Source organism: Oncorhynchus mykiss, chromosome 19 (assembly GCF_013265735.2).
Source record: "Oncorhynchus mykiss isolate Arlee chromosome 19, USDA_OmykA_1.1, whole genome shotgun sequence".
In the NCBI taxonomy this organism is placed as follows: Eukaryota; Metazoa; Chordata; class Actinopteri; order Salmoniformes; family Salmonidae; genus Oncorhynchus; species Oncorhynchus mykiss.
Window position 1 is genome coordinate 61576090 of NC_048583.1, and position 143866 is coordinate 61719955.

The following is a 143866-nucleotide window of genomic DNA, read 5'->3' on the forward strand; positions in this document are numbered from 1 at the left end:
ACGGACCTGGGGCTTTCCCACGCGGACCAGATATGTTTAAAATATAGGAGACCTGTTCCGAACAGACCTGGGGCTTTCCCACGCGGACCAGATATGTTTAAAATATAGGAGACCTGTTCCGAACGGACCTGGGGCTTTCCCACGCGGACCAGATATGTTTAAAATATAGGAGACCTGTTCCGAACGGACCTGGGGCTTTCCCACGCGGACCAGATATGTTTAAAATATAGGAGACCTGTTCCGAACGGACCTGGGGCTTTCCCACGCGGACCAGATATGTTTAAAATATAGGAGACCTGTTCCGAACGGACCTGAGGACAACTTTTTTTTTAAAGCTACTTCCTTAACCGGAGATAATAAAGGGCGCGAGAGAGAGGTTCTAGCAGGCCCCTTTGACGGCATCAAACGAGGAGAAGCTAGTTAAGCTAGATAACGTTAGCTAGTTAGGCTAATTAAGGCTGCAGAGCATGCGCTTTCAAATCCTACAGATAACAATCACTCCATTCAGAATATCAAGTAGCACTTGGTCGTTGTAGCCTAACTTTTAATGACATCATTTTAATTCCATCTTCCATTGATTAGATATCTCCTAACTTTTAGTATGTTTATTTTACATCAACAAGGAGCGTCAGGAACACATCTACAGTGGCTTCAGAAAGGATTCAGACCCCTTGATTTTGTTACGTTACAGCCTAATTCTAAAATGGATTCAATAGTATTTTTCCATCATCAATCTAAACAAAATACCCCATAATGACAGAGCAAAAACACATTTTTAGAAATCTTTGCAATATCCCATTTACATAAGTATATTTGAAATCGGGAGTAAGAAGGAAATCTTCCAATCAGGAGTTCTGGGAATTCTGGGAAAGGTAGCGGGAATTTTTGCAACCCTCAGTTCAGACAACATAAAATGGCTCAGACGTTGCTGGAGAAAACCATTGACAATCTTATACCACCATCGTGTGGCCAAAAGATAGTATGAATTAGCTTGGGTGTGGGTCAGTGGGAGAATCTCAATTGCTCATTGACGTCTCACGTCCTTCTCGAAACCCATTGGAGGAGATCAGAAGTGCGGAAACTCTGAATTTCTCATGTACAATTGAGATATATTTAATTGACCCACTCCCACATCAATGTATTGATATCTTTTGGGCAAACGATGTTGGTACAAGACAGTCAATGATTGATTATTCCAGCAACGTCTGGACCAATTTATTTTGTCTGAACTGAGGGTCGCATTAGTGAATTAGATAATGGTTGTGTCGCCACCTGGTGGTGACAGTTGGTTCTTTATCTTTATATAATAGTGATCTCTGCTGCCGTCTTCTGGACAGACGATATGTTAAAGTCGTACATTTGAGTGTGAATTGTTCCATTGCAGCAATTTGTTGGACTAGTCACTTAGACTAGTCACTTAGACTAGTAACTTAGACTAGTCACTTAGACGGAAAAACCTACACCCCAAATCATTTTTGTTGTTGTATTTTACCCCCCTTTTCGATTCTGTCACATCACTGCAACGTCCAAACGGGCTCGGGAGAGGCGAAGTCATGCGTCCTCCGAAACATGATCCAACACCCGCCCGCTTAACCCGGAAGCCAGCCGCACCAATGTGTCGGAGGAAACACCGTTCAACTGGCGACCGGCTCAGCCCGCAGGCACCCGGCTGTGTCACAGCCTGGGAATAAATGTACACGGGGCATGAGACCGCTGCGACACTCTGGAGGCCCACCTCAAAACATTTCCAACAAGGATCGAGTGATAGCGGTGTTTTGAAGTTACTGCTGAACAATGTTATTACTGGGTTTGCGCTCGTTAACCGCAAAGATGTTCCTGCAGGAGTCATGTAGATATAGTTGAAAGTTTTTTTGTTGGCATTAGCAGAAAACACACTGCCAAGTGTTCCTGGGTATGAGCTGCGCAACAAATCCTTGGAAATAGAACCAGTTATGTCACGCTGGTCACCAGGTGTGGCCTCAATTCAAATTAAAAGCAGTCAATTCAGGAAATTATTTGAATAAAACAAGTCTTAAATTGAAAAATCTTTTAAATGAATAGCTTCTACTTTTCAGTTTATTAAGTTTTGAAAATTACTTTTTTTTCTCTCCAATTAATATAGTAATTTGTGATAACTTCCTGAATTGACTGACTTCAATTCAAATTCAGCCCAACCCTGAGGGACCTACACACACCATGGCTGGGTTCAATTCAAATTCAGCCCAACCCTGAGGGACCTACACACACCATGGCTGGGTTCAATTCAAATTCAGCCCAACCCTGAGGGACCTACACACACCATGGCTGGGTTCAATTCAAATTCAGCCCAACCCTGAGGGACCTACACACACCATGGCTGGGTTTCATTGATCATAAACAAGAGCCTCTAATGCCCTGCACTAATGACTGTCCAGTGTAGCAGGCCTGTAAAACACACTTCACAACGGGGAATCTCCATTGAACATCATTTTTTAGGATTTATCTACGTCTGAGAAACTGGCCCTAGGAGATCTCATTTGATTTAAACCGGAGAACCTGTTGCCAGACTAGAATTAACATAAAACTCAAACGATCGTGGTGTAACAAAGCAGAGTGACAAAACATACCCACTGATAGGCTAGATGAAATGTTTAAAGAGCCAATCACATAGGGTTTCCACTCTTAAGATGCACAAAAAAACTTTAATGAAGGGAATGTCATACATTATTTAATACAATCAGGGATTTCTTTTACATACAGCCGCGGCTTTTGTGGAGCGATGGGTAACGATGCTTCGAGGGGTGACTGTTGTTGATGTGTGCAGAGGGTCCCTGGTTCGCGCCCCGGGTATGGGCGAGGGGACGGTGTAAAGTTATGTTACATTGGTGCCTTGGAGGTAAGGGCTGGGGGTTGTTTCTGGACAAGGCCTTGTTATCAAATCAAATTTATTTATATAGCCCTTCGTACATCAGCTCATATCTCTTTCAGAAACCCAGCCTGTACAGAAACCCAGCCTAAAACCCCAAACAGCAAGCAATGTAGGTGTAGAAGCACGGTGGCTAGGAAAAACTCCCTAGAAAGGCCAGAACCTAGGAAGAAACCTAGAGAGGAACCAGGCTATGAGGGGTGGCCAGTCCTCTTCTGGCTGTGCTGGGTAGAGAGGAACCAGGCTATGAGGGGTGGCCAGTCCTCTTCTGGCTGTGCCGGGTAGAGATTATAACAGAACATGGCCAAGATGTTCAAATGTTCATAAATGACCAGCAGGGTCAAATAATAATAATCACAGTGGTTGTCGAGGGTGCAACAAGTCAGACACCTCAGGAGTAAATGTCAGTTATCCTTCTCCTGAAAGCGTGGTCCCTCTCCAAAGCCTTTTATATTGGCCAGGGTGTCGACATCTACATTCATCTCAGTGGACTGGTTACGACCTGAACTCTCCTTATAACCATCATCTAAATCAGGAGAACAAACCTGCATCCCTCCTAACAGATCACTCTATTTCCTGTGACCTCACAACCAGTCTCAGTAGTCAGTCCACTGGTGAGGAGAGAGTCTGTTGAACATTGTGTTCCTCTTGAGTTCAAAGACGACCAGTCTGAGTAGAGTCTGATGAACATTGTGTTCCTCTTGAGTTCAAAGACGACCAGTCTGAGTAGAGTCTGATGAACATTGTGTTCCTCTTGAGTTCAAAGACGACCAGTCTGAGTAGAGTCTGATGAACATTGTGTTCCTCTTGAGTTCAAAGACGACCAGTCTGAGTAGAGTCTGATGAACATTGTGTTCCTGTTCTGGTAAAATTTCAGGTCAGTCCGTCCGTGGAATGGAGTTGAAAAACAACCAGTCTGACAGGAAATCAACAAGGCTGAAGGTGTAACAGTGGTGTCCAACATCCTCAGGGCAGGTCCACATGTTGAGGAAGGAGTCAGACTTCATGTCCCTCTAGTTTGGCAAATAGAGGATCTGTGAATAAAATGAAGAGAGAAATGATGCAATCAACTTTCTGGAGGTGGTTAAATATTATATATATATTTATTTTTACCTTTATTTAACTAGGCAAGTCAGTTAAGAACAAATTCTTATTTTCAATGACGGCCTACCGGGGAACAGTGGGTTAACTGCCTTGTTCAGGGGACAGAACGACAGATTTTGTACCTTGTCAGCTCGGGGATTTGAACTTGCAACCTTTCGGTTACTAGTCCAACACTCTAACCACTAGGCTACACTGTGTGATTAGTGCCAGTGTTAATCACAGTGTTTAGTGCCAGTGTTAATCACAGTGTTTAGTGCCAGTGTTAATCACAGTGTTTAGTGCCAGTGTTAATCAGTGTTAATCACAGTGTTTAGTTCCAGTGTTAATCACAGTGTTTAGTTCCAGTGTTAATCACAGTGTTTAGTTCCAGTGTTAATCACAGTGTTTAGTTCCAGTGTTAATCACAGTGTTTAGTTCCAGTGTTAATCACAGTGTTTAGTGCCAGTGTTAATCACAGTGTTAATCAGTGTTAATCACAGTGTTTAGTTCCAGTGTAAATCAGTGTTGAGTTCCAGTGTAAATCAGTGTTTAGTGCCAGTGTTAATCACATTGTTAATCATAGTGTTTAGCGCCAGTGTTAATCACAGTGTTAATCAGTGTTAATCACAGTGTTTAGTGCCAGTGTTAATCACAGTGTTATCACAGTGTTTAGTGCCAGTGTTAATCACAGTGTTAATCAGTGTTAATCACAGTGTTTAGTGCCAGTGTTAATCACAGTGTTAATCAGTGTTAATCACAGTGTTTAGTTCCAGTGTAAATCACAGTGTTGAGTTCCAGTGTAAATCAGTGTTTAGTGCCAGTGTTAATCACAGTGTTTAGTGCCAGTGTTAATCACAGTGTTAATCACAGTGTTAATCACAGTGTTAATCACAGTGTTTAGTTCCAGTGTTAATCACAGTGATGTCCACTCCACATACAGTATAATAATTGGATAACGTTGACATCCCCAATAAGCTATTCTTCTAAGCCACAATGTTTGCGTTGAGGAAGGCAGCCCAATTCTGATAAATGTTCCAATGTTCCATTAATTTACATTTTGACCAATCACATCAGATCTTTTTCAAAGCTGATTTGATTGGTCAAAAGACCAATTACTGAAGAAAACAAATTCAGAATTGGGCTGCCTGTTTCAAGGCAGCAAAATTTTACAAAACAAATGCAGATACTTAAATATAATATTTAGGGATTTAACACACCTTTAGGGATTTGGGGTTTTCACTTGTGTAGAGTTTAGTCCAACATGGGGGGCTGATACGACCACACTGCTTTAGGGATACTCTGCTGGAAACACAAACACATGTATGAAGATATCAGACCAAGCAATTACAGCTAATTCACCTTCCTTTAAGTGTTGACCTGAATGCTATTGGCACCAGTCAGATTCTATGAATTCTTAAAATGTTAATATAATTTACCCCCCCCCCCCTCATAAAAAACAAATGACTTGCATACCTTTTCATCCAGAGGCTCACGTGTCACAACTAGCTACGGATTCTGATTCATACGCGGTGTCTGGAGAAGGGGAGACTTGTGCACTGAGACGAGTTGACTGAGTGAGAGGGTCACTCACAAAACAGAGGACAAAAACAGAACAACTATTCCGATCGAACTGCAGTTCCTCACAATAAAATGACAGCTCTAAGAATGTCAGAGGAAGTATCCTTTAAAAACAAAACGAAAAAATACATAAAAATAATCTTAGTTTACGGTAGAATAACTCCCTGTTCAAAAAAGGAACATATTGGTAAGAGTAAGGCAGGTCTGGATACAGTCTCTAAATCTTTCCACAAAAAAAGGAACATATTGGTAACAGTAAGGCAGGTCTGGATACAGTCTCTAAATCTTTCCACAAAAAAATGAACATATTGGTAACAGTAAGACAGGTCTGGATACAGTCTCTAAATCTTTCCACAAAAAAAGGAACAAAAAAAACAAAATAGCCCACTGATAAAAAATAAAAAATATGATCCATCATAGTAGGTTATTTCACTAATGCTACATACTCTTAGAAAATAAAACATCTTTGTCTTTTTATTTCTAACTAAAAAAGGATCAGAGGTTCTTCTATTGAGGCTTGTATTTGTAGTGGAGTTCGTTTCGTCAATGAATACGTCGTAAAATAGTTAAGAAAACAAAAAAAAAGTCTAGCAATAATCCTGCTGTGTTCAGTCTCTACAGCAAGACCAGACATCAAGAGTTAAACAGGAAGGAAGGCCAAGGGAATCTGCACAAATCCACCATTCAAAGACTAAACCCTTAATACAAATACATTGTCTCCCTATTTTCACCTAATCCTAAAAAGACTAGTGCTACTCCTTCTTGTGTACCAATTTCTGAATTGGTCCAAGAAACGCTAGCGTAGCCCTCCATTAAACATTTAGCTACAGTATATCCCTAATGAATACACATCTCCGTTAGGCTCGTTGACTGTGTTCTAGGGTGACTAATAGAGTGGAAGTCTACGGACTTCAGGGAGACCTAAAACTGACACTAGGAAACCTTTCACATTCCAAGTGTGATCCAAAGATCAATGTAGCATACAGTCATTTGAAAACACACGTTTTTAAACTGTGAAACTATTGGGATAAAGGCAGCCCAATATATGAAGCTAGTTAAGTCATAGACTTTAAAACACAATGTCCTCCCTTCAGCTGCGACAGAAGCCAACCAGCACAAATAGTCAGAGTGATGCTGAGTAGCTGGAGCTCGTTGCCAATCTGGTCATTGATTTGTCATTGTAATGTGTGTATCAGTCAGTTTCTGTTTTTCCACAGTTAGGCTCCATCCTGTCCAGACTGAAGCTCCATCATGTCCAGACTTAAGCTCCATCCTGTCCAGACTGAAACTCCATCCTGTCCAGACTGAAACTCCATCCCGTCCAGACCGAAACTCCATCCTGTCCAGACTAAAACTCCATCCTGTCCAGACTAAAACTCCATCCTGTCCAGACTAAAACTCCATCCTGTCCAGACTAAAACTCCATCCTGTCCAGACTGAAGCTCCATCCTGTCCAGACTAAAACTCCATCCTGTCCAGACTGAAGCTCCATCCTGTCCAGACTGATTCTGGGTGTTTCTCTCTACCACACAAGTGATCAACAAGTGTTCTTAGTTTTGGCAAAACTCTTGTTGTCTCTGCTTTCTGCAGTGATTTTAAACAGTTTTTTTGTAATTAGTCCAGAGCCATTCCCAGGTACGAGTCGTCTTCTTGAACTGAGGGACTTTATGACTTAGCCTTTTGCAGATTTTCAATAGCCCCCTGATCTGTATCCAGCAAGGATTTATTAGCATTTCTTCTCAGAACCAGTCTCGACTACAAAGCATTTTGAAACTTCGGTAAGAATCCACCGTGTTGCACTTCATCACATATAACAATATCAATCTTTTTCTCATTTTTTTTTCAGGCAAATGAGAAACTGGCGTTTCACAGCGAGCAGATCAGACTTTTCTTCCCATCTTGTATCTTTCCCCCCCTGAGATCTCAGTCAGGAAGTAAAGGAATTGCTTTTCTTTTCCCTGGCAGGTCCATCTCATCTCAATGAGGTTCTACTTGTCTGACAACTTTCTTTTCCTTCTTGGCTATAAACATGTATTTATTCTCATTAAATCCCTTTTTTCCCCTGGTTACTTCGGTCAAGTCTATGGTATTTTGTCTCGAGTGATTCTGCATTGGACCGTCTGGTTATATCTGTGAAGTTGGCTCGGTTTTACTTCCGAAAGGACCACTTTCTGCAGCTGGTAGTGGTGCCTGTGGAAGGCTGAACACATTTCCAGGCAGAATATTACTGGGTGTTGATTCATGCCATGATCCATCTTCGATCAAATGCTCTTCAGATGTTCTGACGGTATCTTGGTCTTTGCAGAAATAAACCCGTTTGACCTCAGAGTGAAGATCTGACTACTCCTCCTCCTCCTCCTCCTCCTTTATGCAGATCTCAGCAGGTCCATTATCCCGGTCAAGCATCGCTGCTTCATCAGTGGAGACTGTTTCAGCTGTCTCCACAGAGATAGTGTCTTTACCATGATGAGGATAAACCAGCCTTGGGTTTTGTTCCATATTTTTTTCTGAAAGCACATTTGTTTTTGCTTGGCTTTTAAGCACACTCGGTATTGTGAACACCTCTTTTGAGATTTCTCTTTTTCTCACGAGCTCAGATTTGTGTTTCTGAACCAATCGTTTCACTTTACAGCAAATATGCAGTGGAAATAGATTACGTCTCTGATTTTGCAAACTAAGATCAAAATTGTATTTTAGAATATCAATGAGAATGCACCCACTTCTTCTTTTTTGACGATTGGATTTTATCCCTGCATAGTTATACACCTCAAATATTACACCGTTTGTCAGTAAATTAAATTCCAGTTTCTGTTTAGATGGTTTGGATGTGACATCAAGGTCCAGACCTATTTCCTCACAGAGTGGGTAGCACGCTTTGGCTTTCACCATATTTTTGGTGTGAGACGTCACATTTGATTGGTCCAAGTTGGTAACGACAATTTGCTTTGTTTCGTCAGTACAAAGTGCAAGGTCAGTCTCATCAGAGATTCTCTCTATTTTGACAAGACGAGGTTCTATTTGTACTACTTCAGAGAAATGGCCTCCCTCTGTCTCCTTGGTTACTAACATGTCCATGTCTTTCTTCTTGCTCATTAAATTCAATCTCCTCCTTTTTGATACTTCTTTCATTTGGTATTTTGGCTCAAGTGATGCTGTAGTGACCTTCTGGCTAGTGGACATCTCCGCAGGGTTCTTTCTTTTACGTGACTTCTTTAAGAAAGCTTCATTTTCAAGTTCCAATCTCCATATACCGTGTTTACCCGTCTTGCGCTTTAAAACCTTTCCTAACTTTCTCATAATATCTTTGGCCAGCTCAGTTTTCCCACTTTTTAAATCCAAATCAAAATTACGCTCGAGAACCTCACACACAACCTGCTTCCGATTTCCACACACTTGTGAGGCAAAATCAGCCAATTCAAACATTACATCTCTGGTCAATAGATGCAAGTCAAGTTTCTTATTTTTCCAATATTTTGATTTCACAACAAGGTCAAGTCCTTTTCCCTTACAGATTGGGTAGAGTTCCCTCAATGCTTCTTCTACAGTGGGCATCATGAAGGATGTTATATCTGTCTGAGTTGGGAAGGTTTCCGTCTGGACATGTTGAGGACGGACGATGCCCATATAAGGCTCATACCTTGTGCAGGTATCATTACGTCCATTTTCAGGGCCAAGGATTGCCGTCTCATCAGCACACCGTGTCACATCTGTCTCAGTGGAGAAGCTCTCAGTCGTCACATGCAGAGGAGAGATCAGGCCCACAACAGGCTCCTCCTTTATGCAAATGTCAAAAGGTGTAGGATTTGACAAGCTGTTTTGCAAATTCAACTGTGCCCATTTAAGGGAGTATTCCAAAACTGTAACTGTCTTTGGATGAGGAAGGTCAAAGACTTCTGTTAACCACTCAGGTGTTCTCTTAGAACGACTCTTCAGCATTTCTTTTAATTTATTTTCTACCCTGTATGAAAAGTCATATTGTTGTTCATTTTGTACACCAAGAACAAAGTTGTAATCTAGAATATCAAAGATAACATGAGGGCGAGATCTATTAATGATTCTAGCATATTCTGACACCTCAAGCATTACACCAACTGTCAGTAAATGCAAATTCAGTTTCTGTTTCGCTCCAGATCCAACATTGAAATCTACACCGATCTCCTTGCACTTGACGTATGGATCTTTCCAATATCTCCCAAACTTTCTTAGGTTGGGTCTTGAGTAACTGCCACGACACTGACATATCCATTTATCCTCTAACGTTTTCTGGCATTGTAGTCTTGGACTTAAATTGGCATTGTAGTCTTCCTCTTCATCAGAGGGAAAGTTCAATGGCTCACAATATTCTGGAAGAATAGGTCTAGTAGATACAGCTAAATGACAGTCGCTTTCTGTAGCAGGTGAGGTTAGCACAGAATGAATGGCAGTACTAGAGCTTGGGATATTAACATTGTCAGAGGGCAATTTATTATTGGTCTGTGTTTGGCTAGAAACCTGTGAAGTTGGGTTGATTTGAGCTTCAAAATAACCACTGAAAGTGGATGCATGTCCTGTCAGAATATCACTGGACGGTGCTAAATGCCATGACTGCTCTTTGATTGAATTCCCTTCAGATGTGCCGATGGCATCTTGATCTTTACAGAAATAAACCAGTTTGACAGCCCTGTTCTCCCCATCACTTGCTCCGGTCATTTCAGGAAAAATACGTAAAATCTGCCCGTGGCTTGTTGTTTGGGGGACTGATGGGAGGTACATGTGAATGCTCTTTCCGTAAACCCACATGGTAACCTGTTTCTGTGTTTTCTGACAATGTTGAATTTGGGTAATCTATCCAGGCATTAATCGAATCAGACCAAATTACTGTATGGGATATCTCCCTCTCATCTTCCTCTAGTTTAACGTCAACATCCATTTTGCACCAATGTCTCTACAAAGACAAAGTAATCAAAAACACCCCGATGACATTCCTCTCCACATGAACTAGACAGATAATATAATTTCCACTATATAAATTACCTAGCCAAATGCCTACATCGTATTTGGAGATGTAGCTATCTAACCATGAGAAACACTCTTCGCGCCACTTCGATACAGTTACGACCGGAAGTTACTTTTTCGTAGCAGATTAGTACAAAGTATTACGCAACGGGTTATGAGAATCAATGTAGCAGGTTAGGACAATTTGGCTAAGGTTATGAAAAATAATTAGGGATGGCAAAACTGCCCTCCTAACCTGCTATTAAAATAATTTCGGGTCGTAGCTCTTACCGAAATGGCGAGTAAAAGAACTAGGTTAGTTGTCCGTAACCTGCTAACTAACGCTTTACCTTTACAGGTGATGGGTAACTGCAAATCCCTTGGCCTTCATTCTATTTAGATAAATGTTGAACAATATTTCCAAAAACGTCGTATACTAGCTAGTACACTGAAAACGGAGCAGTACGCACCGGAGTGGAATATTTTACGGAAGCGTTTTGAAGTCGACGTCTGAGGGTTGTGGCTCCAGGAAGTACAGGCGGAAGTGATGTCATATTCCTTATTCTTTCGCCATGCGATTCGCTCTTGGCTAGAAAGGAGTACAGCTATGGACAGAAGTTGATATTTATATTTATTTTATCAAACAAATTGAAGTACTTGTTTCTCTCCAAATGGGTATAGAATACAACCTTTTAGTTTCAAGTAAGTGCTTTTTACACGATTAGAATGCACGTTCACGTCATTGTGTGTGCTGGTACAGGCTGCTGCACCTACAATTGAGTGAATTATAATATGAACAAGCAGCATTGACATTGACATTTTAGTCATTTTGCAGACACTCTTATCCAGAGCGATTTACAGGAACAATTAGGATTAAGTGCCTTGCTCAAATGTACCTTGGCAGATGTGTTACCTAGTCGGCATGGGGATTCGGTTACTGGCCCAACGCTCTTAACCTCTAAGCTACCTGCATTACCAAGGGGTTCACATTTTTCCAAATAGGGTCCCCTGCATTTTCTAGTGTCAATTTGGGGTCATTTGCAGAAAAAGTTTAGGGACCCCTGACATAGCAGCAAGGCCGGTTAACGACCAGACACGCAGGGCATTAGCCTGATGGCCACTACTTTTTATGTCAAGTGTATTTCAACATGTCTCAACAGACTTTACAGAACAAATTATTTGTAAAAAAATATTGAATTATAATAATGAATAAATAAAAACAAGACACAACAAAAGTCATGGAATAAAGTTCAAAGATGACCAGTCTGGCAGGAAATCAAATGGCATGTGTTGAATACAGCAGGTGTAGTAGACCTCACAGTGAAATGCTGAATACAACAGGTGTAGTAGACCTCACAGTGAAATGCTGAATACAACAGGTGTAGTAGACCTGACAGTGAAATGCTGAATACAACAGGTGTAGTAGACCTCACAGTGAAATGCTGAATACAACAGGTGTAGTAGACCTCACAGTGAAATGCTGAATACAACAGGTGTACTAGACCTGACAGTGAAATGCTGAATACAAGAGGTGTACTAGACCTGACAGTGAAATGCTGAATACAACAGGTGTAGTAGACCTCACAGTGAAATGCTGAATACAACAGGTGTAGTAGACCTTACAGTGAAATGCTGAATACAACAGGTGTAGTAGACCTTACAGTGAAATGCTGAATACAAGAGGTGTAGTAGACCTCACAGTGAAATGCTGAATACAACAGGTGTAGTAGACCTTACAGTGAAATGCTGAATACAACAGGTGTAGTAGACCTTACAGTGAAATGCTGAATACAAGAGGTGTAGTAGACCTTACAGTGAAATGCTGAATACAACAGGTGTAGTAGACCTTACAGTGAAATGCTGAATACAACAGGTGTAGTAGACCTTACATTGAAATGCTGAATACAACAGGTGTAGTAGCCCTTACAGGGAAATGCTGAATACAACAGGTGTAGTAGACCTTACAGTGAAATGCTGAATACAACAGGTGTAGTAGACCTTACAGTGAAATGCTGAATACAACAGGTGTAGTAGACCTTACAGGGAAATGCTGAATACAACAGGTGTAGTAGACCTTACAGTGAAATGCTGAATACAACAGGTGTAGTAGACCTTACAGTGAAATGCTGAATACAACAGGTGTAGTAGACCTTACAGTGAAATGCTGAATACAACAGGTGTAGTAGACCTCACAGTGAAATGCTGAATACAACAGGTGTAGTAGACCTGACAGTGAAATGCTTACTTAGTGTTAACACTTATTTTAGTAAAAAATAGATAAGTTAAATAAATAAAAAGTAATAGCAGCATTAAAATAACAATAGCGAGACTATATACAGGGGGTACCGGTACAGAGTCAATGTGGAGGCTATATACAGGGGGTACCGGTGCAGAGTCAATGTGGAGGCTATATACAGGGGGTACCGGTGCAGAATCAATGTGGAGGCTATATACAGGGGTCCTGGTACAGAGTCAATGTGGAGGCTATATACAGGGGTCCTGGTACAGAGTCAATGTGGAGGCTATATACAGGGGGTACCGGTACAGAGTCAATGTGGAGGCTATATTCAGGGGGTACTGGTATAGAGTCAATGTGGAGGCTATATACAGGGGGTACCGGTACAGAGTCAATGTGGAGGCTATATTCAGGGGGTACTGGAATAGAGTCAATGTGGAGGCTATATACAGGGGGTACCGGTACAGAGTCAATGTGGAGGCTATATACAGGGGGTACCGGTGCAGAGTCAATGTGGAGGCTATATACAGGGGGTACCGGTACAGAGACAATGTGGAGGCTATATACAGGGGGTACCGGTGCAGAATCAATGTGGAGGCTATATACAGGGGGTACCGGTACAGAGTCAATGTGGAGGCTATATTCAGGGGGTTCTGGTATAGAGTCAATGTGGAGGCTATATACAGGGGGTACCGGTACCGGCTCAGGACCTCAGACTTGGGAGAACGTTCACCATCCAACAGGAAAACGACCCTAAGCACACAGACAAGACAACACAAGAGTGGCTTCGGGACAAGTCTCTGAAAGTCCTTGAGTGGCCCAGCCAGAGCCTGGACCTGAACCCAATCGAACATCGTTGGAGAGACCTGAAAATACAGTGGAGCAAATTAGTATTTAGTCAGCCACCAATGGTGTTATTTTCCACCATAATTTGCAAATAAAATTAATTAAAAATCCTACAATGTGATTTTCTGGATTTTTCTTTTCTCATTTTGTCTGTTATAGTTGAAGTGTTCCTATGATGAAAATGACAGGCCTCTCTCATCTTTTTAAGTGGGAGAACTTGCACAATTGGTGGCTGACTAAATACTTTTTTGCCCCACTGTAGCTGTGCAGCAACACTCCCCATCCAACCTGACAGAGCTTGAGAGGATCTGCAGAGAAGAATTGGAGAAACTCCCCAAATACAGGTGTGCCAAGCTTGTAGCGTCAAACCCAAGAAGACTGTAATTGCTGCCAAAGGTTCTTCAACATAGTACTGAGTAAAGGGTCTGTATACTTATGTAAATGTAATATTTAAGTTGATTTATTATTATTTCTAAAAACCTGTTTTTGGTGTGTAGATTGATGGGGGGGGGGGGGACAGGTAATTCTACTTTGCAGTTAACATTTAATTCAGAACGTGTTGGTGAAATTATTTCTGTCAACCCACAAGACGGTTATTACATCAACTGGCCACACACAGAGTGATAGACAGGGGCAATATTGCTGGAAATTAATTAGCAAATATTGTGTTAAGTTTTGGCTTTTTAAGCCAATAGTGGCTAACCAGGGGTGGGATAATGTTGATTAGATAATAGCTGGGAGCTCGCAGAGTCTTAAACCTGTTAGTGACAGTTTGCATTGGAACAAGTGAAAATCTAATGTACTTTCAGAACTGTTTGGCGAGCTACTCATAGGTGGGCAGCGAGCTACTCATAGGTGGGCAGCGAGCTACTCATAGGTGGGCAGCGAGCTACTCATAGGTGGGCAGCGAGCTACTCATAGGTGGGCAGCGAGCTACTCATAGGTGGGCAGCGAGCTACTCATAGGTGGGCAGCGAGCTACACATAGGTGGGCAGCGAGCTACTCATAAGTGGGCAGCGAGCTACTCATAGGTGGGGCAGCGAGCTACTCATAGGTGGGCAGCGAGCTACTCATAGGTGGGCAGCGAGCTACTCATAGCTACTGGGATCTATCTATCTGTTGGAGAGCCCTGGCTAGATGGGGAATATTTATATCCCCTTAGTGGTTCATCACGTAAGCAAAATGTTCCATCATCTACGTTTGTTTTGTACAAATTGTCCACCGATATTCATGTAATTAATCTGTTTTTTTTTTTTGCAGTATGAAAGTTTATTTCAAACGTTTGTTCTTTGTTCTTTGCGAAAGTAATTTATAGAACATATTTTTCCCCAAGTCGTTCACTCTTTTTCATTCTGAACACATCTTGGCAGATCTGAAGCTAATGTGACTTTCATACATTCAGATCTAATGCAGCGTGGATCAGATGACAGAGGTCACATTTATGTGCCGGGGTGTAACCAAGGTCATAGATGCTCCATAGCCATTCATTTGAATGTTTTATATAATCAAGAAATGGAACAGGAAGGTCACAAAATTGGTTTGGGGGTGGGGGGTGTTTACTACTGTAGCCTACCATGGGGTATGTAGAGTAGATATGTGGTATTGTAGTATGGGCCTGATTGGTGAGTGCTGTGGAGATTGTTGTCCTTCTGGAAGGTTGTCCCATCTCCACAAATGATCTCTGGAGCTCTGACAGAGAGACCGAAGCCCTTCTCCCCCGATTGCTCAGTTTGGCCGGGCGGCCAGCTCTAGGAAGAGTCTTGGTGGTTCCAAACTTCTTCTATTTAAGAATGATGGAGGCCACTGTGTTCTTGGGGACCTTAAATGCTGCAGACATTTTTTTGGTACCCTTCGCCAGATCTGTACCTCGACACAATCCTGTCTCGGAGCGCTACGGACAATAGATTACTGAGGATAAGGCTGTAACGTAATAAAATGTTGAACAAAGTCAAAGGGTCTGAATACTTTCCTGAAGGCACTGTATTTTATCCCCTTATTTCACTCAATCCTAAAAAGCCAATGTTAATCATTCTTGTGTACCAATTTCTGAACTAGTCCAACAAACACTAGTGTAACCTCCCAGCCTGTGTGGAAATATATATAAAACACAGGGAAACCACGTTTTTGACCGCACAGGGCCTTTAAAGTGGCACTCAGCAGATGAAACCATAGCAAATCGTTTTCCCCGCCCGTTTCTGTAAAAAGCTGAAGGATGGAGCTGGAGAAACACTCTCAAATTCATAGACAGAGCTATGGATGCAACGACTGACCGTCCATGATATCAACATCGTAGTTTGAACCATGTTGAGGCTATACAGCAAGGATATGTTTTTAATTTTTGCTCAGAACCAGTCTCAACTACAAAGCATTTTGACAGAGAGATCAGACTCTTCCGCAGGCTCCTGATTTAAAGTCAGAAGGGGGTATTAAGATCTTTCCCATGGGAGCTAACGGGCATAGGATCATCTGCAGTTGTTTGTTGAGTGAACTGAGACTTTGCCAAGGTCCCTGGCCCACCATACGAGAGCAGACTGAACATTTAACAGACCTCCCTCAAGTAGCTGGATACACTGCAGAGAGAACTGGGAGAGAACTGGGAGAGAACTGGCAGAGCGGTGTTGGCAGAGCTCAGTCCACCCGGATGAAGCTCCCGCCCCAAAAAAGTGGAGCAGCTGCAGGGGACCGAAGTGGCTGCCAATGTGCCATTCTGGGGTTATGGTGTGGCTCCTGTTGCAGTGTTGGGGCTGCCAATGCGCCATTCTGGGTCACAGGAGGTCTTGGTGTGGCTCCTGTTGCAGGGTTGGGGCTGCCAATGCGCCATTCTGGTGCACAGGAGGTCTTGGTGTGGCTCCTGTTGCAGTGTTGGGGCTGCCAATGCTCCACTCTGGGGCACAGGAGGTCTTGGTGTGGCTCCTGTTGCAGGGTTGGGGCTGCCAATGCGCCTTTCTGGGTCACAGAAGGTCTTAGTGTGGCTCCTGTTGCAGGGTTGGGGCTGCCAATGCTCCACTCTGGGGCACAGGAGGTCTTGGTGTGGCTCCTGTTGCAGGGTTGGGGCTGCCAATGTGCCTTTCTGGGTCACAGAAGGTCTTAGTGTGGCTCCTGTTGCAGGGTTGGGGCTGCCAATGTGCCATTCTGGGGCACAGGAGGTCTTGGTGTGGCTCCTGTTGCAGGGTTGGGGCTGCCAATGTGCCATTCTGGGGCACAGGAGGTCTTGGTGTGGCTCCTGTTGCAGGGTTGGGGCTGCCAATGTGCCATTCTGGGGCACAGGAGGTCTTGGTGTGGCTCCTGTTGCAGGGTTGGGGCTGCCAATGTGCCATTCTGGTGCACATGAGGTCTTGGTGTGGCTCCTGTTGCAGGGTTGGGGCTGCCAATGTGCCATTCTGGGGCACATGAGGTCTTGGTGTGGCTCCTGTTGCAGGGTTGGGGCTGCCAATGTGCCATTCTGGGGCACAGGAGGTCTTGGTGTGGCTCCTGTTGCAGGGTTGGGGCTGCCAATGTGCCATTCTGGGGCACAGGAGGTCTTGGTGTGGCTCCTGTTGCAGGGTTGGGGCTGCCAATGTGCCATTCTGGGGCACATGAGGTCTTGGTGTGGCTCCTGTTGCAGGGTAAAATGAGCTAAATGGAAACATGTAACTGCTTTACTCGTTGCATTATTGCAAATGCTCAAGCAGCTGCCATTTTCCGTTGGGAAAGAAAAGGCGTCCCTGCATTTCCCAGAAAAAGCAGCTCCACACAATGAAGTGGGATAAAAAAAATAAAAACAATAAAATGTAAACATCACAGATATAAATTCCCACCGTGCCTATGATAAAATGCAATGTGTGTTGTGTTGTACTACTGAATGAAACTGTGAGGAGATTAACTCAGACCAGCCTTACCTTACCTAACCCTAACCCTAACCCTAACTGTGAGGAGATTAACTCAGACCAGCCTTACCTTACCTAACCCTAACCCTAACCCTAACCCTAACTGTGAGGAGATTAACTCAGACCAGCCTTACCTTACCTAACCCTAACCCTAACCCTAACCCCTAACCCTAACCCTAACCCTAACCCTAACCCTAACTGTGAGGAGATTAACTCAGACCAGCCTTACCTAACCCTAACCCTAACCCTAACCCTAACTGTGAGGAGATTAACTCAGACCATTGAATTTACTTGAACTATAGTACTTATTAGTTGGCTGCTTTTTAGCTAAACTTGTATATAATAATATAACCTATTCTGGGAGCTTATTCAATGTGTATGAACAGGAGGCAGTGACAGGAGGCACGACGAGAACGCTGTTCAACTGTTGCCTGCCGTATAGCCTCCTGCTGCTCCATCGACAGCCCCACGCCAGCCAGGATGCCTGCATGCCCCAGGTGCTCGTTTTTTTTTAATAACGTCTAGTACAGACATGGAAACAGGGTTGACAGGGTTGACAAGGATGACAGGGTTGACAGGGATGACAGGGTGACCGCTGCGACACTCTGGAGGCCCACCTCAAAACATTTCCAACAAGGATCGAGTGATAGCGGTGTTTTGAAGTTACTGCTGAACAACGTTATTACTGGGTTTGCGCTCATTAACCGCAAAGATGTTCCTGCAGGAGTCATGTAGATATAGTTTAACGTTTTTTTGTTGGCATTAGCAGAAAACACACTTCCAAGTGTTCCTGGGTATGAGCTGCGCAACAAATCCTTGGAAATAGAACCAGTTATGTCACGCTGGTCACCAGGTGTGGCCTCCATTCAAATTAAAAGCAGTCAATTCAGGACATTATTTGAATAAAACAAGTCTTAAATTGAAAAACCTTTTAAATAAATAGCTTCAACTTTTCAGTTTATTAAGTATTGAAAATTATTTTTTTTCTCCAATTAATATAGTAATAGTAATTTGTGATAACTTCCTGAATTGACTGACTTCAATTCAAATTCAGCCCAACCCTGAGGGACCTACACACACCATGGCTGGGTTCAATTCAAATTCAGCCCAACCCTGAGGGACCTACACACACCATGGCTGGGTTCAATTCAAATTCAGCCCAACCCTGAGGGACCTACACACACCATGGCTGGGTTCAATTCAAATTCAGCCCAACCCTGAGGGACCTACACACACCATGGCTGGGTTTCATTGATCATAAACAAGAGCCTCTAATGCCCTGCACTAATGACTGTCCAGTGTAGCAGGCCTGTAAAACACACTTCACAACGGGGAATCTCCATTGAACATCATTTTTTAGGATTTATCTACGTCTGAGAAACTGGCCCTAGGAGATCTCATTTGATTTAAACCGGAGAACCTGTTGCCAGACTAGAATTAACATAAAACTCAAACGATCGTGGTGTAACAAAGCAGAGTGACAAAACATACCCACTGATAGGCTAGATGAAATGTTTAAAGAGCCAATCACATAGGGTTTCCACTCTTAAGATGCACAAAAAAAACTCCACCACAAAAATACCAAACAGTGTAAATGCAGATTTTATTTTTTAATGACAATTGTATTTTCAAAACGTGATGTGTACAGGACATTTAATGAAGCCCTTACCTCCTGCCTTGGAGGTTTGAGCTGGGGGTTGTTTCTGGACAAGGCCTTGCTATCAAATCAAATGTATTTATAAAGCCCTATTTACATCAGCTGATATCTCTCAAAGTGCTGTACAGAAACCCAGACTAAAACCCCCAAACAGCAAGCAATGCAGGTGTAGAAGCACGGTGGCTAGGAAAAACTCCCTAGAAAGGCCAGAACCTAGGAAGAAACCTAGAGAGGAACCAGGCTATGAGGGGTGGCCAGTCCTCTTCTGGCTGTGCCGGGTAGAGAGGAACCAGGCTATGAGGGGTGGCCAGTCCTCTTCTGTCTGTGCCGGGTAGAGAGGAACCAGGCTATGAGGGGTGGCCAGTCCTCTTCTGGCTGTGCCGGGTAGAGATTATAACAGAACATGGCCAAGATGTTCAAATGTTCATAAATGACCAGCAGGGTCAAATAATAATAATCACAGTGGTTGTCGAGGGTGCAACAAGTCAGACACCTCAGGAGTAAATGTCAGTTATCCTTCTCCTGAAAGCGTGGTCCCTCTCCAAAGCCTTTTATATTGGCCAGGGTGTCGACATCTACATTCATCTCAGTGGACTGGTTACGACCTGAACTCTCCTTATAACCATCATCTAAATCAGGATTACAATGCTGCATCCCTCCTAACAGATCACTCTATTTCCTGTGACCTCACAACCAGTCTCAGTAGTCAGTCCACTGGTGAGGAGAGAGTCTGTTGAACATTGTGTTCCTCTTGAGTTCAAAGACGACCAGTCTGAGTAGAGTCTGATGAACATTGTGTTCCTCTTGAGTTCAAAGACGACCAGTCTGAGTAGAGTCTGATGAACATTGTGTTCCTCTTGAGTTCAAAGACGACCAGTCTGAGTAGAGTCTGATGAACATTGTGTTCCTCTTGAGTTCAAAGACGACCAGTCTGAGTAGAGTCTGATGAACATTGTGTTCCTCTTGAGTTCAAAGACGACCAGTCTGAGTAGAGTCTGTTGAACATTGTGTTCCTGTTCTGGTAAAATTTCAGGTCAGTCCGTCCGTGGAATGGAGTTGAAAAACAACCAGTCTGACAGGAAATCAACAAGGCTGAAGGTGTAACAGTGGTGTCCAACATCCTCAGGGCAGGTCCACATGTTGAGGAAGGAGTCAGACTTCATGTCCCTCTAGTTTGGCAAATAGAGGATCTGTGAATAAAATGAAGAGAGAAATGATGCAATCAACTTTCTGGAGGTGGTTAAATATTATATATATATTTATTTTTACCTTTATTTAACTAGGCAAGTCATTTAAGAACAAATTCTTATTTTCAATGACGGCCTAAGAACAGTGGGTTAACTGCCTTGTTCAGGGGGCAGAACGACAGATTTTTACCTTGTCAGCTCGGGGATTTGAACTTGCAACCTTTCGGTTACTAGTCTAACACACTAACCACTAGGCTACACTGCGTGATTAGTTCCAGTGTTAATCACAGTGTTTAGTTCCAGTGTTAATCACAGTGTTTAGTGCCAGTGTTAATCACAGTGTTAATCACAGTGTTTAGTGCCAGTGTTAATCACAGTGTTTAGTTCCAGTGTTAGTCACAGTGTTTAGTGCCAGTGTTAATCACAGTGTTTAGTGCCAGTGTTAATCACAGTGTTTAGTGCCAGTGTTAATCACAGTGTTTAGTGCCAGTGTTAATCACAGTGTTTAGTGCCAGTGTTAATCACAGTGTTTAGTGCCAGTGTTAATCACAGTGTTTAGTGCCAGTGTTAATCACAGTGTTTAGTTCCAGTGTTAATCACAGTGTTTAGTTCCAGTGTTAATCACAGTGTTTAGTGCCAGTGTTAATCACAGTGTTAATCACAGTGTTTAGTGCCAGTGTTAATCACAGTGTTTGGTGCCAGTGTTAATCACAGTGTTTAGTTCCAGTGTTAATCACAGTGATGTCCACTCCACATACAGTATAATAATTGGATAACGTTGACATCCCAATAAGCTATTCTTCTAAGCCACAATGTTTACGTTGAGGCAGGCAGCCCAATTCTGATAAATGTTCCATTAATTTACATTTTGACCAATCACATCAGATCTTTTTCAAAGCTGATTTGATTGGTCAAAAGACCAATTACTGAAGAAAACAAATTCAGAATTGGGCTGCCTGTCTCAAGGCAGCAAAATTGTACAAAAAATGTTGATTCTTAAAAATAATATTTAGGGATTTAACACACCTTTAGGGATTTGGGGTTTTCACTTGTGTAGAGTTTAGTCCAACATGGGGGGGCTGATACGACCACACTGCTTTAGGGATACTCTGCTGGAAACACAAACACATGTATGAAGATATCAGACCAAGCAATTACAGCTAATTCACCTTCCTTTAAGTGTTGACCTGAATGCTATTGGCACCAGTCAGATTCTATGAATTCTTAAAATGTTAATATAATTTACCCCCCCCCCCCCCCTCATAAAAAACAAATGACTTGCATACCTTTTCATCCAGAGGCTCACGTGTCACAACTAGCTACGGATTCTGATTCATACGCGGTGTCTGGAGAAGGGGAGACTTGTGCACTGAGACGAGTTGACTGAGTGAGAGGGTCACTCACAAAACAGAGGACAAAAACAGAACAACTATTCCGATCGAACTGCAGTTCCTCACAATAAAATGACAGCTCTAAGAATGTCAGAGGAAGTATCCTTTAAAAAATAAAAATAAATACATAAAAATAATCTTCGTTTACGGTAGAATAACTCCCTGTTCAAAAAAGGAACATATTGGTAACAGTAAGACAGGTCTGGATGCAGTCTCTAAATCTTTCCACAAAAAAAGGAACATATTGGTAAGAGTAAGACAGGTCTGGGTACAGTCTCTAAATCTTTCCACAAAAAAAGGAACATATTGGTAAGAGTAAGACAGGTCTGGGTACAGTCTCTAAATCTTTCCACAAAAAAAGGAACATATTGGTAAGAGTAAGGCAGGTCTGGATACAGTCTCTAAATCTTTCCACAAAAAAAGGAACATATTGGTAACAGTAAGGCAGGTCTGGATACAGTCTCTAAATCTTTCCACAAAAAAAGGAACATATTGGTAACAGTAAGACAGGTCTGGATACAGTCTCTAAATCTTTCCACAAAAAAAGGAACATATTGGTAACAGTAAGGCAGGTCTGGATACAGTCTCTAAATCTTTCCACAAAAAAAGGAACATATTGGTAACAGTAAGGCAGGTCTGGATACAGTCTCTAAATCTTTCCACAAAAAAAGGAACAAAAAAAACAAAATAGCCCACTGATAAAAAAATTAAAATATGATCCATCATAGTAGGTTATTTCACTACTGCTACTACTACATACTCTTAGAAAATAAAACATCTTTGTCTTTTTATTCCTAACTAAAAAAGGATCAGAGGTTCTTCTATAGAGGCTTGTATTTGTAGTGGAGTTCGTTTCGTCAATGAATACGTCGTAAAATAGTTAAGAAAACAAAAAAAGTCTAGCAATAATCCTGCTGTGTTCAGTCTCTACAGCAAGACCAGACATCAAGAGTTAAACAGGAAGGAAGGCCAAGGGAATCTGCACAAATCCACCATTCAAAGACTAAACCCTTAATACAAATACATTGTCTCCCTATTTTCACTTAATCCTAAAAAGACTAGTGCTACTCCTCCTTGTGTACCAATTTCTGAATTGGTCCAAGAAACGCTAGCGTAGCCCTCCATTAAACATTTAGCTACAGTATATCCCTAATGAATACACATCTCCGTTAGGCTCGATGACTGTGTTCTAGGGTGACTAATAGAATGGAAGTCTACGGACTTCAGGGAGACCTAAAACTAACACTAGGAAACCTTTCACATTCCAAGTGTGATCCAAAGATCAATGTAGCATACAGTCATTTGAAAACACACGTTTTTAAACTGTGAAACTATTGGGATAAAGGCAGCCCAATATATGAAGGTAGAGTTAAGTCATAGCATGCCTTTGCTTTACCTATATGAAAGTCTGTGTGTATTAAGCAGGTAGGCCTACTTCAGGACAGAAAGAAAAGACTTTAAAACACAATGTCCTCCCTTCAGCTGAGACAGAAGCCAACCAGCACAAATAGTCAGAGTAATGCTGAGTAGCTGGAGCTGGTTGCCAATCTGGTCATTGATTTGTCATTGTAATGTGTGTATCAGTCAGTTTCTGTTTTTCCACAGTTAGGCTCCATCCTGTCCAGACTAAAACTCCATCCTGTCCAGACTGAAGCTCCATCCTGTCCAGACTGAAACTCCATCCTGTCCAGACTGAAGCTCCATCCTGTCCAGACTGAAGCTCCATCCTGTCCAGACTAAAACTCCATCCTGTCCAGTCTAAAACTCCATCCTGTCCAGACTAAAACTCCATCCTGTCCAGACTGATTCTGGGTGTTTCTCTCTACCACACAAGTGATCAACAGCCCTTCTTCCTTTTGGCAAAACTCTTGTTGTCTCTGCTTTCTGCAGTGATTTTAAACAGTTTTTTTGTAATTAGTCCAGAGCCATTCCCAGGTACGAGTCGTCTTCTTGAACTGAGGGACTTTATGACTTAGCCTTTTGCAGATTTTCAATAGCAACCTGATCTGTATCCAGCAAGGATTTGTTAGCATTTCTTCTCAGAACCAGTCTCGACTACAAAGCATTTTGAAACTTCGGTAAGAATCCACCGTGTTGCACTTCATCACATATAACAATATCAATCTTTTCTTTCCATCTTGTATCTCCCCCCCCCCCCCCCCCCCCCCCCCTGAGATTTCAGTCAGGAAGTAAAGGAATTGCTTTTCTTTTCCCTGGCAGGTCCATCTCATCTCAATGAGGTTCTACTTGTCTGACAACTTTCTTTTCCTTCTTGGCTATAAACATGTATTTATCCTCATTAAATCCCTTTTTTCCCCTGGTTACTTCTGTCAAGTCTATGGTATTTTGTCTCAAGTGATTCTGCATTGGACCGTCTGGTTATATCTGTGAAGTTGGCTCGGTTTTACTTTCGAAAGGACCACTTTCTGCAGCTGGTAGTGGTGCCTGTGGAAGGCTGAACACATTTCCAGGCAGAATATTACTGGGTGTTGATTCATGCCATGATCCATCTTCGATCAAATGCTCTTCAGATGTTCTGACGGTATCTTGGTCTTTGCAGAAATAAACCCGTTTGACCTGAGTGAAGATCTGACTCCTCCTCCTCCTTTATGCAGATCTCAGCAGGTCCATTATCCCGGTCAAGCATCGCTGCTTCATCAGTGGAGACTGTTTCAGCTGTCTCCACAGAGATAGTGTCTTTACCATGATGAGGATAAACCAGCCTTGCGTTTCGTTCCATATTTTTTTCTGAAAGCACATTTGTTTTTGCTTGGCTTTTAAGCACACTCGGTATTATGAACACCTCTTTTGAGATTTCTCTTTTTCTCACGAGCTCAGATTTGTGTTTCTGAACCAATCGTTTCACTTTACAGCAAATATGCAGTGGAAATAGATTACGTCTCTGATTTTGCAAACTAAGATCAAAATTGTATTTTAGAATATCAACGAGAATGTACCCACTTTTTTTTTTTTGACGATTGGATTTTATCCCTGCATATTTATGCACCTCAAATATTACACCGTTTGTCAGTAAATTCAATTCCAGTTTCTTTTTAGATGGTTTGGATGTGACATCAAGGTCCAGACCTATTTCCTCACAGAGTGGGTAGCACGCTTTGGCTTTCACCATATTTTTGGTGTGAGACGTCACATTTGATTGGTCCAAGTTGGTAACGACAATTTGCTTTGTTTCGTCAGTACAAAGTGCCAGGTCAGTCTCATCAGAGATTCTCTCTATTTTGACAAGACGAGGTTCTATTTGTACTACTTCAGAGAAATGGCCTCCCTCGGTCTCCTTGGTTACTAACATGTCCATGTCTTTCTTCTTGCTCATTAAATTCAATCTCCTCCTTTTTGATACTTCATTCATTTGGTATTTTGGCTCAAGTGATGCTGTAGTGACCTTCTGGTTAGTGGACATCTCCGCAGGGTTCTTTCGTTTACGTGACTTCTTTAAGAAAGCTTCATTTTCAAGTTCCAATCTCCATATACCGTGTTTACCCGTCTTGCGCTGTAAAACTGCTTTTAACCTTCCCATAATATCTTCGGCCAGCTCAGTTTTCCCACTTTTTAAATCCAAATCAAAATTATGCTCGAGAACCTCACACACAACCTGCTTCCAATTTCCACACACTTGTGAGGCAAAATCAGCCAATTCAAACATTACATCTCTGGTCAATAGATGCAAGTCAAGTTTCTTATTTTTCCCATATTTTGATTTCACAACAAGGTCAAGTCCTTTTCCCTTGCAGATTGGGTAGAGTTCCCTCAATGCTTCTTCTACAGTGGGCATCATGAAGGATTGATCCATTGTTATATCTGTCTGAGTTGGGAAGGTTTCCGCCTGGACATGTTGAGGACGGACGATGCCCATATAAGGCCTTGTGCAGGTATCATTACGTCCATTTTCAGGGCCAAGGATTGCCGTCTCATCAGCACACTGTGTCACATCTGTCTCAGTGGAGAAGCTCTCAGTCGTCACATGCAGAGGAGAGATCAGGCCTACAACAGGCTCCTCCTTTATGCAAACGTCAAAAGGTGTAGGATTTGACAAGCTGTTTTGCAAATACAACTGTGCCCATTTAAGGGAGTATTCCAAAACTGTAACTGTCTTTGGATCAGGAAGGTCAAAGACTTCTGTTAACCACTCAGGTGTTCTCTTAGAACGAATCTTCAGCATTTCTTTTAATTTATTTTCTACCCTGTTAGAAAAGTCATATTGTTGTTCATTTTGTACACCAAGAACAAAGTTGTAATCTAGAATATCAAAGATAACATGAGGGCGAGATCTATTAATGTTTCTAGCATATTCTGACACCTCAAGCATTACACCAACTGTCAGTAAATGCAAATGAAGTTTCTGTTTCGCTCCAGATCCAACATTGAAATCTACACCGATCTCCTTGCACTTGACGTATGGATCTTTCCAATATCTCCCAAACTTTCTTAGGTTGGGTCTTGAGTAACTGCCACGACACTGACGTATCCATTTATCCTCTAACGTTTTCCGGCATTGTTGTCTTGGACTTAAATTGGCATTGTAGTCTTCCTCTTCATCAGAGGGAAAGTTCAATGGCTCACAATATTCTGGAAGAATAGGTCTAGTAGATACAGCTAAATGACAGTCGCTTTCTGTAGCAGGTGAGGTTAGCACAGAATGAATGGCAGTACTAGGGCTTGGGATATTAACATTGTCAGAGGGCAATTTATTATTGGTCTGTGTTTGGCTAGAAACCTGTGAAGTTGGGTTGATTTGAGCTTCAAAATAGCCACTGAAAGTGGATGCATGTCCTGTCAGAATATCACTGGACGGCGCTAAATGCCATGACTGTTCCTTGATTGAATTCCCTTCAGATGTGCCGATGGTATCTTGATCTTTACAGAAATAAACCAGTTTGACAGCCCTGTTCTCCCCATCACTTGCTCCGGTCATTTCAGGAAAAATACGTAAAATCTGCCTGTGGCTTGTTGTTTGGGGACTGATGGGAGGTACATGTGAATGCTCTTTCAGTAAACCCACATGGTAACCTGTTTCTGTGTTTTCTGACAATGTTGAATTTGGGTAATCTATCCAGGCATTAATCGAATCAGACCAAATTACTGTATGGGATATCTCCCTCTCATCTTCCTCTAGTTTAACGTCAACATCCATTTTGCACCAATGTCTCTACAAAGACAAAGTAATCAAAAACACCCCGATGACATTCCTCTCCACATGAACTAGACAGATAATGTAATTTCCACTATATAAATTACCTAGCCAAATGCCTACATCGTATTTGGAGATGTAGCTATCTAACCATGAGAAACTCTTCGATACAGCGCCACTTCGATACAGTTACGACCGGAAGTTACTTTTTCGTAGCAGATTAGTACAAAGTATTACGCAACGGGTTATGAGAATCAATGTAGCAGGTTAGGACAATTTGGTTACGGTTATGAAAAATAATTAGGGATGGCAAAACTGCCCTCCTAACCTGCTATTAAAATAATTTCGGGTCGTAGCTCTTACCGAAATGGCGAGTAAAAGAACTAGGTTAGTTGTCCGTAACCTGCTAACTAACGCTTTACCTTTACAGGTGATGGGTAACTGCAAATCCCTTGGCCTTCATTCTATTTAGATAAATGTTGAACAATATTTCCAAAAACGTCGTATACTAGCTAGTACACTGAAAACGGAGCAGTACGCACCGGAGTGGAATATTTTACGGAAGCGTTTTGAAGTCGACGTCTGAGGGTTGTGGCTCCAGGAAGTACAGGCGGAAGTGATGTCATTTTCCTTATTCTTTCGCCATGCGATTCGCTCTTGGCTAGAAAGGAGTACAGCTATGGACAGAAGTTGATATTTATATTTATTTTATCAAACAAATTGAAGTACTTGTTTCTCTCCAAATGGGTATAGAATACAACCTTTTAGTTTCAAGTAAGTGCTTTTTACACGATTAGAATGCACGTTCACGTCATTGTGTGTGCTGGTACAGGCTGCTGCACCTACAATTGAGTGAATTATAATATGAACAAGCAGCGTTGACATTGACATTAAATCACTCTGCAGACACTCTTATCCAGAGCGATATACAGGAACAATTAGGATTAAGTGCCTTGCTCAAATGTACCTTGGCAGATGTGTTACCTAGTCGGCTAGGGGATTCGGTTACTGGCCCAACGCTCTTAACCTCTAAGCTACCTGCATTACCAAGGGGTTCACAAGGGGTTCACATTTTTCCAAATAGGGTCCCCTGCATTTTCTAGTATCAATTTGGGGTCATTTGCAGAAAAAGTTTAGGGACCCCTGACATAGCAGGAAGGCCGATTACCGACCAGACACGCAGGGCATTAGCCTGGTGGCCACTACTTTTTATGTCAAGTGCATTTCACCATGTCTCAGACTTTACAGAACAAATTATTTGTAAAAAATTATTGAATTATAATAATGAATAAATAAAAACAAGACACAACAAAGGTCATAGAATAGAGTTCAAAGATGACCAGTCTGACAGGAAATCAAATGGCATGTGTTGAATACAACAGGTGTAGTAGACCTGACAGTGAAATGCTGAATACAACAGGTGTAGTAGACCTTACAGTGAAATGCTGAATACAACAGGTGTAGTAGACCTCACAGTGAAATGCTGAATACAACAGGTGTAGTAGACCTTACAGTGAAATGCTGAATACAACAGGTGTAGTAGACCTTACAGTGAAATGCTGAATACAACAGGTGTAGTAGACCTTACAGTGAAATGCTGAATACAACAGGTGTAGTAGACCTTACAGTGAAATGCTGAATACAACAGGTGTAGTAGACCTCACAGTGAAATGCTGAATACAACAGGTGTAGTAGACCTTACAGTGAAATGCTGAATACAACAGGTGTAGTAGACCTTACAGTGAAATGCTGACTACAACAGGTGTAGTAGACCTTACAGTGAAATGCTGAATACAACAGGTGTAGTAGACCTCACAGTGAAATGCTGAATACAACAGGTGTACTAGACCTTACAGTGAAATGCTGAATACAACAAGTGTAGTAGACCTCACAGTGAAATGCTGAATACAACAGGTGTAGTAGACCTTACAGTGAAATGCTGAATACAACAGGTGTAGTAGACCTTACAGTGAAATGCTGAATACAACAGGTGTAGTAGACCTCACAGTGAAATGCTGAATACAACAGGTGTAGTAGACCACACAGTGAAACACTTATTTTAGTAAAAAATTAGTGTTAAAGTTAAAAAAAATAAAAAATAAAAAGTAATAGCAGCAGTAAAATAACAATAGCGAGACTATATACAGGGGGTACTGGTACAGAGTCAATGTGGAGGCTATATACAGGGGGTACCGGTACAGAGTCAATGTGGAGGCTATATACAGGGGGTACCGGTACAGAGTCAATGTGGAGGCTATACACAGGGGGTACTGGTACAGAGTCAATGTGGAGGCTATACACAGGGGGTACCGGTACAGAGTCAATGTGGAGGCTATACACAGGGGGTACTGGTACAGAGTCAATGTGGAGGCTATATACAGGGGGTACTGGTACAGAGTCAATGTGGAGGCTATATACAGGGGGTACTGGTACAGAGTCAATGTGGAGGCTATATACAGGGGGTACTGGTACAGAGTCAATGTGGAGGCTATATACAGGGGGTACTGGTACAGAGTCAATGTGGAGACTATATACAGGGGGTACTGGTACAGAGTCAATGTGGAGGCTATACACAGGGGGTACCGGTACAGAGTCAATGTGGAGGCTATATACAGGGGGTACCGGTGCAGAATCAATGTGGAGGCTATATACAGGGGGTACCGGTACAGAGTCAATGTGGAGGCTATACACAGGGGGTACCGGTATAGAGTCAATGTGGAGGCTATATACAGGGGGTACCGGTATAGAGTCAATGTGGAGGCTATACACAGGGGATACCGGTACAGAGTCAATGTGGAGACTATATACAGGGGGTACCGGTACAGAGTCAATGTGGAGGCTATATACAGGGGGTACCGGTACAGAGTCAATGTGGAGGCTATATACAGGGGGTACCGGTACAGAGTCAATGTGGAGGCTATATACAGGGGGTACCGGTACAGAGTCAATGTGGAGGCTATACACAGGGGGTACCGGTGCAGAGTCAATGTGGAGGCTATACACAGGGGGTACTGGTACAGAGTCAATGTGGAGGCTATACACAGGGGGTACCGGTACAGAGTCAATGTGGAGGCTATACACAGGGGATACCGGTACAGAGTCAATGTGGAGACTATATACAGGGGATACCGGTACAGAGTCAATGTGGAAGCTATATACAGGGGGTACTGGTACAGAGTCAATGTGGAGGCTATACACAGGGGATACCGGTACAGAGTCAATGTGGAGGCTATATACAGGGGGTACTGGTACAGAGTCAATGTGGAGGCTATACACAGGGGATACCGGTACAGAGTCAATGTGGAGACTATATACAGGGGATACCGGTACAGAGTCAATGTGGAGGCTATATACAGGGGATACCGGTACAGAATCAATGTGGAGGCTATATACAGGGGGTACCGGTACAGAGTCAATGTGGAGGCTATATACAGGGGGTACCGGTACAGAGTCAATGTGGAGGCTATATACAGGGGGTACTGGTATAGAGTCAATGTGGAGGCTATACACAGGGGATACCGGTACAGAGTCAATGTGGAGGCTATACACAGGGGATACCGGTACAGAGTCAATGTGGAGACTATATACAGGGGATACCGGTACAGAGTCAATGTGGAGGCTATATACAGGGGGTACTGGTACAGAGTCAATGTGGAGGCTATATACAGGGGGTACTGGTACAGAGTCAATGTGGAGGCTATATACAGGGGGTACTGGTACAGAGTCAATGTGGAGGCTATATACAGGGGGTACTGGTACAGAGTCAATGTGGAGGCTATATACAGGGGGTACTGGTACAGAGTCAATGTGGAGGCTATACACAGGGGATACCGGTACAGAGTCAATGTGGAGACTATATACAGGGGATACCGGTACAGAGTCAATGTGGAGGCTATATACAGGGGGTACTGGTACAGAGTCAATGTGGAGGCTATATACAGGGGGTACTGGTACAGAGTCAATGTGGAGGCTATACACAGGGGATACCGGTACAGAGTCAATGTGGAGACTATATACAGGGGATACCGGTACAGAGTCAATGTGGAGGCTATATACAGGGGATACCGGTACAGAGTCAATGTGGAGGCTATATACAGGGGATACCGGTACAGAATCAATGTGGAGGCTATATACAGGGGGTACCGGTACAGAGTCAATGTGGAGGCTATATACAGGGGGTACTGGTATAGAGTCAATGTGGAGGCTATATACAGGGGGTACCGGTGCAGAGTCAATGTGGAGGCTATATACAGGGGGTACCGGTACAGAGTCAATGTGGAGGCTATATACAGGGGGTACCGGTGCAGAGTCAATGTGGAGGCTATATACAGGGGGTACCGGTACAGAGTCAATGTGGAGGCTATATACAGGGGGTACCGGTGCAGAGTCAATGTGGAGGCTATATACAGGGGGTACCGGTGCAGCGTCAATGTGGAGGCTATATACAGGGGGTACCGGTGCAGAGTCAATGTGGAGGCTATATACAGGGGGTACCGGTGCAGAGTCAATGTGGAGGCTATTTACAGGGGGTACCGGTACCGGCTCAGGACCTCAGACTTGGGAGAAGGTTCACCATCCAACAGGACAACGACCCTAAGCAACACAGACAAGACAACACAAGAGTGGCCACCAATGGTGTTATTTTCCACCATAATTTGCAAATAAAATTCATTAAAAATCCTACAATGTGATTTTCTGGATTTTTCTTTTCTCATTTTGTCTGTCATAGTTGAAGTGTTCCTATGATGAAAATTACAGGCCTCTCATCTTTTTAAGTGGGAGAACTTGCACAATACAGTTCTCTGGTTAGACCCATAAATGTTTGTCGTGCACGAGCACACACGCTAGGGGTCTTCATGGGTCTAAGAAAGTTGGACCTGTTACGAAACGGACCTGGGGCTTTCCCACGCGGACCAGATATGTTTAAAATATAGGAGACCTGTTCCGAACGGACCTGAGGACAACTTTTTTTTTAAAGCTACTTCCTTAACCGGAGATAATAAAGGGCGCGAGAGAGAGGTTCTAGCAGGCCCCTTTGACGGCATCAAACGAGGAGAAGCTAGTTAAGCTAGATAACGTTAGCTAGTTAGGCTAATTAAGGCTGCAGAGCATGCGCTTTCAAATCCTACAGATAACAATCACTCCATTCAGAATATCAAGTAGCACTTGGTCGTTGTAGCCTAACTTTTAATGACATCATTTTAATTCCATCTTCCATTGATTAGATATCTCCTAACTTTTAGTATGTTTATTTTACATCAACAAGGAGCGTCAGGAACACATCTACAGTGGCTTCAGAAAGGATTCAGACCCCTTGATTTTGTTACGTTACAGCCTAATTCTAAAATGGATTCAATAGTATTTTTCCATCATCAATCTAAACAAAATACCCCATAATGACAGAGCAAAAACACATTTTTAGAAATCTTTGCAATATCACATTTACATAAGTATGGCTGGGTTCAATTCATATTCAGCCCAACCCTGAGGGACCAACACACACCATGGCTGGGTTCAATTCAAATTCAGCCCAACCCTGAGGGACCTACACACACACCATGGCTGGGTTCAATTCAAATTCAGCCCAACCCTGAGGGACCTACACACACACCATGGCTGGGTTCAATTCAAATTCAGCCCAACCCTGAGGGACCTACACACACCATGGCTGGGTTCAATTCAAATTCAGCTCAACCCTGAGGGACCTACACACACCATGGCTGGGTTCAATTCAAATTCAGCCCAACCCTGAGGGACCTACACACACCATGGCTGGGTTCAATTCCAATTCAGCCCAACCCCTGAGGGACCTACACACACCATGGCTGGGTTTCATTGATCATAAACAAGAGCCTCTAATGCCCTGCACTAATGACTGTCCAGTGTAGCAGGCCTGTAAAACACACTTCACAACGGGGAATCTCCATTGAACATCATTTTTTTTAGGATTTATCTACATCTGAGAAACTGGCCCTAGGAGATCTCATTTGATTTAAACCGGAGAACCTGTTGCCAGACTAGAATTAACATAAAACTCAAACGATCGTGGTGTAACAAAGCAAAGTGACAAAACATACCCACTGATAGGCTAGATGAAATGTTTAAAGAGCCAATCACATAGGGTTTCCACTCTTAAGATGCACAAAAAAACTTTAATGAAGGGAATGTCATACATTATTTAATACAATCAGGGATTTCTTTTACATACAGCCGCGGCTTTTGTGGAGCGATGGGTAACGATGCTTCGAGGGGTGACTGTTGTTGATGTGTGCAGAGGGTCCCTGGTTCGCGCCCCGGTATGGGCGAGGGGACAGTGTAAAGTTATGTTACATTGGTGCCTTGGAGGTAAGGGCTGGGGGTTGTTTCTGGACAAGGCCTTGTTATCAAATCAAATTTATTTATATAGCCCTTCGTACATCAGCTCATATCTCTTTCAGAAACCCAGCCTGTACAGAAACCCAGCCTAAAACCCCAAACAGCAAGCAATGTAGGTGTAGAAGCACGGTGGCTAGGAAAAACTCCCTAGAAAGGCCAGAACCTAGGAAGAAACCTAGAGAGGAACCAGGCTATGAGGGGTGGCCAGTCCTCTTCTGGCTGTGCTGGGTAGAGAGGAACCAGGCTATGAGGGGTGGCCAGTCCTCTTCTGGCTGTGCCGGGTAGAGAGGAACCAGGCTATGAGGGGTGGCCAGTCCTCTTCTGGCTGTGCCGGGTAGAGATTATAACAGAACATGGCCAAGATGTTCAAATGTTCATAAATGACCAGCAGGGTCAAATAATAATAATCACAGTGGTTGTCGAGGGTGCAACAAGTCAGACACCTCAGGAGTAAATGTCAGTTATCCTTCTCCTGAAAGCGTGGTCCCTCTCCAAAGCCTTTTATATTGGCCAGGGTGTCGACATCTACATTCATCTCAGTGGACTGGTTACGACCTGAACTCTCCTTATTACCATCATCTAAATCAGGAGATCAAACCTGCATCCCTCCTAACAGATCACTCTATTTCCTGTGACCTCACAACCAGTCTCAGTAGTCAGTCCACTGGTGAGGAGAGAGTCTGATGAACATTGTGTTCCTCTTGAGTTCAAAGACAACCAGTCTCAGTAGTCAGTCCACTGGTGAGGAGAGAGTCTGTTGAACATTGTGTTCCTCTTGAGTTCAAAGACAACCAGTCTCAGTAGTCAGTCCCACTGGTGAGGAGAGAGTCTGTTGAACATTGTGTTCCTGTTCAGGTAAAAGTTCAGGTCAGTCCGTCTGTGGAATGGAGTTGAAAAACAACCAGTCTGACAGGAAATCAACAAGGCTGAAGGTGTAACAGTGGTGTCCAACATCCTCAGGGCAGGTCCACATGTTGAGGAAGGAGTCAGACTTCATGTCCCTCTAGTTTGGCAAATAGAGGATCTGTGAACAAAATGAAGAGAGAAATGATGCAATCAACTTTCCAGAGGTGGTTAAATATTATATATATATTTATTTTTACCTTTATTTAACTAGGCAAGTCAGTTAAGAACAAATTCTTATTTTCAATGACGGCCTACCGGGGAACAGTGGGTTAACTGCCTTGTTCAGGGGACAGAACGACAGATTTTGTACCTTGTCAGCTCGGGGATTTGAACTTGCAACCTTTCGGTTACTAGTCCAACACTCTAACCACTAGGCTACACTGCGTGATTAGTGCCAGTGTTAATCACAGTGATTAGCGCCAGTGTAAACCACAGTGTTTAGTGCCAGTGTTAATCACAGTGTTTAGTTCCAATGTTAATCACAGTGTTTAGTGCCAGTGTTAATCACAGTGTTTAGTGCCAGTGTTAATCACAGTGTTTAGTGCCAGTGTTAATCACAGTGTTTAGTGCCAGTGTTAATCACAGTGTTTAGTGCCAGTGTTAATCACAGTGTTTAGTGCCAGTGTTAATCACAGTGTTTAGTGCCAGTGTTAATCACAGTGTTTAGTGCCAGTGTTAATCACAGTGTTTAGTGCCAGTGTTAATCACAGTGTTTAGTGCCAGTGTTAATCACAGTGTTTAGTGCCAGTGTTAATCACAGTGTTTAGTGCCAGTGTTAATCACAGTGTTTAGTGCCAGTGTTAATCATAGTGTTTAGTGCCAGTGTTAATCACAGTGTTTAGTGCCAGTGTTAATCACAGTGTTTAGTTCCAGTGTTAATCACAGTGATGTCCACTCCACATACAGTATAATAATTGGGTAACGTTGACATCCCCAATAAGCTATTCTTCTAAGCCACAATGTTTGCGTTGAGGCAGGCAGCCCAATTCTGATAAATGTTCCATTAATTTACATTTTGACCAATCACATCAGATCTTTTTCAAAGCTGATCTGATTGGTCAAGAGACCAATTACTGAAGAAAACAAATTCAGAATTGGGCTGCATGTCTCAAGGCAGCAAAATTGTAAAAAAAAAATTCTGATTCTTAAATATAATATTTAGGGATTTAACACACCTTTAGGGATTTAGGGTTTTCACTTGTGTAGAGTTTAGTCCAACATGGGGGGCTGATACGACCACGCTGCTTTAGGGATACTCTGCTGGAAACACAAACACATGTATGAAGATATCAGACCAAGCAATTACAGCTAATTCACCTTCCTTTAAGTGTTGACCTGAATGCTATTGGCACCAGTCAGATTCTATGAATTCTTAAAATGTTAATATAATTTACCCCCCCCCCCCCCCCCCCCTCATAAAAAACAAATGACTTGCATACCTTTTCATCCAGAGGCTCACGTGTCACAACTAGCTACGGATTCTGATTCATACGCGGTGTCTGGAGAAGGGGAGACTTGTGCACTGAGACGAGTTGACTGAGTGAGAGGGTCACTCACAAAACAGAGGACAAAAACAGAACAACTATTCCGATCGAACTGCAGTTCCTCACAATAAAATGACAGCTCTAAGAATGTCAGAGGAAGTATCCTTTAAAAACAAAACGAAAAAATACATAAAAATAATCTTAGTTTACGGTAGAATAACTCCCTGTTCAAAAAAGGAACATATTGGTAAGAGTAAGGCAGGTCTGGATACAGTCTCTAAATCTTTCCACAAAAAAAGGAACATATTGGTAAGAGTAAGGCAGGTCTGGATACAGTCTCTAAATCTTTCCACAAAAAAAGGAACATATTGGTAACAGTAAGGCAGGTCTGGATACAGTCTCTAAATCTTTCCACAAAAAAAGGAACAAAAAAAACAAAATAGCCCACTGATAAAAAATAAAAAATATGATCCATCATAGTAGGTTATTTCACTAATGCTACATACTCTTAGAAAATAAAACATCTTTGTCTTTTTATTTCTAACTAAAAAAGGATCAGAGGTTCTTCTATTGAGGCTTGTATTTGTAGTGGAGTTCGTTTCGTCAATGAATACGTCGTAAAATAGTTAAGAAAACAAAAAAAAAGTCTAGCAATAATCCTGCTGTGTTCAGTCTCTACAGCAAGACCAGACATCAAGAGTTAAACAGGAAGGAAGGCCAAGGGAATCTGCACAAATCCACCATTCAAAGACTAAACCCTTAATACAAATACATTGTCTCCCTATTTTCACCTAATCCTAAAAAGACTAGTGCTACTCCTTCTTGTGTACCAATTTCTGAATTGGTCCAAGAAACGCTAGCGTAGCCCTCCATTAAACATTTAGCTACAGTATATCCCTAATGAATACACATCTCCGTTAGGCTCGTTGACTGTGTTCTAGGGTGACTAATAGAGTGGAAGTCTACGGACTTCAGGGAGACCTAAAACTGACACTAGGAAACCTTTCACATTCCAAGTGTGATCCAAAGATCAATGTAGCATACAGTCATTTGAAAACACACGTTTTTAAACTGTGAAACTATTGGGATAAAGGCAGCCCAATATATGAAGCTAGTTAAGTCATAGACTTTAAAACACAATGTCCTCCCTTCAGCTGCGACAGAAGCCAACCAGCACAAATAGTCAGAGTGATGCTGAGTAGCTGGAGCTCGTTGCCAATCTGGTCATTGATTTGTCATTGTAATGTGTGTATCAGTCAGTTTCTGTTTTTCCACAGTTAGGCTCCATCCTGTCCAGACTGAAGCTCCATCATGTCCAGACTTAAGCTCCATCATGTCCAGACTTAAGCTCCATCCTGTCCAGACTGAAACTCCATCCTGTCCAGACTGAAACTCCATCCCGTCCAGACCGAAACTCCATCCTGTCCAGACTAAAACTCCATCCTGTCCAGACTAAAACTCCATCCTGTCCAGACTGAAGCTCCATCCTGTCCAGACTAAAACTCCATCCTGTCCAGACTGAAGCTCCATCCTGTCCAGACTGATTCTGGGTGTTTCTCTCTACCACACAAGTGATCAACAAGTGTTCTTAGTTTTGGCAAAACTCTTGTTGTCTCTGCTTTCTGCAGTGATTTTAAACAGTTTTTTTGTAATTAGTCCAGAGCCATTCCCAGGTACGAGTCGTCTTCTTGAACTGAGGGACTTTATGACTTAGCCTTTTGCAGATTTTCAATAGCCCCCTGATCTGTATCCAGCAAGGATTTATTAGCATTTCTTCTCAGAACCAGTCTCGACTACAAAGCATTTTGAAACTTCGGTAAGAATCCACCGTGTTGCACTTCATCACATATAACAATATCAATCTTTTTCTCATTTTTTTTTTCAGGCAAATGAGAAACTGGCGTTTCACAGCGAGCAGATCAGACTTTTCTTCCCATCTTGTATCTTTCCCCCCCCTGAGATCTCAGTCAGGAAGTAAAGGAATTGCTTTTCTTTTCCCTGGCAGGTCCATCTCATCTCAATGAGGTTCTACTTGTCTGACAACTTTCTTTTCCTTCTTGGCTATAAACATGTATTTATTCTCATTAAATCCCTTTTTTCCCCTGGTTACTTCTGTCAAGTCTATGGTATTTTGTCTCGAGTGATTCTGCATTGGACCATCTGGTTATATCTGTGAAGTTGGCTCGGTTTTACTTCCGAAAGGACCACTTTCTGCAGCTGGTAGTGGTGCCTGTGGAAGGCTGAACACATTTCCAGGCAGAATATTACTGGGTGTTGATTCATGCCATGATCCATCTTCGATCAAATGCTCTTCAGATGTTCTGACGGTATCTTGGTCTTTGCAGAAATAAACCCGTTTGACCTCAGAGTGAAGATCTGACTACTCCTCCTCCTCCTCCTCCTTTATGCAGATCTCAGCAGGTCCATTATCCCGGTCAAGCATCGCTGCTTCATCAGTGGAGACTGTTTCAGCTGTCTCCACAGAGATAGTGTCTTTACCATGATGAGGATAAACCAGCCTTGGGTTTTGTTCCATATTTTTTTCTGAAAGCACATTTGTTTTTGCTTGGCTTTTAAGCACACTCGGTATTGTGAACACCTCTTTTGAGATTTCTCTTTTTCTCACGAGCTCAGATTTGTGTTTCTGAACCAATCGTTTCACTTTACAGCAAATATGCAGTGGAAATAGATTACGTCTCTGATTTTGCAAACTAAGATCAAAATTGTATTTTAGAATATCAATGAGAATGCACCCACTTCTTCTTTTTTGACGATTGGATTTTATCCCTGCATAGTTATACACCTCAAATATTACACCGTTTGTCAGTAAATTAAATTCCAGTTTCTGTTTAGATGGTTTGGATGTGACATCAAGGTCCAGACCTATTTCCTCACAGAGTGGGTAGCACGCTTTGGCTTTCACCATATTTTTGGTGTGAGACGTCACATTTGATTGGTCCAAGTTGGTAACGACAATTTGCTTTGTTTCGTCAGTACAAAGTGCAAGGTCAGTCTCATCAGAGATTCTCTCTATTTTGACAAGACGAGGTTCTATTTGTACTACTTCAGAGAAATGGCCTCCCTCGGTCTCCTTGGTTACTAACATGTCCATGTCTTTCTTCTTGCTCATTAAATTCAATCTCCTCCTTTTTGATACTTCTTTCATTTGGTATTTTGGCTCAAGTGATGCTGTAGTGACCTTCTGGCTAGTGGACATCTCCGCAGGGTTCTTTCTTTTACGTGACTTCTTTAAGAAAGCTTCATTTTCAAGTTCCAATCTCCATATACCGTGTTTACCCGTCTTGCGCTTTAAAACCTTTCCTAACTTTCTCATAATATCTTTGGCCAGCTCAGTTTTCCCACTTTTTAAATCCAAATCAAAATTACGCTCGAGAACCTCACACACAACCTGCTTCCGATTTCCACACACTTGTGAGGCAAAATCAGCCAATTCAAACATTACATCTCTGGTCAATAGATGCAAGTCAAGTTTCTTATTTTTCCCATATTTTGATTTCACAACAAGGTCAAGTCCTTTTCCCTTACAGATTGGGTAGAGTTCCCTCAATGCTTCTTCTACAGTGGGCATCATGAAGGATGTTATATCTGTCTGAGTTGGGAAGGTTTCCGCCTGGACATGTTGAGGACGGACGATGCCCATATAAGGCTCATACCTTGTGCAGGTATCATTACGTCCATTTTCAGGGCCAAGGATTGCCGTCTCATCAGCACACCGTGTCACATCTGTCTCAGTGGAGAAGCTCTCAGTCGTCACATGCAGAGGAGAGATCAGGCCCACAACAGGCTCCTCCTTTATGCAAATGTCAAAAGGTGTAGGATTTGACAAGCTGTTTTGCAAATTCAACTGTGCCCATTTAAGGGAGTATTCCAAAACTGTAACTGTCTTTGGATGAGGAAGGTCAAAGACTTCTGTTAACCACTCAGGTGTTCTCTTAGAACGACTCTTCAGCATTTCTTTTAATTTATTTTCTACCCTGTATGAAAAGTCATATTGTTGTTCATTTTGTACACCAAGAACAAAGTTGTAATCTAGAATATCAAAGATAACATGAGGGCGAGATCTATTAATGATTCTAGCATATTCTGACACCTCAAGCATTACACCAACTGTCAGTAAATGCAAATTCAGTTTCTGTTTCGCTCCAGATCCAACATTGAAATCTACACCGATCTCCTTGCACTTGACGTATGGATCTTTCCAATATCTCCCAAACTTTCTTAGGTTGGGTCTTGAGTAACTGCCACGACACTGACATATCCATTTATCCTCTAACGTTTTCTGGCATTGTAGTCTTGGACTTAAATTGGCATTGTAGTCTTCCTCTTCATCAGAGGGAAAGTTCAATGGCTCACAATATTCTGGAAGAATAGGTCTAGTAGATACAGCTAAATGACAGTCGCTTTCTGTAGCAGGTGAGGTTAGCACAGAATGAATGGCAGTACTAGAGCTTGGGATATTAACATTGTCAGAGGGCAATTTATTATTGGTCTGTGTTTGGCTAGAAACCTGTGAAGTTGGGTTGATTTGAGCTTCAAAATAACCACTGAAAGTGGATGCATGTCCTGTCAGAATATCACTGGACGGTGCTAAATGCCATGACTGCTCTTTGATTGAATTCCCTTCAGATGTGCCGATGGTATCTTGATCTTTACAGAAATAAACCAGTTTGACAGCCCTGTTCTCCCCATCACTTGCTCCGGTCATTTCAGGAAAAATACGTAAAATCTGCCCGTGGCTTGTTGTTTGGGGACTGATGGGAGGTACATGTGAATGCTCTTTCCGTAAACCCACATGGTAACCTGTTTCTGTGTTTTCTGACAATGTTGAATTTGGGTAATCTATCCAGGCATTAATCGAATCAGACCAAATTACTGTATGGGATATCTCCCTCTCATCTTCCTCTAGTTTAACGTCAACATCCATTTTGCACCAATGTCTCTACAAAAGACAAAGTAATCAAAAACACCCCGATGACATTCCTCTCCACATGAACTAGACAGATAATATAATTTCCACTATATAAATTACCTAGCCAAATGCCTACATCGTATTTGGAGATGTAGCTATCTAACCATGAGAAACACTCTTCGCGCCACTTCGATACAGTTACGACCGGAAGTTACTTTTTCGTAGCAGATTAGTACAAAGTATTACGCAACGGGTTATGAGAATCAATGTAGCAGGTTAGGACAATTTGGTTACGGTTATGAAAAATAATTAGGGATGGCAAAACTGCCCTCCTAACCTGCTATTAAAATAATTTCGGGTCGTAGCTCTTACCGAAATGGCGAGTAAAATAACTAGGTTAGTTGTCCGTAACCTGCTAACTAACGCTTTACCTTTACAGGTGATGGGTAACTGCAAATCCCTTGGCCTTCATTCTATTTAGATAAATGTTGAACAATATTTCCAAAAACGTCGTATACTAGCTAGTACACTGAAAACGGAGCAGTACGCACCGGAGTGGAATATTTTACGGAAGCGTTTTGAAGTCGACGTCTGAGGGTTGTGGCTCCAGGAAGTACAGGCGGAAGTGATGTCATATTCCTTATTCTTTCGCCATGCGATTTGGTATTGGCTAGAAAGGAGTACAGCTATGGACAGAAGTTGATATTTATATTTATTTTATCAAACAAATTGAAGTACTTGTTTCTCTCCAAATGGGTATAGAATACAACCTTTTAGTTTCAAGTAAGGGCTTTTTACACTATTAGAATGCACGTTCACGTCATTGTGTGTGCTGGTACAGGCTGCTGCACCTACAATTGAGTGAATTATGATATGAACAAGCAGTGTTGACATTGACATTTTAGTCACTCTGCAGACACTCTTATCCAGAGCGATATACAGGAACAATTAGGATTAAGTGCCTTGCTCAAATGTACCTTGGCAGATGTGTTACCTAGTCGGCTAGGGGATTCGGTTACTGGCCCAACGCTCTTAACCTCTAAGCTACCTGCATTACCAAGGGGTTCACATTTTTCCAAATAGGGTCCCCTGCATTTTCTAGTATCAATTTGGGGTCATTTGCAGAAAAAGTTTAGGGACCCCTGACATAGCAGGAAGGCCGGTTAATGACCAGACACGCAGGGCATTAGCCTGGTGGCCACTACTTTTTATGTCAAGTGCATTTCACCATGTCTCAACAGACTTTACAGACCAAATTATTTGTAAAATATTATTGAATTATAATAACAAATAAATAAAAACAAGACACAACAAAGGTCATGGAACAAAGTTCAAAGATGACCAGTCTGGCAGGAAATAAAATGGCATGTGTCGAATACAACAGGTGTAGTAGACCTCACAGTGAAATGTTGAATACAACAGGTTTAGTAGACCTCACTGTGAAATGCTGAATACAAGAGGTGTAGTAGACCTGACAGTGAAATGCTGAATACAACAGGTGTAGTAGACCTCACAGTGAAATGCTGAATACAACAGGTGTAGTAGACCTGACAGTGAAATGCTGAATACAACAGGTGTAGTAGACCTTACAGTGAAATGCTGAATACAACAGGTGTAGTAGACCTTACAGTGAAATGCTGAATACAACAGGTGTAGTAGCCCTTACAGTGAAATGCTGAATACAACAGGTGTAGTAGACCTTACAGTGAAATGCTGAATACAACAGGTGTAGTAGACCTCACAGTGAAACACTTATTTTAGTAAAAAATTAGTGTTAAAGTTAAAAAAAATAAAAAATAAAAAGTAATAGCAGCAGTAAAATAACAATAGCGAGACTATATACAGGGGGTACTGGTACAGAGTCAATGTGGAGGCTATACACAGGGGGTACCGGTACAGAGTCAATGTGGAGGCTATATAAAGGGGGTACCGGTACAGAGTCAATGTGGAGGCTATATACAGGGGGTACTGGTATAGAGTCAATGTGGAGGCTATATACAGGGGGTACCGGTACAGAGTCAATGTGGAGGCTATATACAGGGGGTACCGGTATAGAGTCAATGTGGAGGCTATATACAGGGGGTACCGGTACAGAGTCAATGTGGAGGCTATGTACAGAGGGTACCGGTACAGAGTCAATGTGGAGGCTATATACAGGGGGTACCGGTACAGAGTCAATGTGGAGGCTATATACAGGGGGTACCGGTACAGAGTCAATGTGGAGGCTATATACAGGGGGTACTGGTATAGAGTCAATGTGGAGGCTATATACAGGGGGTACCGGTATAGAGTCAATGTGGAGGCTATATACAGGGGGTACCGGTACAATGTGGAGACTATATACAGGGGGTACTGGTATAGAGTCAATGTGGAGGCTATATACAGGGGGTACCGGTGCAGAGTCAATGTGGAGGCTATATACAGGGGGTACCGGTACAGAGTCAATGTGGAGGCTATATACAGGGGGTACCGGTGCAGAGTCAATGTGGAGGCTATATACAGGGGGTACCGGTACCGGCTCAGGACCTCAGACTTGGGAGAAGGTTCACCATCCAACAGGACAACGACCCTAAGCACACAGACAAGACAACACAAGAGTGGCTTCGGGACAAGTCTCTGAAAGTCCTTGAGTGGCCCAGCCAGAGCCTGGACCTGAACCCAATCGAACATCGTTGGAGAGACCTGAAAATACAGTGGAGCAAATTAGTATTTAGTCAGCCACCAATGGTGTTATTTTCCACCATCATTTGCAAATAAAATTCATTAAAAATCCTACAAAGTGATTTTCTGGATTTTTCTTTTCTCATTTTGTCTGTCATAGTTGAAGTGTTCCTATGATGAAAATTACAGGCCTCTCATCTTTTTAAGTGGGAGAACTTGCACAATACAGTTCTCTGGTTAGACCCATAAATGTTTGTCGTGCACGAGCACACACGCTAGGGGTCTTCATGGGTCTAAGAAAGTTGGACCTGTTACGAAACGGACCTGGGGCTTTCCCACGCGGACCAGATATGTTTAAAATATAGGAGACCTGTTCCGAACGGACCTGGGGCTTTCCCACGCGGACCAGATATGTTTAAAATATAGGAGACCTGTTACGAAACGGACCTGGGGCTTTCCCACGCGGACCAGATATGTTTAAAATATAGGAGACCTGTTCCGAACGGACCTGAGGACAACTTTTTTTTAAAGCTACTTCATTAACCGGAGATAATAAAGGGCGCGAGAGAGAGGTTCTAGCAGGCCCCTTTGACGGCATCAAACGAGGAGAAGCTAGTTAAGCTAGATAACGTTAGCTAGTTAGGCTAATTAAGGCTGCAGAGCATGCGCTTTCAAATCCTACAGATAACAATCACTCCATTCAGAATATCAAGTAGCACTTGGTCGTTGTAGACTAACTTTTAATGACATAATTTTAATTCCATCTTCCATTTATTAGATATCTCCTAACTTTTAGTATGTGTATTTTACATCAACAAGGAGCGTCAGGAACACATCTACAGTGGCTTCAGAAAGGATTCAGACCCCTTGATTTTGTTACGTTACAGCCTAATTCTAAAATGGATTCAATAGTATTTTTCCATCATCAATCTAAACAAAATACCCCATAATGACAGAGCAAAAACACATTTTTAGAAATCTTTGCAATATCACATTTACATAAGTATATTTGAAATCGGGAGTAAGAAGGAAATCTTCCAACCAGGAGTTCTGGGAATTCTGGGAAAGTTCGCGGGAATTTTGCAACCCTCAGGTCTGACAACATAAAATGGCTCAGACGTTGCTGGAGAAAACCATTGACAATCTTATACCACCATCATGTGGCCAAAAGATAGTATGAATTAGCTTGGGTGTGGGTCAGTGGGAGAATCTCAATTGCTCATTGACTTCTCACGTCCTTCTCGAAACCCATTGGAGGAGATCAGAAGTGCGGAAACTCTGAATTTCTCATGTACAATTGAGATATATTTAATTGACCCACTCCCACATCAATGTATTGATATCTTTTGGGCAAACGATGTTGGTACAAGACAGTCAATGATTATTCCAGCAACGTCTGGACCAATTTATTTTGTCTGAACTGAGGGTCGCATTAGTGAATTAGATAATGGTTGTGTCGCCACCTGGTGGTGACAGTTGGTTCTTTATCTTTATATAATAGTGATCTCTGCTGCCGTCTTCTGGACAGACGATATGTTAAAGTCGTACATTTGAGTGTGAATTGTTCCATTGCAGCAATTTGTTGGACTAGTAACTTAGACGGAAAAACCTACACCCCAAATCATTTTTGTTGTTGTATTTTACCCCCTTTTTCGATTCTGTCACATCACTGCAACTTCCAAACGGGCTCGGGAGAGGCGAAGTCATGCGTCCTCCGAAACATGATCCATCTAACCGCTCTCCTTAACACCCGCCCGCTTAACCCGGAAGCCAGCCGCACCAATGTGTCGGAGGAAACACCGTTCAACTGGCGACCGGCTCAGCACGCAGGCACCCGGTTGTGTCATAGCCTGGGAATAAATGTACACGGGGCATGAGACCGCTGCGACACTCTGGAGGCCCACCTCAAAACATTTCCAACAAGGATCGAGTGATAGCGGTGTTTTGAAGTTACTGCTGAACAATGTTATTACTGGGTTTGCGCTCGTTAACCACAAAGATGTTCCTGCAGGAGTCATGTAGATATAGTTGAACGTTTTTTTGTTGGCATTAGCAGAAAACACACTGCCAAGTGTTCCTGGGTATGAGCTGCGCAACAAATCCTTGGAAATAGAACCAGTTATGTCACGCTGGTCACCAGGTGTGGCCTCAATTCAAATTAAAAGCAGTCAATTCAGGAAATTATTTGAATAAAACAAGTCTTAAATTGAAAAACCTTTTAAATAAATAGCTTCAACTTTTCAGTTTATTAAGTTTTGAAAATGCATTTTTTTTCTCCAATTAATATAGTAATTTGTGATAACTTCCTGAATTGACTGACTTCAATTCAAATTCAGCCCAACCCTGAGGGACCTACACACACCATGGCTGGGTTCAATTCATATTCAGCCCAACCCTGAGGGACCTACACACACCATGGCTGGGTTCCATTCATATTCAGCCCAACCCTGAGGGACCTACACACACCATGGCTGGGTTCAATTCAAATTCAGCCCAACCCTGAGGGACCTACACACACCATGGCTGGGTTCAATTCATATTCAGCCCAACCCTGAGGGACCTACACACACCATGGCTGGGTTCAATTCAAATTCAGCCCAACCCTGAGGGACCTACACACACCATGGCTGGGTTCAATTCAAATTCAGCCCAACCCTGAGGGACCTACACACACCATGGCTGGGTTCAATTCAAATTCAGCCCAACCCTGAGGGACCTACACACACCATGGCTGGGTTTCATTGATCATAAACAAGAGCCTCCAATGCCCTGCACTAATGACTGTCCAGTGTAGCAGGCCTGTAAAACACACTTCACAACGGGGAATCTCCATTGAACATCATTTTTTAGGATTTATCTACGTCTGAGAAACTGGCCCTAGGAGATCTCATTTGATTTAAACCGGAGAACCTGTTGCCAGACTAGAATTAACATAAAACTCAAACGATCGTGGTGTAACAAAGCAAAGTGACAAAACATACCCACTGATAGGCTAGATGAAATGTTTAAAGAGCCAATCACATAGGGTTTCCACTCTTAAGATGCACAAAAAAAAACTTTAATGAAGGGAATGTCATACATTATTTAATACAATCAGGGATTTCTTTTACATACAGCCGCGGCTTTTGTGGAGCGATGGGTAACGATGCTTCGAGGGGTGACTGTTGTTGATGTGTGCAGAGGGTCCCTGGTTCGCGTCCCGGGTATGGGCGAGGGGACGGTGTAAAGTTATGTTACATTGGTGCCTTGGAGGTAAGGGCTGGGGGTTGTTTCTGGACAAGGCCTTGTTATCAAATCAAATGTATTTATATAGCCCTTCGTACATCAGCTCATATCTCTTTCAGAAACCCAGCCTGTACAGAAACCCAGCCTAAAACCCCAAACAGCAAGCAATGTAGGTGTAGAAGCACGGTGGCTAGGAAAAACTCCCTAGAAAGGCCAGAACCTAGGAAGAAACCTAGAGAGGAACCAGGCTATGAGGGGTGGCCAGTCCTCTTCTGGCTGTGCCAGGTAGAGAGGAACCAGGCTATGAGGGGTGGCCAGTCCTCTTCTGGCTGTGCCGGGTAGAGAGGAACCAGGCTTTGAGGGGTGGCCAGTCCTCTTCTGGCTGTGCCGGGTAGAGAGGAACCAGGCTATGAGGGGTGGCCAGTCCTCTTCTGGCTGTGCCGGGTAGAGAGGAACCAGGCTATGAGGGGTGGCCAGTCCTCTTCTGGCTGTGCCGGGTAGAGAGGAACCAGGCTATGAGGGGTGGCCAGTCCTCTTCTGGCTGTGCAGGTAGAGAGGAACCAGGCTATGAGGGGTGGCCAGTCCTCTTCTGGCTGTGCCGGGTAGAGAGGAACCAGGCTATGAGGGGTGGCCAGTCCTCTTCTGGCTGTGCCGGGTGGAGATTATAACAGAACATGGCCAAGATGTTCAAATGTTAATAAATGACCAGCAGGGTCAAATAATAATAATCACAGTGGTTGTCGAGGGTGCAACAAGTCAGACACCTCAGGAGTAAATGTCAGTTATCCTTCTCCTGAAAGCGTGGTCCCTCTCCAAAGCCTTTTATATTGGCCAGGGTGTCGACATCTACATTCATCTCAGTGGACTGGTTACGACCTGAACTCTCCTTATAACCATCATCTAAATCAGGATTACAATGTTGCATCCCTCCTAACAGATCACTCTATTTCCTGTGACCTCACAACCAGTCTCAGTAGTCAGTCCACTGGTGAGGAGAGAGTCTGTTGAACATTGTGTTCCTCTTGAGTTCAAAGACGACCAGTCTCAGTAGTCAGTCCCACTGGTGAGGAGAGAGTCTGATGAACATTGTGTTCCTCTTGAGTTCAAAGACGACCAGTCTGAGTAGAGTCTGTTGAACATTGTGTTCCTCTTGAGTTCAAAGACGACCAGTCTGAGTAGAGTCTGATGAACATTGTGTTCCTCTTGAGTTCAAAGACGACCAGTCTGAGTAGAGTCTGATGAACATTGTGTTCCTCTTGAGTTCAAAGACGACCAGTCTGAGTAGAGTCTGATGAACATTGTATTCCTCTTGAGTTCAAAGACAACCAGTCTCAGTAGTCAGTCCACTGGTGAGGAGAGAGTCTGTTGAACATTGTGTTCCTCTTGAGTTCAAAGACAACCAGTCTCAGTAGTTAGTCCACTGGTGAGGAGAGAGTCTGATGAACATTGTGTTCCTCTTGAGTTCAAAGACGACCAGTCTGAGTAGAGTCTGTTGAACATTGTGTTCCTGTTCTGGTAAAATTTCAGGTCAGTCCGTCCGTGGAATGGAGTTGAAAAACAACCAGTCTGACAGGAAATCAACAAGGCTGAAGGTGTAACAGTGGTGTCCAACATCCTCAGGGCAGGTCCACATGTTGAGGAAGGAGTCAGACTTCATGTCCCTCTAGTTTGGCAAATAGAGGATCTGTGAATAAAATGAAGAGAGAAATGATGCAATCAACTTTCTGGAGGTGGTTAAATATTATATATATATTTATTTTTACCTTTATTTAACTAGGCAAGTCAGTTAAGAACAAATTCTTATTTTCAATGACGGCCTACCGGGGAACAGTGGGTTAACTGCCTTGTTCAGGGGACAGAACGACAGATTTTGTACCTTGTCAGCTCGGGGATTTGAACTTGCAACCTTTCGGTTACTAGTCCAACACTCTAACCACTAGGCTACACTGCGTGATCAGTGCCAGTGTTAATCACAGTGTTTAGTGCCAGTGTTAATTACAGTGTTTAGTGCCAGTGTTAATCACAGTGTTTAGTGCCAGTGTTAATCACAGTGTTTAGTGCCAGTGTTAATCACAGTGTTAATCAGTGTTAATCACAGTGTTAATCACAGTGTTATCACAGTGTTTAGTGCCAGTGTTAATCACAGTGTTAATCAGTGTTAATCACAGTGTTTAGTGCCAGTGTTAATCACAGTGTTAATCAGTGTTAATCACAGTGTTAATCAGTGTTAATCACAGTGTTTAGTTCCAGTGTAAATCACAGTGTTGAGTTCCAGTGTAAATCAGTGTTTAGTGCCAGTGTTAATCACAGTGTTAATCATAGTGTTTAGTGCCAGTGTTAATCACAGTGTTAATCAGTGTTAATCACAGTGTTAATCATAGTGTTTAGTTCCAGTGTTAATCACAGTGTTTAGTGCCAGAGTTAATCATAGTGTTTAGTGCCAGTGTTAATCACAGTGTTAATCACAGTGTTATCACAGTGTTTAATGCCAGTGTTAATCACAGTGTTAATCAGTGTTAATCACAGTGTTTAATGCCAGTGTTAATCAGTGTTAATCACAGTGTTTAGTGCCAGTGTTAATCACAGTGTTTAGTGCCAGTGTTAATCACAGTGTTTAGTGCCAGTGTTAATCACAGTGTTTAGTGCCAGTGTTAATCACAGTGTTTAGTGCCAGTGTTTAGTGCCAGTGTTAATCACAGTGTTTAGTTCCAGTGTTAATCACAGTGTTAATCAGTGTTAATCACAGTGTTTAATGCCAGTGTTAATCACAGTGTTTAGTGCCAGTGTTAATCACAGTGTTTAGTGCCAGTGTTAATCACAGTGTTTAATGCCAGTGTTAATCACAGTGTTAATCAGTGTTAATCACAGTGTTTAATGCCAGTGTTAATCACAGTGTTTAGTGCCAGTGTTAATCACAGTGTTTAGTGCCAGTGTTAATCACAGTGTTTAATGCCAGTGTTAATCACAGTGTTTAGTGCCAGTGTTTAGTGCCAGTGTTAATCACAGTGTTTAGTTCCAGTGTTAATCACAGTGATGTCCACTCCACATACAGTATAATAATTGGATAACGTTGACATCCCCAATAAGCTATTCTTCTAAGCCACAATGTTTGCGTTGAGGAAGGCAGCCCAATTCTGATAAATGTTCCAATGTTCCATTAATTTACATTTTGACCAATCACATCAGATCTTTTTCAAAGCTGATTTGATTGGTCAAAAGACCAATTACTGAAGAAAACAAATTCAGAATTGGGCTGCATGTTTCAAGGCAGCAACATTTTACAAAAAAAATGCAGATTCTTAAATATAATATTTAGGGATTTAACAGACCTTTAGGGATTTGGGGTTTTCACTTGTGTAGAGTTTAGTCCAACATGGGGGGCTGATACGACCACGCTGCTTTAGGGATACTCTGCTGGAAACACAAACACATGTATGAAGATATCAGACCAAGCAATTACAGCTAATTCACATTCCTTTAAGTGTTGACCTGAATGCTATTGGCACCAGTCAGATTCTATGAATTCTTAAAATGTTAATATAATTTACCCCCCCCCCCATAAAAAACAAATGACTTGCATACCTTTTCATCCAGAGGCTCACGTGTCACAACTAGCTACGGATTCTGATTCATACGCGGTGTCTGGAGAAGGGGAGACTTGTGCACTGAGACGAGTTGACTGAGTGAGAGGGTCACTCACAAAACAGAGGACAAAAACAGAACAACTATTCCGATCGAACTGCAGTTCCTCACAATAAAATGACAGCTCTAAGAATGTCAGAGGAAGTATCCTTTAAAAACAAAACGAAAAAATACATAAAAATAATCTTAGTTTACGGTAGAATAACTCCCTGTTCAAAAAAGGAACATATTGGTAACAGTAAGACAGGTCTGGATACAGTCTCTAAATCTTTCCACAAAAAAAGGAACATATTGGTAACAGTAAGGCAGGTCTGGATACAGTCTCTAAATCTTTCCACAAAAAAAAGGAACAAAAAAAACAAAATAGCCCACTGATAAAAAATAAAAAATATGATCCATCATAGTAGGTTATTTCACTAATGCTACTACTACATACTCTTAGAAAATAAAACATCTTTGTCTTTTTATTTCTAACTAAAAAAGGATCAGAGGTTCTTCTATTGAGGCTTGTATTTGTAGTGGAGTTCGTTTCGTCAATGAATACGTCGTAAAATAGTTAAGAAAACAAAAAAAAGTCTAGCAATAATCCTGCTGTGTTCAGTCTCTACAGCAAGACCAGACATCAAGAGTTAAACAGGAAGGAAGGCCAAGGGAATCTGCACAAATCCACCATTCAAAGACTAAACCCTTAATACAAATACATTGTCTCCCTATTTTCACCTAATCCTAAAAAGACTAGTGCTACTCCTTCTTGTGTACCAATTTCTGAATTGGTCCAAGAAACGCTAGCGTAGCCCTCCATTAAACATTTAGCTACAGTATATACCTAATGAATACACATTTCCGTTAGGCTCGTTGACTGTGTTCTAGGGTGACTAATAGAGTGGAAGTCTACGGACTTCAGGGAGACCTAAAACTAACACTAGGAAACCTTTCACATTCCAAGTGTGATCCAAAGATCAATGTAGCATACAGTCATTTGAAAACACGTTTTTAAACTGTGAAACTATTGGGATAAAGGCAGCCCAATATATGAAGGTAGACTTTGCTTTACCTATATGAAAGTCTGTGTGTATTAAGCAGGTAGGCCTACTTCAGGACAGAAAGAAAAGACTTTAAAACACAATGTCCTCCCTTCAGCTGAGACAGAAGCCAACCAGCACAAATAGTCAGAGTGATGCTGAGTAGCTGGAGCTGGTTGCCAATCTGGTCATTGATTTGTCATTGTAATGTGTGTATCAGTCAGTTTCTGTTTTTCCACAGTTAGGCTCCATCCTGTCCAGACTAAAACTCCATCCTGTCCAGACTGAAGCTCCATCCTGTCCAGACTGAAACTCCATCCTGTCCAGACTGAAGCTCCATCCTGTCCAGACTGAAGCTCCATCCTGTCCAGACTAAAACTCCATCCTGTCCAGACTAAAACTCCATCCTGTCCAGACTAAAACTCCATCCTGTCCAGACTAAAACTCCATCCTGTCCAGACTAAAACTCCATCCTGTCCAGACTGATTCTGGGTGTTTCTCTCTACCACACAAGTGATCAACAGCCCTTCTTCCTTTTGGCAAAACTCTTGTTGTCTCTGCTTTCTGCAGTGATTTTAAACAGTTTTTTTGTAATTAGTCCAGAGCCATTCCCAGGTACGAGTCGTCTTCTTGAACTGAGGGACTTTATGACTTAGCCTTTTGCAGATTTTCAATAGCAACCTGATCTGTATCCAGCAAGGATTTGTTAGCATTTCTTCTCAGAACCAGTCTCGACTACAAAGCATTTTGAAACGTCGGTAAGAATCCACCTCGTGCTGCACTTCATCACATATAACAATATCAATCTTTTTCTCATTTTTTTTTTCAGGCAAATGAGAAACTGGCGTTTCACAGCGAGCAGATCAGACTTTTCTTTCCATCTTGTATCTCCCCCCCCCCCCTGAGATCTCAGTCAGGAAGTAAAGGAATTGCTTTTCTTTTCCCTGGCAGATCCATCTCATCTCAATGAGGTTCTACTTGTCTGACAACTTTCTTTTCCTGTATAGGCTATAAACATGTATTTATCCTCATTAAATCCCTTTTTTCCCCTGGTTACTTCTGTCAAGTCTATGGTATTTTGTCTCGAGTGATTCTGCATTGGACCATCTGGTTATATCTGTGAAGTTGGCTCGGTTTTACTTCCGAAAGGACCACTTTCTGCAGCTGGTAGTGGTGCCTGTGGAAGGCTGAACACATTTCCAGGCAGGATATTACTGGGTGTTGATTCATGCCATGATCCATCTTCGATCAAATGCTCTTCAGATGTTCTGACGGTATCTTGGTCTTTGCAGAAATAAACCAGTTTGACCTCAGAGTGAAGATCTGACTCCTCCTCCTCCTCCTCCTTTATGCAGATCTCAGCAGGTCCATTATCCCGGTCAAGCATCGCTGCTTCATCAGTGGAGACTGTTTCAGCTGTCTCCACAGAGATAGTGTCTTTACCATGATGAGGATAAACCAGCCTTGCGTTTTTTTCCATATTTTTTTCAGGAAAATAATCTGAAAGCACATTTGTTTTTGCTTGGCTTTTAAGCACACTCGGTATTGTGAACACCTCTTTTGAGATTTCTCTTTTTCTCACGAGCTCAGATTTGTGTTTCTGAACCAATCGTTTCACTTTACAGCAAATATGCAGTGGAAATAGTCTCTGATTTTGCAAACTAAGATCAAAATTGTATTTTAGAATATCAATGAGAATGCACCCACTTCTTTTTTGACGATAGGATTTTATCCCTGCATATTTATGCACCTCAAATATTACACCGTTTGTCAGTAAATTAAATTCCAGTTTCTGTTTAGATGGTTTGGATGTGACATCAAGGTCCAGACCTATTTCCTCACAGAGTGGGTAGCACGCTTTGGCTTTCACCATATTTTTGGTGTGAGACGTCACATTTGATTGGTCCAAGTTGGTAACGACAATTTGCTTTGTTTCGTCAGTACAAAGTGCAAGGTCAGTCTCATCAGAGATTCTCTCTATTTTGACAAGACGAGGTTCTATTTGTACTACTTCAGAGAAATGGCCTCCCTCGGTCTCCTTGGTTACTAACATGTCCATGTCTTTCTTCTTGCTCATTAAATTCAATCTCCTCCTTTTTGATACTTCTTTCATTTGGTATTTTGGCTCAAGTGATGCTGTAGTGACCTTCTGGCTAGTGGACATCTCCGCAGGGTTCTTTCGTTTGAGTGACTTCTTTAAGAAAGCTTCATTTTCAAGTCCCAATCTCCATGTACCTTTTTTACCCATCTTGCGCTGTAAAACTGCTCTTAACTTTCTCATAATATCTTTGGCCAGCTCAGTTTTCCCACTTTTTAAATCCAAATCAAAATTACGCTCGAGAACCTCACACACAACCTGCTTCCGATTTCCACACACTTGTGAGGCAAAATCAGCCAATTCAAACATTACATCTCTGGTCAATAGATGCAAGTCAAGTTTCTTATTTTTCCCATATTTTGATTTCACAACAAGGTCAAGTCCTTTTCCCTTACAGATTGGGTAGAGTTCCCTCAATGCTTCTTCTACAGTGGGCATCATGAAGGATGTTATATCTGTCTGAGTTGGGAAGGTTTCCGTCTGGACATGTTGAGGACGGACGATGCCCATATAAGGCTCATACCTTGTGCAGGTATCATTACGTCCATTTTCAGGGCCAAGGATTGCCGTCTCATCAGCACACCGTGTCACATCTGTCTCAGTGGAGAAGCTCTCAGTCGTCACATGCAGAGGAGAGATCAGGCCCACAACAGGCTCCTCCTTTATGCAAACGTCAAAAGGTGTAGGATTTGACAAGCTGTTTTGCAAATACAACTGTGCCCATTTAAGGGAGTATTCCAAAACTGTAACTGTCTTTGGATCAGGAAGGTCAAAGACTTCTGTTAACCACTCAGGTGTTCTCTTAGAATGCATCTTCAGCATTTCTTTTAATTTCTTTTCTACCCTGAATGAAAAGTCATATTGTTGTTCATTTTGTACACCAAGAACAAAGTTGTAATCTAGAATATCAAAGATAACATGAGGGCGAGATCTATTAATGATTCTAGCATATTCTGACACCTCAAGCATTACACCAACTGTCAGTAAATGCAAATTCAGTTTCTGTTTCGCTCCAGATCCAACATTGAAATCTACACCGATCTCCTTGCACTTGACGTATGGATCTTTCCAATATCTCCCAAACTTTCTTAGGTTGGGTCTTGAGTAACTGCCACGACACTGACGTATCCATTTATCCTCTAACGTTTTCCGGCATTGTAGTCGTTGACTTAAATTGGCTTTGTAGTCTTCCTCTTCATCAGAGGGAAAGTTCAATGGCTCACAATATTCTGGAAGAATAGGTCTAGTAGATACAGCTAAATGACAGTCGTTTTCTGTAGCAGGTGAGGTTAGCACAGAATGAATGGCAGTACTAGAGCTTGGGATATTAACATTGTCAGAGGGCAATTTATTATTGGTCTGTGTTTGCCTAGAAACCTGTGAAGTTGGGTTGATTTGAGCTTCAAAATAACCACTGAAAGTGGATGCATGTCCTGTCAGAATATCACTGGACGGTGCTAAATGCCATGACTGTTCCTTGATTGAATTCCCTTCAGATGTGCCGATGGTATCTTGATCTTTACAGAAATAAACCAGTTTGACAGCCCTGTTCTCCCCATCACTTGCTCCGGTCATTTCAGGAAAAAGACGTAAAATCTGCCCGTGGCTTGTTGTTTGGGGACTGATGGGAGGTACATGTGTATGCTCTTTCAGTAAACCCACATGGTAACCTGTTTCTGTGTTTTCTGACAATGTTGAATTTGGGTAATCTATCCAGGCATTAATCGAATCAGACCAAATTCCTGTATGGGATATCTCCCTCTCATCTTCCTCTAGTTTAACGTCAACATCCATTTTGCACCAATGTCTCTACAAAGACAAAGTAATCAAAAACACCCCGATGACATTCCTCTCCACATGAACTAGACAGATAATGTAATTTCCACTATATAAATTACCTAGCCAAATGCCTACATCGTATTTGGAGATGTAGCTATCTAACCATGAGAAACACTCTTCGCGCTACTTCGATACAGTTACGACCGGAAGTTACTTTTTCGTAGCAGATTAGTACAAAGTATTACGCAACGGGTTATGAGAATCAATGTAGCAGGTTAGGACAATTTGGTTACGGTTATGAAAAATAATTAGGGATGGCAAAACTGCCCTCCTAACCTGCTATTAAAATAATTTCGGGTCGTAGCTCTTATCAAAATGGCGAGTAAAATAACTAGGTTAGTTGTCCGTAACCTGCTAACTAACGCTTTACCTTTACAGGTGATGGGTAACTGCAAATCCCTTGGCCTTCATTCTATTTAGATAAATGTTGAACAATATTTCCAAAAACGTCGTATACTAGCTAGTACACTGAAAACGGAGCAGTACGCACCGGAGTGGAATATTTTACGGAAGCGTTTTGAAGTCGACGTCTGAGGGTTGTGGCTCCAGGAAGTACAGGCGGAAGTGATGTCATATTCCTTATTCTTTCGCCATGCGATTTGGTCTTGGCTAGAAAGGAGTACAGCTATGGACAGAAGTTGATATTTATATTTATTTTATCAAACAAATTGAAGTACTTGTTTCTCTCCAAATGGGTATAGAATACAACCTTTTAGTTTCAAGTAAGGGCTTTTTACACTATTAGAATGCACGTTCACGTCATTGTGTGTGCTGGTACAGGCTGCTGCACCTACAATTGAGTGAATTATGATATGAACAAGCAGCGTTGACATTGACATTTTAGTCACTCTGCAGACACTCTTATCCAGAGCGATATACAGGAACAATTAGGATTAAGTGCCTTGCTCAAATGTACCTTGGCAGATGTGTTACCTAGTCGGCTAGGGGATTCGGTTACTGGCCCAACGCTCTTAACCTCTAAGCTACCTGCATTACCAAGGGGTTCACATTTTTCCAAATAGGGTCCCCTGCATTTTCTAGTATCAATTTGGGGTCATTTGCAGAAAAAGTTTAGGGACCCCTGACATAGCAGGAAGGCCGGTTAATGACCAGACACGCAGGGCATTAGCCTGGTGGCCACTACTTTTTATGTCAAGTGCATTTCACCATGTCTCAACAGACTTTACAGACCAAATTATTTGTAAAATATTATTGAATTATAATAACGAATAAATAAAAACAAGACACAACAAAGGTCATGGAACAAAGTTCAAAGATGACCAGTCTGGCAGGAAATAAAATGGCATGTGTCGAATACAACAGGTGTAGTAGACCTCACAGTGAAATGTTGAATACAACAGGTGTAGTAGACCTCACAGTGAAATGCTGAATACAACAGGTGTAGTAGACCTTACAGTGAAATGCTGAATACAAGAGGTATGTAGACCTGACAGTGAAATGCTGAATACAACAGGTGTAGTAGACCTCACAGTGAAATGCTGAATACAACAGGTGTAGTAGACCTGACAGTGAAATGCTGAATACAACAGGTGTAGTAGACCTTACAGTGAAATGCTGAATACAACAGGTGCAGTAGACCTTACAGTGAAATGCTGAATACAACAGGTGTAGTAGCCCTTACAGTGAAATGCTGAATACAACAGGTGTAGTAGACCTTACAGTGAAATGCTGAATACAACAGGTGTAGTAGACCTCACAGTGAAATGCTGAATACAACAGGTGTAGTAGACCTGACAGTGAAATGCTGAATACAACAGGTGTAGTAGACCTTACAGTGAAATGCTGAATACAACAGGTGCAGTAGACCTTACAGTGAAATGCTGAATACAACAGGTGTAGTAGACCTTACAGTGAAATGCTGAATACAACAGGTGTAGTAGACCTCACAGTGAAATGCTGAATACAACAGGTGTAGTAGACCTGACAGTGAAATGCTGAATACAACAGGTGTAGTAGACCTTACAGTGAAATGCTGAATACAACAGGTGCAGTAGACCTTACAGTGAAATGCTGAATACAACAGGTGTAGTAGCCCTTACAGTGAAATGCTGAATACAACAGGTGTAGTAGACCTTACAGTGAAATGCTGAATACAACAGGTGCAGTAGACCTTACAGTGAAATGCTGAATACAACAGGTGCAGTAGACCTTACAGTGAAATGCTGAATACAACAGGTGTAGTAGCCCTTACAGTGAAATGCTGAATACAACAGGTGTAGTAGACCTTACAGTGAAATGCTGAATACAACAGGTGCAGTAGACCTTACAGTGAAATGCTGAATACAACAGGTGTAGTAGCCCTTACAGTGAAATGCTGAATACAACAGGTGTAGTAGCCCTTACAGTGAAATGCTGAATACAACAGGTGTAGTAGACCTTACAGTGAAATGCTGAATACAACAGGTGTAGTAGACCTTACAGTGAAATGCTGAATACAACAGGTGTAGTAGACCTTACAGTGAAACACTTATTTTAGTAAAAAATTAGTGTTAAAGTTAAAAAAAAATAAAAAATAAAAAGTAATAGCAGCAGTAAAATAACAATAGCGAGACTATATACAGGGGGTACCGGTACAGAGTCAATGTGGAGACTATATACAGGGGTACTGGTACAGAGTCAATGTGGAGGCTATATACAGGGGGTACCGGTACAGAGTCAATGTGGAGGCTATACACAGGGGGTACCGGTACAGAGTCAATGTGGAGGCTATATACAGGGGGTACCGGTACAGAGTCAATGTGGAGGCTATATACAGGGGGTACTGGTATAGAGTCAATGTGGAGGCTATATACAGGGGGTACCGGTACAGAGTCAATGTGGAGGCTATATACAGGGGGTACCGGTATAGAGTCAATGTGGAGGCTATATACAGGGGGTACCGGTACAGAGTCAATGTGGAGGCTATGTACAGAGGGTACCGGTACAGAGTCAATGTGGAGGCTATATACAGGGGGTACCGGTACAGAGTCAATGTGGAGGCTATATACAGGGGGTACCGGTACAGAGTCAATGTGGAGGCTATATACAGGGGGTACTGGTATAGAGTCAATGTGGAGGCTATATACAGGGGGTACCGGTACAGAGTCAATGTGGAGGCTATATACAGGGGGTACCGGTATAGAGTCAATGTGGAGGCTATATACAGGGGGTACCGGTACAGAGTCAATGTGGAGGCTATGTACAGAGGGTACCGGTACAGAGTCAATGTGGAGGCTATATACAGGGTATTACGGTACAGAGTCAATGTGGAGGCTATATACAGGGGGTACCGGTACAGAGTCAATGTGGAGGCTATATACAGGGGGTACCGGTACAGAGTCAATGTGGAGGCTATATACAGGGGGTACCGGTACAGAGTCAATGTGGAGGCTATATACAGGGGGTACCGGTACAGAGTCAATGTGGAGGCTATATACAGGGGGTACCGGTACAGAGTCAATGTGGAGGCTATATACAGGGGGTACCGGTACAGAGTCAATGTGGAGGCTATATACAGGGGGTACCGGTACAGAGTCAATGTGGAGGCTATATACAGGGGGTATCAGTACAGAGTCAATGTGGAGGCTATATACAGGGGGTACCGGTATAGAGTCAATGTAGAGGCTATATACAGGGGGTACCGGTACAATGTGGAGACTATATACAGGGGGTACTGGTATAGAGTCAATGTGGAGGCTATATACAGGGGGTACCGGTGCAGAGTCAATGTGGAGGCTATATACAGGGGGTAGCGGTGCAGAGTCAATGTGGAGGCTATATACAGGGGGTACCGGTACCGGCTCAGGACCTCAGACTTGGGAGAAGGTTCACCATCCAACAGGACAACGACCCTAAGCACACAGACAAGACAACACAAGAGTGGCTTCGGGACAAGTCTCTGAAAGTCCTTGAGTGGCCCAGCCAGAGCCTGGACTTGAACCCAATCGAACATCGTTGGAGAGACCTGAAAATACAGTGGAGCAAATTAGTATTTAGTCAGCCACCAATGGTGTTATTTTCCACCATCATTTGCAAATAAAATTCATTAAAAATCCTACAAAGTGATTTTCTGGATTTTTCTTTTCTCATTTTGTCTGTCATAGTTGAAGTGTTCCTATGATGAAAATTACAGGCCTCTCATCTTTTTAAGTGGGAGAACTTGCACAATACAGTTCTCTGGTTAGACCCATAAATGTTTGTCGTGCACGAGCACACACGCTAGGGGTCTTCATGGGTCTAAGAAAGTTGGACCTGTTACGAAACGGACCTGGGGCTTTCCCACGCGGACCAGATATGTTTAAAATATAGGAGACCTGTTCCGAACGGACCTGGGGCTTTCCCACGCGGGAATCAAACGAGGAGAAGCTAGTTAAGCTAGATAACGTTAGCTAGTTAGGCTAATTAAGGCTGCAGAGCATGCGCTTTCAAATCCTACAGATAATCACTCCATTCAGAATATCAAGTAGCACTTGGTCGTTGTAGACTAACTTTTAATGACATAATTTTAATTCCATCTTCCATTGATTAGATATCTCCTAACTTTTAGTATGTTTATTTTACATCAACAAGGAGCGTCAGGAACACATCTACAGTGGCTTCAGAAAGGATTCAGACCCCTTGATTTTGTTACGTTACAGCCTAATTCTAAAATGGATTCAATAGTATTTTTCCATCATCAATCTAAACAAAATACCCCATAATGACAGAGCAAAAACACATTTTTAGAAATCTTTGCAATATCACATTTACATAAGTATATTTGAAATCGGGAGTAAGAAGGAAATCTTCCAACCAGGAGTTCTGGGAATTCTGGGAAAGTTCGCGGGAATTTTGCAACCCTCAGGTCTGACAACATAAAATGGCTCAGACGTTGCTGGAGAAAACCATTGACAATCTTATACCACCATCATGTGGCCAAAAGATAGTATGAATTAGCTTGGGTGTGGGTCAGTGGGAGAATCTCAATTGCTCATTGACGTCTCACGTCCTTCTCGAAACCCATTGGAGGAGATCAGAAGTACGGAAACTCTGAATTTCTCATGTACAATTGAGATATATTTAATTGACCAACTCCCACGTGAATGTATTGATATCTTTTGGGCAAACGATGTTGGTACAAGACAGTCAATGATTATTCCAGCAACGTCTGGACCAATTTATTTTGTCTGAACTGAGGGTCGCATTAGTGAATTAGATAATGGTTGTGTCGCCACCTGTGTCGCCACCTGGTGGTGACAGTTGGTTCTTTATCTTTATATAATAGTGATCTCTGCTGCCGTCTTCTGGACAGACGATATGTTAAAGTCGTACATTTGAGTGTGAATTGTTCCATTGCAGCAATTTGTTGGACTAGTAACTTAGACTAGTCACTTAGACGGAAAAACCTACACCCCAAATCATTTTTGTTGTTGTATTTTACCCCCCTTTTCGATTCTGTCACATCACTGCAACTTCCAAACGGGCTCGGGAGAGGCGAAGTCATGCGTCCTCCGAAACATGATCCAACACCCGCCCGCTTAACCCGGAAGCCAGCCGCACCAATGTGTCGGAGGAAACACCGTTCAACTGGCGACCGGCTCAGCCCGCAGGCACCCGGCTGTGTCACAGCCTGGGAATAAATGTACACGGGGCATGAGACCGCTGCGACACTCTGGAGGCCCACCTCAAAACATTTCCAACAAGGATCGAGTGATAGCGGTGTTTTGAAGTTACTGCTGAACGATGTTATTACTGGGTTTGCGCTCGTTAACCACAAAGATGTTCCTGCAGGAGTCATGTAGATATAGTTTAACGTTTTTTTGTTGGCATTAGCAGAAAACACACTGCCAAGTGTTCCTGGGTATGAGCTGCGCAACAAATCCTTGGAAATAGAACCAGTTATGTCACGCTGGTCACCAGGTGTGGCCTCAATTCAAATTAAAAGCAGTCAATTCAGGAAATTATTTGAATAAAACAAGTCTTAAATTGAAAAACCTTTTAAATAAATAGCTTCAACTTTTCAGTTTATTAAGTTTTGAAAATTACTTTTTTTTCTCTCCAATTAATATAGTAATTTGTGATAACTTCCTGAATTGACTGCCTTCAAATCAAATTCAGCCCAACCCTGAGGGACCTACACACACCATGGCTGGGTTCAATTCAAATTCAGCCCAACCCTGAGGGACCTACACACACCATGGCTGGGTTCAATTCAAATTCAGCCCAACCCTGAGGGACCTACACACACCATGGCTGGGTTTCATTGATCATAAACAAGAGCCTCTAATGCCCTGCACTAATGACTGTCCAGTGTAGCAGGCCTGTAAAACACACTTCACAACGGGGAATCTCCATTGAACATCATTTTTTAGGATTTATCTACGTCTGAGAAACTGGCCCTAGGAGATCTCATTTGATTTAAACCGGAGAACCTGTTGCCAGACTAGAATTAACATGAAACTCAAACGATCGTGGTGTAACAAAGCAGAGTGACAAAACATACCCACTGATAGGCTAGATGAAATGTTTAAAGAGCCAATCACATAGGGTTTCCACTCTTAAGATGCACAAAAAAACTTTAATGAAGGGAATGTCATACATTATTTAATACAATCAGGGATTTCTTTTACATACAGCCGCGGCTTTTGTGGAGCGATGGGTAACGATGCTTCGAGGGGTGACTGTTGTTGATGTGTGCAGAGGGTCCCTGGTTCGCGCCCCGGGTATGGGCGAGGGGACGGTGTAAAGTTATGTTACATTGGTGCCTTGGAGGTAAGGGCTGGGGGTTGTTTCTGGACAAGGCCTTGTTATCAAATCAAATTTATTTATATAGCCCTTCGTACATCAGCTCATATCTCTTTCAGAAACCCAGCCTGTACAGAAACCCAGCCTAAAACCCCAAACAGCAAGCAATGTAGGTGTAGAAGCACGGTGGCTAGGAAAAACTCCCTAGAAAGGCCAGAACCTAGGAAGAAACCTAGAGAGGAACCAGGCTATGAGGGGTGGCCAGTCCTCTTCTGGCTGTGCTGGGTAGAGAGGAACCAGGCTATGAGGGGTGGCCAGTCCTCTTCTGGCTGTGCCGGGTAGAGATTATAACAGAACATGGCCAAGATGTTCAAATGTTCATAAATGACCAGCAGGGTCAAATAATAATAATCACAGTGGTTGTCGAGGGTGCAACAAGTCAGACACCTCAGGAGTAAATGTCAGTTATCCTTCTCCTGAAAGCGTGGTCCCTCTCCAAAGCCTTTTATATTGGCCAGGGTGTCGACATCTACATTCATCTCAGTGGACTGGTTACGACCTGAACTCTCCTTATAACCATCATCTAAATCAGGATTACAATGCTGCATCCCTCCTAACAGATCACTCTATTTCCTGTGACCTCACAACCAGTCTCAGTAGTCAGTCCACTGGTGAGGAGAGAGTCTGATGAACATTGTGTTCCTCTTGAGTTCAAAGACGACCAGTCTGAGTAGAGTCTGATGAACATTGTGTTCCTCTTGAGTTCAAAGACGACCAGTCTGAGTAGAGTCTGATGAACATTGTGTTCCTCTTGAGTTCAAAGACGACCAGTCTGAGTAGAGTCTGATGAACATTGTGTTCCTCTTGAGTTCAAAGACGACCAGTCTGAGTAGAGTCTGATGAACATTGTGTTCCTCTTGAGTTCAAAGACGACCAGTCTGAGTAGAGTCTGTTGAACATTGTGTTCCTGTTCTGGTAAAATTTCAGGTCAGTCCGTCCGTGGAATGGAGTTGAAAAACAACCAGTCTGACAGGAAATCAACAAGGCTGAAGGTGTAACAGTGGTGTCCAACATCCTCAGGGCAGGTCCACATGTTGAGGAAGGAGTCAGACTTCATGTCCCTCTAGTTTGGCAAATAGAGGATCTGTGAATAAAATGAAGAGAGAAATGATGCAATCAACTTTCTGGAGGTGGTTAAATATTATATATATATTTATTTTTACCTTTATTTAACTAGGCAAGTCAGTTAAGAACAAATTCTTATTTTCAATGACGGCCTACCGGGGAACAGTGGGTTAACTGCCTTGTTCAGGGGACAGAACGACAGATTTTGTACCTTGTCAGCTCGGGGATTTGAACTTGCAACCTTTCGGTTACTAGTCCAACACTCTAACCACTAGGCTACACTGTGTGATTAGTGCCAGTGTTAATCACAGTGTTTAGTGCCAGTGTTAATCACAGTGTTTAGTGCCAGTGTTAATCAGTGTTAATCACAGTGTTTAGTTCCAGTGTTAATCACAGTGTTTAGTTCCAGTGTTAATCACAGTGTTTAGTTCCAGTGTTAATCACAGTGTTAATCAGTGTTAATCACAGTGTTGAGTTCCAGTGTAAATCAGTGTTGAGTTCCAGTGTAAATCAGTGTTTAGTGCCAGTGTTAATCACATTGTTAATCATAGTGTTTAGCGCCAGTGTTAATCACAGTGTTAATCAGTGTTAATCACAGTGTTTAGTGCCAGTGTTAATCACAGTGTTATCACAGTGTTTAGTGCCAGTGTTAATCACAGTGTTAATCAGTGTTAATCACAGTGTTTAGTGCCAGTGTTAATCACAGTGTTAATCAGTGTTAATCACAGTGTTTAGTTCCAGTGTAAATCACAGTGTTGAGTTCCAGTGTAAATCAGTGTTTAGTGCCAGTGTTAATCACAGTGTTAATCATAGTGTTTATTGCCAGTGTTAATCAGTGTTAATCACAGTGTTTAGTTCCAGTGTTAATCACAGTGTTTAGTGCCAGAGTTAATCATAGTGTTTAGTGCCAGTGTTAATCACAGTGTTATCACAGTGTTTAATGCCAGTGTTAATCACAGTGTTTAGTGCCAGTGTTAATCACAGTGTTGATCACAGTGTTATCACAGTGTTTAATGCCAGTGTTAATCACAGTGTTAATCAGTGTTAATCACAGTGTTTAGTGCCAGTGTTAATCACAGTGTTTAGTGCCAGTGTTAATCACAGTGTTTAGTGCCAGTGTTAATCACAGTGTTTAGTGCCAGTGTTAATCACAGTGTTTAGTGCCAGTGTTTAGTGCCAGTGTTAATCACAGTGTTTAGTTCCAGTGTTAATCACAGTGATGTCCACTCCACATACAGTATAATAATTGGATAACGTTGACATCCCCAATAAGCTATTCTTCTAAGCCACAATGTTTGCGTTGAGGAAGGCAGCCCAATTCTGATAAATGTTCCAATGTTCCATTAATTTACATTTTGACCAATCACATCAGATCTTTTTCAAAGCTGATTTGATTGGTCAAAAGACCAATTACTGAAGAAAACAAATTCAGAATTGGGCTGCCTGTTTCAAGGCAGCAAAATTTTACAAAACAAATGCAGATACTTAAATATAATATTTAGGGATTTAACACACCTTTAGGGATTTGGGGTTTTCACTTGTGTAGAGTTTAGTCCAACATGGGGGGCTGATACGACCACACTGCTTTAGGGATACTCTGCTGGAAACACAAACACATGTGTGATATCAGACCAAGCAATTACAGCTAATTCACATTCCTTTAAGTGTTGACCTGAATGCTATTGGCACCAGTCAGATTCTATGAATTCTTAAAATGTTAATATAATTTACCCCCCCCCCCTCATAAAAAACAAATGACTTGCATACCTTTTCATCCAGAGGCTCACGTGTCACAACTAGCTACGGATTCTGATTCATACGCGGTGTCTGGAGAAGGGGAGACTTGTGCACTGAGACGAGTTGACTGAGTGAGAGGGTCACTCACAAAACAGAGGACAAAAACAGAACAACTATTCCGATCGAACTGCAGTTCCTCACAATAAAATGACAGCTCTAAGAATGTCAGAGGAAGTATCCTTTAAAAACAAAACGAAAAAATACATAAAAATAATCTTAGTTTACGGTAGAATAACTCCCTGTTCAAAAAAGGAACATATTGGTAAGAGTAAGGCAGGTCTGGATACAGTCTCTAAATCTTTCCACAAAAAAAGGAACATATTGGTAAGAGTAAGGCAGGTCTGGATACAGTCTCTAAATCTTTCCACAAAAAAAGGAACATATTGGTAACAGTAAGGCAGGTCTGGATACAGTCTCTAAATCTTTCCACAAAAAAAGGAACAAAAAAAACAAAATAGCCCACTGATAAAAAATAAAAAATATGATCCATCATAGTAGGTTATTTCACTAATGCTACATACTCTTAGAAAATAAAACATCTTTGTCTTTTTATTTCTAACTAAAAAAGGATCAGAGGTTCTTCTATTGAGGCTTGTATTTGTAGTGGAGTTCGTTTCGTCAATGAATACGTCGTAAAATAGTTAAGAAAACAAAAAAAAAGTCTAGCAATAATCCTGCTGTGTTCAGTCTCTACAGCAAGACCAGACATCAAGAGTTAAACAGGAAGGAAGGCCAAGGGAATCTGCACAAATCCACCATTCAAAGACTAAACCCTTAATACAAATACATTGTCTCCCTATTTTCACCTAATCCTAAAAAGACTAGTGCTACTCCTTCTTGTGTACCAATTTCTGAATTGGTCCAAGAAACGCTAGCGTAGCCCTCCATTAAACATTTAGCTACAGTATATCCCTAATGAATACACATCTCCGTTAGGCTCGTTGACTGTGTTCTAGGGTGACTAATAGAGTGGAAGTCTACGGACTTCAGGGAGACCTAAAACTGACACTAGGAAACCTTTCACATTCCAAGTGTGATCCAAAGATCAATGTAGCATACAGTCATTTGAAAACACACGTTTTTAAACTGTGAAACTATTGGGATAAAGGCAGCCCAATATATGAAGCTAGTTAAGTCATAGACTTTAAAACACAATGTCCTCCCTTCAGCTGCGACAGAAGCCAACCAGCACAAATAGTCAGAGTGATGCTGAGTAGCTGGAGCTCGTTGCCAATCTGGTCATTGATTTGTCATTGTAATGTGTGTATCAGTCAGTTTCTGTTTTTCCACAGTTAGGCTCCATCCTGTCCAGACTGAAGCTCCATCATGTCCAGACTTAAGCTCCATCCTGTCCAGACTGAAACTCCATCCTGTCCAGACTGAAACTCCATCCCGTCCAGACCGAAACTCCATCCTGTCCAGACTAAAACTCCATCCTGTCCAGACTAAAACTCCATCCTGTCCAGACTAAAACTCCATCCTGTCCAGACTGAAGCTCCATCCTGTCCAGACTAAAACTCCATCCTGTCCAGACTGAAGCTCCATCCTGTCCAGACTGATTCTGGGTGTTTCTCTCTACCACACAAGTGATCAACAAGTGTTCTTAGTTTTGGCAAAACTCTTGTTGTCTCTGCTTTCTGCAGTGATTTTAAACAGTTTTTTTGTAATTAGTCCAGAGCCATTCCCAGGTACGAGTCGTCTTCTTGAACTGAGGGACTTTATGACTTAGCCTTTTGCAGATTTTCAATAGCCCCCTGATCTGTATCCAGCAAGGATTTATTAGCATTTCTTCTCAGAACCAGTCTCGACTACAAAGCATTTTGAAACTTCGGTAAGAATCCACCTCGTGTTGCACTTCCTCACATATAACAATATCAATCTTTTTCTCTTTTTTTTTTCAGGCAAATGAGAAACTGGCGTTTCACAGCGAGCAGATCAGACTTTTCTTCCCATCTTGTATCTTTCCCCCCCCTGAGATCTCAGTCAGGAAGTAAAGGAATTGCTTTTCTTTTCCCTGGCAGGTCCATCTCATCTCAATGAGGTTCTACTTGTCTGACAACTTTCTTTTCCTTCTTGGCTATAAACATGTATTTATTCTCATTAAATCCCTTTTTTCCCCTGGTTACTTCTGTCAAGTCTATGGTATTTTGTCTCGAGTGATTCTGCATTGGACCATCTGGTTATATCTGTGAAGTTGGCTCGGTTTTACTTCCGAAAGGACCACTTTCTGCAGCTGGTAGTGGTGCCTGTGGAAGGCTGAACACATTTCCAGGCAGAATATTACTGGGTGTTGATTCATGCCATGATCCATCTTCGATCAAATGCTCTTCAGATGTTCTGACGGTATCTTGGTCTTTGCAGAAATAAACCCGTTTGACCTCAGAGTGAAGATCTGACTACTCCTCCTCCTCCTCCTCCTTTATGCAGATCTCAGCAGGTCCATTATCCCGGTCAAGCATCGCTGCTTCATCAGTGGAGACTGTTTCAGCTGTCTCCACAGAGATAGTGTCTTTACCATGATGAGGATAAACCAGCCTTGGGTTTTGTTCCATATTTTTTTCTGAAAGCACATTTGTTTTTGCTTGGCTTTTAAGCACACTCGGTATTGTGAACACCTCTTTTGAGATTTCTCTTTTTCTCACGAGCTCAGATTTGTGTTTCTGAACCAATCGTTTCACTTTACAGCAAATATGCAGTGGAAATAGATTACGTCTCTGATTTTGCAAACTAAGATCAAAATTGTATTTTAGAATATCAATGAGAATGCACCCACTTCTTCTTTTTTGACGATTGGATTTTATCCCTGCATAGTTATACACCTCAAATATTACACCGTTTGTCAGTAAATTAAATTCCAGTTTCTGTTTAGATGGTTTGGATGTGACATCAAGGTCCAGACCTATTTCCTCACAGAGTGGGTAGCACGCTTTGGCTTTCACCATATTTTTGGTGTGAGACGTCACATTTGATTGGTCCAAGTTGGTAACGACAATTTGCTTTGTTTCGTCAGTACAAAGTGCAAGGTCAGTCTCATCAGAGATTCTCTCTATTTTGACAAGACGAGGTTCTATTTGTACTACTTCAGAGAAATGGCCTCCCTCGGTCTCCTTGGTTACTAACATGTCCATGTCTTTCTTCTTGCTCATTAAATTCAATCTCCTCCTTTTTGATACTTCTTTCATTTGGTATTTTGGCTCAAGTGATGCTGTAGTGACCTTCTGGCTAGTGGACATCTCCGCAGGGTTCTTTCTTTTACGTGACTTCTTTAAGAAAGCTTCATTTTCAAGTTCCAATCTCCATATACCGTGTTTACCCGTCTTGCGCTTTAAAACCTTTCCTAACTTTCTCATAATATCTTTGGCCAGCTCAGTTTTCCCACTTTTTAAATCCAAATCAAAATTACGCTCGAGAACCTCACACACAACCTGCTTCCGATTTCCACACACTTGTGAGGCAAAATCAGCCAATTCAAACATTACATCTCTGGTCAATAGATGCAAGTCAAGTTTCTTATTTTTCCCATATTTTGATTTCACAACAAGGTCAAGTCCTTTTCCCTTACAGATTGGGTAGAGTTCCCTCAATGCTTCTTCTACAGTGGGCATCATGAAGGATGTTATATCTGTCTGAGTTGGGAAGGTTTCCGCCTGGACATGTTGAGGACGGACGATGCCCATATAAGGCTCATACCTTGTGCAGGTATCATTACGTCCATTTTCAGGGCCAAGGATTGCCGTCTCATCAGCACACCGTGTCACATCTGTCTCAGTGGAGAAGCTCTCAGTCGTCACATGCAGAGGAGAGATCAGGCCCACAACAGGCTCCTCCTTTATGCAAACGTCAAAAGGTGTAGGATTTGACAAGCTGTTTTGCAAATTCAACTGTGCCCATTTAAGGGAGTATTCCAAAACTGTAACTGTCTTTGGATCAGGAAGGTCAAAGACTTCTGTTAACCACTCAGGTGTTCTCTTAGAACGACTCTTCAGCATTTCTTTTAATTTATTTTCTACCCTGTATGAAAAGTTATATTGTTGTTCATTTTGTACACCAAGAACAAAGTTGTAATCTAGAATATCAAAGATAACATGAGGGCGAGATCTATTAATGATTCTAGCATATTCTGACACCTCAAGCATTACACCAACTGTCAGTAAATGCAAATTCAGTTTCTGTTTCGCTCCAGATCCAACATTGAAATCTACACCGATCTCCTTGCACTTGACGTATGGATCTTTCCAATATCTCCCAAACTTTCTTAGGTTGGGTCTTGAGTAACTGCCACGACACTGACATATCCATTTATCCTCTAACGTTTTCTGGCATTGTAGTCTTGGACTTAAATTGGCATTGTAGTCTTCCTCTTCATCAGAGGGAAAGTTCAATGGCTCACAATATTCTGGAAGAATAGGTCTAGTAGATACAGCTAAATGACAGTCGCTTTCTGTAGCAGGTGAGGTTAGCACAGAATGAATGGCAGTACTAGAGCTTGGGATATTAACATTGTCAGAGGGCAATTTATTATTGGTCTGTGTTTGGCTAGAAACCTGTGAAGTTGGGTTGATTTGAGCTTCAAAATAACCACTGAAAGTGGATGCATGTCCTGTCAGAATATCACTGGACGGCGCTAAATGCCATGACTGTTCCTTGATTGAATTCCCTTCAGATGTGCCGATGGTATCTTGATCTTTACAGAAATAAACCAGTTCGACAGCCCTGTTCTCCCCATCACTTGCTCCGGTCATTTCAGGAAAAAGACGTAAAATCTGCCCGTGGCTTGTTGTTTGGGGACTGATGGGAGGTACATGTGAATGCTCTTTCCGTAAACCCACATGGTAACCTGTTTCTGTGTTTTCTGACAATGTTGAATTTGGGTAATCTATCCAGGCATTAATCGAATCAGACCAAATTACTGTATGGGATATCTCCCTCTCATCTTCCTCTAGTTTAACGTCAACATCCATTTTGCACCAATGTCTCTACAAAGACAAAGTAATCAAAAACACCCCGATGACATTCCTCTCCACATGAACTAGACAGATAATATAATTTCCACTATATAAATTACCTAGCCAAATGCCTACATCGTATTTGGAGATGTAGCTATCTAACCATGAGAAACACTCTTCGCGCCACTTCGATACAGTTACGACCGGAAGTTACTTTTTCGTAGCAGATTAGTACAAAGTATTACGCAACGGGTTATGAGAATCAATGTAGCAGGTTAGGACAATTTGGCTAAGGTTATGAAAAATAATTAGGGATGGCAAAACTGCCCTCCTAACCTGCTATTAAAATAATTTCGGGTCGTAGCTCTTACCGAAATGGCGAGTAAAAGAACTAGGTTAGTTGTCCGTAACCTGCTAACTAACGCTTTACCTTTACAGGTGATGGGTAACTGCAAATCCCTTGGCCTTCATTCTATTTAGATAAATGTTGAACAATATTTCCAAAAACGTCGTATACTAGCTAGTACACTGAAAACGGAGCAGTACGCACCGGAGTGGAATATTTTACGGAAGCGTTTTGAAGTCGACGTCTTAGGGTTGTGGCTCCAGGAAGTACAGGCGGAAGTGATGTCATATTCCTTATTCTTTCGCCATGCGATTCGCTCTTGGCTAGAAAGGAGTACAGCTATGGACAGAAGTTGATATTTATATTTATTTTATCAAACAAATTGAAGTACTTGTTTCTCTCCAAATGGGTATAGAATACAACCTTTTAGTTTCAAGTAAGTGCTTTTTACACGATTAGAATGCACGTTCACGTCATTGTGTGTGCTGGTACAGGCTGCTGCACCTACAATTGAGTGAATTATAATATGAACAAGCAGCATTGACATTGACATTTTAGTCATTTTGCAGACACTCTTATCCAGAGCGATTTACAGGAACAATTAGGATTAAGTGCCTTGCTCAAATGTACCTTGGCAGATGTGTTACCTAGTCGGCATGGGGATTCGGTTACTGGCCCAACGCTCTTAACCTCTAAGCTACCTGCATTACCAAGGGGTTCACATTTTTCCAAATAGGGTCCCCTGCATTTTCTAGTGTCAATTTGGGGTCATTTGCAGAAAAAGTTTAGGGACCCCTGACATAGCAGCAAGGCCGGTTAACGACCAGACACGCAGGGCATTAGCCTGATGGCCACTACTTTTTATGTCAAGTGTATTTCAACATGTCTCAACAGACTTTACAGAACAAATTATTTGTAAAAAAATATTGAATTATAATAATGAATAAATAAAAACAAGACACAACAAAAGTCATGGAATAAAGTTCAAAGATGACCAGTCTGGCAGGAAATCAAATGGCATGTGTTGAATACAGCAGGTGTAGTAGACCTCACAGTGAAATGCTGAATACAACAGGTGTAGTAGACCTCACAGTGAAATGCTGAATACAACAGGTGTAGTAGACCTGACAGTGAAATGCTGAATACAACAGATGTAGTAGACCTCACAGTGAAATGCTGAATACAACAGGTGTAGTAGACCTCACAGTGAAATGCTGAATACAACAGGTGTACTAGACCTGACAGTGAAATGCTGAATACAAGAGGTGTACTAGACCTGACAGTGAAATGCTGAATACAACAGGTGTAGTAGACCTCACAGTGAAATGCTGAATACAACAGGTGTAGTAGACCTTACAGTGAAATGCTGAATACAACAGGTGTAGTAGACCTTACAGTGAAATGCTGAATACAAGAGGTGTAGTAGACCTCACAGTGAAATGCTGAATACAACAGGTGTAGTAGACCTTACAGTGAAATGCTGAATACAACAGGTGTAGTAGACCTTACAGTGAAATGCTGAATACAAGAGGTGTAGTAGACCTTACAGTGAAATGCTGAATACAACAGGTGTAGTAGACCTTACAGTGAAATGCTGAATACAACAGGTGTAGTAGACCTTACATTGAAATGCTGAATACAACAGGTGTAGTAGCCCTTACAGGGAAATGCTGAATACAACAGGTGTAGTAGACCTTACAGTGAAATGCTGAATACAACAGGTGTAGTAGACCTTACAGTGAAATGCTGAATACAACAGGTGTAGTAGACCTTACAGGGAAATGCTGAATACAACAGGTGTAGTAGACCTTACAGTGAAATGCTGAATACAACAGGTGTAGTAGACCTTACAGTGAAATGCTGAATACAACAGGTGTAGTAGACCTTACAGTGAAATGCTGAATACAACAGGTGTAGTAGACCTCACAGTGAAATGCTGAATACAACAGGTGTAGTAGACCTGACAGTGAAATGCTGAATACAACAGGTGTAGTAGACCTCACAGTGAAATGCTTACTTAGTGTTAACACTTATTTTAGTAAAAAATAGATAAGTTAAATAAATAAAAAGTAATAGCAGCATTAAAATAACAATAGCGAGACTATATACAGGGGGTACCGGTACAGAGTCAATGTGGAGGCTATATACAGGGGGTACCGGTGCAGAGTCAATGTGGAGGCTATATACAGGGGGTACCGGTGCAGAATCAATGTGGAGGCTATATACAGGGGTCCTGGTACAGAGTCAATGTGGAGGCTATATACAGGGGTCCTGGTACAGAGTCAATGTGGAGGCTATATACAGGGGGTACCGGTACAGAGTCAATGTGGAGGCTATATTCAGGGGGTACTGGTATAGAGTCAATGTGGAGGCTATATACAGGGGGTACCGGTACAGAGTCAATGTGGAGGCTATATTCAGGGGGTACTGGAATAGAGTCAATGTGGAGGCTATATACAGGGGGTACCGGTACAGAGTCAATGTGGAGGCTATATACAGGGGGTACCGGTGCAGAGTCAATGTGGAGGCTATATACAGGGGGTACCGGTACAGAGACAATGTGGAGGCTATATACAGGGGGTACCGGTGCAGAATCAATGTGGAGGCTATATACAGGGGGTACCGGTACAGAGTCAATGTGGAGGCTATATTCAGGGGGTTCTGGTATAGAGTCAATGTGGAGGCTATATACAGGGGGTACCGGTACCGGCTCAGGACCTCAGACTTGGGAGAACGTTCACCATCCAACAGGAAAACGACCCTAAGCACACAGACAAGACAACACAAGAGTGGCTTCGGGACAAGTCTCTGAAAGTCCTTGAGTGGCCCAGCCAGAGCCTGGACCTGAACCCAATCGAACATCGTTGGAGAGACCTGAAAATACAGTGGAGCAAATTAGTATTTAGTCAGCCACCAATGGTGTTATTTTCCACCATAATTTGCAAATAAAATTAATTAAAAATCCTACAATGTGATTTTCTGGATTTTTCTTTTCTCATTTTGTCTGTTATAGTTGAAGTGTTCCTATGATGAAAATTACAGGCCTCTCTCATCTTTTTAAGTGGGAGAACTTGCACAATTGGTGGCTGACTAAATACTTTTTTGCCCCACTGTAGCTGTGCAGCAACACTCCCCATCCAACCTGACAGAGCTTGAGAGGATCTGCAGAGAAGAATTGGAGAAACTCCCCAAATACAGGTGTGCCAAGCTTGTAGCGTCAAACCCAAGAAGACTGTAATTGCTGCCAAAGGTTCTTCAACATAGTACTGAGTAAAGGGTCTGTATACTTATGTAAATGTAATATTTAAGTTGATTTATTATTATTTCTAAAAACCTGTTTTTGGTTTGTTATTGTGGGGTATTGTGTGTAGATTGATGGGGGGGGGGACAGGTAATTCTACTTTGCAGTTAACATTTAATTCAGAACGTGTTGGTGAAATTATTTCTGTCAACCCACAAGACGGTTATTACATCAACTGGCCACACACAGAGTGATAGACAGGGGCAATATTGCTGGAAATTAATTAGCAAATATTGTGTTAAGTTTTGGCTTTTTAAGCCAATAGTGGCTAACCAGGGGTCGGATAATGTTGATTAGATAATAGCTGGGAGCTCGCAGAGTCTTAAACCTGTTAGTGACAGTTTGCATTGGAACAAGTGAAAATCTAATGTACTTTCAGAACTGTTTGGCGAGCTACTCATAGGTGGGCAGCGAGCTACTCATAGGTGGGCAGCGAGCTACTCATAGGTGGGCAGCGAGCTACTCATAGGTGGGCAGCGAGCTACTCATAGGTGGGCAGCGAGCTACTCATAGGTGGGCAGCGAGCTACTCATAGGTGGGCAGCGAGCTACACATAGGTGGGCAGCGAGCTACTCATAAGTGGGCAGCGAGCTACTCATAAGTGGGCAGCGAGCTACTCATAGGTGGGCAGCGAGCTACTCATAGGTGGGCAGCGAGCTACTCATAGGTGGGCAGCGAGCTACTCATAGCTACTGGGATCTATCTATCTGTTGGAGAGCCCTGGCTAGATGGGGAATATTTATATCCCCTTAGTGGTTCATCACGTAAGCAAAATGTTCCATCATCTACGTTTGTTTTGTACAAATTGTCCACCGATATTCATGTAATTAATCTGTTTGTTTTTTTTGCAGTATGAAAGTTTATTTCAAACGTTTGTTCTTTGTCATTGCGAAAGTAATTTATAGAACGTATTTTTCCCCAAGTCATTCACTCTTTTTCATTCTGAACACATCTTGGCAGATCTGAAGCTAATGTGACTTTCATACATTCAGATCTAATGCAGCGTGGATCAGATGACAGAGGTCACATTTATGTGCCGGGGTGTAACCAAGGTCATAGATGCTCCATAGCCATTCATTTGAATGTTTTATATAATCAAGAAATGGAACAGGAAGGTCACAAAATTGGTTTGGGGGTGGGGGGTGTTTACTACTGTAGCCTACCATGGGGTATGTAGAGTAGATATGTGGTATTGTAGTATGGGCCTGATTGGTGAGTGCTGTGGAGATTGTTGTCCTTCTGGAAGGTTGTCCCATCTCCACAAATGATCTCTGGAGCTCTGACAGAGAGACCGAAGCCCTTCTCCCCCGATTGCTCAGTTTGGCCGGGCGGCCAGCTCTAGGAAGAGTCTTGGTGGTTCCAAACTTCTTCTATTTAAGAATGATGGAGGCCACTGTGTTCTTGGGGACCTTAAATGCTGCAGACATTTTTTTGGTACCTTTCGCCAGATCTGTACCTCGACACAATCCTGTCTCGGAGCGCTACGGACAATAGATTACTGAGGATAAGGCTGTAACGTAATAAAATGTTGAACAAAGTCAAAGGGTCTGAATACTTTCCTGAAGGCACTGTATTTTATCCCCTTATTTCACTCAATCCTAAAAAGCCAATGTTAATCATTCTTGTGTACCAATTTCTGAACTAGTCCAACAAACACTAGTGTAACCTCCCAGCCTGTGTGGAAATATATATAAAACACAGGGAAACCACGTTTTTGACCGCACAGGGCCTTTAAAGTGGCACTCAGCAGATGAAACCATAGCAAATCGTTTTCCCCGCCCGTTTCTGTAAAAAGCTGAAGGATGGAGCTGGAGAAACACTCTCAAATTCATAGACAGAGCTATGGATGCAACGACTGACCGTCCATGATATCAACATCGTAGTTTGAACCATGTTGAGGCTATACAGCAAGGATATGTTTTTAATTTTTGCTCAGAACCAGTCTCAACTACAAAGCATTTTGACAGAGAGATCAGACTCTTCCGCAGGCTCCTGATTTAAAGTCAGAAGGGGGTATTAAGATCTTTCCCATGGGAGCTAACGGGCATAGGATCATCTGCAGTTGTTTGTTGAGTGAACTGAGACTTTGCCAAGGTCCCTGGCCCACCATACGAGAGCAGACTGAACATTTAACAGACCTCCCTCAAGTAGCTGGATACACTGCAGAGAGAACTGGGAGAGAACTGGCAGAGCGGTGTTGGCAGAGCTCAGTCCACCCGGATGAAGCTCCCGCCCCAAAAAAGTGGAGCAGCTGCAGGGGACCGAAGTGGCTGCCAATGTGCCATTCTGGGGTTATGGTGTGGCTCCTGTTGCAGTGTTGGGGCTGCCAATGCGCCATTCTGGGTCACAGGAGGTCTTGGTGTGGCTCCTGTTGCAGGGTTGGGGCTGCCAATGCGCCATTCTGGTGCACAGGAGGTCTTGGTGTGGCTCCTGTTGCAGTGTTGGGGCTGCCAATGCTCCACTCTGGGGCACAGGAGGTCTTGGTGTGGCTCCTGTTGCAGGGTTGGGGCTGCCAATGCGCCTTTCTGGGTCACAGAAGGTCTTAGTGTGGCTCCTGTTGCAGGGTTGGGGCTGCCAATGCTCCACTCTGGGGCACAGGAGGTCTTGGTGTGGCTCCTGTTGCAGGGTTGGGGCTGCCAATGTGCCTTTCTGGGTCACAGAAGGTCTTAGTGTGGCTCCTGTTGCAGGGTTGGGGCTGCCAATGTGCCATTCTGGGGCACAGGAGGTCTTGGTGTGGCTCCTGTTGCAGGGTTGGGGCTGCCAATGTGCCATTCTGGGGCACAGGAGGTCTTGGTGTGGCTCCTGTTGCAGGGTTGGGGCTGCCAATGTGCCATTCTGGGGCACAGGAGGTCTTGGTGTGGCTCCTGTTGCAGGGTTGGGGCTGCCAATGTGCCATTCTGGTGCACAGGAGGTATTGGTGTGGCTCCTGTTGCAGGGTTGGGGCTGCCAATGTGCCATTCTGGGGCACATGAGGTCTTGGTGTGGCTCCTGTTGCAGGGTTGGGGCTGCCAATGTGCCATTCTGGGGCACATGAGGTCTTGGTGTGGCTCCTGTTGCAGGGTTGGGGCTGCCAATGTGCCATTCTGGGGCACAGGAGGTCTTGGTGTGGCTCCTGTTGCAGGGTTGGGGCTGCCAATGTGCCATTCTGGGGCACAGGAGGTCTTGGTGTGGCTCCTGTTGCAGGGTTGGGGCTGCCAATGTGCCATTCTGGGGCACAGGAGGTCTTGGTGTGGCTCCTGTTGCAGGGTTGGGGCTGCCAATGTGCCATTCTGGGGCACATGAGGTCTTGGTGTGGCTCCTGTTGCAGGGTAAAATGAGCTAAATGGAAACATGTAACTGCTTTACTCGTTGCATTATTGCAAATGCTCAAGCAGCTGCCATTTTCCGTTGGGAAAGAAAAGACGTCCCTGCATTTCCCAGAAAAAGCAGCTCCACACAATGAAGTGGGATAAAAAAAATAAAAACAATAAAATGTAAACATCACAGATATAAATTCCCACCGTGCCTATGATAAAATGCAACGTGTGTTGTGTTGTACTACTGAATGAAACTGTGAGGAGATTAACTCAGACCAGCCTTACCCTAACCCTAACCCTAACCCTAACCCTAACTGTGAGGAGATTAACTCAGACCAGCCTTACCTTACCTAACCCTAACCCTAACCCTAACCCTAACTGTGAGGAGATTAACTCAGACCAGCCTTACCTTACCTAACCCTAACCCTAACCCTAACCCTAACTGTGAGGAGATTAACTCAGACCAGCCTTACCTTACCTAACCCTAACCCTAACCCTAACCCTAACTGTGAGGAGATTAACTCAGACCAGCCTTACCTTACCTAACCCTAACCCTAACCCCTAACCCTAACCCTAACTGTGAGGAGATTAACTCAGACCAGCCTTACCTAACCCTAACCCTAACCCTAACCCTAACCCTAACTGTGAGGAGATTAACTCAGACCAGCCTTACCTTACCTAACCCTAACCCTAACCCTAACCCTAACTGTGAGGAGATTAACTCAGACCAGCCTTACCTAACCCTAACCCTAACCCCTAACCCTAACCCTAACTGTGAGGAGATTAACTCAGACCAGCCTTACCTAACCCTAACCCTAACCCTAACCCTAACTGTGAGGAGATTAACTCAGACCAGCCTTACCTTACCTAACCCTAACCCTAACCCTAACCCTAACCCTAACTGTGAGGAGATTAACTCAGACCAGCCTTACCTTACCTAACCCTAACCCTAACCCTAACCCTAACCCCTAACCCTAACTGTGAGGAGATTAACTCAGACCAGCCTTACCTTACCTAACCCTAACCCTAACCCTAACCCTAACCCCTAACCCTAACTGTGAGGAGATTAACTCAGACCAGCCTTACCTAACCCTAACCCTAACCCTAACCCTAACTGTGAGGAGATTAACTCAGACCAGCCTTACCTAACCCTAACCCTAACCCTAACCCTAACTGTGAGGAGATTAACTCAGACCAGCCTTACCTTACCTAACCCTAACCCTAACCCTAACCCTAACTGTGAGGAGATTAACTCAGACCAGCCTTACCTAACCCTAACCCTAACCCTAACCCTAACTGTGAGGAGATTAACTCAGACCAGCCTTACCTTACCTAACCCTAACCCTAACCCTAACCCTAACTGTGAGGAGATTAACTCAGACCAGCCTTACCTTACCTAACCCTAACCCTAACCCCTAACCCTAACCCTAACTGTGAGGAGATTAACTCAGACCAGCCTTACCTTACCTAACCCTAACCCTAACCCTAACTGTGAGGAGATTAACTCAGACCAGCCTTACCTAACCCTAACCCTAACCCTAACCCTAACTGTGAGGAGATTAACTCAGACCAGCCTTACCTTACCTAACCCTAACCCTAACCCTAACCCTAACTGTGAGGAGATTAACTCAGACCAGCCTTTTTCTCATTGAATTTACTTGAACTATAGTACTTATTAGTTGGCTGCTTTTTAGCTAAACTTGTATAATAATATAACCTATTCTGGGAGCTTATTTAATGTGTATGAACAGGAGGCACGACGAGAACGCTGTTCAACTGTTGCCTGCCGTATAGCCTCCTGCTGCTCCATCGACAGCCCCACGCCAGCCAGGATGCCTGCATGCCCCAGGTGCTCTTGTTTTTTTTAATAACGTCTAGTACAGACATGGAAACAGGGATGACAGGGTTGACAAGGATGACAGGGTTGACAGGGATGACAGGGTGACCGCTGCGACACTCTGGAGGCCCACCTCAAAACATTTCCAACAAGGATCGAGTGATAGCGGTGTTTTGAAGTTACTGCTGAACAATGTTATTACTGGGTTTGCGCTCATTAACCGCAAAGATGTTCCTGCAGGAGTCATGTAGATATAGTTTAACGTTTTTTTGTTGGCATTAGCAGAAAACACACTGCCAAGTGTTCCTGGGTATGAGCTGCGCAACAAATCCTTGGAAATAGAACCAGTTATGTCACGCTGGTCACCAGGTGTGGCCTCAATTCAAATTAAAAGCAGTCAATTCAGGACATTATTTGAATAAAACAAGTCTTAAATTGAAAAACCTTTTAAATAAATAGCTTCAACTTTTCAGTTTATTAAGTATTGAAAATTATTTTTTTTCTCCAATTAATATAGTAATAGTAATTTGTGATAACTTCCTGAATTGACTGACTTCAATTCAAATTCAGCCCAACCCTGAGGGACCTACACACACCATGGCTGGGTTCAATTCAAATTCAGCCCAACCCTGAGGGACCTACACACACCATGGCTGGGTTCAATTCAAATTCAGCCCAACCCTGAGGGACCTACACACACCATGGCTGGGTTCAATTCAAATTCAGCCCAACCCTGAGGGACCTACACACACCATGGCTGGGTTTCATTGATCATAAACAAGAGCCTCTAATGCCCTGCACTAATGACTGTCCAGTGTAGCAGGCCTGTAAAACACACTTCACAACGGGGAATCTCCATTGAACATCATTTTTTAGGATTTATCTACGTCTGAGAAACTGGCCCTAGGAGATCTCATTTGATTTAAACCGGAGAACCTGTTGCCAGACTAGAATTAACATAAAACTCAAACGATCGTGGTGTAACAAAGCAGAGTGACAAAACATACCCACTGATAGGCTAGATGAAATGTTTAAAGAGCCAATCACATAGGGTTTCCACTCTTAAGATGCACAAAAAAAACTCCACCACAAAAATACCAAACAGTGTAAATGCAGATTTTATTTTTTAATGACAATTGTATTTTCAAAACGTGATGTGTACAGGACATTTAATGAAGCCCTTACCTCCTGCCTTGGAGGTTTGAGCTGGGGGTTGTTTCTGGACAAGGCCTTGCTATCAAATCAAATGTATTTATAAAGCCCTATTTACATCAGCTGATATCTCTCAAAGTGCTGTACAGAAACCCAGACTAAAACCCCCAAACAGCAAGCAATGCAGGTGTAGAAGCACGGTGGCTAGGAAAAACTCCCTAGAAAGGCCAGAACCTAGGAAGAAACCTAGAGAGGAACCAGGCTATGAGGGGTGGCCAGTCCTCTTCTGGCTGTGCCGGGTAGAGAGGAACCAGGCTATGAGGGGTGGCCAGTCCTCTTCTGTCTGTGCCGGGTAGAGAGGAACCAGGCTATGAGGGGTGGCCAGTCCTCTTCTGGCTGTGCCGGGTAGAGATTATAACAGAACATGGCCAAGATGTTCAAATGTTCATAAATGACCAGCAGGGTCAAATAATAATAATCACAGTGGTTGTCGAGGGTGCAACAAGTCAGACACCTCAGGAGTAAATGTCAGTTATCCTTCTCCTGAAAGCGTGGTCCCTCTCCAAAGCCTTTTATATTGGCCAGGGTGTCGACATCTACATTCATCTCAGTGGACTGGTTACGACCTGAACTCTCCTTATAACCATCATCTAAATCAGGATTACAATGCTGCATCCCTCCTAACAGATCACTCTATTTCCTGTGACCTCACAACCAGTCTCAGTAGTCAGTCCACTGGTGAGGAGAGAGTCTGATGAACATTGTGTTCCTCTTGAGTTCAAAGACGACCAGTCTGAGTAGAGTCTGATGAACATTGTGTTCCTCTTGAGTTCAAAGACGACCAGTCTGAGTAGAGTCTGATGAACATTGTGTTCCTCTTGAGTTCAAAGACGACCAGTCTGAGTAGAGTCTGATGAACATTGTGTTCCTCTTGAGTTCAAAGACGACCAGTCTGAGTAGAGTCTGATGAACATTGTGTTCCTCTTGAGTTCAAAGACGACCAGTCTGAGTAGAGTCTGTTGAACATTGTGTTCCTGTTCTGGTAAAATTTCAGGTCAGTCCGTCCGTGGAATGGAGTTGAAAAACAACCAGTCTGACAGGAAATCAACAAGGCTGAAGGTGTAACAGTGGTGTCCAACATCCTCAGGGCAGGTCCACATGTTGAGGAAGGAGTCAGACTTCATGTCCCTCTAGTTTGGCAAATAGAGGATCTGTGAATAAAATGAAGAGAGAAATAATGCAATCAACTTTCCGGAGGTGATTAAATATTATATATATATTTATTTGTACCTTTATTTAACTAGGCAAGTCATTTAAGAACAAATTCTTATTTTCAATGACGGCCTAAGAACAGTGGGTTAACTGCCTTGTTCAGGGGGCAGAACGACAGATTTTTACCTTGTCAGCTCGGGGATTTGAACTTGCAACCTTTCGGTTACTAGTCTAACACACTAACCACTAGGCTACACTGCGTGATTAGTTCCAGTGTTAATCACAGTGTTTAGTTCCAGTGTTAATCACAGTGTTTAGTGCCAGTGTTAATCACAGTGTTAATCACAGTGTTTAGTGCCAGTGTTAATCACAGTGTTTAGTTCCAGTGTTAGTCACAGTGTTTAGTGCCAGTGTTAATCACAGTGTTTAGTGCCAGTGTTAATCACAGTGTTTAGTGCCAGTGTTAATCACAGTGTTTAGTTCCAGTGTTAATCACAGTGTTTAGTGCCAGTGTTAATCACAGTGTTTAGTGCCAGTGTTAATCACAGTGTTTAGTGCCAGTGTTAATCACAGTGTTTAGTTCCAGTGTTAATCACAGTGTTTAGTTCCAGTGTTAATCACAGTGTTTAGTTCCAGTGTTAATCACAGTGTTTAGTGCCAGTGTTAATCACAGTGTTAATCACAGTGTTTAGTGCCAGTGTTAATCACAGTGTTTAGTGCCAGTGTTAATCACAGTGTTTAGTTCCAGTGTTAATCACAGTGATGTCCACTCCACATACAGTATAATAATTGGATAACGTTGACATCCCAATAAGCTATTCTTCTAAGCCACAATGTTTACGTTGAGGCAGGCAGCCCAATTCTGATAAATGTTCCATTAATTTACATTTTGACCAATCACATCAGATCTTTTTCAAAGCTGATTTGATTGGTCAAAAGACCAATTACTGAAGAAAACAAATTCAGAATTGGGCTGCCTGTCTCAAGGCAGCAAAATTGTACAAAAAATGTTGATTCTTAAAAATAATATTTAGGGATTTAACACACCTTTAGGGATTTGGGGTTTTCACTTGTGTAGAGTTTAGTCCAACATGGGGGGGCTGATACGACCACACTGCTTTAGGGATACTCTGCTGGAAACACAAACACATGTATGAAGATATCAGACCAAGAAATTACAGCTAATTCACATTCCTTTAAGTGTTGACCTGAATGCTATTGGCACCAGTCAGATTCTATGAATTCTTAAAATGTTAATATAATTTACCCCCCCCCCTCATAAAAAACAAATGACTTGCATACCTTTTCATCCAGAGGCTCACGTGTCACAACTAGCTACGGATTCTGATTCATACGTGGTGTCTGGAGAAGGGGAGACTTGTGCACTGAGACGAGTTGACTGAGTGAGAGGGTCACTCACAAAACAGAGGACAAAAACAGAACAACTATTCCGATCGAACTGCAGTTCCTCACAATAAAATGACAGCTCTAAGAATGTCAGAGGAAGTATCCTTTAAAAAATAAAAATAAATACATAAAAATAATCTTAGTTTACGGTAGAATAACTCCCTGTTCAAAAAATGAACATATTGGTAAGAGTAAGGCAGGTCTGGATACAGTCTCTAAATCTTTCCACAAAAAAAGGAACATATTGGTAAGAGTAAGACAGGTCTGGGTACAGTCTCTAAATCTTTCCACAAAAAAAGGAACATATTGGTAAGAGTAAGACAGGTCTGGGTACAGTCTCTAAATCTTTCCACAAAAAAAGGAACATATTGGTAAGAGTAAGGCAGGTCTGGATACAGTCTCTAAATCTTTCCACAAAAAAAGGAACATATTGGTAACAGTAAGGCAGGTCTGGATACAGTCTCTAAATCTTTCCACAAAAAAAGGAACATATTGGTAACAGTAAGACAGGTCTGGATACAGTCTCTAAATCTTTCCACAAAAAAAGGAACATATTGGTAACAGTAAGGCAGGTCTGGATACAGTCTCTAAATCTTTCCACAAAAAAAGGAACATGTGGGTAACAGTAAGACAGGTCTGGATACAGTCTCTAAATCTTTCCACAAAAAAGGAACATATTGGTAACAGTAAGGCAGGTCTGGATACAGTCTCTAAATCTTTCCACAAAAAAAGGAACATATTGGTAACAGTAAGGCAGGTCTGGATACAGTCTCTAAATCTTTCCACAAAAAAAACAAAAAAAACAAAATAGCCCACTGATAAAAAATTTAAAATATGATCCATCATAGTAGGTTATTTCACTAATGCTACTACTACATACTCTTAGAAAATAAAACATCTTTGTCTTTTTATTCCTAACTAAAAAAGGATCAGAGGTTCTTCTATAGAGGCTTGTATTTGTAGTGGAGTTCGTTTCGTCAATGAATACGTCGTAAAATAGTTAAGAAAACAAAAAAAGTCTAGCAATAATCCTGCTGTGTTCAGTCTCTACAGCAAGACCAGACATCAAGAGTTAAACAGGAAGGAAGGCCAAGGGAATCTGCACAAATCCACCATTCAAAGACTAAACCCTTAATACAAATACATTGTCTCCCTATTTTCACTTAATCCTAAAAAGACTAGTGCTACTCCTCCTTGTGTACCAATTTCTGAATTGGTCCAAGAAACGCTAGCGTAGCCCTCCATTAAACATTTAGCTACAGTATATCCCTAATGAATACACATCTCCGTTAGGCTCGATGACTGTGTTCTAGGGTGACTAATAGAATGGAAGTCTACGGACTTCAGGGAGACCTAAAACTGACACTAGGAAACCTTTCACATTCCAAGTGTGATCCAAAGATCAATGTAGCATACAGTCATTTGAAAAGACACGTTTTTAAACTGTGAAACTATTGGGATAAAGGCAGCCCAATATATGAAGGTAGAGTTAAGTCATAGCATGCCTTTGCTTTACCTATATGAAAGTCTGTGTGTATTAAGCAGGTAGGCCTACTTCAGGACAGAAAGAAAAGACTTTAAAACACAATGTCCTCCCTTCAGCTGAGACAGAAGCCAACCAGCACAAATAGTCAGAGTGATGCTGAGTAGCTGGAGCTGGTTGCCAATCTGGTCATTGATTTGTCATTGTAATGTGTGTATCAGTCAGTTTCTGTTTTTCCACAGTTAGGCTCCATCCTGTCCAGACTAAAACTCCATCCTGTCCAGACTGAAGCTCCATCCTGTCCAGACTGAAACTCCATCCTGTCCAGACTGAAGCTCCATCCTGTCCAGACTGAAGCTCCATCCTGTCCAGACTAAAACTCCATCCTGTCCAGTCTAAAACTCCATCCTGTCCAGACTAAAACTCCATCCTGTCCAGACTGATTCTGGGTGTTTCTCTCTACCACACAAGTGATCAACAGCCCTTCTTCCTTTTGGCAAAACTCTTGTTGTCTCTGCTTTCTGCAGTGATTTTAAACAGTTTTTTTGTAATTAGTCCAGAGCCATTCCCAGGTACGAGTCGTCTTCTTGAACTGAGGGACTTTATGACTTAGCCTTTTGCAGATTTTCAATAGCCCCCTGATCTGTATCCAGCAAGGATTTGTTAGCATTTCTTCTCAGAACCAGTCTCGACTACAAAGCATTTTGAAACGTCGGTAAGAATCCACCGTGTTGCACTTCATCACATATAACAATATCAATCTTTTTCTCATTTTTTTTCAGGCAAATGAGAAACTGGCGTTTCACAGCGAGCAGATCAGACTTTTCTTTCCATCTTGTATCCCCCCCCCCCCCCCCCCCCCCTGAGATCTCAGTCAGGAAGTAAAGGAATTGCTTTTCTTTTCCCTGGCAGGTCCATCTCATCTCAATGAGGTTCTACTTGTCTGACAACTTTCTTTTCCTTCTTGGCTATAAACATGTATTTATCCTCATTAAATCCCTTTTTTCCCCTGGTTACTTCTGTCAAGTCTATGGTATTTTGTCTCAAGTGATTCTGCATTGGACCGTCTGGTTATATCTGTGAAGTTGGCTCGGTTTTACTTTCGAAAGGACCACTTTCTGCAGCTGGTAGTGGTGCCTGTGGAAGGCTGAACACATTTCCAGGCAGAATATTACTGGGTGTTGATTCATGCCATGATCCATCTTCGATCAAATGCTCTTCAGATGTTCTGACGGTATCTTGGTCTTTGCAGAAATAAACCAGTTTGACCTCAGAGTGAAGATCTGACTCCTCCTCCTCCTTTATGCAGATCTCAGCAGGTCCATTATCCCGGTCAAGCATCGCTGCTTCATCAGTGGAGACTGTTTCAGCTGTCTCCACAGAGATAGTGTCTTTACCATGATGAGGATAAACCAGCCTTGCGTTTTGTTCCATATTTTTTTCTGAAAGCACATTTGTTTTTGCTTGGCTTTTAAGCACACTCGGTATTGTGAACACCTCTTTTGAGATTTCTCTTTTTCTCATGAGCTCAGATTTGTGTTTCTGAACCATTCGTTTCACTTTACAGCAAATATGCAGTGGAAATAGATTACGTCTCTGATTTTGCAAACTAAGATCAAAATTGTATTTTAGAATATCAACGAGAATGTACCCACTTTTTTTTTTTTGACGATTGGATTTTATCCCTGCATATTTATGCACCTCAAATATTACACCGTTTGTCAGTAAATTCAATTCCAGTTTCTGTTTAGATGGTTTGGATGTGACATCAAGGTCCAGACCTATTTCCTCACAGAGTGGGTAGCACGCTTTGGCTTTCACCATATTTTTGGTGTGAGACGTCACATTTGATTGGTCCAAGTTGGTAACGACAATTTGCTTTGTTTCGTCAGTACAAAGTGCCAGGTCAGTCTCATCAGAGATTCTCTCTATTTTGACAAGACGAGGTTCTATTTGTACTACTTCAGAGAAATGGCCTCCCTCGGTCTCCTTGGTTACTAACATGTCCATGTCTTTCTTCTTGCTCATTAAATTCAATCTCCTCCTTTTTGATACTTCATTCATTTGGTATTTTGGCTCAAGTGATGCTGTAGTGACCTTCTGGTTAGTGGACATCTCCGCAGGGTTCTTTCGTTTACGTGACTTCTTTAAGAAAGCTTCATTTTCAAGTTCCAATCTCCATATACCGTGTTTACCCGTCTTGCGCTGTAAAACTGCTTTTAACCTTCCCATAATATCTTCGGCCAGCTCAGTTTTCCCACTTTTTAAATCCAAATCAAAATTATGCTCGAGAACCTCACACACAACCTGCTTCCAATTTCCACACACTTGTGAGGCAAAATCAGCCAATTCAAACATTACATCTCTGGTCAATAGATGCAAGTCAAGTTTCTTATTTTTCCCATATTTTGATTTCACAACAAGGTCAAGTCCTTTTCCCTTGCAGATTGGGTAGAGTTCCCTCAATGCTTCTTCTACAGTGGGCATCATGAAGGATTGATCCATTGTTATATCTGTCTGAGTTGGGAAGGTTTCCGCCTGGACATGTTGAGGACGGACGATGCCCATATAAGGCCTTGTGCAGGTATCATTACGTCCATTTTCAGGGCCAAGGATTGCCGTCTCATCAGCACACTGTGTCACATCTGTCTCAGTGGAGAAGCTCTCAGTCGTCACATGCAGAGGAGAGATCAGGCCCACAACAGGCTCCTCCTTTATGCAAACGTCAAAAGGTGTAGGATTTGACAAGCTGTTTTGCAAATACAACTGTGCCCATTTAAGGGAGTATTCCAAAACTGTAACTGTCTTTGGATCAGGAAGGTCAAAGACTTCTGTTAACCACTCAGGTGTTCTCTTAGAACGAATCTTCAGCATTTCTTTTAATTTATTTTCTACCCTGTTAGAAAAGTCATATTGTTGTTCATTTTGTACACCAAGAACAAAGTTGTAATCTAGAATATCAAAGATAACATGAGGGCGAGATCTATTAATGTTTCTAGCATATTCTGACACCTCAAGCATTACACCAACTGTCAGTAAATGCAAATGAAGTTTCTGTTTCGCTCCAGATCCAACATTGAAATCTACACCGATCTCCTTGCACTTGACGTATGGATCTTTCCAATATCTCCCAAACTTTCTTAGGTTGGGTCTTGAGTAACTGCCACGACACTGACGTATCCATTTATCCTCTAACGTTTTCCGGCATTGTTGTCTTAGACTTAAATTGGCATTGTAGTCTTCCTCTTCATCAGAGGGAAAGTTCAATGGCTCACAATATTCTGGAAGAATAGGTCTAGTAGATACAGCTAAATGACAGTCGCTTTCTGTAGCAGGTGAGGTTAGCACAGAATGAATGGCAGTACTAGGGCTTGGGATATTAACATTGTCAGAGGGCAATTTATTATTGGTCTGTGTTTGGCTAGAAACCTGTGAAGTTGGGTTGATTTGAGCTTCAAAATAACCACTGAAAGTGGATGCATGTCCTGTCAGAATATCACTGGACGGTGCTAAATGCCATGACTGTTCTTTGATTGAATTCCCTTCAGATGTGCCGATGGTATCTTGATTTTTACAGAAATAAACCACTTTGACAGCCCTGTTCTCCCCATCACTTGCTCCGGTCATTTCAGGAAAAATACGTAAAATCTGCCTGTGGCTTGTTGTTTGGGGACTGATGGGAGGTACATGTGAATGCTCTTTCAGTAAACCCACATGGTAACCTGTTTCTGTGTTTTCTGACAATGTTGAATTTGGGTAATCTATCCAGGCATTAATCGAATCAGACCAAATAACTGTATGGGATATCTCCCTCTCATCTTCCTCTAGTTTAACGTCAACATCCATTTTGCACCAATGTCTCTACAAAGACAAAGTAATCAAAAACACCCCGATGACATTCCTCTCCACATGAACTAGACAGATAATGTAATTTCCACTATATAAATTACCTAGCCAAATGCCTACATCGTATTTGGAGATGTAGCTATCTAACCATGAGAAACTCTTCGATACAGCGCCACTTCGATACAGTTACGACCGGAAGTTACTTTTTCGTAGCAGATTAGTACAAAGTATTACGCAACGGGTTATGAGAATCAATGTAGCAGGTTAGGACAATTTGGTTACGGTTATGAAAAATAATTAGGGATGGCAAAACTGCCCTCCTAACCTGCTATTAAAATAATTTCGGGTCGTAGCTCTTACCGAAATGGCGAGTAAAAGAACTAGGTTAGTTGTCCGTAACCTGCTAACTAACGCTTTACCTTTACAGGTGATGGGTAACTGCAAATCCCTTGGCCTTCATTCTATTTAGATAAATGTTGAACAATATTTCCAAAAACGTCGTATACTAGCTAGTACACTGAAAACGGAGCAGTACGCACCGGAGTGGAATATTTTACGGAAGCGTTTTGAAGTCGACGTCTGAGGGTTGTGGCTCCAGGAAGTACAGGCGGAAGTGATGTCATTTTCCTTATTCTTTCGCCATGCGATTCGCTCTTGGCTAGAAAGGAGTACAGCTATGGACAGAAGTTGATATTTATATTTATTTTATCAAACAAATTGAAGTACTTGTTTCTCTCCAAATGGGTATAGAATACAACCTTTTAGTTTCAAGTAAGTGCTTTTTACACGATTAGAATGCACGTTCACGTCATTGTGTGTGCTGGTACAGGCTGCTGCACCTACAATTGAGTGAATTATAATATGAACAAGCAGCGTTGACATTGACATTAAATCACTCTGCAGACACTCTTATCCAGAGCGATATACAGGAACAATTAGGATTAAGTGCCTTGCTCAAATGCACCTTGGCAGATGTGTTACCTAGTCGGCTAGGGGATTCGGTTACTGGCCCAACGCTCTTAACCTCTAAGCTACCTGCATTACCAAGGGGTTCACAAGGGGTTCACATTTTTCCAAATAGGGTCCCCTGCATTTTCTAGTATCAATTTGGGGTCATTTGCAGAAAAAGTTTAGGGACCCCTGACATAGCAGGAAGGCCGGTTAATGACCAGACACGCAGGGCATTAGCCTGGTGGCCACTACTTTTTATGTCAAGTGCATTTCACCATGTCTCAGACTTTACAGAACAAATTATTTGTAAAAAATTATTGAATTATAATAATGAATAAATAAAAACAAGACACAACAAAGGTCATAGAATAGAGTTCAAAGATGACCAGTCTGACAGGAAATCAAATGGCATGTGTTGAATACAACAGGTGTAGTAGACCTGACAGTGAAATGCTGAATACAACAGGTGTAGTAGACCTTACAGTGAAATGCTGAATACAACAGGTGTAGTAGACCTCACAGTGAAATGCTGAATACAACAGGTGTAGTAGACCTTACAGTGAAATGCTGAATACAACAGGTGTAGTAGACCTTACAGTGAAATGCTGAATACAACAGGTGTAGTAGACCTTACAGTGAAATGCTGAATACAACAGGTGTAGTAGACCTTACAGTGAAATGCTGAATACAACAGGTGTAGTAGACCTCACAGTGAAATGCTGAATACAACAGGTGTAGTAGACCTTACAGTGAAATGCTGAATACAACAGGTGTAGTAGACCTTACAGTGAAATGCTGACTACAACAGGTGTAGTAGACCTTACAGTGAAATGCTGAATACAACAGGTGTAGTAGACCTCACAGTGAAATGCTGAATACAACAGGTGTACTAGACCTTACAGTGAAATGCTGAATACAACAAGTGTAGTAGACCTCAGAGTGAAATGCTGAATACAACAGGTGTAGTAGACCTTACAGTGAAATGCTGAATACAACAGGTGTAGTAGACCTTACAGTGAAATGCTGAATACAACAGGTGTAGTAGACCTCACAGTGAAATGCTGAATACAACAGGTGTAGCAGACCTTACAGTGAAATGCTGAATACAACAGGTGTAGTAGACCTCACAGTGAAATGCTGAATACAACAGGTGTAGTAGACCTCACAGTGAAATGCTGAATACAACAGGTGTAGCAGACCTTACAGTGAAATGCTGAATACAACAGGTGTAGTAGACCTCACAGTGAAATGCTGAATACAACAGGTGTAGTAGACCTCACAGTGAAATGCTGAATACAACAGGTGTACTAGACCTTACAGTGAAATGCTGAATACAACAAGTGTAGTAGACCTCAGAGTGAAATGCTGAATACAACAGGTGTAGTAGACCTTACAGTGAAATGCTGAATACAACAGGTGTAGTAGACCTTACAGTGAAATGCTGAATACAACAGGTGTAGTAGACCTCACAGTGAAATGCTGAATACAACAGGTGTAGCAGACCTTACAGTGAAATGCTGAATACAACAGGTGTAGTAGACCTCACAGTGAAATGCTGAATACAACAGGTGTAGTAGACCTCACAGTGAAATGCTGAATACAACAGGTGTAGCAGACCTTACAGTGAAATGCTGAATACAACAGGTGTAGTAGACCTCACAGTGAAATGCTGAATACAACAGGTGTAGTAGACCTCACAGTGAAATGCTGAATACAACAGGTGTAGTAGACCTCACAGTGAAATGCTGAATACAACAGGTGTAGTAGACCTTACAGTGAAATGCTGAATACAACAGGTGTAGTAGACCTTACAGTGAAATGCTGAATACAACAGGTGTAGTAGACCTTACAGTGAAATGCTGAATACAACACGTGTAGTAGACCTTACAGTGAAATGCTGAATACAGCAGGTGTAGGTAGACCTGACAGTGAAATGCTGAATACAACAGGTGTAGTAGACCTTACAGTGAAATGCTGAATACAACAGGTGTAGTAGACCTGACAGTGAAATGCTGAATACAACAGGTGTAGTAGACCTGACAGTGAAATGCTGAATACAACAGGTGTAGTAGACCTGACAGTGAAATGCTGAATACAACACGTGTAGTAGACCTTACAGTGAAATGCTGAATACAGCAGGTGTAGGTAGACCTGACAGTGAAATGCTGAATACAACAGGTGTAGTAGACCTTACAGTGAAATGCTGAATACAACAGGTGTAGTAGACCTGACAGTGAAATGCTGAATACAACACGTGTAGTAGACCTTACAGTGAAATGCTGAATACAACAGGTGTAGTAGACCTCACAGTGAAATGCTGAATACAACAGGTGTAGTAGACCTTACAGTGAAATGCTGAATACAACAGGTGTAGTAGACCTTACAGTGAAATGCTGAATACAACAGGTGTAGTAGACCTCACAGTGAAATGCTGAATACAACAGGTGTAGTAGACCTCACAGTGAAATGCTGAATACAACAGGTGTAGTAGACCTCACAGTGAAATGCAGAATACAAAAGGTGCTGTAGACCTTACAGTGAAATGCTGAATACAACAGGTGTAGTAGACCTTACAGTGAAATGCTGAATACAACAGGTGTAGTAGACCTCACAGTGAAATGCTGAATACAACAGGTGTAGTAGACCTTACAGTGAAATGCTGAATACAACAGGTGTAGTAGACCTCACAGTGAAATGCTGAATACAACAGGTGTAGTAGACCTCACAGTGAAATGCTGAATACAACAGGTGTAGTAGACCTGACAGTGAAATGCTGAATACAACAGGTGTAGTAGACCTGACAGTGAAATGTTGAATACAACAGGTGTAGTACACCTCACAGTGAAATGCTGAATACAACAGGTGTAGTAGACCTTACAGTGAAATGCTGAATACAACAGGTGTAGTAGACCTCACAGTGAAATGCTGAATACAACACGTGTAGTAGACCTTACAGTGAAATGCTGAATACAGCAGGCGTAGTAGACCTTACAGTGAAATGCTGAATACAACAGGTGTAGTAGACCTCACAGTGAAATGCTGAATACAACACGTGTAGTAGACCTTACAGTGAAATGCTGAATACAACAGGTGTAGTAGACCTTACAGTGAAATGCTTACTTACAAGCCCCTAACCAACAATGCATTAAAAAGTTTGGTTGCCAATCTGGTCATTGATTTGTCATTTGAATGTGTGTATCAGTCAGTTTCAGTAATTTCTTCAGTTGGGCTACATCCTGTCCAGAGTTAAAGGATCCATGCAGCCTGTGTGGAAATATATATAAAACACAGGAAAACCACGTTTTTGACCGCACAGGTCCTCTAAAGTGGCACTCAGCAGATGAAACCATAGCAAATCGTTTTCCCCCGCCCGTTTCTGTAAAAAGCTGAAGGATGGAGCTGGAGAAACACTCTCAAATTCATAGACAGAGCTATGGATGCAACGACTGACCGTCCATGATATCAACATCGTAGTTTGAACCATGTTTTGATGCTATACAGCAAGGATTTAAAAAAAATTTCTGCTCAGAACCAGTCTCAACTACAAAGCATTTTGACAGAGAGATCAGACTCTTCCGCAGGCTCCTGATTTAAAGTCAGAAGGGGGTATTAAGATCTTTCCCATGGGAGCTAACGGGCATAGGATCATCTGCAGTTGTTTGTTGAGTGAACTGAGACTTTGCCAAGGTCCCTGGCCCACCATACGAGAGCAGACTGAACATTTAACAGACCTCCCTCAAGTAGCTGGATACACTGCAGAGAGAACTGGGAGAGAACTGGCAGAGCGGTGTTGGCAGAGCTCAGTCCACCCGGATGAAGCTCCCGCCCCAAGAAAGTGGAGCAGCTGCAGGGGACCGAAGTGGCTGCCAATGTGCCATTCTGGGGTTTTGGTGTGGCTCCTGTTGCAGTGTTGGGGCTGCCAATGCGCCATTCTGGGGCACAGGAGGTCTTGGTGTGGCTCCTGTTGCAGGGTTGGGGCTGCCAATGTGCCATTCTGGGGCACAGGAGGTCTTGGTGTGGCTCCTGTTGCAGTGTTGGGGCTGCCAATGCGCCATTCTGGGTCACAGGAGGTCTTGGTGTGGCTCCTGTTGCAGGGTTGGGGCTGCCAATGCGCCATTCATCACAGTTGAAGACCACACTGACGGGGCCCACTGCGTCACAGTTGAAGACCACACTGACGGGGCCCACTGCGTCACAGTTGAAGACCACACTGACAGGGCCCACTGCGTCACAGTTGAAGAACACACAATCCCCTTCATCTTTGTTGTTCCTCACCAGGTCAAATTAGTGTGGAATAACTCTTCAAGAGTAATGGGATGAATTAAGATTCAAAGATGTTATAATTACAATTAAATGGATAAAATAAATTTAAAAAAATACAATAAAAATTGACTAATGTCATTCCTTTTAATTCACCAAGTCAGAGATGAAATCCTTTGTAACCATCTGGTGTTGTTGTATAAGATGGAAAAAAAGGCAGCCAATCAGGATGGTTCCAAAGCTGACGGACAAACGCATTCATTTGTCACTCTTCCACAAACATGGGAGTGAAGCTGGCAACACAGGTGTTTATTAGACACACTGTCTCTGTCGGGTAAAGAAGCACATTAACATAAATATTAGCAAATATTGACACTAAATGTACAAATTCATACACTTTATACGTTCACTACACTAACTTGTTATTGCTTGAAAATACTCTACTACCAAATAACTATACAAATATTAATACATGAAAAGATTGAACATCATGTAGTAAAATGATGTATTACTAATGAATGCTTTACTCAAGGGATGTAAACTATGATGCCGCTAGGCTAACTGCCTGAGGACAAACTATGATGCCGCTAGGCTAACTGCCTGAGGACAAACTCTGATGCCGCTAGGCTAACTGCCTGAGGACAAACTATGATGCAGCTAGGCTAACTGCCTGAGGACAAACTATGATGCAGCTAGGCTAACTGCCTGAGGACAAACTATGATGCCGCTAGGCTAACTGCCTGAGGACAAACTATGATGCAGCTAGGCTAACTGCCTGAGGACAAACTATGATGCCGCTAGGCTAACTGCCTGAGGACAAACTATGATGCAGCTAGGCTAACTGCCTGAGGACAAACTATGATGCCGCTAGGCTAACTGCCTGAGGACAAACTATGATGCCGCTAGGCTAACTGCCTGAGGACAAACTATGATGCAGCTAGGTTAACTGCCTAAGGAGGACAAACTATGATGCCGCTAGGCTATCTGCCTGAGGAGGACAAACTATGATGCAGCTAGGCTAACTGCCTAAGGAGGGCAAACTATGATGCCGCTAGGCTAACTGCCTAAGGAGGACAAACTATGATGCAGCTAGGCTAACTGCCTAAGGAGGACAAACTATGATGCAGCTAGGCTAACTGCCTAAGGAGGACAAACTATGATGCCGCTAGGCTAACTGCCTGAGGACAAACTATGATGCAGCTAGGCTAACTGCCTGAGGACAAACTATGATGCAGCTAGGTTAACTGCCTAAGGAGGACAAACTATGATGCCGCTAGGCTAACTGCCTGAGGAGGACAAACTATGATGCAGCTAGGCTAACTGCCTGAGGACAAACTATGATGCAGCTAGGCTAACTGCCTGAGGACAAACTATGATGCAGCTAGGCTAACTGCCTGAGGGCAAACTATGATGCAGCTAGGCTAACTGCCTAAGGAGGACAAACTATGATGCCGCTAGGCTAACTGCCTGAGGAGGGCAAACTATGATGCAGCTAGGCTAACTGCCTAAGGAGGACAAACTATGATGCAGCTAGGCTAACTGCCTGAGGACAAACTATGATGCAGCTAGGTTAACTGCCTAAGGAGGGCAAACTATGATGCAGCTAGGCTAACTGCCTAAGGAGGACAAACTATGATGCCGCTAGGCTAACTGCCTGAGGAGGGCAAACTATGATGCAGCTAGGTTAACTGCCTAAGGAGGGCAAACTATGATGCAGCTAGGCTAACTGCCTGAGGACAAACTATGATGCAGCTAGGCTAACTGCCTAAGGAGGGCAAACTATGATGCAGCTAGGTTAAGATGATCTGAAATCATATGAAACATCCCCACTTTTAGCCCACATTTACAAGCAGGCAAAGTAACCTCCTATGTGTGCTGAGGCATGTGTGATCACTCAACATTGACAGGACCGACAGAAAAAGACATGCTCACATGCAAACAAAAGACAACATGTGTCTAGCTTGCACCGTTATGCAATTATTAAGAGACTAGATACAAACAGCTAATCCTGGCTACCAATGTTCTAGCATTCATTTATTGAAGATAGCCAGTGGTATAAAGTACTTAAGTACAACTACTTTAAAGTACTTCTTAAGTCGTTTTTGGGGGGGTATCTGTACTGTATTTTACTATTTATATTGTTGCCAACTTTTACTTTTACTTCCCTAAATTCCTAAAGAAAATAATGTACTTTTTACTCCATACATTTTCCCTGACACCAAAAAGTAATTTTTATTACATTTTGACAGGAAAATGGTCCCATTTACACACTTATCAAGAGAACTTCCTCGGTCACCCCTACTGCCTCTGAAGGGATCAAGATGGCGTCTGAAATTTCTGTACTTCTTTTCAACAACGTTTTAGATCCTATTTGTTTTATTTTCTAACAGTTTAGTTCAGGTAATATTTGTAAATATGTGATGTCACAAGAAAATGTGTTAATATTTCTACAAAAATAGCATTTGATGCTAACCAAATTTAGCTTGGCTAAGCACTAGCTAGCTCTAGGCTAGTTTATCTCAGTCTGATAGCTTAATATAATGGTTGTAGCAACATTTAGCACAGGCCTCCAGTAATGTATAGCTCTTTCCAAATTGACACTGATAGTACAGTGAGTTATATATGATGTGAATGTGTAGATTGTATTTTATCTTTATTTAACTAGGCAAGTCAGTTAAGAACAAATTCTTATTTTCAATGACAGCCTAGGTTAACTGCCTGTTCAGGGGCAGAACAACAGATTTGTACCTTGTCAGCTCGGGGGTTTGAACTTGCAACTTTCCAGTTACTAGTCCAACACTCTAACCACTAGGCTACACTGCCGCCCCAGATGTGTGGTGATAGTATTTTAACCTCAGACCTTTTTTGATGCTGGAGTATGAACTGTGGAGATGTAATGCAATAATAGTTGTAATGGATACTTGGTTTTGATAACCAAAAAGATGAACAAAAGAGAACAGTATTTGAATACATCTTGGAGAATTCCTACTACTGAACACTAGTAACGTTTCTCTGTCTCATCATTTTACCCTGTTAATTCAGGTTTATTATCTGCTGACCACGTCCCAGTCCGAGGCGTGTAACATATGTCAACAGGTGTCAAGGACTTGAAAGTTACAGAAATTGAGTTAACTGTTAGGACAAGGGATAACAATTAAATGAAATCCAGATCCTCAAACCTCACTTAGATGACTGCATTGATAGAATTGGCTCTGCTGCTTACGTTAGTTAGATTTGCTAAAAGGTTAATGGCAGGTGCCTCTGAACTCTCGAGCTTCTGACATCTCAGCTTTCATTACGCCTGATAACTTCGTACAATATACTGTGATGCCCTTTGGAATGTGTAATGCACCTGCTACTTTTCAGCGCCTAGTTAACATTGTGTTCGTGGATGTGCCAAATTGTACTGCTTACATTGACGATGTGGTGATTCATTCGTCTACTTGGTCTTATCATCTCGCCACCTTGAAAAGTGTGTTTCAGTGGTTGTAGAATGCTTCTTTAACCCTCAATTTGGCCAAGTGTGAGTTTGGGAAGGCTACTGTGGCTTACTTGGGGACGCAGGTGGGACGAGGTCAAGTGTGAGTTTGGGAAGGCTACTGTGGCTTACTTGGGGACGCAGGTGGGACGAGGTCAAGTGTGAGTTTGGGAAGGCTACTGTGGCTTACTTGGGGACGCAGGTGGGACGAGGTCAAGTGTGAGTTTAGGAAGGCTACTGTGGCTTACTTGGGGACGCAGGTGGGACGAGGTCAAGTGTGAGTTTGGGAAGGCTACTGTGGCTTACTTGGGGACGCAGGTGGGACGAGGTCAAGTGTGAGTTTAGGAAGGCTACTGTGGCTTACTTGGGGACGCAGGTGGGACGAGGTCAAGTGTGAGTTTGGGAAGGCTACTGTGGCTTACTTGGGGACGCAGGTGGGACGAGGTCAAGTGTGAGTTTGGGAAGGCTACTGTGGCTTACTTGGGGACGCAGGTGGGATGAGGTCAAGTGTGCCAAATAACTGGCAAAGTGGAAGCAATTGTTGCTTTTCCTGCTCTCACGACTTGTCGCCAGTTGTGCAGATTCCTGGGGATGGTAGGGTACTATCGTACGTTCTGTAAGAATGTTTAGATGGTAGTAGCTCCCCTGACATCTCTGCTTAGTCCCAAAGTACCATTTAAGTGGTCCGAGGAATGTAACTATGCTTTTGTGTCACGTTCTGACCTTCGTTTCCTTTGTTTTGTCTTTATTTAGTATGGTCAGGGCGTGAGTTGTGGTGGGCAGTCTGTGTTTTTCTATGTGTGTTTTTCTCTGCCAGAGCCGTCAGCCAGTCCTGAGCTGCCCCTCAGTCCGGAGCTGCCCCTCAGTCCGGAGCTGCCCCTCAGTCCGGAGCTGCCCCTCAGTCCTGAGCTGCCCCTCAGTCCGGAGCTGCCCCTCAGCCCGGAGCTGCCCCTCAGTCCTGAGCTGCCCCTCAGTCCGGAGCTGCCCCTCAGTCCTGAGCTGCCCCTCAGTCCTGAGCTGCCCCTCAGTCCTGAGCTGCCCCTCAGTCCGTAGCTGCCCCTCAGTCCTGAGCTGCCCCTCAGTCCTGAGCTGCCCCTCAGTCCGGAGCTGCCCCTCAGTCCGGAGCTGCCCCTCAGTCCTGAGCTGCCCCTCAGTCCGGAGCTGCCCCTCAGTCCGGAGCTGCCCCTCAGTCCTGAGCTGCCCCTCAGTCCTGAGCTGCCCCTCAGTCCGGAGCTGCCCCTCAGTCCTGAGCTGCCCCTCAGTCCGGAGCTGCCCCTCAGTCCGGAGCTGCCCCTCAGTCCGGAGCTGCCCCTCAGTCCTGAGCTGCCCCTCAGTCCGGAGCTGCCCCTCAGCCCGGAGCTGCCCCTCAGTCCTGAGCTGCCCCTCAGTCCGGAGCTGCCCCTCAGTCCTGAGCTGCCCCTCAGTCCTGAGCTGCCCCTCAGTCCTGAGCTGCCCCTCAGTCCGTAGCTGCCCCTCAGTCCTGAGCTGCCCCTCAGTCCTGAGCTGCCCCTCAGTCCGGAGCTGCCCCTCAGTCCGGAGCTGCCCCTCAGTCCTGAGCTGCCCCTCAGTCCGGAGCTGCCCCTCAGTCCGGAGCTGCCCCTCAGTCCTGAGCTGCCCCTCAGTCCTGAGCTGCCCCTCAGTCCGGAGTTGCCCCTCAGTCCTGAGCTGCCCCTCAGTCCGGAGCTGCCCCTCAGTCCGGAGCTGCCCCTCAGTCCTGAGCTGCCCCTCAGTCCGGAGCTGCCCCTCAGTCCGGAGCTGCCCCTCAGTCCGGAGCTGCCCCTCAGTCCTGAGCTGCCCCTCAGTCCGGAGCTGCCCCTCAGCCCGGAGCTGCCCCTCAGTCCTGAGCTGCCCCTCAGTCCGGAGCTGCCCCTCAGTCCTGAGCTGCCCCTCAGTCCTGAGCTGCCCCTCAGTCCTGAGCTGCCCCTCAGTCCGTAGCTGCCCCTCAGTCCTGAGCTGCCCCTCAGTCCTGAGCTGCCCCTCAGTCCGGAGCTGCCCCTCAGTCCGGAGCTGCCCCTCAGTCCGGAGCTGCCCCTCAGTCCTGAGCTGCCCCTCAGTCCGGAGCTGCCCCTCAGTCCGGAGCTGCCCCTCAGTCCGGAGCTGCCCCTCAGTCCGGAGCTGCCCCTCAGTCCGGAGCTGCCCCTCAGTCCAGTGGGGCCCTTTAGTAGGGTTGCCAGTCCTAGGTCGGTGGCGAGGGTCGCCGCTTTAAAGAGGCCACAGAGGCGGGCGAAGAGGCGCACCAGAACTTTGGTGAAGTGGGGTCCACATCCTGCACCAGAACCGCCACCGCAGACAGACGCTCACCCAGACCCTCCCCTATAGGTTCAGGTTTTGCGGCCGGAGTCTGCACCTTTTTGGGGGGGGGGGGGGGGGGGGTACTGTCACGTTCTGACCTTTATTTAGTATGGTCAGGGCGTGAGTTGGGGTGGGCAGTCTGTGTGTTTTTCTATGTTTTTCTATTTCTATGTTTGGCCTGATATGGTTCTCAATCAGAGGCAGCTGTTTATCGTTGTCCCTGATTGAGAACCATACTTAGGTAGCCTGGGTTTCACTGTTGTTTTGTGGGTGTTTGTTTCCTGTGTCAGTCTTTGTGCCACACGGGACTGTTTCGTTAATATTAACTTTGTTATTTTATATTGTGTCATGTTCAGTTTATTCTATTAAAACATGGACACTTACCACACTGCGTTTTGGCCCGATCCTTGCAACACCTCTGACGAAGAGGAGGAAATCTGACATTACATTTAGATTCAGCCAAAGCACTACTTGTCAGTCTGAATCACACCCATGATGAGAGGAGGTTTACTGGACACACAGGGAGAAACTACAGTCTGAATCACATCCATGATGAGACTACCTTTAAGGCTTAAGGGTTTGGTTAATGTTAGGGTTAAGGTTAGGGTCAGTTTTAGGTTTTGGTCAGACGTGCTGTCAATGGGATGTTAGTCAGAAAAGTCCATTTAGTCTTTCCCTTCTCAAACATGTCCTCCCCCTAACCAGCTCATATCATGTATTCCACCACCAGCACACCTGATTCACTAATCAGAGGTTTGGATGATTAGTTGACCAGTGGACCAAAGTGGACTGGATCTAGGTGAACTATGTGGAGAGTCTTCCAGGGACAGTACAGTACAGACTGAGAAGCTAACAACAGTGTAGTTTACTCAACTCATTCAAACTATCATGAATATTGTTTAGAGAGAAGATCTGCACAAGGGCATAAAATTTAAGATATAGCAAGAAAGGACAATATGCAAGGTAGCCAAAGTGGAATCAAAAGTCATAGGCCTAATCATCAATCAAATATGAAATATAAAACCAAAATATAATCTACATATAAAGACAACATGTCATCTACATGTGTTATAGAATAGCTCCCTTCTCACATCCCAGGTCATGTTTGGACTGGAACGGGACAACTCAACGGGCTATGCGCATCTCCCCAATAGCCTACAGACAACTTTCCTGAGTGCAATGTCATTAATGTGACCGATATGTACAGTATAATAAGGAGAGTGAAGAAGGAAAAGATCCCACCTCTGTCGCACAGCAGAGACATCGCTGCTGAGATTTCCCCTGGAGCAAGAGTCCCTCAAGAATTTAAAAACAGTCATTGCGTTTCAATGATTGTACTCCCCAAACGCTTGTTGCATCGTGAACTATCCTCCCAGTCCCTTGGGAGTTCATCGGATGGATGATGCGCCGCTGCCATTTACTTGGATGAGAAGTTGGACGAACGCTCCTCCAGCTCACGATACGAGATGGTGGAGAACTACAGTGTAATGATGTGTCGTTCACGAACGAACGGCTCTTTCTGAACGGATCTTTTTGTTGAACCTCGGGAACCGAATTGCATCGGTGAAAGAGCCATTCATCTGGCTCTATGATTTGCAAACTGCTACTACTGCTTGTTGAGCTCAGAACAACGTTTTTCTGTAGATACATTACAACATCATTATCTAAAGGGGGTGAATCCTCACTGCAGAAATAATAAATAGTGGGGAGAGTGGGTCAATCTGGTCCACGAGGATTTATTTCATTGAACTTTAGGCCCATACAAAGACAAATCACACAACATAGAATTCCAAATAACCTTAGGCAAAAATACACGAAATAAAAGTCAAGTGAAAATAGTTATAAATGTCTTTATCAATTATGAGTAGCTAAACATTATCGACTTTTGGACACTGATGCGCAGGAGAACCCCTAGCTGTCAATCAAGCAGGCGCGGTGAACGGATTATGACGCTCAAGCGTTCCAAATGACGCAACAATACAGCTCCAGACCAGAGAAAGTTAATGCCGAAGTTATTATTCAGTTCAACACTAAAACTGAGGTTTGACACGTGTGATTTGAGGTGAGTCAAATATTTACAAAAGTTTACAATACATTAACCATCCGCTTCGTTATTTCTGTTGCTATCAATCACTCCATCTGTATCTACTCTTCTGTCTGTCTGTCGGACTATCTGAATTGTCTGTGTACTGTCTAGCCAGCATATGCCAGAAAGGTTCTTTCACAAAGTCTCATAGAAGGAGTGCTGATCAATAATCAGTTTGGTCTTTTAAATTAAACTGAATACGTTTTGATGGACAGGAGGCGACCTGATCCTAGATCAGCACTCCTACCCTGAAACACTTTGTGAACACAATCCAGGTGTACTGTGATTATGAAGTTGTGATGAGGTATTATTATATTAGTTGTGCTGATGCATGATGGGTTGTAGGCTAGAGCTTGAGGACTCAACTCTGAAGACTGTTTCTGAATTCACTGACCTGGTGAGTAAATGTTGTGTACAAGGCCACCATCTAGTGACAGAAACATAGAAACACACATTGTTGCTGAACGAAGGCATCTCTTTATTTTCCAGAAATAAAACTTGTAGACCTTTCCTGCAGTCTCTGAGAAGATGGAAACCTCTTCTTCTTCTGGACGATCTCCGTCTCCTACTGGGACTGTCTTCTTACCCCCTCCTATCATGTGGAACAGTCTGTAAGTCATTCATCACATAACCTAGCTCTGGTCCAGGGCATTATGTGCGGCTTGCTGAAGGAAGGCTCAGTGTCTGCAAGCTGTACGTAACGCCCTGGACCAGAGTGACACATTACCCACCTCTGGCCATCATGGACAGTCAACTCATCACATTCACGTACTGTAAGTCACAGTTGTGTGATTTGTGTTATTAAAGACAGTTAAATTGAGCAGAAGTTTAATTATTAGTTTAATATTGTAGTAAATTGTCTGAGTTCACTTCCTAAATAATGTGTTGACATTCCTTTGCTCCCAGCTACAAGCAGGCAGAGATGGAGGTTCACTTCCCGAGAGAAGAGAAGAAGACCTGTACAGAGAAGGAAGCCCACATGCTTGAGTTGAGGGGGAAGGATCGAACGATCCGAAACCAGAAGAAGGAGATGGACAGACTTCAAGTGTGCCTCTGGGAGGAGGAAAAGAAGAAGAGGAATGGTGGAACGGAGAAGGACAAGATCATTGAACAATTACAGTCTGAGTCAGACAGTCTCCGAGCCCTTTTAAAAGATGAAAGGAGGAGAAGAAGAGTAGAAAGGGGTATAATGACAGAGTGGAAGGCTGAGATCCTGAGACTGAGGGAGGCAGAGAGCCAGAGGGAGGCAGAGAGCCAGAGAGAGGCAGAGTGCCAGAGGGAGGCAGAGTGCCAGAGGGAGGCAGAGTGCCAGAGAGATGCAGAGAGAGAGAGAGAAGCAGAGAGACAGAGAGAAGCAGAGAGCCAGAGAGATGCAGAGAGACAGAGAGAAGCAGAGAGACAGAGAGAAGCAGAGAGACAGAGAGAAGCAGAGAGACAGAGAGAAGCAGAGAGACAGAGAGCAGCAGAGAGACAGAGGGAAGCAGAGAGACAGAGAGAAGCAGAGAGACAGAGAGAAGCAGAGAGACAGAGGGAAGCAGAGAGAGAGAGGGAAGCAGAGATAGCCACAGAAGCAATGGAGCACCAGAGAAAAATGCAGGAGATCCACAGACTCAAAAAACTGCTGGATCTACTGATGGTGGACCTACAACTGGCCCACGTAAGACATGTCATTGTTATTATTAAAAGGCAGTGTATATTTACCCAGCTGAAAATGAATAGTGGCAGACAGCGGTACGCTAACCCAATGTTAACTTTTATTCCTTTCCTTAACCCTTACCTTAACCTCACTGAAACTATACCTAACCTTTACCTTAACCCAACCCTAGGTCCTGAACCTAACCTTCATTTATCTCAACCCCTATGCCTTTCTTCTGCCGGTTGAATATCCACTTCCTTATTAACGTCATTACTGTTGTTGTTGTTGACTGTATCTGTGAAGGTTGTAAATAGCTGCATTAGTGAAGCATCATTTGTAGGAGTAATTTCTACAAGCATAAACATCAGAGGCAACATTGTTGTAACATCACACAAATTGTAACAGGAATTTCTCAAACCCCTAACTGAATGGGCAAGAAGGTTGTGTGTTTGTATTTGAACACATTTTGGACATAATTGATTCCATAAAATGTCTCGTAATTTTTTCAAACAATGATAATACATTAATTGACATTGAATTGTCCAGATGAGTTGATCAAAATGACCCTGCTATTGATGTTGTCCAGTGTTTGATTCAATTACCTAGCTCTAGGTTGTATTTCTATGTATCATTCTCTGCAAATCCTTTGAAAGTATGTCTTGGTCATAGATTATCACTAATTTTACCTTTTAAAATGAAGCAAGAGATAGAGAGATTGAGGCTATGGCAGAAAGTCATGGAGGATCAGCGACCAAGACTGGCCTGGAACAACAAACCTATTGAGACAGGAAGAGAGAGGGAAAGAGAGAGGGAAAGAGAGAGAGAAAGGGAGATGGAAAGTGAGAGAAAAGCAGAATTGGAAAGACAAGAAATGAAGAAGAAAGTGGAACAGGCAGAAGAAACGATAAAAGCGTTAGAACGAGAGATTGAGAGATTGAAAGAGATTGAGAAGGAAATCACATTTGAAAGAGAAAGAGACATGCGTATTGCAGAGAATGAGAAAGTCAAACTGGTTAACGAAAAGGTAAAAGAGTTAGAGAGAGAGGTTGACAGACTGAAAGAAGATATGACAACAAAAGAGATTCAATACAAAATCAAATTTGAAAGAGCGAAAGAAGCGTTTAGAAGACAGAATGAGAGAGTGAAACAGGTTAACCAAAATGTACTAGTGTTAGACAGAGAGGTTGTGAGAATGAAAGAAGAGATTAGATTGAAAGACGAGACTGAACCAGAGAGAACATTTGATAGAGACAGAGAGAGAGAAAATGATTGGAGACGAAGTGAAGAGGAGATGAAAAATAGAGTGGAGAGAGAGATGGAGATGGAGACAGACCTCATCAATGACAAAAAGACGTCTGAATTGGAGGAAGTCTGCAAGAAAATCAAGGAACAGCAGATAGAATTAGAAAATATGGAAACAGACAAATATAAATGGAAACAGAACCAAATGGACATGGAGGAGAAGATGGAGGATGAAGCACAACAAACAGAAAGAGGTAGAAAGAAAGAGAATGGAGAAAATACTAAAACAGAGACAAGAAGAAGATGAGAAGAAGAAGGAGATGGAGAGAGAAGAAGAAGAGGAGAGACTCAAACAGAAGAACATAGAGATGGAAGAGGAAGAACGAGAAAGGGAGAAAGAGAGACAGAGGGAGATCAAAAGGAAGAGAATGGAGAAGAGACAGAAAATTATGAAAAGAGAAGAAGAGAGACAGAGAGAGATTGAAGAAGAAAGATGTAAACAGAAGCAAATAGAGATGGAAGAGGAAGAAAGAGAAGAAGAGAGACAGAGAGAGATTGAAAGAGAGATTGAAGAAGACATATGTAAACAGAAGCAAATAGAGATGGAAGAGGAAGAACGAGAAAGGGAGAAAGAGAGACAGAGGGAGATCAAAAGGAAGAGAATGGAGAAGAGACAGAAAATTATGTTAAGAGAAGAAGAGAGACAGAGAGAGATTGAAAGAGAGATTGAAGAAGAAAGATGTAAACAGAAGCAAATAGAGATGGAAGAGATAGAACGAGAAAGGGAGAAAGAGAGACAGAGCGAGATCAAAAGGAAGAGAATGGAGAAGAGACAGAAAATTATGAAAAGAGAAGAAGAGAGACAGAGAGAGATTGAAAGAGAGATTGAAGAAGAAAGATGTAAACAGAAGCAAATAGAGATGGAAGACAAAGAAAGAGAGAGGGAGAAAGAGAGACAGAGACAGATTGAAAGAGAGATTGAAGAAGAAATATGTAAACAGAAGCAAATAGAGATGGAAGAGGAAGAACGAGAAAGGGAGAAAGAGAGACAGAGCGAGATCAAAAGGAAGAGAATGGAGAAGAGACAGAAAATTATGGAAAGAGAAGAAGAGAGACAGAGAGAGATTGAAGAAGAAATATGTAAACAGAAGCAAATAGAGATGGAAGAGGAAGAAAGAGAAAGGGAGAAAGAGAGACAGAGAGAGGTCAAAAGAAAGAGAATGGAGAAGAGACAGAAAAATATGGAAAGAGAAGAAGAGAGACAGAGAGAGATTGAAAGAGAGCATGAAGAAGAAAGAAGTAAACAGAAGCAAATAGAGATGGAAGAGGAAGAAAGAGAAGAAGAGAGACAGAGAGAGATGGGTGAGAAAGAGAGACGACAACAACAAGAGGAGAGACAGAAACAAAAGGAGAAGGAGAAAGAAAGGGAGAAAGACAATGAGAATCAGAGAGAGATGGAATTAAGAGATCAGCAACAGAAAGAGATTGAGAGAGAAAAGATGATTATGAGAGAAAGGGAGGAAGCAGGAAGAAGAAAGGAGGGGCAGAAAAATATTTTGGGGGAAATTGAGGGACAGAATGAACTGGAGATAGAACAGGAGAGAGAGATGGAAGAAAAGCAGGAAGTGATTAAGGAAGCAGAGGAAGAGTACAGGGAAAGAGAAGAGAGAGGAAAGGAAGTAAGCATGAAGAAACATGTAGTAGTTAATGTTAAAGCAAAAGCACGGGAAGTCTTCAATAGGCGTAAAGAGAGGAGGTTAGAAGTGTTGAAGGGGGAACGAGAACACAGAAAGAGGACAACAAATCAGGAGGGAGAAGGAGGAAAGACGGCTGGAGATGGAAAGAAAACAGGAGAGGGCAAGACAACAAGAGGAGCAGGATAGAAAACAAGAGATTGAAATTGCTAGACAGAAAGAAATGTTGAGACTAAGAGAGGAGGAGAGGCAGAGAGAGGATGAGAGAGAGGAGCAGAGAAAGAGAGCCATTGAAGGCCATTTAGCTTTAATCAGAGAGAGAGAAAATATAATACAGGCAAAAAAAAGAGAGGAGATGGTGGAAGATGAAAGAAGGAAGATCCTTGAGTACAAGAGGGGTGACTTAGAGGAGGAGGAGAAGGAAGATGACAAGGAGGACATTCTCCCACCTGATAATAGTATCCGAAGGAGAGCTGTGGGCTGGGTGAACAAGAAGTGGGAGAAGAGGAACCTCAAAAAGATAGAGAGAACCTGTCAGAGAGAAGCTGAGGAGGGCTATAAGATCATCCACATAGGTAAGACCTGTTTTCCATCTGCTTATGACATCATCCTCTGTAGTCTCCTCTACACACATACGTTCCACACCAGTCATCATGTTGCATCATTGTTTCAATATAAAACTACTGTCCAAAATGGTCAGGCTGATCTGGTATCAACTTAAATGTAATGTACACAGGGAATTTAGAATGGAAAACTCAACTGGATCTCAATGACCCTGGTCTAAAGTAGTGCATCATAGCCTTTTGAGGCCCTAAGAAACATTTTGTTCAGGTTTTTGACTACATTTCCTCCCAATCTACACTTTGCAACGGGGCGTAGAGAACATATTGCATTTTTTAAGCAAGTTTGCTGCAATTCTACACATTTTCCCATGGGTTGGAGAGAAGAATTAGCCATTTTGAAATCTATTTCCTTCAATTCTACACATTTTGCCATGACTTATGGCATGTTAAGATAATATCTGAATGAAATTGACTAACAAAATTAATGGGGGCTCACTGTAGTTCAAGGCCCCTGGGTAATTTGACCAAAAAAGGTTTTTTGGGGGGTCAGGGGGCCCCTAGTTGCCATGGGGCCCTAAGCAATCGCATATGCCCTGGCACTTTACAAAGAATAGGTGCCATTTGGGACTCGTGTTAAACTTTGGGTCAGGTCAATTCGGGATGGGAATTATTTAAATGTATTAACAAATTCCATGCCATGCTCAAATGAGAAGAGTAAAGAATCATTGAGATCCAACTGGGTTTTCTATTCTTCATTCCCTGTGTCCATTACATTTAAGTTGACACCAGATCCACTAAGTTGAATGAGAACTCTACTTCTTCTCCCCTTCCAGTCATCCCTGGACCCATAAGGATAACCATGACCCGGGCAGAGAGAGAGAGGGAGAAGAGGAAGGAGCTGCTGAAGGCTGAGGAGAGAAGGAAGAAGATGGAGGATTTCAATAAGCAGTGGAGAGAGCGGTCCCTGCTTAAAAAACAGACTCATGAAAAACTGAAGGAGGAGAGGGAGAGGATGAAGGAAAACTACCTGGAGCAGATGAATCTGGAGGCTGATGAGCAAATCCAGAAGTTCAGCACCCAGTACATCACCCGTTGTCCAACCACCCAACACAGCCACGACTACAACCAAGGTCAGGAATTGCCGCGGTGGGCGACAGGCCAACAAGTAAGCCACGAGCCTTTTGCATCTGGAGATGGCCAGCAGGAGGGGCCAAGGAGGCAACAGGCATGGGCAGAGAACCAGGAGGGGAGTTCAGAGAACCAGCAGGAGGGGCCAGAGAACCAACAGGAGGGGCCAGACAGGCAGCATCTAGAAGCTCCAGAAGAGGTTGAAACATCAGAGCCAACCTCCAAGAACAAGAAAAAGCCAAGCATCTGGAAGAAAATTAGGATGAGGTAAAGAATGTTTAAACATCTATTCATGTTTTACACTGTTAATATATACATGTTATCACTTTAAAAAGTGACATTATCCAAATGTGAGGGTTTAGTGTACATGCAACACACATGTAAATATATAGATACTTACCTGTCTCTGTGATGTCTTACAGCCTTCCTGATGTGCTGTCTGCCTAGAGCTGGAACTCGATGAAGCCACAGTTCCACTGAGGTTACGTTGGTTATTAAAAGTGTCGCCCAATAATTCCTCCTCCTCTTTAAGTCATCAAGCCACATTTCCTCCTCAAAACATTATAGTCTCCTCAAGCCAGCAAGTATCCTCTTTATCAGGCAACAAACCATCGAAGGTCAGTGACCCTCCTCTCCAGAACAGAGACTCTCATCTTTATCCTAGTTAAATTCATCTCTGATCACCACCTCTACTGTTCTAGAAAATATCCCCAAAATGGAAATGGTTTCAACAGAAGTCCTCCCCTCAGACCAGTGGCTCCACAGACCAGAGTTTCTCATCTTTATTCAAGTTGAATGCAACTCTGATCATTTCCACCACCTCTCCTGTTAAGGGGAGGTGCTGAAAAGGAGGTCTGGGAGGAGGTCTGCAGGTAGCCTGGACCGGACCGGTAGCAGCTAAGTTGCTGGCTCCATCCCCGGGCAGAGCTGCTCAAGTCAGGCCACTGATGTTTGATGATGTCATTTTGTTATCAAATTTATTAAAAAACAATATTGTTGTTACGGTGTGGATTGTTTTGTTATTTATTAGAATTGAAACATCCAGTAGTCATGGTAGATGTTAGACTTTCAATGAGACACCTAACATTCCATCAGTTTGATACAATGTGTGACATGTTATATTAGAGAGGAGTCCTCTATACACATCTATTTTAGACCATAGGAGAAATATCAGATTGAAATAGCTTCTCTAAGAATCTGAGGAGAGAGCAACAGTAGACGCATCGTTAGCTCTCCCACCTCCAGTTCAGTACTCGGGTCATTCCACCTTTTGGGGAGTGTAACTTTTATTTCTCCTAATTCTACCATTCTGTCATAAAGAGCACATGTTCAACTTAATATAAAACATGTTTCCCTTCTCAAGAGTAACAAATACATACTATAGCAAGTGCCTATTAAGGGCCAAATAAAGTGACAGGGTTGACTGTAACAGAGTTGACTATTTCATCTAGAATCAACCATAGATCCCCATGTGACAGGGGGAATGGAATGCAAGCTTACCAAACACATGTAAATAGTTTCAACATGTCTAGACTGTCTATCTATAGGTAACAGGGTTGGGCAAACAATGCCCACAGACTGTTAGGGTCGACATAAAGCTGTCCCAACAGCAGAGCTTTCTTTACAGCACCATGGAGTCACGGCTTCAATAAGTAGTGAGTGCAGGAGTCAGGCGCAGAGAGCAGGGTAGTTCAAAAGATGTGGATCTTTAATATTCCCACAAAACCATAACATTTTTACATTTTTTAAAAATGTATATTTATTTCACCTTTATTTAACCAATAGGCTAGTTGAGAACAAGTTCTCATTTACAACTGCGACCTGGCCAAGATAAAGCAAAGCAGTGTGAACAGACAACACAGAGTTACACATGGAGTAAACAATTAACAAGTCAATAACACAGTAGAAAAAAGAGAGAGTCTATATACATTGTGTGCAAAAGGCATGAGGAGGTAGGCGAATAATTACAATTTTGCAGATTAACACTGGAGTGATAAATGATCAGATGGTCACGTGCAAGTAGAGATATTGGTGTGCAAAAGAGCAGAAAACTAAATAAATATAAACAGTATGGGGATGAGGTAGGTAAATTGGGTGGGCTATTTACCGATAGACTATGTACAGCTGCAGCGATCGGTTAGCTGCTCAGATAGCAGATGTTTGAAGTTGGCGAGGGAGATAAAAGTCTCCAACTTCAGCGATTTTTCCAATTCGTTCCAGTCACAGGCAGCAGAGAACTGGAACGAAAGGCGGCCAAATGAGGTGTTGGCTTTAGGGATGATCAGTGAGATACACCTGCTGGAGCACAAAAACATAGCTGATATGGCTGACTTGCTTCAACAAATGTGGTTTCCACTGACAATTGAGATGTACAAACTATGGCATAAGGGGACAACGAGTGGACCACAGGCAAACAGCAATTTTGATTAAGACAATGAGAGAGCTAGGATGGACGTCGTCAATATAACCATTTGTTCAGCACTTTTGAAATGTACAGCGACAGAATTTTGAACATGGGCCATTCTTACAGTATTCTCCCTGTACATCAAGTCAGAACTGCATTAAAGCAGACAATGAAAGCTCTTACAATATTTGATGATTACATTTATCTAAAACAGGCTATAGTCTACATGTGCACAATCAAGTCAGTGCAGTAGGCTAAGTTATGAGAGGGGAAAGTGACAACATTATTAGGGTGAGGCACATGGGCTCCTCACAGCTTACTACACAACATACACTTAGTATTACTTTCTTCGCTACAGTATACATATCTCCCTAGCGTATTACATCATTTATAGAGCAGTATACAGGACATTAAACCTTGTCATCAAAGTCTGTCATTTTCTGGATTTATGGTGCTTCAAGACAACTGGGAACTCTGAAAAAACAAGGTTGAATCATGAAGTCAGGGATCTTCAGGTCAGAGCACAAGAAAGAGGCCCAAGTTCCCGACTTGGAGTTCTGAGTTGGATGGCCGTTCAAAACCTGTTTTTCCAGTCAGAGTTCCCAGTTGTCTTGAACTCACTGAAGTCTAAGATGTCCCAGTTCCGAGTTTCCAGTTGTCTTGAACTCACTGAAGTCTAAGATGTCCCAGTTCAGAGTTCCCAGTTGTCTTGAACTCACTGAAGTCTAAGATGTCCCAGTTCAGAGTTCCCAGTTGTCTTGAACTCACTGAAGTCTAAGATGTCCCAGTTCTGAGTTCCCAGTTGTCTTGAACTCACTGAAGTCTAAGATGTCCCAGTTCCGAGTTTCCAGGGGTTTTGAATGCGGCAGAAGTCATACTGAATAGCAGGCTAGTGATTGCTTTGTTAAGCTTGCAGTTAGCCACTGATTCCTTCCAAACCACCCATTGTTGAATTTGCGATTTCCAACTTGTGTAATGTTTATGTCCAATGGTTGATGAGCTCCGATACATTTTATCTATAATTTCTCATCATAATTTCTCTTCATATGACAAGGATTGGAAAGGATTTGCCAGTAGATTGTTGACCGGATTCATGATGATGACTGCTGGTTAGTAGCTAAGATTTTGAAAATGTGATGTTGACATGATCAGTCCAATCAAAGCTACGGTATATATAAACTGATTTGATGTCATTTTATCTGTGGCCAATGACCTTGAGTATTCTTGGATGGGCACTTCTAATGTAACTCTATGGCAGCACCCAAGGCGCTTGAATTTTGGAGCTCTCCTCATAGATTTTGCAGTGACGTAGTGTCCCCTTGAATGACAGAACACTGAGCCAATCACGGCGCAACTAGAGAACATTACCAACCCCTACACTCCGTATTTCAAATCCCACCGTACCTTCTCCACTATGCAATCTGGTTTCCGAGCTGGTCATGGGTGCACCTCAGCCACGCTCAAGGTCCTAAACGATATCATCACCGCCATTGATAAAAGACAGTACTGTGCAGCCGTCTTCATCGACCTGCCCAAGGCTTTCGACTCTGTCAATCACTCACATCACAATCACATTCTTATCGGCAGACTCAATAGCCCTGGTTTCTCAAATGACTGGATCACCTGGTTCACCAACTATTTCTCAGATAGAGTTCAGTGTGTCAAATTAGAGGACCGGTTGTCCGGACCTCTGGCAGTCTCTATGGGGGTCCCACAGGGTTCAATTCTCGGGCCGACTCTTTTCTCTGGATATACGGTATCAATGATGTCGCTCTTGCTGCTGGTGATTCTCTGATCAACCTCTACGCAGACGACACCATTCTGTATACATCTGGCCCTTCTTTAGACTCTGTGTTAACAAACCTACAAACGAGCTTCAATGCCATACAACACTCTTTCCGTGGCCTCCAACTGTGAAATAAAACTCTAAAAAAAAAAACGCCTACTATTGTCTGTAAATGAGAAATGTCAATACCTTCTCAACTACATGACATAGAGATCTCAAACCAATTGGACATTGTAAAGAGACTTTGTCTCCCGAAAACAATTAGTTGAACTTTGTTTGACTTTATCTATAAAATAAAAAATAAATCACTTTACATAAATGTACTTCCAAAAAATGTCAATATCTTCCACCCCATATGACTTTCATGAATACAACCAGCTGTTATTGGTTAACTGTAAGGGGTGCGTAACTGGTGGCAGGGAAGTCAGGCGCAGGAGAGCAGAACTGGGTAATAACCGGAGCATACCACTGCTGGCTTGCTTCTGAAGCTAAACAGGGTTGGTTCTGGTCAGTTCCTGGATGGGAGACCAGATGCTGCTGGAAGTGGTGTTGGAGGGCCAGTAGGAGGCACTCTTTCCTCTGGTCTAAAAAATATCCCAATGCCCCAGGGCAGTGATTGTGTAGGGTACCTGTGTAGGGTACCGTCTTTCGGGTGCGACATTAAGCGGGTGTCCTGACTCTCTGAGGTCATTAAAGATCCCATGGCACTTATCGTAAGAGTAGGGGTGATAACCCCGGTGTCCTGGCTAAATTCCCAATCTGGCCCTCAAACCATCAAGGTCACCTAATAATCCCCAGTTTACAATTGGCTCATTAATCCCCCTCCTCTCCCCTGGAACTATTCCCCAGGCCCTTGTTGCAAATGAGAACGTGTACTCAGTCAACTTACCTGGTAAAATAACGGATAAATAAAATAAAATACAAATAAATAAAATAACAAAACAAACGGCTTCCAGGACAACAAAATGTGGATACAAAATAACCCGTCGTGCACCAGTCAAACGTGCACTTACAACAAACAGTTCCACACAAAGACATGGGGGGAACAGAGGGTTAAATACAGTGCCTTGCGAAAGTATTTGGCCCCCTTGAACTTTGCGACCTTTTGCCACATTTCAGGCTTCAAACATAAAGATATAAAACTGTATTTTTTGTGAAGAATCAACAACAAGTGGGACACAATCATGAAGTGGAACGACATTTATTGGATATTTCAAACTTTTTTAACAAATCAAAAACTGAAAAATTGGGCGTGCAAAATTATTCAGCCCCTTTACTTTCAGTGCAGCAAACTCTCTCCAGAAGTTCAGTGAGGATCTCTGAATGATCCAATGTTGACCTAAATGACTAATGATGATAAATACAATCCACCTGTGTGTAATCAAGTCTCCGTATGAATGCACCTGCACTGTGATAGTCTCAGAGGTCAGTTAAAAGCGCAGAGAGCATCATGAAGAACAAGGAACACACCAGGCAGGTCCGAGATACTGTTGTGAAGAAGTTTAAAGACGGATTTGGATACAAAACGATTTCCCAAGCTTTAAACATCCCAAGGAGCACTGTGCAAGCGATAATATTGAAATGGAAGGAGTATCAGACCACTGCAAATCTACCAAGACCTGGCCGTCCCTCTAAACTTTCAGCTCATACAAGGAGAAGACTGATCAGAGATGCAGCCAAGAGGCCCATGATCACTCTGGATGAACTGCAGAGATCTACAGCTGAGGTGGGAGACTCTGTCCATAGGACAACAATCAGTCGTATATTGAACAAATCTGGCCTTTATGGAAGAGTGGCAAGAAGAAAGCTATTTCTTAAAGATATCCATAAAAAGTGTTGTTTAAAGTTTGCCACAAGCCACCTGGGAGACACACCAAACATGTGGAAAAAGGTGCTTTGGTCAGATGAAACCAAAATTGAACTTTTTGGCAACAATGCAAAACGTTATGTTTGGAGTAAAAGCAACACAGCTGAACACACCATCCCCACTGTCAAACATGGTGGTGGCAGCATCATGGTTTGGGCCTGCTTTTCTTCAGCAGGGACAGGGAAGATGGTTAAAATTGATGGGAAGATGGATGGAGCCAAATACAGGACCATTCTGGAAGAATGGGACGGAGATTTGTCTTCCAACAAGACAATGATCCAAAACATAAAGCAAAATCTACAATGGAATGGATCAAAAATAAACATATCCAGGTGTTAGAATGGCCAAGTCAAAGTCCAGACCTGAATCCAATCGAGAATCTGTGGAAAGAACTGAAAACTGCTGTTCACAAATGCTCTCCATCCAACCTCACTGAGCTTGAGCTGTTTTGCAAGGAGGAATGGGGAAAAATGTCAGTCTCTCGATGTGCAAAACTGATAGAGACATACCCCAAGCGACTTACAGCTGTAATCGCAGCAAAAGGTGGCGCTACAAAGTATTAACTTAAGGGGGCTGAATAATTTTGAACGCCCAATTTTTCAGTTTTTGATTTGTTAAAAAGTTTGAAATATCCAATAAATGTCATTCCACTTCATGATTGTGTCCCACTTGTTGTTGATTCTTCACAAAAAAATACAGTTTTATATCTTTATGTTTGAAGCCTGAAATGTGGCAAAAGGTCGCAAAGTTCAAGGGGGCCGAATACTTTCGCAAGGCACTGTATACAACAAGTAATGAGGGAAATGATAACCAGGTATGTGGGAAAACAAGACAAAACAAATGGAAAATGAAAAGTGGATCGATGATGGCTAGAAGACCGGCGACGCACACTGCAGTACGACCCCCGAACAAGGAGAAGGACCGACTTCGGCGGAAGTCGTGACAGTACCTCACCCCCCCCTCCACCGACACCCGGAGGGCGAGGTGCAGGGCGATCCGGACGGAGACGGTGGAACTCTCGCAGCATTGAAGGATCCAACACGTCCTCCACCGAAACCCAGCATCTCTCCTCCGGACCGTACACCCTCCCACTCCATGAGGTACTGAAGGCCCCTCGCCCGACGCCTTGAATCCAGTATGGATGGAGCGAAAGGAATACACTGGGGCCCCCTCAATGTCCAGAGGGGGCAGAGGAACCTCCCGCACCTCAGACTCCTGGAGCGGGCCAGCCACCACTGGCCTGAGGAGAGACACATTGAACGAGGGGTTAAAAAGGTAATCTGGGGGAAGCTATAACCTGTAACTAACCTTGTTCAGTCTCCTCAGGATTTTAAGTGGCCCCAGCTTCCGGCAGGCGGAGGGGCAGGTTTTGGGTAGAGAGCCAGACCCCGGTCCCCCGGTGCGAAAACCGGGCCCTCACCGTGGTGATGGTCTGCGCTGGCTTTCCTGCGCAGCACGGCCCGCTGGAGGTGAACATGAGCTGCTTCCCATGTCTCCTCCACGCGCCTGAACCAGTCGTCCACCGCAAGAGCCTCGATCTGACTCTGATGCCAAGGTGCCAAAACCGTCTGGAATCCCAGTACTCACTGGAATGGGGAGAGGTTAGTGGAGGAGTGGCGGAGCGAGTTCTGGGCCATCTTTGCCCAGGGCACGAACGCAGCCCACTCCTCCGGCCGGTCCTGGCAATAAGACCTCAGAAACCTACCCACATCCTGGTTAACTCTCTCCACCTGCCCATTACTCTCGGGGTGAAAACCTGAGGTAAGTCTGATCGACACCCCCAGACGTTCCATGAACGCCCTCCAGACCCTCGAAGTGAACTGAGGACCCCGATCAGACACTATATCCTCAGGCACCCCGTAGTGCCGGAAGACGTGTGACCTCTTCGGCCACAGATGGTGCACGAGATGGAACCTCCTCCGGTCTCCCTAAACGCAGCACCTCCCAGCACCATGGGCATCGGAGCGGTGGTGCTGGGGGATGGAACTGACAGACCCCGATCTGGATGTCCGCGGGTAGCCAGCAGGTTATCCAGCCGAATGGACAGGTCCACCAGCTGATTGAAGGTGAGGGTGAAGGCCAGCTCCCGACAGACATCCTCGCGCAAACTGCAGCGATAGTGGTCGATCAGGGCCCTGTCGTTCCATCCCGCTCCAGGGGCCAGTGGAGGCCCCTGTTGTGCTGGTGGAGGTGCTGGAGGGTTTGGACGACGCGGTCCATGGCAGCGCCAAGATGGTGGAGCATCGCTGCGTGCTCCCGGACGCGGTCCTCGACCCCTATACCAAGGGCACCTGCTACTGCTGACTCCATATAGTTGTTGTGGAATTCTGTAAGGGGTGCGTAACTGGCGGCAGGGAAGTCAGGCGCAGGAGAGCAGAACTGGGTAATAACCGGAGCAGTTTATTTAACAAAACAAACGGCATCCAGAACAACAAAATGTGGGTACAAAATAACCCGTTGTGCACCAGTCAAACGTGCACTTACAACAAACAATTCCACACAAGCACTTGCTATAGTATGTATTTGTTACTCTTGAGAAGGGAAACATGTTTTATATTAAGTTGAACATGTGCTCTTTATGACAGAATGTTAGAATTAGGAGAAATAAAAGTTACACTCCCCAAAAGGTGGAATGACCCGAGTACTGAACTGGAGGTGGGAGAGCTAACGATGCGTCTACTGTTGCTCTCTCCTCAGATTCTTAGAGAAGCTATTTCAATCTGATATTTCTCCTATGGTCTAAAATAGATGTGTATAGAGGACTCCTCACTAGTATAACATGTCACACATTGTATCAAACTGATGGAATGTTAGGTGTCTCATTGAAAGTCTAACATCTACCATGACTACTGGATGTTTCAATTCTAATAAATAACAAAACAATCCACACCGTAACAACAATATTGTTTTTTAATAAATTTGATAACAAAAATGACATCATCAAACATCAGTGGCCTGACTTGAGCAGCTCTGCCCGGGGATGGAGCCAGCAACTTAGCTGCTACCGGTCCGGTCCAGGCTACCTGCAGACCTCCTCCCAGACCTCCTTTTCAGCACCTCCCCTTAACAGGAGAGGTGGTGGAAATGATCAGAGTTGCATTCAACTTGAATAAAGATGAGAAACTCTGGTCTGTGGAGCCACTGGTCTGAGGGGAGGACTTCTGTTGAAACCATTTCCATTTTGGGGATATTTTCTAGGACTGTAGAGGTGGTGATCAGAGATTAATTTAACTAGGATAAAGATGAGAGTCTCTGCTCTGGGGAGGAGGGTCACTGACCTTCGATGGTTTGTTGCCTGATAAAGAGGATACTTGCTGGCTTGAGGAGACTATAATGTTTTGAGGAGGAAATGTGGCTTGATGACGTAAAGAGGAGGAGGAATTATTGGGCGACACTTTTAATTACCAACGTAACCTCAGTGGAACTGTGGCTTCATCGAGTTCCAGCTCTAGGCAGACAGCACATCAGGAAGGCTGTAAGACATCACAGAGACAGGTAAGTATCTATATATTTACATGTGTGTTGCATGTACACTAAACCCTCACATTTGGATAATGTCACTTTTTAAAGTGATAACATGTATATATTAACAGTGTAAAACATGAATAGATGTTTAAACATTCTTTACCCCATCCTAATTTTCTTCCAGATGCTTGGCTTTTTCTTGTTCTTGGAAGTTGGCTCTGATGTTTCAACCTCTTCTGGAGCTTCTAGATGCTGGCTGTCTGGCCCCCCCTGTTGGTTCTCTGGCCCCTCCTGCTGGTTCTCTGAACTCCCCTCCTGGTTCTCTGCCCATGCCTGTTGCCTCCTTGGCCCCTCCTGCTGGCCATCTCCAGATGCAACAGGCTCGTGGCTTACTTGTTGGCCTGTCGCCCACCGCGGCAATTCCTGACCTTGGTTGTAGTCGTGGCTGTGTTGGGTGGTTGGACAACGGGTGATGTACTGGGTGCTGAACTTCTGGATTTGCTCATCAGCCTCCAGATTCATCTGCTCCAGGTACTTTTCCTTCATCTTCTCCCTCTCCTCCTTCAGTTTTTCATGAGTCTGTTTTTTAAGCAGGGACCGCTCTCTCCACTGCTTATTGAAATCCTCCATCTTCTTCCTTCTCTCCTCAGCCTTCAGCAGCTCCTTCCTCTTCTCCCTCTCTCTCTCTGCCCGGGTCATGGTTATCCTTATGGGTCCAGGGATGACTGGAAGGGGAGAAGAAGTAGAGTTCTCATTCAACTTAGTGGATCTGGTATCAACTTAAATGTAATGGACACAGGGAATGAAGAATAGAAAACCCAGTTGGATCTCAATGATTCTTTACTCTTCTCATTTGAGCATGGCATGGAATTTGTCAATACATTTAAATAATTCCCATCCCGAATTGACCTGACCCAAAGTTTAACACGAGTCCCAAATGGCACCTATTCTTTGTAAAGTGCCAGGGCATATGCGATTGCTTAGGGCCCCATGGCAACTAGGGGCCCCCTGACCCCCCCAAAAACCTTTTTTGGTCAAATTATCCAGGGGCCTTGAACTACAGTGAGCCCCCATTAATTTTGTTAGTCAATTTCATTCAGATATTATCTTAACATGCCATAAGTCATGGCAAAATGTGTAGAATTGAAGGAAATAGATTTCAAAATGGCTAATTCTTTTCTCCACCCCATGGGAAAATGTGTAGAATTGCAGCAAACTTGCTTAAAAAATGCAATATGTTCTCTACGCCCCGTTGCAAAGTGTAGATTGGGAGGAAATGTTGTCAAAAACCTGAACAAAATGTTTCTTAGGGCCTCAAAAGGCGATGATGCACTACTTTAGACCAGGGTCATTGAGATCCAGTTGAGTTTTCCATTCTAAATTCCCTGTGTACATTACATTTAAGTTGATACCAGATCAGCTTGACCATTTTGGACAGTAGTTTTATATTGAAACAATGATGCAACATGATGACTGGTGTGGAACGTATGTGTGTAGAGGAGACTACAGAGGATGATGTCATAAGTAGAGGGAAAACAGGTCTTACCTATGTGGACGATCTTATGGCCCTCCTCAGCTTCTCTCTGACAGGTTCTCTCTATCTTTTTGAGGTTCCTCTTCTCCCACTTCTTGTTCACCCAGCCCACAGCTCTCCTTCGGATACTATTATCAGGTGGGAGAATGTCCTCCTTGTCATCTTCCTTCTCCTCCTCCTCTAACTCACCCCTCTTGTACTCAAGGATCTTCCTTCTTTCATCTTCCACCATCTCCTCTCTTTTTTTTGCCTGTATTATATTTTCTCTCTCTCTGATTAAAGCTAAATGGCCTTCAATGGCTCTCTTTCTCTGCTCCTCTCTCTCATCCTCTCTCTGCCTCTCCTCCTCTCTTAGTCTCAACATTTCTTTCTGTCTAGCAATTTCAATCTCTTGTTTTCTATCCTGCTCCTCTTGTTGTCTTGCCCTCTCCTGTTTTCTTTCCATCTCCAGCCGTCTTTCCTCCTTCTCCCTCCTGATTTGTTGTCCTCTTTCTATGTGTTCTCGTTCCCCCTTCAACACTTCTAACCTCCTCTCTTTACGCCTATTGAAGACTTCCCGTGCTTTTGCTTTAACATTAACTACTACATGTTTCTTCATGCTTACTTCCTTTCCTCTCTCTTCTCTTTCCCTGTACTCTTCCTCTGCTTCCTTAATCACTTCCTGCTTTTCTTCCATCTCTCTCTCCTGTTCTATCTCCAGTTCATTCTGTCCCTCAACTTCCCCCAAAATATTTTTCTGCCCCTCCTTTCTTCTTCCTGCTTCCTCCCTTTCTCTCATAATCATCTTTTCTCTCTCAATCTCTTTCTGTTGCTGATCTCTTAATTCCATCTCTCTCTGATTCTCATTGTCTTTCTCCCTTTCTTTCTCCTTCTCCTTTTGTTTCTGTCTCTCCTCTTGTTGTTGTTGTCTCTCTTTCTCACCCATCTCTCTCTGTCTCTCTTCTTCTCTTTCTTCCTCTTCCATCTCTATTTGCTTCTGTTTACTTCTTTCTTCTTCAATCTCTCTTTCAATCTGTCTCTGTCTCTCTTTCTCCCTCTCTCTTTCTTCCTCTTCCATCTCTATTTGCTTCTGTTTACATCTTTCTTCTTCAATCTCTCTTTCAATCTCTCTCTGTCTCTCTTCTTCTCTTTTCATTATTTTCTGTCTCTTCTCCATTCTCTTCCTTTTGATCTCGCTCTGTCTCTCTTTCTCCCTTTCTCTTTCTTCCTCTTCCATCTCTATTTGCTTCTGTTTACATCTTTCTTCTTCAATCTCTCTCTGTCTCTCTTCTTCTCTTTCCATAATTTTCTGTCTCTTCTCCATTCTCTTCCTTTTGATCTCGCTCTGTCTCTCTTTCTCCCTTTCTCGTTCTATCTCTTCCATCTCTATTTGCTTCTGTTTACATCTTTCTTCTTCAATCTCTCTCTGTCTCTCTTCTTCTCTTTCTTCCTCTTCCATCTCTATTTGCTTCTGTTTACATCTTTCTTCTTCAATCTCTCTTTCAATCTCTCTCGGTCTCTCTTCTTCTCTTTCCATAATTTTCTGTCTCTTCTCCATTCTCTTCCTTTTGATCTCGCTCTGTCTCTCTTTCTCCCTTTCTCGTTCTATCTCTTCCATCTCTATTTGCTTCTGTTTACATATTTCTTCTTCAATCTCTCTTTCAATCTCTCTCTGTCTCTCTTCTTCTCTTTCTTCCTCTTCCATCTCTATTTGCTTCTGTTTACATCTTGATTCTTCAATCTCTCTTTCAATCTCTCTCTGTCTCTTTTCTTCTCTTTTCATAATTTTCTGTCTCTTCTCCATTCTCTTCCTTTTGATCTCCCTCTGTCTCTCTTTCTCCCTTTCTCGTTCTTCCTCTTCCATCTCTATTTACTTCTGTTTACATCTTTCTTCTTCAATCTCTCTTTCAATCTCTCTCTGTCTCTCTTTCTCCCTTTCTCATTCTTCCTCTTCCATCTCTATGTTCTTCTGTTTGCGTCTCTCTTCTTCTTCTCTCTCCATCTCCTTCGTCTTCTCATCTTCTTCTTGTCTCTGTTTTAGTATTTTCTCCATTCTCTTTCTTTCTACCTCTTTCTGTTTGTTGTGCTCACCCTCCATCTTCTCCTCCATGTCCATTTGGTTCTGTTTCCATTTATATTTGTCTGTTTCCATATTTTCTAATTCTATCCGCTGTTCCTTGATTTTCTTGCAGACTTCCTCCAATTCAGACGTCTTTTTGTCATTGATGAGGTCTGTCTCCATCTCCATCTCTCTCTCCACTCTATTTTTCATCTCCTCTTCACTTCGTCTCCAATCATTTTCTCTCTCTCTGTCTCTATCAAATGTTCTCTCTGGTTCAGTCTCGTCTTTCAATCTAATCTCTTCTTTCATTCTCACAACCTCTCTGTCTAACACTAGCACATTTTGGTTAACCTGTTTCACTCTCTCATTCTGTCTTCTAAACGCTTCTTTCACTCTTTCAAATTTGATTTTGTATTGAATCTCTTTTGTTGTCATATCTTCTTTCAGTCTGTCAACCTCTCTCTCTAACTCTTTTACCTTTTCGTTAACCAGTTTGACTTTCTCATTCTCTCCAATACGCACGTCTCTTTCTCTTTCAAATGTGATTTCCTTCTCAATCTCTTTCAATCTCTCAATCTCTCGTTCTAACACTTTTATCGTTTCTTCTGCCTGTTCCACTTTCTTCTTCATTTCTTGTCTTTCCAATTCTGCTTTTCTCTCACTTTCCATCTCCCTTTCTCTCTCTCTTTCCCTCTCTCTTTCCCTCTCTCTTCCTGTCTCAATAGGTTTGTTGTTCCAGGCCAGTCTTGGTCGCTGATCCTCCATGACTTTCTGCCATAGCCTCAATCTCTCTATCTCTTGCTTCATTTTAAAAGGTAAAATTAGTGATAATCTATGACCAAGACATACTTTCAAAGGATTTGCAGAGAATGATACACAGAAATACAACCTAGAGCTAGGTAATTGAATCACACACTGGACAACATCAATAGCAGGGTCATTTTGATCAATTCATCTGGACAATTCATTGTCAATTAATGTATTGACATGGTTTGAAAAAATTACGAGACATTTTATGGTATCAATGTCCAAAATGTGTTCAAATACAAACACACAACCTTCTTGCCCATTCAGTTAGGGGTTTGAGAAATTCCGATTACAATTTGTGTGATGTTACAACAATGTTGCCTCTGATGTTTATGCTTGTAGAAATTACTCCTACAAATGATGCTTCACTAATGCAGCTATTTACAACCTTCACAGATACAGTCAACAACAACAACAACAGTAATGACGTTAATAAGGAAGTGGATATTCAATCGGCAGAAGAAAGGCATAGGGGTTGAGATAAATGAAGGTTAGGTTCAGGACCTAGGGTTGGGTTAAGGTAAAGGTTAGGTATAGTTTCAGTGAGGTTAAGGTAAGGGTTAAGGAAAGGAATAAAAGTTAACATTGGGTTAGCGTACCGCTGTCTGCCACTATTCATTTTCAGCTGGGTAAATATACACTGCCTTTTAATAATAACAATGACATGTCTTACGTGGGCCAGTTGTAGGTCCACCATCAGTAGATCCAGCAGTTTTTTGAGTCTGTGGATCTCCTGCATTTTTCTCTGGTGCTCCATTGCTTCTGTGGCTATCTCTGCTTCCCTCTGTCTCTCTGCTGCTCTCTGTCTCTCTGCTTCTATCTGTCTCTCTGCTTCTCTCTGTCTCTCTGCTTCTCTCTGTCTCTCTGCTTCTCTCTGTCTCTCTGCTTCCCTCTGTCTCTCTGCTGCTCTCTGTCTCTCTGCTTCTATCTGTCTCTCTGCTTCTCTCTGTCTCTCTGCTTCTCTCTGTCTCTCTGCTTCTCTCTGTCTCTCTGCTTCTATCTGTCTCTCTGCTTCTCTCTGTCTCTCTGCTTCTCTCTGTCTCTCTGCATCTCTCTGGCTCTCTGCTTCTCTCTGTCTCTCTGCTTCTCTCTGTCTCTCTGCTTCTCTCTGTCTCTCTGCTTCTCTCTGTCTCTCTGCTTCTCTCTGTCTCTCTGCTTCTCTCTGTCTCTCTGCTTCTCTCTGTCTCTCTGCTTCTCTCTGTCTCTCTGCAGCTCTCTGGCTCTCTGCTTCTCTCTGTCTCTCTGCTTCTCTCTCTCTCTCTGCATCTCTCTGGCACTCTGCCTCCCTCTGGCACTCTGCCTCCCTCTGGCACTCTGCCTCTCTCTGGCTCTCTGCCTCCCTCTGGCTCTCTGCCTCCCTCAGTCTCAGGATCTCAGCCTTCCACTCTGTCATTATACCCCTTTCTACTCTTCTTCTCCTCCTTTCATCTTTTAAAAGGGCTCGGAGACTGTCTGACTCAGACTGTAATTGTTCAATGATCTTGTCCTTCTCCGTTCCACCATTCCTCTTCTTCTTTTCCTCCTCCCAGAGGCACACTTGAAGTCTGTCCATCTCCTTCTTCTGGTTTCGGATCGTTCGATCCTTCCCCCTCAACTCAAGCATGTGGGCTTCCTTCTCTGTACAGGTCTTCTTCTCTTCTCTCGGGAAGTGAACCTCCATCTCTGCCTGCTTGTAGCTGGGAGCAAAGGAATGTCAACACATTATTTAGGAAGTGAACTCAGACAATTTACTACAATATTAAACTAATAATTAAACTTCTGCTCAATTTAACTGTCTTTAATAACACAAATCACACAACTGTGACTTACAGTACGTGAATGTGATGAGTTGACTGTCCATGATGGCCAGAGGTGGGTAATGTGTCACTCTGGTCCAGGGCGTTACGTACAGCTTGCAGACACTGAGCCTTCCTTCAGCAAGCCGCACATAATGCCCTGGACCAGAGCTAGGTTATGTGATGAATGACTTACAGACTGTTCCACATGATAGGAGGGGGTAAGAAGACAGTCCCAGTAGGAGACGGAGATCGTCCAGAAGAAGAAGAGGTGTCCATCTCCTCAGAGACTGCAGGAAAGGTCTACAAGTTTTATTTCTGGAAAATAAAGAGATGCCTTCGTTCAGCAACAATGTGTGTTTCTATGTTTCTGTCACTAGATGGTGCCATTGTACACAACATTTACTCACCAGGTCAGTGAATTCAGAAACAGTCTTCAGAGTTGAGTCCTCAAGCTCTAGCCTACAACCCATCATGCATCAGCACAACTAATATAATAATACCTCATCACAACTTCATAATCACAGTACACCTGGATTGTGTTCACAAAGTGTTTCAGGGTAGGAGTGCTGATCTAGGATCAGGTCGCCTCCTGTCCATCAAAACGTATTCAGTTTGATTTAAAAGACCAAACTGATTATTGATCAGCACTCCTTCTATGAGACTTTGTGAATATGAGCCTTTCTGGCATATGCTGGCTAGACAGTACACAGACAATTCAGATAGTCCGACAGACAGACAGAAGAGTAGATACAGACGGAGTGATTGATAGCAACAGAAATAACGAAGCGGATGGTTAATGTATTGGAAACTTTTGTAAATATTTGACTCACCTCAAATCACACGTGTCAAACCTCAGTTTTAGTGTTGAACCGAATAATATTATCTTCGGCATTAACTTTCTCTGGTCTGGAGCTGTATTGTTGCGTCATTTGGAACGCTTGAGCGTCATAATTGTTTGAATGTTAAATGACCACAGAGGCGTTGATGCGAGTAACCAGTCTTGTTCAGTACATCACAACACATCCGGGTATCTCAAGCACCCCGGTAAAACACAAGAGTTGCAGTAATGAACATTTACCAACAGATGGCAACACTGTGCCATATTACACCCATAACACACTCTGTTACAGATTTTAGTTTTGGAAACAGAAAATTGTATGGAGATCAAATATTTCATTGATGAGAAATTGAACTGAATATTGGTCAAAATCCATCTCGTTCAATCTTTTCCCACTGATGGCCACCGGGCTTCCTCTCACTATCAAATATGCCAACCGGATGCTTCTCATTTATACACGCAGTGAATTATCTGTGGTACAATGGTAGAACAATCTAGGAGATGAGTTCATCTCTTAAATCAACATCTAGCAGGATTGGGTCGGTTTAACAATATTCGCAGAACTGTAGCTAGGTTTCCATCCAATTGGAGACAGATTTTCAAGCGAATATTCTAAAATCCCCAAAACGATGTGCTCATTTTTCCCATTTTTTTCCCCCCTTTTCCCCAATTGTGTTGTTACACGTAAAAGGCTGCTTGTAATTCTTATTTTCAATGACGGTCTAGGAACAGTGAGTTAACTGCCTGTTCAAGGCAGAACGACAGATTTGTACCTTGTCAGCTTGGGGGTTTGAACTTGCAACCTACTAGTCCAACTCTCTAACCACTAGGCTACCCTGCCACCCCAATGATGACGTAGTGCACATACCTCTTATGGTTTCGAAACATCTTTGATGGACAGGCTAATAATCTTTGTTCATTTAGAGAACTTGGTGGCCAGAAAGGCTAAACTATGACTATTTTGTGTGTGTGTGTGTGTGTGTGTGTTAGTGGAGGCTGGTGGGAGGAGCTATAGCAGGACGTCCTCTGTATTGGCTGGAATGGGATAAATGGAACGGTATCATAAAACACATCAAACATATTGAAACCACGTTTGACCCCGTTCCATTTGTATAACCTCTTCTGGTGTGTGTGTTGTTGTTCGGTTTGCCAAGGAGCAGAATCCAACATTGCATAATGATTATATCACGCCTGTGATTCCCACTCCCGTACAACAGGTGGCGTAAGTCTACATCTGTGTAGCTTGACAACAGGCCTAGTCTGTCGAAGGAGAAAATGCGGAAATTGACATTGCGTTTGTTTTGGGGATCTTTATTTTTTTGGTGGGGGAAGGCGATGTCAAGGCATAAATAACACTACTCGTCAAACAATGAACAAAAAACTTTACAAAAAAAAATAAATGTATGATTTCGCTTTAACTACCAAAACAAGGCTTCAGGTAAGAATCCCCTCCATTAGTCGAAGGGGTCTGTTGTAAGGCAGATGGCCAGGCATGGCCTAGCTACCTTTAGCAACCTATTGACGATAGTATCTTCTCAGTAAACCACATTTCCATCCACTGTTTTTTATTTATTTATTGTGAAGTCGTACTGTATATAAAAAGAAAAATCACAAACCCTACAGCTGTGGCAATAGATACACATTTGTTCGTTTGACATGGTGGGATATTTTTTGTGTCAGTAAAATGTAATTATGTGAGAAATAGCTTGTGGGGAAACATATCATATCGAAGTGAATTTGTGATTCACACGTGATGCCGTGTGGTTCTGCCACTATGGATCAGCAGACCGTGTAGTTTTATTAAACTCCAAATTAAGTATATTATGGTGAATTTCACAGGGTGGTGAAAGTGCACGGTGATGAGCTTGATGCACCTTTCCAATAAACCTCAATGGTCTAATTCTGGTGTCATGGTGACTGATGGGTTTACTGCCTTTTTGACAAATAAAAATATTCCTGCTCTTATCCATAATAAACTCATGTATACTTTTTTTTTTTTTTTTAATACTGTCTGCTGCCACTGTTTTAAAACAGATACAGTAAGTGAGTGTATATTTTGCATTTGTGAAATTATTTTTGACGTGATATGAAAGTAGAGGGCCTTGTGTTTCTAAAATCGTACCGCAATTAGGAATTTATTCAAGTTTAGATGGAGTACTTGGCTGCCAGTGCCGTTTCGCCTCTAAGGAGAGCATGTAAGGTCATTGGACTATGAAGGTGTTCGCATACAGGTTCAGTTTGCTCCTAGCAGAACTCGGCTAAGAGAAGCGACCGTCTGCTCGCATACTCCCTAATGACCTTCGCTTGAAAAACTTGGAGGGAAAAAAAAGCGGCAATATTACGGTTTGTCCCTGTTGAGCCACCGTAGCAACAGCATAGCCAGAAACACTTCCTCAAAATAGTCGGATTTAATCATTGATAAATCATGGAATCTGTCATTAATTTTGACGGTTTTGCCGAAGAGGTATTAGTGGCGCAATTTTACATCTACCTAACATGTTTGGTGCAGTATTTCTCAAGTGAAAAAAAATTGCATGGAAACTAGTCTTCTCTCCTTTGAATGACAACCAACACTTAATTTTCCCACTCCTACTAGGAGTAGTACTGTTGACCGATCACTGACAAAGGGGTGTATCCTTCAGCTACTGACCTTTGCCTTGCCTCAACAACAACAACAACAACAAAAATGTGTGTCGGCACGAAAAGCCGAAGACCAAAACGAACAAAAACATCACCAAATGTTGTAGTAATATATGTGCCAATTGTTTCGCCTGGGAAGCATTCCGCTTAAAGAGTCCAGTTAGGCTCCTTCAGTCCATTACAGGGCTAGATAAGAACCCAAACCCCATATAGCTAACGTTAGCCAGCTACATGTACCTTACAATTTTAGACTTTATTTAGTAGCTTAGCCAGCCAAAGGCCCGGGATAGGGAACTGACTTTCCGTGGCAATAATTGAATACATCGGAAAATACGGGATGTTTTTATTTAAATTTTTTTAAGCAAGGGACGTGTGATTGCGGATTAGTTTAAAAAAAAAAGTATTGGTCGTATGTATAGGATGCATATGGTATATCAATTTTACACATGTTTGGGGTAAGGAGGGATTGGCGGGGGGGGGGTAACTAGGAGGTAACTAGCTAGCAAGCCATCAAATGATGTAACAGTCCTGCATTTCATACAGACTTTTTTATTTTTATTTGACAGGTTTTGTGCATCACAGGAGAGATGGCGTCAGTGAAAGACAGCAGTCAAACACTCCTGCTCAATGTCATCACGAAAGATAAAGAGGAGGAAGTGAAGATTTGGGAATGTGACGATTACCCAGGTAAGGAAGGGAATGTGACGATTACCCAGGTAAGGAAGGGAATGTGACGATTACCCAGGTAAGGAAGGGAATGTGACGATTACCCAGGTAAGGAAGGGAATGTGACGATTACCCAGGTAAGGAAGGGAATGTGACGATTACCCAGGTAAGGAAGGGAATGTGACGATTACCCAGGTAAGGAAGGGAATGTGACGATTACCCAGGTAAGGAAGGGAATGTGACGATTACCCAGGTAAGGAAGGGAATGTGACGATTACCCAGGTAAGGAAGGGAATGTGACGATTACCCAGGTAAGGAAGAACAGGTTTTCTCGTCCGAGGGCAACGGTGTCTGCTGGTTTTCATTACTTACCTTTTTAGCCAGACAGATTGATTACGTTATTTTTTTTTTTTAAAGACACTATCCTATTTTTCATGTGCTGTTGTGGCTTGAGCACGTCAGATTAAAATACATACTTGGGTTATTTAGTTGTTTGCAGTGCCACTTTGTGACGTGGTTTTAGTAATAAATAAATAAATTTATCCCCTGCAAGTTGACTACTTTCAACACTATAGTTTTGATGTGTATTGCAAGCTTCTGATAATGTTCGTCTGTTCTCGTTCACACAGGAGAGAGTCCAGAGGCGCAGTCAGAAAAGATGGCCGACAGCAGTCAAACACTGGGGCTGAATGTCATCGTTAACAGAGAGGAGAAGGAAGACGTTGGTGAATCTGTTGATCCTGGTAAAAATCAGGTTTTATGTAGAATTTTTAGGCCTGTCAGAGTATTCATATTATTCATATTATTTTTTTTTTTAATGAGTTGATTAATCTCAGATTAAAGGTGCTCACCAGTGGTAGTAGAACTCATTGTAAATATAATACATAGCCTAATTAAATTAAGGTAAAATAAAACTAGGTAGAATAAAACAAAATAAAAAGGTAGCCCCACCATGGATCTCCATACACTTCAAGCAGAGAAACCTCCCATTTAAAGCAGAGTTGTCTATATCCATTTTCAGTACTGCTTAATTGTGCACGTCTTTTATTAGAATTTGATGCAATGATTGTGTTACACCTGTTCATCTGTTGTTCTGCTGTCATTTTACACAGGAGAGACCCCTAACTCCTCTGACCAAGTCGAGACATTTCCAGCTTCAGTGAAGCAACGTCGGAAAGTGACCAAAGTAAAGAAGCCTCACCGCTGTCCCCACTGTGAGAAGAGTTTCCCTTTCCTTTCATATCTTGAAAGACACGTGCGTAAACATTCTGGAGAGAAGCCTTATTCCTGTTCTGACTGTGGGATGAGTTTCTCCCAACTGAGTGGCTTGAACGTGCACCATCGAACGCACACTGGAGAGAAGCCTCACCGCTGTCCTCACTGTGAGGAGAGTTTCCCATTTCCATCATATCTTGAAAGACACGTGCGTAAACATTCTGGAGAGAAGCCTTATTCCTGTTCTGACTGTGGGATGAGTTTCTCCCAACTGAGTGGCTTGAACGTGCACCATCGAACGCATACTGGAGAGAAGCCTCACCACTGTCCTCACTGTGAGAAGAGTTTCCCATTCCCATCTTATCTTGAAATACACCTGCGGAAACATTCTGGAGAGAAACCGTACTCCTGCTCCGACTGTGGGAAATGCTTCACAACATCAAGTCATCTAACCTCTCATCGGAGAACTCACACAGGGGAGAAGCCTTACTCCTGCTCTGACTGTGGGAAGAGTTTCCCATTCCCATCATATCTTGAAAGACACCTGCGGAAACATTCTGGAGAGAAGCCTTACTGCTGCTCCGACTGCGGGAAATGCTTCACCACATCAAGCAATCTAACGCTACATCAGAGTGCACACAGGGGAGAAGCCTTGGAGCCAATTTGAGTTCAAAAGAATTTACCCAAAAAGAAAAAGAACGGAAATGAAAAATATCATTGTGAAGTAATGCATGGTGAAACTGAAATGTAAAAAACAAAAACAATTCTGTAAACAAAAAAGTGAATTGTATGAAAAAAAAAAATGTCGAATTCAAACACATTGAAAATGATTTTCAAAGCATTCAGTTGATGTTTGCATCCAATCTTTAAAGTTGATTTAGTCAAATAACTTGTTTTCGCTCTTGGATTTAGTCCTTGCAATGACAATTATATTCCACCTTCAAGTCATCTTTTCTCTCTTCCAAGTTTTGGTACTCTTGACCTGGAGGCAGGGTTAGAGGGGATGGGCGTGTCCAATGTTAGAGGGGATGGGCGTGTCCAATGTTAGAGGGGATGGGCGTGTCCAATGTTAGAGGGGATGGGCGTGTCCAATGTCAGAGGGGATGGGCGTGTCCAATGTTAGAGGGGATGGGCGTGTCCAATGTCAGAGGGGATGGGCGTGTCCAATGTTAGAGGGGATGGGCGTGTCCAATGTTAGAGGGGATGGGCGTGTCCAATGTTAGAGGGGATGGGCGTGTCCAATGTCAGAGGGGATGGGCGTGTCCAATGTTAGAGGGGATGGGCGTGTCCAATGTTAGAGGGGATGGGCGTGTCCAATGTTAGAGGGGATGGGCGTGTCCAATGTTAGAGGGGATGGGCGTGTCCAATGTTAGAGGGGATGGGCGTGTCCAATGTTAGAGGGGATGGGCGTGTCCAATGTTAGAGGGGATGGGCGTGTCCAATGTTAGAGGGGATGGGCGTGTCCAATGTTAGAGGGGATGGGCGTGTCCAATGTTAGAGGGGATGGGCGTGTCCAATGTTAGAGGGGATGGGAGTGTCCAATGTTAGAGGGGATGGGAGTGTCCAATGTTAGAGGGGATGGGAGTGTCCAATGTTAGAGGGGATGGGCGTGTCCAATGTTAGAGGGGATGGGAGTGTCCAATGTTAGAGGGGATGGGCGTGTCCAATGTTAGAGGGGATGGGCGTGTCCAATGAGCCACAGCCTTGGAGTGGCAGCATTCCTCCAGTACCCCCCCCAACAGGACACATTCTTATTGGACAAGCACACCTGATTCAACTTGTCAACTAATCATCAAGTTCTCAAATTTTATTTTTTTACTTTAACCTTTATTTAACAAGGCAAGTCAGTTTTAAGAACAAATTCTTATTTTCAATGACGGCCTAGGAACGAGTGGGTTAACTGCCTTGTTCAGGGGAAGAACGACAGATTTTTACCTTGTCAGCTCGGGGGATTCGATCCAGCAACCCTTTCGGTTACTACTGGTCCTAACGATCTAACCACTAGGCTACCTTGCCTCAATGAGCTGAATGAGGTGTAGGGCTAGAACAAAAATGTGTAGTGTTGGAGACCAGGGTTGGGAAACACCGTCCTAACCAATAGGTTACTTGCACAATGTCGTAAAAACAACTTCCTGGTAATAAAGGTCATGGAAATCTGTTTCCTGGCGAACGGCTTCGTTTTTAGCTGCTTTTTTTGTTACCTGTATTAGCTTGCAATTTCGCTCAAGTCCTTCTCCTATTTGTAACAGTAGTGCACTATATCGGGAATAGAGTGTGATTTGGGACGTAACCTGGGTTTCAGAGCAGTAAGTTGCTTGGACACTATACAGACAAACAAACAAACAAAAATTATATACAGGGCATTCGGAAAGTATTCAGACCCCTTGACTTTTCCCACATTTTGTTACGTTACAGCCTTATTCTAAAATGGATTAAATTGTTGTTGTTTTTTTACCCTCATCAATCTACATACAATTACCACATAATGACAAAACCAAAATATAATATTTCTTGGAACTTTTAAGCCAACAATATGTTTCTGTCCATTTCTGTTTTATTTGTTCCATTGGTTGTGTGTGTGTGTGTGTGTGTGTGTGTGTGTGTGGTCAGATTTCTACACAGCAGATTTCTCCTCCAACTCGAGCTCAGGTCTCCTGTGAGAGGGTATGGTATGCTTGATGTGCATCCCTACACCTCCCCCTTGTCTGCTTCTGTGTCTATTATAGAGAACATATTCCTTTCAATGTCCACCACAGAGCTGGGAATAGTGTCTGATAGCTAAGGCCAAGGATGGGAATGGAATAAAAAGGTTGAATGAAAACCTGGTTGTAGATGCAGAAAGGGGACTAAGGAGAAGGAAGGAGACGCGTTCTGTCTCCTAGAGGTGATCGTACTTTGGTGCGAAAAGTGCAAATCAATCCCAGAACAACAGTAAAGGACCTTGTGAAGATGCTGGAGGAAACAGGTTCAAAAGTATCTATTTCCACAGTAAAACGGGTCCTATATCGACATAACCTGAAAGGCAGCTCAGCAAGGAAGAAGCCACTGCTCCAAAACCGCCATACAAAATGCCAGACTACGGTTTGCAACTGCACATGGAGACAAAGATCGTACTTTTTTGGAGAAATGTCCTCTGGTCTGATGAAACAAAAATAGAACTGTTTGGCCATAATGACCATCATATTATTTAGAGGAAAAAGGGGGAGGCTTGCAAGCTGAAGAACACCATCCCAATCGTGAAGCACGGGGGTGGCAGCATCATGTTGTGGGGATGCTTTGCTGCAGGAGGGACTGGTGCACTTCACAAAATAGATGGCATCATGAGTTAGGAAAATTATGTGGATATATTGAAGCAACATCTCAAGACATCAGTCAGGAAGTTAAAGCTTGGTTGGAAATGGGTCTTCCAAATGGACAATGACCCCAAGCACACTTCCAAAGTTGTGGCAAAAGGGCTTAAGGACAACAAAGTCAAGGTATTGGAGTGGCCATCACAAAGCCCTGACCTCAATCCTATAGAAAATGTGTGTGCAGAACTGAAAAAGCGTGTGCGAGCAAGGAGGCCTACACACCAGACTCAGTTACGCCAGCTCTGTCAGGAGGAATGGGCCAAAATTCACCCAACTTATTGTGGGAAGCTTGTGGAAGGCTACCCAAAACTTTTGACCCAAGTTAAACAATTTAAAGGTAATGCTACCAAATACTAATTGAGTGTATGTAAACTTCTGACCCACTGGGATTGTGATAAAATAAATCAAAGCTGAAATAAATCATTCTCTCTACTATTATTCTGACATTCCACATTCTTAAAATAAAGTGGTGATCGTAACTGACCTAAAATTGATTTTTTACTAGGATTAAATGTCAGGAATTGTGAAAAACTGAGTTTAAATGTATTTGGCTAAGGTGTATGTAAACTTCCGACTTCAACTGTGTGTAAGTAAAGCCTGATTTTATTTTAATGATGAGGAAATTATTCAATTGTACAAAGTATCGTAGGAAATTCACGTCTGTTGTTGTATGCATCTGTTGGTCAACAGATACCTTTAAAAAAAAAAGTAGGGGCATGGATCAGAAAACCAGTCAGTATCTGGTGTGACCATACTTTGCCTTGTGCAGTGTGACACATCTCCTTCACATAGAGTTGATCAGGACGTTGATTGTGGCCTGTGGAATGTTGTCCCACTCCTCCTCAATGGCTGTGTGAAGTTGTTGGATATTGGCAGGATCTGAAACGCTGACGTACACGTTGATCCAGAGCATCCCAAACTGGGGTACGCCAAATAAAAATGTAATTCACATTTCAAATATATATATTTTTTTAAAGTTTCTATTCTTCACATTTTCAAACAGGGCTATACATTTGGTTGAGGTTTTTCTTCACACCTAAATAGCCTCATTTCACTGCCAAAAAATAATCTAGTGTTCAGTGAAATAACAACACAATGTCAAATACAGGTACAGCCTAGTCAAATAATTAACATCCAATCACATTAACCGTTACTCTCTCGTGGGAAATCCACTAACGGTCCGTATGAGCCAAACGGAGCTGCTGCTCATGTTGGTATCTGTACTGATGGAGCAAAAGCCATGACAGGGAGACATAGTGGAGTGGTAACGTGGGTGCAAGCAGTTGCTCCCGACTTGGGTTCACTGCAGCATCCACCGAGAGGCTCTTGGGTACACTGCAGCAGTCACAGAGAGGCTCTTGGGTACACTGCAGCAGTCACCGAGAGGCTCTTGGGTACACTGCAGCATCCACCGAGAGGCTCTTGGGTCCACTGCAGCATCCACCGAGAGGCTCTTGGGTAGACTACAGCATCCCCTGAGAGGCTCTTGGGTCCACTGCAGCATCCACTGAGAGGCTCTTGCTGCCAAGGGAATGACTGACAGCTTGAAAGACGTTTTGGACACTACAGTGAAAATGGTTAACTTTGTTAAAGCAAGGCCCCTGAACTCTGTATTTTCTTCATTATGCAATGATATGAGCTGCGACCATGTAACGCTTTTACAACATAGAGGAGTGCTGGTTATCAAGGGGCAAAGTATTGACATGTTTTTTAAAATTGAGAAACGAGCTTAAAGTTCTCTTTACTGACCATAATTTTCTGATTACTTGCATGTTTCTCAGTTTCTCACACGACTGGCCTATCTGGGTGATGTTTTTTCTCGCCTGAATGATCTGAATCTAGGATTACAGAGACTCTCTGCAACTATATTCAATGTGCGGGACAAAATTAAGGCTATGATTAAGAAGTTGGAGCTCTTCTCTGTCTGCATTAACAAGGACAACACACAGGTCTTTCCATCATTGTATGATTTTTTTATGTGTAAATGAACTCAAGCTTACAGACAATGTCAAATGTGATATAGCGAAGCACCTGAGTGAGTTGGGTGTGCAATTACGCAGGTACTTTCCCGAAATGGATGACACAAACAACTGGATTCGTTATCCCTTTCATGCCCTGCCTCCAGTCCACTTACCGATATCTGAACAAGAGAGACTCACGGAAATTGCAACCAGCGGTTCTGTTAAAATATAATTTAATCAGAAGCCACTGCCAGATTTCTGGATTTAGCTGCCCTCAGAGTATCCTGCCTTGGCAAATCACGCTGTTAAGACACTGATGCCCTTTGCAACCATGTACCGATGTGAGAGTGGATTCTCAGCCTTCACTAGCATGAAAACTAAATACAGGCACAGACCGTGTGTGGAAAATGATTTAAGACTGAGACTCTCTCCAAAACATTGATAAAATGCAATTGTGTTCGTTGTACATAGCTCATACCTGCCCCATACCATAACCCCACAGCCACCATGGGGCACTCTGTTCACAATGTTATCAGCAAACCGCTCACCCCCACAACACCATACACTCTGTCTGCCATCTGCCCGGTGCTGTTGAACCGTGGATTCATCCATAAAGAGGACACCTCTCCAGCGAGGCCAATGGCCATGAGCATTTTCTCACTGAAGTCAGTTACAATGCAGAACTAGTCGGGTCAAGACCATGGCGAGGACGACGAGCATGCAGAGGAGCTTCCCTGAGACGGTTTCTGACAGATCTCTGACTCATTCCGGTCTCATTCGGTCCCACTTCACAGTAGAATCCTCAAACAAGTTTCTAAAGACTGTTGACATCTAGTGGAAGCCTTAGGAAGTGCAACATAACCAATATCCCACTGTGTTTTCAATAAGGGCGGGGTTGAAAAACTACAAACCTCAGATTTCCCACTTCCTGGTTGGACTTCTTCTCTGGTTTTTTCCTGCCATACGAGTTACGTTATACTCACAGACATCATTCAAACAGTTTAAGAAACTTCAGAGTGTTTTCTATCCAATACTAATGATAATATGCATATATTAGCAACTGGGACTGAGGAGCAGGCCGTTTACTCTGGGCACCTCTGGGCACCTTTCATCCAAGCTACTCAATACTGCCCCTGCAGCCATAAGAAGTTAATCAGCTTCCACACCTGACAGGTGGATGGATTATCTTGGCAAAGGAGAAATGCTCACTAACATGGATGTAAACAAACTGTTATTTCACAACCATGTAACACATATCAGTGTTGTTTCAAAACCACATATCACTGTTGTTTCCCATTAACCTATCACATGCAGTGCCTTGCAAAAGTATTCATCCCCCTTGGCGTTTTTCCTATTTTATTGCATTACAACCTGTAATTTAAATTGATTTTTATTTGGATTTCATGCAATGCACAAAATAGTTCAAATTGGTAAGGTGAAATTTACAAAATAACTTGTTTAAAAAAAATGAAAAAAACAACTGAAAAGTGGTGTGTGCATATGTATTCACCCCCTTTACTATGAAGCCCCTAAATAAGATCTGGTGCAACCAATTACCTTCAGAAGTCACATAATTAGTAAAATAAAGTCCACCTGTGTGCAATCTAAGTGTCACATGACCTCAGTATATATACACCTGTTCTGAAAGGCCCCAGAGTTTGCAACACAACCAAGAAAGCAGCATCATGAAGACCAAGGAGCTCTCCAAACAGGTCAGGGACAAAGTTGTGGAGAAGTACAGATCAGGGTTGAGTTATAACAAAATATCAGAAACTTTGAACATCCCACGGAGCACCATTAAATCCATTATTAAAAAGTGAAAGAATATGGCACCACAACAAACCTGCCAAGAGAGGGCCGCCCACCAAAACTCACGGACCAGGCAAGGAGGACATTAATCAGAGAGGCAACAAAGAAACCAAAAATAACCCTGAAGGAGCTGTAAAGCTCCACAGCAGAGATTGGAGTACCTGTCCATACGGCCACTTTAAGCTGTACACTCCACAGAGCTGGGCTTTACAGAAGAGTGGCCAGAAAAAAAGCCATTGCTTAAAGAAAAAAACAAGAAAACACGTTTGGTGTTCGCCAAAAGGCATCTGGGAGACTCCCCAAACATATGGCAGAAAGTACTCTGGTCAGATGAGAAAAAAATTGGGCTTTTTGGCCATCAAGGAAAACACTATGTCTAGCGCAAACCCAACACCTCTCATCACCCTGAGAACACCATTCTCACAGTGAAGCATGGTGGTGGCAGCATCATGCTGTGGGGATTTTTTTTATCGGCAGGGACTGGGAAACTGGTCAGAATTGAAGGAATGATGGATGGCGCTAAATACAGGGAAATTGTTGAGGGAAACATGTTTCAGTCTTCCAGAGATTTGAGACTGGGACGGAGGTTCACCTTCCAGCAGGACAATGACCCTAAGCATACTGCTAAAGCCACACGTGAGTGGTTTAAGGGGAAACATTTAAATGTCTTGGAATGGCCGAGTCAAAGCCCAGACCTCATTCCAATTGAGAATCTGTGGTATGACTTAAAGATGGCTGTACACCTGTGGAACCCATCCAACTTGAAGGAGCTGGAGAAGTTTTGCCTTGAAGAATGGGCAAAAATCCCAGTGACTAGATGTGTCAAGCTTATAGAGACATACCCCAAGAGACTTACAGATATAATTGCTGCAAAAGGTGGCTCTACAAAGTATTGAGTTTGGGGTGGTGAATAGTTAGGCACGCTCAAGTTTTCATTTTTTTGGTCTTATTTCTTGTTTGTTGTTTCACAACCACAAAAATATAAAAACATACTGAAAAGTTTATTTGCTGCGAAACTTAAACGTGAAATAACTCATTTTATTCCGTTTTAATAATCTGTTATGAATTGTATGACGATCCTCAGATCGCACTTCACACTGAAATAGACTTTTATGCTTTAATATGTTTTTATACTTGTTGATGTATGTAACTGTAACTCTCAGGCTGAAGCAGCTGCCTAGTTTTGGTTATCTAATAAATCTAACCAATCAATCAACTACTTACTGGGGGAAATGGAAGCAGAAGTGGCACACCTGATACTCTCGGCTGCAGGATTCAGAGAGGTGCCTGTTGCAGGCATTTACAACGAAAAAACAATGCAAATTAAACACTAAATGTATCACGTTCAATTGTGATTAGTTAGCTTTTTTTTTCAAGACTGCAACGTTTGGCAAAAGTTAAATCTAGACTTGGTTTCCTCTATCATAATCGTTCCTCTTTCACCCCAGCTGCTAAACTAACCCTGATTTAGATGACCATCATACCCTTGCTAGATTACGGAGACATAATTTATAGATCCGCAGGTAAGGGTGCTCTCGAGAGGCTAGATGTTCTTTACCAATCTGCCATCAGATTTGCCACCAATGCTCCTTATAGGACACATCACTGCACTCTATACTCCTCTGTAAACTGGTCATCTCTGTATACCCGTCACAAGACCCACTGGTTGATGCTTATTTATAAAACCCTTAGGCCTCACTCCCCCCTATCTGAGATATCTACTGCAGCCCTCATCCTCCACATACAACACCTGTTCTGCCAGTCACATTCTGTTAAAGGTCTCCAAAGCACACACATCCCTGGGTCCCTCCTCTTTTCAGTTCGCTGCAGCTAGCGACTGGAACGAGCTGCAACAAACACTCAAACTGGACAGTTTTATCTCAATCTCTTCATTCAAAGACTCAATCATGGACACTCTTACTGACAGTTGTGGCTGCTTTGTGTGATGTATTGTTGTCTCTACCTTCTTGCCCGTTGTGCTGTTGTCTGTGACCAATAATGTTTGTACCATGTTGTGTTGCTACCATGTTGTTCTTCTACCATGTTGTGCTGCTACTATGTTGTTGTCATGTTGTGCTGCTACCATGTTGTTGTCATGTTGTTTTGCTACCATGTTGTTGTCATGTTGTTTTGCTACCATGTTGTTGTCATGTTGTGTTGCTACCATGTTGTTGTCATGTTGTGTTGCTAACATGTTGTTCTTCTACCATGTTGTTGTCATGTTGTGCTGCTACCATGTTGTTGTCATGTTGTTTTGCTACCATGTTGTTGTCATGCTGTTTTGCTACCATGTTGTTGTCATGTTGTGTTGCTACCATGTTGTTGTCATGTTGTGTTGCTACCATGTTGTTGTCATGTTGTTTTGCTACCATGTTGTTGTTGTTGTGTTGCTACCATGTTGTTGTCATGTTGTGTTGCTACCATGTTGTTGTCATGTTGTGTTGCTACCATGTTGTTGTCATGTTGTGTTGCTACCATGTTGTTGTCATGTTGTGTTGCTACCATGTTGTTGTCATGTTGTGTTGCTACCATGTTGTCATGTTGTGTTGTTGTCATGTTGTATTGCTACCATGTTGTTCTTCTACCATGTTGTGCTGCTACCATGTTGTTGTCATGTTGTTTTGCTACCTTGCTGTGTTATCATGTTGTGTTGCTACCATGTTGTTGTCATGTTGTGTTTCTACCATGTTGTTCTTCTACCATGTTGTTGTCATGTTGTGCTGCTACCATGTTGTTGTCATGTTGTTTTGCTACCATGTTGTTGTTGTTGTGTTGCTACCATGTTGTTGTCATGTTGTGTTGCTACCATGTTGTTGTCATGTTGTGTTGCTACCATGTTGTTGTCATGTTGTTTTGCTACCATGTTGTTGTTGTTGTGTTGCTACCATGTTGTTGTCATGTTGTTTTGCTACCATGTTGTTGTCATGTTGTGTTGCTACCATGTTGTTGTCAGGTTGTGTTGCTACCATGTTGTTGTCATGTTGTGCTGCTACCATGTTGTTGTCATGTTGTTTTGCTACCATGTTGTTGTCATGTTGTGTTGCTACCATGTTGTTGTCATGTTGTGTTGCTACCATGTTGTTGTCATGTTGTATTGCTACCATGTTGTTCTTCTACCATGTTGTGCTGCTACCATGTTGTTGTCATGTTGTTTTGCTACCATGCTGTGTTGTCATGTTGTGTTGCTACCATGCTGTGTTGTCATGTTGTGTTGCTACCATGTTGCTACCATGTTGTTGTCATGTTGTGTTGCTACCATGTTGTTGTCATGTTGTTTTGCTACCATGTTGTTGTTGTTGTGTTGCTACCATGTTGTTGTCATGTTGTGTTGCTACCATGTTGTTGTCATGTTGTGTTGCTACCATGTTGTTGTCAGGTTGTGTTGCTACCATGTTGTTGTCATGTTGTTTTGCTACCATGTTGTTGTCATGTTGTGTTGCTACCATGTTGTTGTCATGTTGTGTTGCTACCATGTTGTTGTCATGTTGTATTGCTACCATGTTGTTCTTCTACCATGTTGTGCTGCTACCATATTGTTGTCATGTTGTTTTGCTACCATGCTGTGTTGTCATGTTGTGTTGCTACCATGCTGTGTTGTCATGTTGTGTTGCTACCATGTTGTTGTCATGTTGTGTTGCTACCATACTGTGTTGTCATGTTGTGTTGCTACCATGCTGTGTTGTCATGTTGTGTTGCTACCATGCTGTGTTGTTGTGTTAGGTATCTCTTTATGTAGTGTTGTGGTGTCTCTCTTTATGTAGTGTTGTGGTGTCTCTCTTTATGTAGTGTTGTGGTGTCTCTCTTTATGTAGTGTTGTGGTGTCTCTCTTTATGCAGTGTTGTGGTGTCTCTCTTTATGTAGTGTTGTGGTGTATCTCTTTATGTAGTGTTGTGGTGTCTCTCTTCATGTAGTGTTGTGGTGTCTCTCTTTATGTAGTGTTGTGTTGTCTCTCTTTATGTAGTGTTGTGGTGTCTCTCTTTATGTAGTGTTGTGGTGTCTCTCTTTATGTAGTGTTGTGTTGTCTCTCTTTATGTAGTGTTGTGGTGTCTCTCTTTATGTAGTGTTGTGGTGTCTCTCTTTATGTAGTGTTGTGGTGTCTCTCTTTATGTAGTGTTGTGGTGTCTTAGGACTCTCTTTATGTAGTGTCGTGTTGTCTCTCTGTATGTAGTGTTGTGGTGTCTCTCTTTATGTAGTGTTGTGGTGTCTTAGGACTCTCTTTATGTAGTGTTGTGTTGTCTCTCTGTATGTAGTGTTGTGGTGTCTCTCTTTATGTAGTGTTGTGGTGTCTCTCTTTATGTAGTGTTGTGGTGTCTTAGGACTCTCTTTATGTAGTGTTGTGTTAGGTATCTCTTTATGTAGTGTTGTGGTGTCTCTCTTTATGTAGTGTTGTGGTGTCTCTCTTTATGTATTGTTGTGGTGTCTCTCTTTATGTAGTGTTGTGGTGTCTCTCTTTATGCAGTGTTGTGGTGTCTCTCTTTATGTAGTGTTGTGGTGTCTCTCTTTATGTAGTGTTGTGGTGTCTCTCTTTATGCAGTGTTGTGGTGTCTCTCTTTATGTAGTGTTGTGGTGTCTCTCTTTATGTAGTGTTGTGTTGTCTCTCTTTATGTAGTGTTGTGGTGTCTCTCTTTATGTAGTGTTGTGGTGTCTCTCTTTATGTAGTGTTGTGGTGTCTCTCTTTATGTAGTGTTGTGGTGTCTTAGGACTCTCTTTATGTAGTGTTGTGGTGTCTCTCTTTATGTAGTGTTGTGGTGTCTCTCTTTATGCAGTGTTGTGGTGTCTCTTTTTATGTAGTGTTGTGGTGTCTCTCTTTATGTAGTGTTGTGGTGTCTCTCTTTATGTAGTGTTGTGGTGTCTCTAATTATGTAGTGTTGTGGTGTCTCTCTTCATGTAGTGTTGTGGTGTCTCTCTTCATGTAGTGTTGTGGTGTCTCTCTTTATGTAGTGTTGTGTTGTCTCTCTTTATGTAGTGTTGTGTTGTCTCTCTTTATGTAGTGTTGTGGTGTCTCTCTTCATGTAGTGTTGTGGTGTCTCTCTTTATGTAGTGTTGTGGTGTCTCTCTTTTTGTAGTGTTGTGGTGTCTCTCTTCATGTAGTGTTGTGGTGTCTCTCTTTATGTAGTGTTGTGGTGTCTCTCTTTATGTAGTGTTGTGGTGTCTCTCTTTATGTAGTGTTGTGTTAGGTCTCTCTTTATGTAGTGTTGTGGTGTCTCTCTGTATGTAGTGTTGTGGTGTCTCTCTTTATGTAGTGTTGTGGTGTCTCTCTTTATGCAGTGTTGTGTTGTCTCTCTTTATGTAGTGTTGTGGTGTCTCTCTTTATGTAGTGTTGTGGTGTCTCTCTTCATGTAGTGTTGTGGTGTCTCTCTTTATGTAGTGTTGTGGTGTCTCTCTTTATGTAGTGTTGTGGTGTCTCTCTTCATGTAGTGTTGTGGTGTCTCTCTTTATGTAGTGTTGTGGTGTCTCTCTTTATGTAGTGTTGTGGTGTCTCTCTTTATGTAGTGTTGTGTTGTCTCTCTTTATGTAGTGTTGTGGTGTCTCTCTTTATGCAGTGTTGTGTTGTCTCTCTTTATGTAGTGTTGTGGTGTCTCCATGTAGTGTTGTGGTGTCTCTCTTTATGTAGTGTTGTGGTGTCTCTCTTTATGTAGTGTTGTGGTGTCTCTCTTTATGTAGTGTTGTGGTGTCTCTCTTTATGTAGTGTTGTGGTGTCTCTCTTTATGTAGTGTTGTGTTGTCTCTCTTTATGTAGTGTTGTGGTGTCTCTCTTCATGTAGTGTTGTGGTGTCTCTCTTTATGTAGTGTTGTGGTGTCTCTCTTCATGTAGTGTTGTGGTGTCTCTCTTTATGTAGTGTTGTGGTGTCTCTCTTCATGTAGTGTTGTGGTGTCTCTCTTTATGTAGTGTTGTGTTGTCTCTCTTTATGTAGTGTTGTGGTGTCTCTCTTCATGTAGTGTTGTGGTGTCTCTCTTTATGTAGTGTTGTGTTGTCTCTCTTTATGTAGTGTTGTGGTGTCTCTCTTCATGTAGTGTTGTGGTGTCTCTCTTTATGTAGTGTTGTGGTGTCTCTCTTTATGTAGTGTTGTGGTGTCTCTCTTTATGTAGTGTTGTGTTGTCTCTCTTTATGTAGTGTTGTGGTGTCTCTCTTTATGCAGTGTTGTGTTGTCTCTCTTTATGTAGTGTTGTGGTGTCTCTCTTTATGTAGTGTTGTGGTGTCTCTCTTCATGTAGTGTTGTGGTGTCTCTCTTTATGTAGTGTTGTGGTGTCTCTCTTTATGTAGTGTTGTGGTGTCTCTCTTTATGTAGTGTTGTGGTGTCTCTCTTTATGTAGTGTTGTGGTGTTGTGGTGTCTCTCTTTATGTAGTGTTGTGGTGTCTCTCTTTATGTAGTGTTGTGGTGTCTCTCTTCATGTAGTGTTGTGGTGTCTCTCTTTATGTAGTGTTGTGTTGTCTCTCTTTATGTAGTGTTGTGGTGTCTCTCTTTATGCAGTGTTGTGTTGTCTCTCTTTATGTAGTGTTGTGGTGTCTCTCTTTATGTAGTGTTGTGGTGTCTCTCTTTATGTAGTGTTGTGGTGTCTCTCTTTATGTAGTGTTGTGGTGTCTCTCTTTATGTAGTGTTGTGGTGTCTCTCTTTATGTAGTGTTGTGGTGTCTCTCTTTATGTAGTGTTGTGGTGTCTCTCTTCATGTAGTGTTGTGGTGTCTCTCTTCATGTAGTGTTGTGTTGTCTCTCTTTATGTAGTGTTGTGGTGTCTCTCTTCATGTAGTGTTGTGGTGTCTCTCTTTATGTAGTGTTGTGTTGTCTCTCTTTATGTAGTGTTGTGGTGTCTCTCTTTATGCAGTGTTGTGTTGTCTCTCTTTATGTAGTGTTGTGGTGTCTCCATGTAGTGTTGTGGTGTCTCTCTTTATGTAGTGTTGTGGTGTCTCTCTTTATGTAGTGTTGTGGTGTCTCTCTTTATGTAGTGTTGTGGTGTCTCTCTTTATGTAGTGTTGTGGTGTCTCTCTTTATGTAGTGTTGTGTTGTCTCTCTTTATGTAGTGTTGTGGTGTCTCTCTTCATGTAGTGTTGTGGTGTCTCTCTTTATGTAGTGTTGTGGTGTCTCTCTTCATGTAGTGTTGTGGTGTCTCTCTTTATGTAGTGTTGTGGTGTCTCTCTTCATGTAGTGTTGTGGTGTCTCTCTTTATGTAGTGTTGTGTTGTCTCTCTTTATGTAGTGTTGTGGTGTCTCTCTTCATGTAGTGTTGTGGTGTCTCTCTTCATGTAGTGTTGTGGTGTCTCTCTTTATGTAGTGTTGTGTTGTCTCTCTTTATGTAGTGTTGTGGTGTCTCTCTTCATGTAGTGTTGTGGTGTCTCTCTTTATGTAGTGTTGTGGTGTCTCTCTTTATGTAGTGTTGTGGTGTCTCTCTTTATGTAGTGTTGTGGTGTCTCTCTTTATGCAGTGTTGTGTTGTCTCTCTTTATGTAGTGTTGTGGTGTCTCTCTTTATGTAGTGTTGTGGTGTCTCTCTTCATGTAGTGTTGTGGTGTCTCTCTTTATGTAGTGTTGTGGTGTCTCTCTTTATGTAGTGTTGTGGTGTCTCTCTTTATGTAGTGTTGTGGTGTCTCTCTTTATGTAGTGTTGTGGTGTCTCTCTTTATGTAGTGTTGTGGTGTCTCTCTTTATGTAGTGTTGTGGTGTCTCTCTTCATGTAGTGTTGTGGTGTCTCTCTTTATGTAGTGTTGTGTTGTCTCTCTTTATGTAGTGTTGTGGTGTCTCTCTTTATGTAGTGTTGTGTTGTCTCTCTTTATGTAGTGTTGTGGTGTCTCTCTTTATGCAGTGTTGTGTTGTCTCTCTTTATGTAGTGTTGTGGTGTCTCTCTTTATGTAGTGTTGTGGTGTCTCTCTTCATGTAGTGTTGTGGTGTCTCTCTTTATGTAGTGTTGTGGTGTCTCTCTTTATGTAGTGTTGTGGTGTCTCTCTTTATGTAGTGTTGTGGTGTCTCTCTTTATGTAGTGTTGTGGTGTCTCTCTTTATGTAGTGTTGTGTTGTCTCTCTTTATGTAGTGTTGTGGTGTCTCTCTTTATGCAGTGTTGTGTTGTCTCTCTTTATGTAGTGTTGTGGTGTCTCCATGTAGTGTTGTGGTGTCTCTCTTTATGTAGTGTTGTGGTGTCTCTCTTTATGTAGTGTTGTGGTGTCTCTCTTTATGTAGTGTTGTGGTGTCTCTCTTCATGTAGTGTTGTGGTGTCTCTCTTTATGTAGTGTTGTGTTGTCTCTCTTTATGTAGTGTTGTGGTGTCTCTCTTCATGTAGTGTTGTGGTGTCTCTCTTTATGTAGTGTTGTGGTGTCTCTCTTCATGTAGTGTTGTGGTGTCTCTCTTTATGTAGTGTTGTGGTGTCTCTCTTCATGTAGTGTTGTGGTGTCTCTCTTTATGTAGTGTTGTGTTGTCTCTCTTTATGTAGTGTTGTGGTGTCTCTTCATGTAGTGTTGTGGTGTCTCTCTTTATGTAGTGTTGTGTTGTCTCTCTTTATGTAGTGTTGTGGTGTCTCTCTTCATGTAGTGTTGTGGTGTCTCTCTTTATGTAGTGTTGTGGTGTCTCTCTTTATGTAGTGTTGTGGTGTCTCTCTTTATGTAGTGTTGTGTTGTCTCTCTTTATGTAGTGTTGTGGTGTCTCGCTTTATGCAGTGTTGCGTTATCTCTCTTTATGTAGTGTTGTGGTGTCTCTCTTTATGTAGTGTTGTGGTGTCTCTCTTCATGTAGTGTTGTGGTGTCTCTCTTTATGTAGTGTTGTGGTGTCTCTCTTTATGTAGTGTTGTGGTGTCTCTCTTTATGTAGTGTTGTGGTGTCTCTCTTTATGTAGTGTTGTGGTGTCTCTCTTTATGTAGTGTTGTGGTGTCT

At 42.7% G+C, this 143866-nt stretch overlaps 5 protein-coding genes and 1 long non-coding RNA gene across 13 annotated transcripts; 1 reads left to right on the forward strand and 5 right to left on the reverse strand.

The window, feature by feature from the left end:
* Positions 1 to 3239: 3239 nt before the first annotated feature.
* Positions 3240 to 27502, reverse strand: LOC118941513. Of its 3 annotated transcripts, none has more exons than XM_036955289.1 (4): positions 24329 to 27502; positions 5462 to 7927; positions 5206 to 5287; positions 3240 to 3939 (listed from the first exon to the last, which is right to left on the reverse strand). In XM_036955289.1, the coding sequence occupies exons 1-2, from the start codon at positions 26873 to 26875 to the stop codon at positions 7907 to 7909; spliced, it is 2568 nt and encodes an 855-aa protein (XP_036811184.1). In that variant the 5' UTR covers positions 26876 to 27502; the 3' UTR covers positions 3240 to 3939; positions 5206 to 5287; positions 5462 to 7906. The 3 variants fall into 3 exon arrangements, with proteins under 3 accessions (XP_036811184.1, XP_036811183.1, XP_036811185.1); XM_036955288.1 differs by having other exon boundaries at positions 5206 to 5290; XM_036955290.1 differs by lacking the exon at positions 24329 to 27502 and having other exon boundaries at positions 5206 to 5290; positions 5462 to 11092.
* On the reverse strand, positions 21699 to 70264 carry LOC118941511. Of its 2 annotated transcripts, XR_005037810.1 has the most exons (3): positions 67366 to 70264; positions 51150 to 52723; positions 21699 to 23119 (listed from the first exon to the last, which is right to left on the reverse strand). XR_005037810.1 is itself a non-coding variant. In XM_036955285.1 (2 exons), the coding sequence occupies exons 1-2, from the start codon at positions 69658 to 69660 to the stop codon at positions 52229 to 52231; spliced, it is 2790 nt and encodes a 929-aa protein (XP_036811180.1). In that variant the 5' UTR covers positions 69661 to 70264; the 3' UTR covers positions 50116 to 52228. The 2 variants fall into 2 exon arrangements, 1 of the variants encoding a protein (XP_036811180.1); XM_036955285.1 differs by lacking the exon at positions 21699 to 23119 and having other exon boundaries at positions 50116 to 52723.
* Positions 23884 to 41192, reverse strand: LOC118941514. Of its 4 annotated transcripts, none has more exons than XR_005037812.1 (3): positions 35593 to 41192; positions 35329 to 35410; positions 33638 to 34271 (listed from the first exon to the last, which is right to left on the reverse strand). XR_005037812.1 is itself a non-coding variant. In XM_036955291.1 (2 exons), the coding sequence occupies exon 1, from the start codon at positions 40580 to 40582 to the stop codon at positions 38018 to 38020; it is 2565 nt and encodes an 854-aa protein (XP_036811186.1). In that variant the 5' UTR covers positions 40583 to 41192; the 3' UTR covers positions 23884 to 24300; positions 38000 to 38017. The 4 variants fall into 4 exon arrangements, 1 of the variants encoding a protein (XP_036811186.1); XR_005037811.1 differs by having other exon boundaries at positions 35329 to 35413; XM_036955291.1 differs by lacking the exons at positions 33638 to 34271; positions 35329 to 35410 and adding an exon at positions 23884 to 24300 and having other exon boundaries at positions 38000 to 41192.
* A 10188-nt stretch (positions 70265 to 80452) lies between the features above and the next one.
* LOC110518748 lies at positions 80453 to 84445 on the reverse strand. 2 transcript variants are annotated; one of them, XR_005037819.1, is made up of 3 exons: positions 82092 to 84445; positions 81837 to 81922; positions 80453 to 80788 (listed from the first exon to the last, which is right to left on the reverse strand). It is a non-coding gene; the product is annotated as an uncharacterized LOC110518748 (long non-coding RNA). The 2 variants fall into 2 exon arrangements; XR_005037820.1 differs by having other exon boundaries at positions 81837 to 81919; positions 82092 to 84444.
* Positions 84446 to 115799: 31354 nt separating this feature from the next.
* Positions 115800 to 118708, reverse strand: LOC118941519 (trichohyalin-like). The gene is made up of 3 exons (XM_036955296.1): positions 117924 to 118708; positions 116541 to 117102; positions 115800 to 116385 (listed from the first exon to the last, which is right to left on the reverse strand). Exons 1-3 carry the CDS (start codon positions 118693 to 118695, stop codon positions 116361 to 116363), a joined length of 1359 nt encoding a protein of 452 aa, XP_036811191.1. The 5' UTR covers positions 118696 to 118708; the 3' UTR covers positions 115800 to 116360.
* Positions 118709 to 124615: 5907 nt separating this feature from the next.
* LOC110498259 (zinc finger protein 239) lies at positions 124616 to 130054 on the forward strand. Its single transcript, XM_036955297.1, has 4 exons — positions 124616 to 124813; positions 126582 to 126702; positions 127311 to 127424; positions 127794 to 130054. Exons 1-4 carry the CDS (start codon positions 124775 to 124777, stop codon positions 128561 to 128563), a joined length of 1044 nt encoding a protein of 347 aa, XP_036811192.1. The 5' UTR covers positions 124616 to 124774; the 3' UTR covers positions 128564 to 130054.
* Positions 130055 to 143866: the final 13812 nt, after the last annotated feature.

What these genes read in the sequence shown, in the direction of transcription:
- LOC118941511 (XM_036955285.1), bottom strand. Translation starts at nt 69,660, where the DNA reads ATGGATGTTGACGTTAAACTAGAGGAAGATGAGAGGGAGATATCCCAT. An exon ending in GCTGTAAAGTGAAACGATTG is followed by an intron (nt 52,724 to 67,365) that starts GTTCAGAAACAC and finishes GTGAAACGATTG; the next exon opens with GTTCAGAAACACAAATCTGA.
- LOC118941519 (XM_036955296.1), bottom strand. Translation starts at nt 118,695, where the DNA reads ATGATTATGAGAGAAAGGGAGGAAGCAGGAAGAAGAAAGGAGGGGCAG. An exon ending in CCATAAGATCGTCCACATAG is followed by an intron (nt 117,103 to 117,923) that starts GTAAGACCTGTT and finishes CTCCCCTTCCAG; the next exon opens with TCATCCCTGGACCCATAAGG. An exon ending in TGGAAGAAAATTAGGATGGG is followed by an intron (nt 116,386 to 116,540) that starts GTAAAGAATGTT and finishes GATGTCTTACAG; the next exon opens with CCTTCCTGATGTGCTGTCTG.
- LOC118941514 (XM_036955291.1), bottom strand. Translation starts at nt 40,582, where the DNA reads ATGGATGTTGACGTTAAACTAGAGGAAGATGAGAGGGAGATATCCCAT.
- LOC110498259 (XM_036955297.1), top strand. Translation starts at nt 124,775, where the DNA reads ATGTATGATTTCGCTTTAACTACCAAAACAAGGCTTCAG. An exon ending in CTACCAAAACAAGGCTTCAG is followed by an intron (nt 124,814 to 126,581) that starts GTAAGAATCCCC and finishes TTTATTTGACAG; the next exon opens with GTTTTGTGCATCACAGGAGA. An exon ending in TGGTGAATCTGTTGATCCTG is followed by an intron (nt 127,425 to 127,793) that starts GTAAAAATCAGG and finishes CATTTTACACAG; the next exon opens with GAGAGACCCCTAACTCCTCT.
- LOC118941513 (XM_036955289.1), bottom strand. Translation starts at nt 26,875, where the DNA reads ATGGATGTTGACGTTAAACTAGAGGAAGATGAGAGGGAGATATCCCAT. An exon ending in CTGCTGAGATCTGCATAAAG is followed by an intron (nt 7,928 to 24,328) that starts GAGGAGGAGGAG and finishes TGCATAAAGGAG; the next exon opens with GAGGAGGAGGAGGAGGAGTA.